At 40.2% G+C, this 144,179-nt stretch overlaps 1 protein-coding gene and 1 pseudogene across 3 annotated transcripts; both read left to right on the plus strand.

Annotated features, from left to right (window-relative positions):
• The first annotated feature begins 11,897 nt into the window (after window positions 1-11,897).
• Window positions 11,898-109,743, plus strand: mast4 (microtubule associated serine/threonine kinase family member 4). 3 transcript variants are annotated; one of them, XM_085359982.1, is made up of 30 exons: window positions 11,898-12,452; window positions 29,493-29,646; window positions 35,605-35,732; window positions 57,620-57,651; window positions 67,727-67,807; window positions 82,975-83,063; window positions 85,665-85,734; window positions 87,100-87,178; window positions 88,328-88,482; window positions 88,585-88,660; window positions 88,744-88,953; window positions 89,076-89,177; window positions 90,012-90,144; window positions 91,496-91,557; window positions 91,678-91,769; window positions 91,952-92,160; window positions 92,250-92,388; window positions 94,451-94,583; window positions 94,665-94,830; window positions 97,203-97,304; window positions 97,928-98,050; window positions 99,900-100,009; window positions 100,631-100,752; window positions 101,880-102,091; window positions 102,466-102,666; window positions 103,131-103,357; window positions 103,861-103,983; window positions 104,339-104,475; window positions 105,156-105,340; window positions 105,435-109,743. In XM_085359982.1, exons 1-30 carry the CDS (start codon window positions 12,204-12,206, stop codon window positions 109,070-109,072), a joined length of 7,539 nt encoding a protein of 2,512 aa, XP_085216108.1. In that variant the 5' UTR covers window positions 11,898-12,203; the 3' UTR covers window positions 109,073-109,743. The 3 variants fall into 3 exon arrangements, with proteins under 3 accessions (XP_085216108.1, XP_085216109.1, XP_085216110.1); XM_085359983.1 differs by lacking the exon at window positions 67,727-67,807; XM_085359984.1 differs by lacking the exons at window positions 11,898-12,452; window positions 29,493-29,646; window positions 35,605-35,732; ... (1 more) ...; window positions 67,727-67,807; window positions 82,975-83,063 and adding an exon at window positions 83,071-83,775.
• A 3,681-nt stretch (window positions 109,744-113,424) lies between these two features.
• LOC146629285 (uncharacterized) lies at window positions 113,425-114,950 on the plus strand (annotated as a pseudogene).
• The last annotated feature ends 29,229 nt before the right edge of the window (window positions 114,951-144,179 follow it).

Genomic DNA, 144,179 nt, shown 5'->3' on the forward strand with positions numbered 1-144,179 from the left:
CTTTATAATAGAGACACAGCAAAAAGAACAAAAAAATACTTTAACACTATAAAGTTGTGTTTAAATTTTACTGACGTAGCAGCGGTGCATAGCAAAAGTGCTCTGCAGCGTTTCCCTTTCACGTGGCGTTTCTTAGAAAGCCTAACTGTGACTAATACTGAACAGTAAAAATCTACTGTACATGGAGTGGTTCTTATATAGCGCGTGTCTACTGTATTTGAGAACTCAAAGGACTTTATGCAACTCGCCTCATTCACCCATTCATACAAGTACTTTTTCTTTTTCTTTTTTTTTTACTATGTAAGTGCTCTCCGTCGCACATTCACACATTTGTACTTCGATGGATGCGTCTTGCCCGAGGATGTTTGACATGCAGACTGGAGCAGCCGGGGATTGAACACCTGCTCTACCTCCTGAGATACAAACACCCCTGATGCTTCATCCTTTCTGTCTTTTTTTAAATGTAATTTTTACCTTAAATAAAATGTGTTTGCGTGCCTGTTGGATTCGCACAGGTTAATTGACATCTGTCCCAAGCTGTTGTAGCCAGAGGTTAAAGCGAGTGTTGACGGGGGAAAACCCTAAGTTCAGACAGCAGTACAGTGGAGGGAACTGACTCACTTCAGTAGAGTTGACTCGACTCTCGTGACTAGAAATAAGTCACACTGTAATTTCTATTGCGAGTTCCTGTAGATTTGATTTCTTTGTGGAAAGGCTGTAATCAGCTGAGCTGTGTTGGTCTTGAGGTTCAATCTATAATCACATGTTACATGAGCCATCATGACTACTTGCAAGTCCACAGCCAGTGGGAGAAGGCAGACACTAAGAGAGCGTTACTAAAAAACATCGACACCTTAAATTTAAACTGGTGACTTGGACCCAAGTTCTTTTAAAATTGAGTGACATTGAAATAATTTTTATTTTAAAGCATTATGTATGTTAACTTCTATTTCAATGCTCATCAAGGCATAAAAAAAAAAAATTCATGTACAGAGAAGATTTTGAGAATGAGCGCATCCTGGATTCATTTTTTTATTTGAGGTGCTTTTTGGAAGGGATGAAAGCTAAAAGATCGAAGTTGCTCTCAAGACACTTTTGTTTTCAATCAAATGTAAAATGTCCTGTTAAACCCACAAAAGAAAAGAAAAACTCCAACGCAATTTGGCACACAAGATTTATCAGCTAGTTTTTCTTTTCTAGTGCTATTACACCAGTATGAACTGAATATTTGTTTTACCACAAAGCCCACAATATTATCTAATATCTACTATCTATTATCTGAATCAATACTACATAAACACACACAATAGTATTAACAGACAATTTTTCTTTTTAAAAAGCAAAAGCTCTAGAGGGTTTAATTTAATTATATGAAAATTATAGTTGTTTTTTTTTAAAGGCTTATGTAATAACTACAACTTTACATGTGAGCTTTAAATTTCCATTTTATCAAATGTGTCTGCAAGCTAAAGACACATTTGCTATATTTTCAACTGACATTTTTATTCTCAGAGATGGAGAAAGATGTAAGACTGGAAAGAGAGAAGCAGTGGGTATACTGGGGCCTTTGGGGTGGACACCGAGTTATTACTAACATTAATAATTGAAATGTACACCATCTTAACATCTGTTTTCTGCATGCTGTTGTGACAAAGCACAGGCCGAACCTGAGTTCTGAGAATGCTGATATGCTCGCTTTGCTTCATTCCAGCCGACATACACTTACTCATACAATACCACACTTAAATACACAAACACATACCTTCGACTAACATAAAATAGCTTTCCAAGTAAACAATTTAAAAATATTTTAAGCTTTAATTTGGTTGCCTATCCAGGGTGTACCCTGTCTCGTGTCTCATGATAGCTTAAATAGGTTCCAACCCAACTAATCCTGGATTAGGGCTCGGGGATCCTGGTACTGATATCACATCCTAAATTGGTCTAGGGTTAAAGCGAATAACTTGGAGAGACTGTTTTGGGTGAGTTTGAAATTGTTTATTGCCAGATTGTTTTAAAGAAAGAATAAATGCCAAGCCTCACTTATTAAGAAAAAAACTCACCGGCTAAACAATTTAAATAAAAGAATAATAGAAGATACACCTACACCTCAACTCCCTGTAACTCCAGGATAAACAGGAGAATTTCCTCCAATCAAACTTTCTCTATCATCCTAACAAAACCAATGAAAAAAAACTATCCATCGAGAGTAACAAGTAGGGATAGAAATCTTGATATTGATATTTGGATGTTGTATCAAGCTTATAAGGGGGCGGTGTTTCAAAACACTGCTTTGAAATGTAGTTCAAAACGCCCACCTCACGTGACTGCGGCCAATCAAGGTCTTGGTGTGTTGCACCCCAGTTTCTTTTTTTTTTTTTTCTTTTTTTTAAATGACATCAGAAACAGCAGTATGCGACATTACGTGATGGCAGAGCTTCAGTTCATCCTTTGTCATTTTTTTTTTTTTTTTTTTTTTTTAATAAATAGGACAGGGGGAATGAATGAGAGAGAGAGGGGGAGAGAAAGAAAGAAAACCCAAGGGGAGAAGAGACGGTGAGAAGGGGGGGGGAAGAGAGACAAAAAAAAAAAAAAAAAAAAAAACTCCTGGGTCACCTGTATGGAGAAAAAAAAAACAAACAAACAAACAAACAGAGGAGACAGCAAACAACAAAGAGCAACATAATAATAGAGAAAACAAAGCACCATCACAATAAACTAGCTAGTCATAGATATCAGTATTTACTAAGTAATAAACGATATTGTGCAGCACGCAAGATAGACAGCGCACAGTGTGCTTTGAGGCAGCAGCCAAGAAAGCTTTAGTCCGCGTCTGTGAATACCCATGTGTGCATACCTGTGTGGATCAGCATGCTTGCATTCCAAAGGTTTCTCCATGTAATGATCTGCTAGGGAGTGTGGGGGGGCCACAGCCCCGTCCTCCAGGGTGTGAAGCGGGTATGGAGGAGATCAAAACTCCAGACATCCAGAGGCCCCCAGAACACAAGAGACCATGGAAGACCAACAGAGGGGCAGCCGCGCCACTGTTCCAGTAAGAGCTGAGGAGAGTCCCAGATGAGGGCTCACTCAGCAGCCGCGGAGCAGAAGCCAGGGGGGGTTGCAGTGACGCGCCCGTGAGCTCCGCCGGCCCCCAGCTGCGCCTGAGTGACCGAGCCCTAGGCCGAGAGGCCGGGGGCACCCCACCTCCAAAGGGGCCCGAGCGAGCCCCAGGCCCCAGGCCCCGACAAGCGGCCGCCAAGGAGTGAGCCGGTGTGTACCCGGACGCCCACCCCCAGACACAAAGAACCACCAACACACCGACACCTGAGGGAGTCCGCCACCGGCAGGGGAAGTGGTGGTGGGTGGAGATAGGCCTCCAAACCTTGGAGGGCCTGAGGTGTCCCCAGAGAGGTGGCGTCTGATACCCAACCTGACATATAGACACAGACATACAGGCACACACAGACACAAACATCCATTCCCACCCTCATGCTCTCATATGCACTCACTCCACACTCAACCAACGTGGAGACAGACATAAAGAGACGCTGTACACACAATCACACTCCCCAAGCGTACTTTACAAACCGGGTCTAGGTACCCTTGCCCCTGGAGGGGGGAATTGCACCCAGACCCAGGTGGTGTTACCCTTTTCCCTGCGGTGGGGAGAGGCAGACCACCCCGACTCCGCAGCAGCAGGGAGGCCCCACACCCCAGACCGCAGTCGGACGGCCAACTCCTCCTACTAGCCCTCCCGCTCCAGCAGGCCGCAGAGAATGGGGGTGGGAGAAGACTCCAAACCTCCCTCCACCCGCTCATTGTAGTGTTGATGCATATGTGTTCTAAGGTGCAATTAAAACCCAGGAGGGCATGGAGCTACCTGCCAAGGAGCAGCAGGTAAGTGCATAGTCCCTCCTGCTAACCCTCAATGACTAAGTGTATTTAAAATTGAGAGGTGGGCAACGACGTCAGGGGTGAGGTATACACCCTGATGGTGATTTGGACTCCGTGATTGTGCCCACCCCCAAGATCCTATATGTATGTGTAATGAGAGTGTGAATAATGTGAATGTCTAAGTTGCTGGTTGCTACTATAATAAATACAGTTATATAAATAGAGGTAGCAATGTTAGTTGCATTATAATGTAATGAATATGGTTTATAAATGCAGTGTAAAGCTCTGTGAATGCAGCAGTAAGTCAGAAGGCTTTCGATGGTGGAGCGGTTTTTGGGGTAATTGGGCCTGACGCAGCTGTCTGAGAAAGTGCAGCCTTTCTTGTGCTTTTCCTCCCTGGTGGGAAATGTATATGTACTGTATAGGATTCTGCAAAATGTGTATTTTTGCTTTACCTAGTCTCAGTGTATTTTCATGCTAAAACATTTGTATTATTACTTATATTCGGTTATAACTTTTACTGAATAAAAGAATCTAGCTCATTTACAGCCCTGTGCTCTCAGACAGATGGTATTACATGAAAAGAGGCTGAAAAGGGTTTTTTATATTGAGTTGAGTTGAATTGACAATGATTGTTTGGTAAAAAAAAAAGAAGTTTTTTTCACTTAAGTAAAAATCCTTATCTATTTCAAGTAATACAGACGTTCGCAGAAGAATCGCACACTTTTTAGCAAAGTAGAAAACATCTTGTGTTCGATAATAATGTATTTGCATATTTATAGATTTCATTGATTTGGATGGATTTTAAATTCTAAATCATTTAAAATGATAAACATAGTATCTTTAGTTACGGGCTAACTATAACAAGAAAAAATCAAAAGTAAAATTTAGTGGAAAAAACTTTGCCAACTAATATCTTGTCAGTTAAAAATTGCGATGTGGATCCTATACCTTGTTCAGTCTTACCCGGTGAAGATTTGTTCAACCAATATTTTATAGTGTTCGGCTACAATACTTTGTGCCTAACTGTTATATGAGAGGCAAAAGCAGGCTGTTGTAATGCGAAAAATCGAAATAAACAACACTAACTATGTACAGTCACATCTGCGTGTTATCGTAGACGACGGACAAACACACAAATGTACATTTTGCTGCATGTTCCTCCTTCTGTGCAGCAGTGTATGCACACAGGAAGTTTTGTTCACACCTCACTGACTTAAGTTGGGCCCCAAGAACGTCATTAATGTTGTGTATCGTGATCTTTATCTTAACATTACACTCTGTACCAGCTGCAGAGCAAAGTCTGAGGTACGGTTATTACTGTTTTTCTGTACAACCTTTGTCTCTGAAAGCCTTCTGCCTTCTGCTTTGAACTGCCACGAGCTAAAAATGTCAAATGATTCTTAAAGTCATAGAAAGAGCTGATGACAAAACAGGCCCCTGAAACCTACTGAATCAAAAGAGATGATTAAAATTAGAAGAGAACACTTAAAGATCCCAGCCACAGGAAATTCATTTCCGCTAAACAACTCACTGCCTGCCTACCCATGTTTTTCTCATCGGTAAATTTCCCCACCTTAACCTGTTTCTTATCACCACCTTGAATCAGCGATGCTCTAACTTATTGTGGCCTACAAGTGTCGAAATGCTACATATGTGGGTTCATCTCGCAGAGTCTGGCTTTGATCTAAGATCTTTAGTGTTTTACCAGCAGGCTCAGGATTCAATAGTCACCTTTTCAGTAAACTGGTATTGATACTCATGGATGATAGCTGAATGCTGTTCATTGTACAGAAGGATTGAAATATAGTTTTTGAAGCAATGGCATAAACATTACAGGTCAAATGAAGGTACATTGTACATCTAATTTCCCTAATATTCACTAATATCGAGTGAAAGAAAATAACGGAACCATACTTTCAGTTCAACAACCAATATAGGCTGGGACAAGGAATGAATCTTTGTGCATTTTTTTGAAGAATAAAGTTGCATTAGTATTTTCCTATTAGTTTACATTCAAAAGCGATCAGGATCAGGTTCCAACAATTTTTAGCACGTTAATTTCCATACATACAAACTATAATACCCTCAGGTAAACAGCTAAAGGAGCCTTTGCATTTAATGTTCTCTGCTATCGCGGCTTGTTCTTTAGCAAACAGTACCCTCCTGTGGTAAGACTGTGTGTGCACAAACTTTATAATAGAGACACAGCAAAAAGAACAAAAAAATACTTTAACACTATAAAGTTGTGTTTAAATTTTACTGACGTAGCAGCGGTGCATAGCAAAAGTGCTCTGCAGCGTTTCCCTTTCACGTGGCGTTTCTTAGAAAGCCTAACTGTGACTAATACTGAACAGTAAAAATCTACTGTACATGGAGTGGTTCTTATATAGCGCGTGTCTACTGTATTTGAGAACTCAAAGGACTTTATGCAACTTGCCTCATTCACCCATTCATACAAGTACTTTTTCTTTTTCTTTTTTTTTTTACTATGTAAGTGCTCTCCGTCGCACATTCACACACATTTGTACTTCGATGGATGCGTCTTGCCCGAGGATGTTTGACATGCAGACTGGAGCAGCCGGGGATTGAACACCTGCTCTACCTCCTGAGATACAAACACCCCTGATGCTTCATCCTTTCTGTCTTTTTTTTAAATGTAATTTTTACCTTAAATAAAATGTGTTTGCGTGCCTGTTGGATTCGCACAGGTTAATTGACATCTGTCCCAAGCTGTTGTAGCCAGAGGTTAAAGCGAGTGTTGACGGGGGAAAACCCTAAGTTCAGACAGCAGTACAGTGGAGGGAACTGACTCACTTCAGTAGAGTTGACTCGACTCTCGTGACTAGAAATAAGTCACACTGTAATTTCTATTGCGAGTTCCTGTAGATTTGATTTCTTTGTGGAAAGGCTGTAATCAGCTGAGCTGTGTTGGTCTTGAGGTTCAATCTATAATCACATGTTACATGAGCCATCATGACTACTTGCAAGTCCACAGCCAGTGGGAGAAGGCAGACACTAAGAGAGCGTTACTAAAAAACATCGACACCTTAAATTTAAACTGGTGACTTGGACCCAAGTTCTTTTAAAATTGAGTGACATTGAAATAATTTTTATTTTAAAGCATTATGTATGTTAACTTCTATTTCAATGCTCATCAAGGCATAAAAAAAAAAAATTCATGTACAGAGAAGATTTTGAGAATGAGCGCATCCTGGATTCATTTTTTTATTTGAGGTGCTTTTTTGGAAGGGATGAAAGCTAAAAGATCGAAGTTGCTCTCAAGACACTTTTGTTTTCAATCAAATGTAAAATGTCCTGTTAAACCCACAAAAGAAAAGAAAAACTCCAACGCAATTTGGCACACAAGATTTATCAGCTAGTTTTTCTTTTCTAGTGCTATTACACCAGTATGAACTGAATATTTGTTTTACCACAAAGCCCACAATATTATCTAATATCTACTATCTATTATCTGAATCAATACTACATAAACACACACAATAGTATTAACAGACAATTTTTCTTTTTAAAAAGCAAAAGCTCTAGAGGGTTTAATTTAATTATATGAAAATTATAGTTGTTTTTTTTTAAAGGCTTATGTAATAACTACAACTTTACATGTGAGCTTTAAATTTCCATTTTATCAAATGTGTCTGCAAGCTAAAGACACATTTGCTATATTTTCAACTGACATTTTTATTCTCAGAGATGGAGAAAGATGTAAGACTGGAAAGAGAGAAGCAGTGGGTATACTGGGGCCTTTGGGGTGGACACCGAGTTATTACTAACATTAATAATTGAAATGTACACCATCTTAACATCTGTTTTCTGCATGCTGTTGTGACAAAGCACAGGCCGAACCTGAGTTCTGAGAATGCTGATATGCTCGCTTTGCTTCATTCCAGCCGACAACTAATCCTGGATTAGGGCTCGGGGATCCTGGTACTGATATCACATCCTAAATTGGTCTAGGGTTAAAGCGAATAACTTGGAGAGACTGTTTTGGGTGAGTTTGAAATTGTTTATTGCCAGATTGTTTTAAAGAAAGAATAAATGCCAAGCCTCACTTATTAAGAAAAAAACTCACCGGCTAAACAATTTAAATAAAAGAATAATAGAAGATACACCTACACCTCAACTCCCTGTAACTCCAGGATAAACAGGAGAATTTCCTCCAATCAAACTTTCTCTATCATCCTAACAAAACCAATGAAAAAAAACTATCCATCGAGAGTAACAAGTAGGGATAGAAATCTTGATATTGATATTTGGATGTTGTATCAAGCTTATAAGGGGGCGGTGTTTCAAAACACTGCTTTGAAATGTAGTTCAAAACGCCCACCTCACGTGACTGCGGCCAATCAAGGTCTTGGTGTGTTGCACCCCAGTTTCGATGAGTGGATTACTTGCTGCTTTTAGGTCGACTGACTGAGAACAGAACAACCTGATGACGCTGTAAACTCCCAAATAAAGCTCAAGGGTCATCGTCATCAGTAGCAACAGGATTGGCAGCAGAAGCCACAGAAAGAAGAGAGTTAATGGAAACTTTTTGACAGCGTGGCTGGTGCAACCCACAGTACACTGTGTTCCAAGGGCACGTGATCTGCTTGTTCATTAGCAGGAACAATGTGTGGTATATCCACACCTTTGTAGCTTGGCAAAACAAAGTAAGAACAACAAGTACTAAATCAAAATCAAGTGTAAAAGATGCGGATGAACAATAATATTGAACCTCTGGTGACCACAAATGTATGAACTTCCACTGCAACCAATTCATTAGGTGACAATGAAGCACAAATGGAAGGGGCTATCCCAGCTGTGATACGGTGAAAGACAGGGTATATCCTGGAGAGGCTGCTGGTCTATTACATGGGAACGAAGAAAACATTCACCCTTAAAGCCAATCTAGAATTGCCACTTTAGCTAAAGTACCTGGAGAGAACTTGCATAACCACAGGGAGAACATACAATCTCCATACAAAAAGGCCTCAGTTGACTATTGGATTCAAACCCTCTTGTTGGCAGCAGCAGTGGAAACCACCATGCTGCCCTAAAGCAGGTTTAAAATTAAAATCAAGTTGCAGGTTAATACAAAGCATATATAGTTAAGCTATTGCACAACCAAAGGCTTGATTCTGTGCTAAGACAGAAAAACTCAATAAGATGTGATCAAAGGCAGTAAAAGTGCTTATTATGTTGTTGGGGCTGATTTATACCAGCTCGACCTGAATGTCAACACTGTCTCTGTTGACATATCAGACTATCAACACCAGACAAAAGTCTAACTGGGCGCATAGTCATGACTCAAAACTCATGTGTGTGTTTACTTTATGAAACTCAGTCTGCTGTGTCGGAATATTGAAGATAAGCATTAAAAAGGGGAGGGCAGTCTTTGTTATGTAGATTGTGATAAAAAAAAAAAACACCCATAATATCCAGGAGGAAAACCAAAACGAAACATAAAAATATAAAGGCAAAATGCTGTGTAAATTTATGCTCTGTCACTTCTTCACCCTGCTGAGTGTGTTTAGGTCAGCGGTCTCCAACCTTTTTTGCGCCACGGACCGGTTTATGCCCGACAATATTTTCACGGACCGGCCTTTAAGGTGTCGCGGATAAATACAACAAAATAAAACTAGTACTGGTACTGAAAAAAAGAAGATTTATTCACAACACACGTGAAAAGACCCAGGAAAACCGAGTTAACGATAAAAACGATAACAAAATAACGCTGAAAACCGATAAAAACCCTGAAAACTATACATTTCACACCTGAGCCTCAACTCTCGCGGCCCGGTACCAAACGACTCACGGACCGGTACCGGTCCGAGGCCCGGGGGTTGGGGACCGCTGGTTTAGGTAATTTGTGAAACTAAACAACAGAAAATAAAGACACCTATAATCAAAAAATTGTGTGTGTGTGTGTATGTGTGTGTGTGTGTGTGTGTGTCTGGTTGAGATTTTGACCAATGGGGTGAGGACTTTTAGTCTGGACCTGACTTCCTCAAAAAGCCATCAAAGGTTTTAGGGTTTTAGGATAGAATAACAATTATGCTGGATTCTGACTACATGATAATAGAATGCTGCTTTGGGTGAGGCAACCTAAATGTTATAGAGTGTGTCATAAAGGGCAAAGTAAAAACAGGGTTAAAGAATTAATGCTACAAATATATTTGTTTCTTCTGTGTGTTTGTATTTTAATTTGGAGCTTTGAGAAAGAAACATGTCATTTTGTTGCCTTTCCCCTCTGCTATGTTGAATGCATGTTTGAAATGAAAGACTAATTCTTAGTATGAATACATAGTACACTGTATAAAATCCTAAAACACAGTATATACAATATTTGTTCAAGTAGGCCCCCTAGTGGCCTGTGTTTGGTTAAGCCCTGCTCCTGATCTGCTGCCACCACATGTTGGATGTGGAATGTCATGTAACTTGTGTGGATGTGGTGTTTATTTATTTATTTATTTTTTACAAAAGTTCAAAACAGTATAACATGCCAGTGAGCACAGATATCTGAATGCCAACAAATGCTATTCTGGAATATGCTTATTTTATAATTTGCATGTCTAGAGGAGAAAAAACCTCTGAATATCAAAACCTCTGAAGAATGAATAAGAGTGGGAATGACAGGTAAGGAAGTGCCACACCTATGAGTCACACATACAGGGACAACAAAACAAGACCCAAAAAGAGAGTTAAAAAACAAACAGAAAGAGCAGGAGGCAATGGAGCTATTCATGAAGGGAAAAATGTGTATGCACTCAAGTACACATGTACTTTAATGTGTTTCTTGGAAAAAAAAAAACCCTTAATCTTCTGTTCTTCTGATGTGCTCTTTTATAAACAGATTTATAAAGTTTATAAAGTCTGAGACATTGTGATAGTGATAGATATTTATTGACTATCACTTTGAAAAATACACCATTTCTAACTACTGGTGACTAGTATACAAGATCATTTGACCATGATAAAAAAAAAACAGATTATTATATATCCCAACTTCCTAAATCATACATTTTTTTCAAATAAATAACAAAAGGATAGTCTTGAAAGTGTTTTAATATTTATTTTATTTATGTATTTATTTATTTGGGGACATTTGGCAGGGGTCCTGTGACGTCTGCCTTTTGCTGTTACATCACAACATTTTATATAAAGGTGTGATTCAAAAGCTATCTATTATAGTGGAATTGATCTGTTTCACTGATGCATAAAAAAGCTGTTTGATGAGCTCTTTAGACTGTGCAAAATAGCTGTTACGCTCTCAGTGACTTCTGTCACTTGTGAGCAGAGTTTCTCCACATTAAAATGAGTAAAAACCTGCCTCCTGTCCACCATTACTGATGAGCGTCTTAGCAATAGGGGTGCTAGGCATTGAATCCAGAAAGGCCAAGGGTTTCAAAATTAATGCATTTGTGGACTGTTTTGCAATGAATCGGTAATGAAGAATACTTTTATTATAATGTTACATACTACTGCGCTGCCAATGCTAAAAGATGAGACACTACTGAACAGAAAATATGAGTGTACATTTAAGTTTCATGCTGTAAAAAATAACTATATAACAAAATAAATACATAACTACATAAAAAGAAAAATATCTTGAATAAAAAGTAAAATTTGTTCAAAGATTTATTTATGTTTAGTAATCTAGTAAAAGATTTAGAAATCCCTTGGTTCAACTCATTTTTATGTTTAATCTTTACATGTTATTTTCGTTTGTGCTCCAAATAAATTCACTAAATATATTAAAAAATTAGTTATTGCCCCCCCTTTTTTTTCTTCTGTGGTCCCATTAAAAAACCGTGGCCCCACCCTGGTCCCCCTCGCAAATTTCTTCTTGAACCGCCAATGCATCTAAAGCTGGTTAAAGCTATCTGTAGAGAGTTTGGCGGCTGCTGCGATCTGATTGGTAAACCCTCGCACGTTGTGGGCGGGGTTAGTTTTTGGGCAACAAGCTGTACTGGTGCGATAGGAAGACACAGACAGCATGTGCACGCGCTGATTTGGAAGTCATGAGCGTAAAAATCCACAGAGGCTCCTTCTAACCGAAGCGGACACGTCTGCTTGGCGGTAACGCTGATGTTAAACAGGGTCTAATAATGTTTTAGTCGATATCACCAACTTTCGACAACGTCGTGACTTTGGTTTTACTCGAACAAGGAGAAGCAGAAGAGAGAGAGGAAAAAAGAAAGCCGTGTCCTTTAATGGGCTCGCGGCTCCTGGCCATAATGAACCGGACAGGTGTGCTTGCAGGTTAATTAATTGCTACCTTTTGTTTTGAAGTAGCAGAAGGCGACGCAATGGAGAAGAAAGAGTTTGTGGTGTCTGAAAGCGGCGAGAGCCAGTCATCGTCGGGCTCCCAAACCTTGTCTGAGGGGGAAGAAATGACGGCTGCTCTGGACATTAAAGTTTATGGTGATGGCGAAGACAGGCTCAGCTTGCACTTTGAAAATGTGAACGAGGTGGAGGACGGCAGAAATGTGGAATCTGACAAGGAGACCCCAGGAGATGGGGAAGAAGACGAAGAGGAAGGAGAGGAAGACGAAAAGGTAAACACAGTGATCTGCTAAACAAAACAAGGGTCGACTCAGACACGCAGAAAACCAAACGATTACCCGATTAATTAATTATAAGCACATAGAGACTAGATGGCAACTGTTTTGGTTACCGGTTATTCATTTAATTTTCAAAGCGAAAGCTAATACCAAAATAGTAACTGATTCCAGCTTCTCAAATGTGATACTTTCATTCTCGTTTTTGTTAGACATTCAAATAAAATGTCCGTAATAAGTTATTTCCATTGATATACACATCCAATTAATTGCCCCCTCATCCAGCAAGAAAGCAACCACTCCTGAGGAAGGTAAACTCATTACATTTGGTCCTACAGTCAAAATATTTGTGAACCAGTTGATCAGCTGTGCTTGAGCTGGGTTACACTCCGTCATGACGTCAGTGCAAAGTTAAACTATTATTCATGCTGTGTGCCCAGTTGTCTTCATCCACTCAATTTACAAGTTTTCAAGTCCAGATACATTCCTCAGCACATGCGCACTGCTCTGTTTTACTGCAGCTCCTGCCTTTTTCAGAGGCATAAATAGATCATCTGTAATTAAATGCCTGTCAGTCTTCCCCACTGCTTTGGAGGTGTTTTCTCAAACCTCAAAGACAAAGACTGTCTGGATGGACATTTGGACTGCATCCAGTCCAAATCTGCCCCTATTTTATAAACCAAAACAATGTTGGGTATGGCTTATATCCAAAACTTGAAAAAGTTATGTATTAAATAAAAGGGGGCAGGTTCATTGCAAAATGCAATGTGATTTTAGAGCAAATGTGTGTAAATTGTTTCATTGTTAGCTCTGTGACTATGCTGTAACGCTAACACACAAATGGCACAATCTGGGACTTGCTGTTGTGACCCCAAGTGGTGCTCATTCAGGAAACAGATGAGAAAAATGAGGAAGACAAAATACATGTATCAGCCTTTTAATTTATATAAGGCTTTACATGGATTCTTCTGCAGACTGGTTTAACTTGCTCCAGTACGCACAATGTAGCCTGGGTGTGTTTGACTATTGCAAGCTCCCGACTGACCCATAAACATTTTCCAAGTCATGATATCATGCAACATTACTTAGGGCTGTAGGTGTGGTTGACAAAAATGCCATACGTCTCATTTTTGAGGCAGTAGGGAAATACAGAAAATTTGTGTAATGATTTGCATGTCTTACTTCACACGTTTTAACTCTCATATCTGTGTTGGAATCAGAATACCAACTGATTCCTGCACACCAATCAGATTCCTGATTTCTGTGTGTAATTATTTTCATTAATTATAATTTGCTGGTTTTTAAAATGGATAAATCAGTAATTGAAAGCATAACAGACTTTCCAACACACACGAGCCCAAAGACGATGCCCCTGGGTTGGTGTCATGTTTAGTAACAGTGATGCTCAGCTAATTTAGTTGGGGTGAAAAGCAGTTTGACAGTTCATTACCTCAATAGAGCTGAAGTGTTACAGACGAGGAGGCAGGCCTGAGATTGGTCTCTTATTTCACTTTAGCTTTACTGAACTTAAACCAAATGTAATCCATTTTTAAAAAGAAAAAAAGAATTTGCCTTAATTTTGCAAAAGAGTCACACAAAGCCTGTGCACATTTTTCCAGACTGCTTTCAAATGCCATTTTGAGGTTCATTTTAAACCGTTGACCTCTACTGTGCTGGCCACAGAAGAAACAATGTAATTTGACCTGGTATACTGAACTAAGCCAACGTGTTGCTGCCTGGAACTCCTCAAAGCAGGTCACATAACCTGTCAGTGCAGAGAAGCGTTCCAGTGGTATTACTGTAGGGTTAATCAAGAACCCTGACTAATGACCTTTTTTTGCCCCTGGGGGTTTAAAGAAGGAAAGTCTTCTGAGAACTCGTGTGACATGACTTCAGCAGGCTGAGCAGCTCAGTTACTGTTCGGTCTCCAGACTTACTACTGTTTCAAGTTCCAAAGATGGTATGGCCATGTTTCATAGAGTAAGTTTCCACATTGATAGTATGATGCCTGTCTTCCTAAGATCTCTGTACAATTGCATAGTGCTTCGTTCCAGACGTCTAAATCTGTCCAGGGTTGTGGGCAGTGACAGAGAACGTTATCTACAGTCAGGACAAGATTATCCCACGCATAATTCTTCTCTTTTATGCACAAGACAACAGAAATGGATGAAAATGAGCAACATACAGTTCAGATTTATTAACAGAGTTTGGCTCAAGCTTGCTGTATGTAAACAGTTACTGGGAAAAGGTTAAGATTGGAAGTATTGCTACTGGTTGCACCCATAATTCACTGTCCAAACACTCTGTATGGATGTTTATAAAGCACTTGTATGTGTTTCATAGTTCTGCAGCATTCACTTGAGAGGCCAGCATGTTTATCAATGTATCTGGAGTATGCAGCTGTTAACATGACCTTTTTCAGTTTCCCATCAGTCTGATTTAGGGCTGCGAATAGCTGCTATTAATTAATCACTTCTTTCCTTGATTTTATTTATTATTTAATATTTTTGTTCTTGGGTGTTCCCAGAGTAGCTCTACATGATTCATATTTATCTGATATTGAGCCTTGGTCTAGTCCCTTACGTCGTCTTCTCTCTGAAACGAGTCTTTTTGTGAAGTCTCTTTTTTTAGTATGTTTTCCTTTTAAGGCCACCCTCGCTTTGAGCCAGTTGAGTTCGGATTGGTTGCCCCTCACTAACTAAAGATTTAAACAGCATGTGGGTTGGGCTTCTGTGCTCGTCCCTGGAGCCACGTTCCTGAGAAGACTCCATTATGGTTAATTACTCTTGCTATTACACAATAGTATAAATAGTAGTAGGTTCACTTCTACTGAGGAAGCAATCAAAATACTTAAATATGAATTTTATTTAACAAGTGTTAAAGCTTTGGAAAAAACAAACCCTAAATTTTAGACCATGGCCCAACATTCTGTGCTTCACTTGCTTTTAGAGGTGTTACAGATGACAGCTATCCAAAGCTACTGTCCACACAGTCTTGACTCACTGCTTCCTGAAGTATGAAATCTGTCAGCTTGTTAATCATTGTGTTTTCTTTGTCTTTATATATCCTGCTGCTTTTATGCCCTCTCATAATCATACATTCTGTTTCCTACTTTCTCATTTCTAACTATCCTGTTGGGTCAGCAGAATATGGATATTTCCAATTGTTCATTTTTTAATAGTGTTCTTCCCTGGCTGTTGTTGCCATAACAAATATCCTTTCTGCAGAAGGATACTAAATATTTCTTATCTTTAGAATTCATCCCCAACTCTGACACTTTTAATCAGTATTCCCCCTAGTATACGATGTGGATAGATTGCAGGGACTTGAGTCAATTAAGAAGAAAAATGACAACTTTTGCTATTCTCCCCACATACTGAAGTTGGCACTTTCTGACTTCAATAAAGAAAATATTTCATTTTTAGTCATTAAACAATCCTTAAGTGACTGAAATGGTTTTTGTAAAAGAACATTTGATAATGTTTCATTAGGAAAGAGGGTGCACAGAGAATTGTTTGTGTCTGCAGCTCACTTTGGCAATCTGGACATTTATAGCAAGCTTCAGCTCATTGTTCACTAGGGATAGGAATTGAGAACTGATTTTGTAGAGAACCGGTTCCCAGTAGTCCAATTTCTTGGAATGATTAGTCTGTCTATCAATCCTGCTTACTGGTTCCAGTTGTACTTGCAATACAATCAGCTGATTTCAGTTTATGTGCCGGAGGAGGAAAATAGTGGCGGAGTCTGCAGCGTGGATATGAACATTTCCTTTTTTTTTTTTTTATTACACCAAGGACAAGAGTGCAGTGATAAAATAGAAACTGCACCAGGAAAGAAACAGTTGCTCAACGGCTGCTTATACTGCTAACACAACTTTGGCTCTTTGCAAGGACCTGCACAGACAGCATCCTAACACTAAGCTAGCCAAGAACCCAGAGTGATGTTAAAGCTGAGTGACTGCAAACTGCAGCCCAACAGCCAGACGCTGAAGGCAAGGCAAGGCAAGTTTATTTGTATAGCACAATTCAACAACAAGGTGATTCAAAGTGCTTTACAGAGACATTAGAAACAAGAACAAATAAAAAGCATGATTTAAAATTGATTAAAACAAGCAAATAAACTAACTAACTAATTAACAAACAAACAAACAAACAACAGTATATAAAATCAAAACAGATAAAATCAGAACAGTAGATAAAATCAGTAGTTAAATGTAAGTTTTGAAATTTAAGCTTAAAGTGTGGATTTGGTGCTTTATTCAAATGCAGCTGAGAACAGGTGAGTCTTCAACCTGGATTTAAATAAACTGAGTGTTTCAGCTGATCTGAGGCTTTCTGGGAGTTCAACAGGTAACAAATTGATGAGGCTGTAGCCTCCGTTTCTACCTGTTTCTGCAGTAGAAAACAAAGAGGGGAATACCTCCCACATACACAAACATTTGATTATAATGTCTTTATATGCTGCTTAGTGATGGTGGTGACTCTTGACACGGAGCCGTGTCCATGAGTATATGTATTACCATGAATGGTGTAATGTATGGGGCAGTCAAATCATTTACAACTAGCTTGTTAGTCAGCTGTGAAAACAAACAGCTCGTTCTCAGCACTTCCCTATGGAGCAGTAAAGTCTGAACTTTGTTCAGATGAGGACTAACCATGTGTTAGACTAAGCAAATTTCATCACCGAGACGATTAAACAGCTGTAAGGGTGGTGTTTTTATGTCAACATGTATCATGTATGACATGAAAAGATGTGTCTATTTGGCTATTTGCTTTTAAAGAAAAAAAAACAATTCTTTATGCAAATAATAAAAAATGCAGCCACTGAGACAAGTATGGAAATTGGTTTATTCTCACATCTTAGATACACTTTATAAATATTAGATAACCTTTCTGTCTGTTTAAACACACTTCATAGCCAAAGAATTTTTCTGCATACACTAGTGCTTCATGTGATATGCTTTCTACTACACCTCTGTCTACAAATGCAGTTTCCTCCACTGGCTTAGCCTTTAGTTTCATAGTTTGACTGTTTCAGCACTCAAATGAATTCATCAAAAGTCAGCTATTCTGATAAATGACTAATTATGAGTTTCAACACCACAGGGATAAGCTGCTTTTCTCTGATATGAGTTGACATTTTAGGAAGTGTTTTTCATAGTTTTCTGACTTTTATCAGCCACTTAATTAATCAAAAGGGTTCTATAAGGATTCTTTCTTGAATTATTACGCAGTTTTCTACTGGGGACGTGGCAGCACAGAGAGGGATAGGAAACAGATTGAAAGAGTGGTAAAGAGGGCGAGCTCTGTCCTGGCTAGTCCCATAGAGGAGGTGGGTGAAAGGAGGATTTCAGCCAAGCTTGTATCCATTATGGACAACACCTCTCACCCCCTTGGGCAGCTCCTTCAGTGGTAGACTGTTAAAGCCACAGTGTAGGACGGAGTGCTATCACAAGTCCTTCTTCCTGACAGCAGTTAGACTATACAATACCCACACAGAATAAATACTTCTTAAAATACTTTAAAGAAATACAGGCTATTATCACTCCCACTACACTTCATGTACATATAAAAATCTTGGTGTATTTTGCTGTATACAGTAATCATCTGTACATAGTATAGTTTTTGGCTTTTTTTGGTTTTTATACACTATTTTCGTTTTTTTGGACAGCATGGTGGTTCAATGATGAGCACTGTTGCCTCACAGCAAGATTCCAACACCTGTGTGGAGTTTGTGTGTCCTGTTTGCGTGGGTTCTCTCCGGGTACTCTGGCTTCCTCCCACAGTCCAAAGATATGTAGTTAGTGGGGTCAGGTTAATTGGTAATTCTAATTTGCTCACAGGTGTGAATGTGAGTGAGAATGGTTGTCTGTCTCTCTTTGTTAGCCCTGCGACAGACTGGTGACCTGTCCAGGGTGCACCCTGCCTCTTACCCTGTTGTAGATTGTGCAATAGCAACTGACACTGCTTAGGGCTATAGCTGACTCTCAAAGCAATTCATTGTTTTATTTATATATTGATTTAAAAAAAAAAAAATCCCACAATTTAGTGTCTGTCCTCATACTTGTTACCCTGCAGCAAGTATTTTTTTTAGACAGCCAGTGAGTTTCAAGGTTGCCCTTTTTACCTTATGAAACTAATGGAAACCAGCTGCTAACTGCAAATTGCGTTATTTCCTTGGCTTAACAGTTTTTTCATGATGCGTGTAGTGAGTGAACTTTTAAAGTATTCTGCAGACAAGAACAGACAGGTAAAAATTAGTATGCAGTGTAGCTGGAGCTGGGTTGGGCTGTGCTGTGCTTGCTTAAGTAATGACTCAGCTGACACACACTGATGGCTTGGGTGCAGTAATTTTCAAGTTCTGCTTTGGATTGTGTAGTAGACACTTTAGGAAAGAAGTAGATGATCGTATGTGAAAAATTTGGATTCCTTAATAAAATTTAAATTGTCACGTTTTTGTATATGTTTCAAATTGAAATCTTAACTTTCAGCAGCTACGTCCACTTCCATCTCAACTTGCTGACACAATCCTTGTTTGTTTATTCTGTGAGGGCCTGTTCCTTGAAGTGAGGTCATCTGCTGCAGATTGCATCAGTGTTTGCTTGCGTATCAATATTTGCTTCAGATTCATGTTTAACTCCCTCTCTTTCTCTCACCAGCGAGTCTAACCCTCTAGTGTTTCCCTAAATAAGCAGTCATTCATTTAAGCAGGCAGCCAGTCAGGGTGATTAGACGGACATCCAGTGTCAGTGTATACTTTGAGTCTAAGAGGATTAACAGAATCTGGTTAAGACTCTTTTCCTCCTACGACAGGCTGTCTCTCTCTCTCTCTCTGGGATCCATCGGTGATTTTTGACTTTTCTTTCGTGCCCTTTCATGTCTTTTGCAGTTTAATCCGTATTCCATGTCTTTAAGTCTGTTGCTACCCAAACAAAATGTCGCTTGGTCGGAATTTACCTGTAAGTTTGTGTACATCGTCTGAGGGAAGCAAGGTAAGACACTGATTGGATTGGGAAGTATTCAAATGTATTCTTCTGTGTTTTTATTCTTGGTTTGTTAAATTATATGAATTTGATCCTATTCATTTGTTAAACAAACAAGCTTGTTTGAACCTTATCATTGTGGAATTTGTTTTTTTAACTCTACAGTATAGTAGATTTAGTTGTAAACACATCATTTTGTGTTATAACTTCATATTTGATGTTGATATAGTGTTTATATACAATTAATGAAGAGTATTTTATAGGAGTTTACAGTAGGCTGTAAATAAAATCCAAGTAAGAGTTAAACCTTATGTAACCAAACCAACTTTGAACTGCAAGCATATATTAAAGAGAGCCCTAGATAAGAGCAGGACTGATTGTCAAGGTGAAGTGTTAAGGTCAAATAAACACTAGCAAGGTCTGTTCCTCTTTCCTAAAAATATGCCTTTCTGCCTAAGTAGAAAAATAAATTCTTATCTGTAACATGATATGTTTGACAAAATTAAGCTGCTGCTGACTCTAGTTATCATCAAACACAACTCTGAAGACAGTACTTGTTCACTTGTCGTCTTATAGTATTTTTCTTGCCACAAAATCTCACATGGGCATAAGAGATTTACAGATGTTCCTGAGCCACAGGTATTGGATGCTGTGGTGGTAGATGGTCAGGAAGTACAGCAGGTCATCTCCTAATCAGAAAGTTCGTCGTTCAAGGCCTGGGTCCCCCACTATGTACACCAAAGTATCCTTGAGCAAGATAAAGAGATAGTGAATCCAGAGTTCCTCCCGATGCATTCATTGGAGTGTGAACATGCGTGATATGTGGGGCGATTGTGGCTCAAGAGTTGGGAGTTCGCCTTGTAATCGGAAGGTTGCCGGTTCGAGCCCGGCTTGGACAGTCTCGGTCGTTGTGTCCTTGGGCAAGACACTTCACCCGTTGCCTACTGGTGGTGGTCAGAGGGCCCGGTGGCGCCAGTGTCCGGCAGCCTCGCCTCCGTCAGTGCGCCCCAGGGTGGCTGTGGCTACAATGTAGCTGCCATCACCAGTGTGTGAATGTGTGCGTGAATGGGTGGATGACTGGATATGTAAAGCGCTTTGGGGTCCTTAGGGACTAGTAAAGCGCTATATAAATACAGGCCATTTACCATTTATATGAAAGTGCTTTGAGTGCTCAAAGTCCACTAATGTTTTTCTAAGACACTCTCCAAGAAAATATGACTTCCTTGGTGGAAGTAATAATGCATGGTGTGATTCTTTACAGTGCTGAAGCGCTTCGTATCTTAACACAGATGCTTGTATGAAACTGGAGAAGGAAATTACTATACTGTGTTTTTCTAAGTTTAGATTTTGTCAACACAGGAAACTGAATTCCCATGTGTAAGCATACAAAGGTCAAACAATCTAAACCAAAGTTCTATATTGTTCAGTGTAAAGTGTCCATTTCAGGTAACTGAAATATACATTTGGAAAAGTGTTTTGCATTTGAGCTGTGAAAATTTTAGGCACCGTTATTCTTTTGTGTAAACATCAACATCCTAAGAACAAAGACTGTGAGGGAAGAGAGTTTCAGGCCCGATTGGAATTTGGGAAGAGTTGAAGGCAGATGCTGGGTGATGAGGTCGGCCAGAACAGAGCTTGCTGTACTGCAGTTGACCCTGAGAAAGAAACGAACGAACATGTTCAGAGGTCCACTGAGTTCACTTCACAGAAATGTTTTGTATTAGCTACACACTATAATGAGACTATGTATTTGCTAAACTCTAGCAAAATTGACACCCTGAATTCCCCATCCGAACTCCTCTGGAAATAAAATGAGGTAATGTTACATTTGCTGAACATGCTGCTTGGTTCTTACCAAAATGATCATGTTGGTAATGGTTAAATTGAAAGAACATTTTAGAATGGCATGTTGGGTAAGCAGTCAGTCAAACAAACAAGGGTAACCTAATACCATGACTAATAAATGTTGTGACTAATGTTCTGAAATCTCCTGGATCATCATGCGATGAAGCCCTTTTTTGACAGGGGGCACACAGGTTTAAACTTTAATCTTTTAGTGCAGTTTTGCATATGTATCTATCAGTTGTACAACTGAGTGCCTTTCCACAGCATTCTCCTTAAAAACAAAGCTAACACAAGTCAGAAGGAGACTGAATTTTCAAGAGCCCGCCAACTTGCCATGCCACTAAGGTGTGCCCTTCAATGAAAACTCACAATTTGTGCACAATACCATCATAAGGGCCTGATGGTTATAATCACCACTTTTGAGGTGGATGGAGTCAACCTGTGAGGAGTGCATCAGACTATAAATATTTATATATCCTGAATCCCCCTCTAGGTGGGACCAGGATATGTAAATATTTATGTATCCTGGTCCCACTCTAGGTGGGCATAATGGGCATATTAATCTGTTCAGGTTGGGACTGTCATCATGCCTGTGAAGTTTGGTAAAGACTGGGGCAGATTTCTTTGAGTTAGAGCAATTTTGTGCTTCATTTCGAAGCATCAAAATTCACCATGCCGCTGGGGTCATGCTCTTTGACAAAAACGTTTTCAAAGGAGCCTAAAGCCAACTCCTTAAGGGCTTCCTGGACAAATTAAGATTTTCAGCCACCTCAAAACAAACCCCAAAGTGTAAACCATGGCTTTTCCTGTACCCACTATGTAACGCTGTTGTCAAATATTGCAGTTAAAATGTGTTCAGGGGCGGAGCCTTATCACACATGAGAACATTGGTCTGGATTTGACAATTTATGTGTGAATGAGAGCGATTATCGGGGATTAGACTTGCATTTAAACTACACTGACCAAAAATCAAAGTGTGTTGTATTTAGCCCACAATGTAAAATCAGTTTGATATTGCTGGTATAGATGTTAATAATTAATAATAGTAAAATTAATTTATGCTTTTGCCTAATAACCGTTTTAGTGGTGTGTACAGTACAGTCTCCACCTGAGCTCACCATCTTGGTGGCGCTCTGCCTTTTTGCTCTTCGTCTTGTTTGGGTAGATTTCCACATTAAACTCTGACATCATTGTTTCTGTTCTGCTTCTGTTCTGTTTTTTCTTAAAAAACTGGGGGCTTCATGGGCTTAATGTTGTAATATTTTTTTTATTTACACGTGGGCTCCTACATAAGTTTGTACTGCATATCTATTTTTAGGCTCAAATGTGGGTGAAATGCTCGTATGGTAAGTGCAACATTATAATAGAGTTCAAATGACTTGAGTGGTTGTAGCCCTATCGGAGCTGAAGTCACTTCATTGTGTAAGATGACAAAATACCACCTGTGTTATCATGTTTATAATAAAACTGTATTAGAAGATGTAGATTGCGACTTCTAAAGCTGCCTTGTGTCATAGAGGCTCCAGCCATTTTCGGCAAAAGTTGTTTTTTTTGTTGATGAAAACTTACAGAATTGAAGGGGAAATTCTTTTTTGAGCTGTAACCATGTTCTGTGTGTGACTACAGCAAGTGAAAGGTGTTCTCAGTGGCTGCTGGATAGAAAACAATGGCAGAGAGAGCGCCTGGTAGAACACAGGATAGCACAAACTGAAAGGGGTAAAGTGTGTTGCCTCTTGATCTACTAGGTTTCTCTTCCTGTTTTACTGTAAATGTGTATTCAGGGTGTCTTAGTAACCAATGAAGACAGTAATAACAATTTGTTCCTACTTTTAAAGGGTTCCTTTCATCTAAGTGAAATGATAAACACGACTTCACCACAAAGCCTTCAAAGAGAATTAATGTCCTCCTTTGTGAATGTTTGCCAATTCTCCCTTTGTACAACTGATGCCTAACTTCAGTGTGGAAATCATCACTGAATCCACTTTGATAAGAGGGAACTATGCAAATTAGTGAAGAAGTTGATAAAATTAGTGGAAAAACATTAACACTGGTGTTTACGTGTTTCTACTTGTGTTTTCATAGCTACGCTTTGACGTCTAGTAATATACAAGTATGTGAACAACACAGTTTTTCTTGGCCTGGACTACTGGAAGATTCATTACTCCACCTCTGGGTTGGAGTTTTTGTTAGCACTCTTGCACCTTAGTCTTTATGTTTGTCAGTGTAATGTATGAAAGTCTTCCTACATTCTTTGTCATTTCTTTTTTAATGCTTGTGCACCTGTACAGAAAGGGTGTCCTTCCCACTTGCAGTGCCTTTAGTCTTTGTCGTGTTGTCCGGGAAAGGTTCATATCAGACCCAGAGGCTGTCCTGAATTTTAACTCTGTTTTCTGCACTGTCAGCCTGATTCACTGTTCAGTGAAACTGTTCCCTCTCAGCTGTGCACAGTTAATGCAAATGCTCATACTTTAATTTCTCTGCCAAGACAGCCATGTGTTTTTAGCACTGTTTGTAAGTCAGTATGGTTACACAGAAACCACCTGGCCAGATTTCATGAAATTTGAGAGGTGAAGTCAGGGCAAAGGAAGGAACCGTTATGCTTGTAATCATTTATTATACTGCAATTTAGAATTACAGTATGGTGCATTGGCCCTGGTAGAGGACTGAACTCTGATTGTTTTCTGTTACATTCTTTGACATCTGATCTGATTTTGTGTTCTTGGCTCATTGCTTTTCCTTATTGACCCTGAGTCTGTAATAACAACTTCATGTTAATTTGTTCTAACCTCACTTCTCACAGTGCTCTCAAATACATGCAAGATTAGATGTAGACCAGTGTGGGAGAACCACAACGGTCCGTACCAGTCAGAATCCTATGAGGAACCAGTTGTAACTAAGGGTGTGTTTTTATATGTAATAAATGTCTGTGGTGAAGCGATGAAGCTGAATTGTTTGTTCTGGTAGCTAGTTGCAAAGTAAATGATGGGTAGTATTTCTTCATAAGCCAAGTATATTGACAGTGTGCAAAGCTCCTCAGCCTGTGACCTGTTGTGTTTCCATGTTCACAGTCTGTGAATGTAGCCTGTTTGTAGATGGATGGTTCATGAAATCTCCTGCCAGTTATTTTTCTTTTTTTTGAAAGTGCCTGCTCTTTTACAGCTTGTAGAGCAAAGCACATTGGCTCAGTGTTTACTGAGGTATCTCAAGTCCAAAGTCATATTACTGAATGTGAATGCAAATGGTTAATTTTAGCTGGCGATATGTTAAATGAGCTAAAAAACAGAGGAAACAGAACTCCAAATGAATACAAGTAATGCTGTAAATACTGTATAAATATCAATATTTTAGCATTAATTTATCTGAAAATCTGCTGTCAGGTTCTTAATATATTTGCCTCCAATACTGTTAAAAGTGCAGGTGTTGCAAGGATTGATTATTAGTGTTACACGTTTTTAAGTTTGTTGAATGACAGGAAATATTGAAAGCTTAGTTTCAAGCAGTGGTTTGTAGACCACAGGGGTATCATGGTGCCAGATCGTGTAATCTCATAATACGATCAAGGTTACAGCGTTGTTTGGCAAGTATTGGACAGTAGTCTCAGTTGAAGTAAAAGTAGCACAACAGCCAATGATAATGAAAACATGTCAGTAAAAAAAATATGGTCTTTATACATGCAGGCTGAGATTGCCTCATTCTTTAGTTAGTAAACACAACCAGCATTGTGTTGTGTAGCCCACCTTCTTTGTTTTTGCTTTGGCAACAAAAGCCTATTGGTACTGTACACTCTGTGTAAGGCCGAGGGCGAACAGGATGATGGAGGAAGGAGGCTACAGGTCAGGTTTGATCCTGCTCTCCAGAGTTCAGCGAGGCTCTGCTGCAGGTAGAAAGGAATGATGGGTGAAAGGGCACTGCTTGCTGCCAAAACTGCAATGTGTCCACACAGAAAGGGAGCTGCAAATGGCTGGCTGCTGTGTCTCATAAAATGTATGCAGATGCTTTAGTCTTTTGGATTTTTATTTACTTGTACCTTTTTAATAAGCTATTGCGCAGAGTGGATGGGATATAATTTACGTAAATTAAAGATACATTGTCTGGGAAATAGTCACTGATAACTGATATGCTCAACAAGGAAAACAGAAAATATAAAACTTGTGCCAGCTTTGGCATTCCTCCACAAGTTTGCACTGCCTCAGATGGTGCATCATATGTGACATGAAGGAAAACGGTTAGAAGGATAACAAGTCTTACACATTTAAGCCTTTGTAGAGCGTTGGGTCGAAAATTGTCAGATGTACAATCTGCTATGTTATTAGTAGCTCTAGACCGACAGTGAGGATATCACTAATGGTATCTGGTAGTGGGTTAAAAAGCATATTCTGTGGGTTAAGTAGCATCTTCTATCCTGTACTGGTTCACACGTAGCCTTGTTTCTTCTTCTTTTTTTTCTTTTTTTTAAAAATTTCTTTCCCAAAAGATTCATTACACAATACTTCATGTTTGATTAGTCTCGTGAAAGGCAAATGTTTAGACTACAGTAGTAGGGTCAAAGTCTGAAGATCAGTGGTGTACAGTGAGTCAATAGCAAAATAAAGCAGAACATATAAATCCAAGTAATCTGCTAGTTATAGTTAATAGGGTCCAACTAACAGAAGAGAACTGCTACACTGCTTCTCGTTTAAAATAATTGATACATATGTACAATAGAAAAGGCCAGAATAAGTCAGAAAAACAGCCTTGAGTAAAAGATGACGCCTGGCAAAAGAAGTTATTGAGAAACAGAAGTTCTGCAAAATTGTACAACTTCCTTTTGCTGTAGAAGCACAAAGCAGTCACGTGGTTATTTTAATCGATTAAAGGACGTCCATCAGGTCATTGTACGTGTGCCACCTTTCATCTGGTTATTATCTGTGTGCTTGAAAGTTGCATAACCATCTGTTCATGTGTGACTATTTTAAATGTATTTGGCTTTAAACACCTGGGCACTGTTACACCAGCTGTTAGGAAGGTCACAATTTGCTATATCATCACATTAGTTTTAGTCTTTACCAACTATTTCAACATCACTAAATTAGTGTTAATCATACTTAATTAGCTGCTACTTTTGTTTACATATATTAATTACTCTGAATTTTACACACACAAATGCTAGCTGTAATCAGGACAGCTCACTAAATTAGATTTGCAAGAATTTGCAATGTATTTAGTCCTGTGTTGATTGTCTGTGACATGTAGCACCATTGGAGGAAAACTGTCTCGCTTCACTGTGTACTGTACCACTGCACATGGTTGAAATTTCAATAAAGCCACTTAAATATCAGGATTCTTACCTACAGTTTTATTTTTTGTAGCAGACCCGTGAACAGAGAATTATAGCTTGTTGTAGATATTTATGAGGGAAATTGCAGTTACTCCTGAGTTACTCCTTTCAAGCTACTAGCTCCTGAATGACTGCGCGATTCCATTTATACAGAGAGTCAGCTCTACAGTCGCTTCTGATTTCTCCCTGGAACACCTGATTATTAGTATCTTTTGGGAAAAACATTACCATTCAGTATTAGAAACTAAACATGAGTGAACCAATATTAAACTGTAATCAGTATCAGACAGAAAAACCCAAGCATATCTAACTTAAGGATTAGTTTTTGTTTAATATGATCAGTGACTTCATTGTAAACAGCTTGCACAACACTACCTCTAAAACATATTTCTTCATGTACGCATGTTAATGATTTGCATCTTTTGCCCCTAAAACCATTTTAATGATGCCACAGATACTTCCTGTTTGCGCAGTTGTTTGCTTTTGATGGGCCTGTGTTTCAGATTGAGAAACAGATAGTTTCCTAGCAACTATCTTGCACATTATTCAAGTGAGTGAGTCTGTTTTTAATGGTGCAACCTGATGTTGTAAATAAGGATTTAGCAGAGACTGTGCATCCAATCCACATAAAGCTGGTGCAGCCAAATCCTGAGCTTAACAGATGACTGAACCTTTTAGTCTTCAAAGGACATTCAGATAGGAAACTGGAGGTTGCAGTGAACTACAGGGTTCCTGCAATTATAGTGTGATGAAGATGCTTGAGACTGAGTACTGTGTATTGAGATTCAAGTTGAAATCCTTGTATTTTTCGCTCACTTAGCTTATGTAAAGCTTATTAGTATGTAGTGCTACCGTACAGTTTGCATTAAAGAATGAGTTGTTGTTATACATAATCAAAGTAATAATGGAATTGAGGCATATCTAGATAACTTGTAGGCAGTACAGTGGAGCTATACCAATAGCAAGGATGTCCTGGTTTGAGTCCATGGTCTTCCTGCGCCTGCTGGACTTCTCTTCGGCTACTCTGACATCCTCCCACAATCCAGATACATGCTTGTTAGGTTAGCTGGTGATTCTAAACTGTCTGTAGTTGTGTGGTTGTCTGTCTCTCTGTGTTGGCTCTGTGATAGACTGGTAGCCTAACCAGGATCGACTTAATCAGGACCAAAAAAATGTGTAAGTGTAACTCAAATATTGAAGTACAGATGAAAAGTCTTTGTCACTGTGTTTGTTTAATACACTCAGCATTACATGTGCTTACATTGTATAGCAAATTCATTCTGTGAATACACACAGTACATTTAAGCCAGGGGTGTCCAGCTCCAGGCCTCAATGGCTGGTGGCCTGTAGGTTTTAGATGTGTCCTTGATCCAACACAGCTGATTTAAATGGCTCAATTTCCTCCTCAACATGTCTTAAGGTTCTCGAGAGGCCTGGTTACGAACTAATCATTTGATTCAGGTGTGTGGACGCAGGGTGATATCTGATTTAAGCCATCCTTTTCCATGTACTGAACTCTATGTGCCACCTTGGTATAAATGCAGTTGATGTGTGTGCTTATACACAGCTAAAAGTCTATGCATTCTCCACTATGCGGCACGTGGTTTGCTGTTCATCATGTCTAGCAGTTCTACAACTCAGACTGATATGCACAGTGATATTTGCCCTCAGCACAAATACCATATTATGTTTTAACAGCGACCATTACTGTTGTAGAGCCTGGGCGTTTCAAAATCATGAGATCTTGATGGTACAGTCCTGTAAGGTCCTGTAAACTGTCCTGTTACTGTGTGCTTATTGTTAATAATGTGTTTTAGTACCAGTGGGTAACTTTATTGTTAAGTTTATGTATTTAGCATTTCAAAAGTACAGCTATTATTTGCTTATGCTTTTTCTTTCTTTTTACTATATAGCTGTTGCCTTAGACTTCTGTATTTACTGTGAGCTCATGTCACCCTACAGAGGGTTCGTTTTCATTGTCCTTCATAGATTTAGGATCATGAATCATCCCACAGAGAAGCAAAGGGCACTTCCTTCCACAGAGTGCTCTGAGCCTTGTATGTCTTTGTATTCTCAGGGAGGGCCTCTTCCTAGGTTTTATTTGTTCTGAGCTTCATACAAGTTATTATCTCCTGAGAATACAATGGACTTCTGTAATGTGTTGTGCTTGTATCATGAGGAGTGTTAGCAATGGGTTTGTCATATTTCTTGACATAAACAGTTGGGCATTTTTCTTTTAAACATTTCTCATGAATTATGAATAATGAAAGCACACTGAGTACTTAGGGCGTGCTTACATGACAGTCTTTCACATTCAGTATTCTTGAACTAAGAATGACATTTGGAATTAATCAGATGTTGCTACAAGCTTTTTGCTGAACGTTTCTGTTCTGGAAAACACTCTGGCAATTCCCTTTCAAAATTGTCTGAGAAGTCCAAGCCTGTCCTTGGGTTTGCCTGATGTATTTAGACTCTGCAGGTCTCCTTCAGCAAAGAGTCTTTAATGACCAGAAGTAAATTGACACACACACATTCATACAGGATGTGTGTGAGATGGATACTTGCCCTATACTCGATGGGGTAAGTATCTCGCCCGAGATACTATCCAAGCATCCAGAATGGGGCAGATGGGATCAAACTGCCAACCTTTTGATTAGTAGGTGACCTACTCTACCACGTGAGCTACAGCCACCTCAAGATAGAAAATTATTCTTAAAAAGCAACATACTATTACTGCATTACTGATTAAATGCTGAAAAATATTATACAAGCTAAATTCTTTTTTTCATTATATAAAAGTTTATTTTGGATTTTTGCACTTGTATTGCTTTGCCTCCAAGAAAGTTTGCTAAACTTAATTCTTCAATTCTTTGTGCCTTTGTTCTTTTCCTAGTTTGATAACATCCTCTACCCACCCTACACATACCTCAGGAAGTCCAGTAACCCAGAGCTGACACATGGGTTAAGTCCTGCACTCAAATTTAAACGACATCTCAGTGAGGATGGAAGAAACATTAGGAGGAGGAGCCTTGGAGGTGGACTCACAGGTAATGTTTTTTTTTAAAGTTCTCACTAGTTTGATTTACACTGAAAGATTGACATCATCTATGAGCAAGTGCTGCCAGATCCTAGCCAGATCCTAGCAAAGATGAAAACGTCTTTGGTTCTGGAAAGTTTTCTCCTTTGGGGCTGCCTTTTTGGTTGTTCCTGTATTCCCATAATATTATGACTCATAGTCTGGGTACACAAATAATAAACATATGACATACACTCTTTAAAACCACTTAAGAGGAGAGTTTGTGTATTTTTGTTCAGCCTGATTTCCTTCACTGTAATTAAGTTTTCTCTGTGTAACCAAAACATTAATAAAAACTCCACATGAAGGATCCAGTAAGCAAACATAAAAGTCCCTCATCAAATCACTTAATAATTCCCAACTCAGTGAAATGTACCTTCATGTGTAATTTTCACCACTTCCCACTGCTTGAAAATGTATTCAGAGTGGTTGACCCCAGAGACAGAGGCAACACTTAATCATTCAAACATAGTTGGCTGAGCCATCATGAATAGGTCTTTAATCCAGAACATGTTTTCCCTCTTATCATTAGTGATTAGCAGCTATGGAGATGTTTTTGCTTTCAATTATTAGTGGCTTTATAGTACAGTGGAATTTAATTTATGGTGTTAAGAGCATTGAAAAGTGACTTTAAAATGTATTTCCAGAAGCTGCCTTGGTTAATAATCAGGATAATCCACAGATCCTACTGTGAACAATTTTCAGTGTTAGTGTGTGCCTGTGTGTTACTCTGAGAGAGCATTGCCCGAGGAATTCAACAAAAGTTTCACCCTTTTACAGGAAGAAATTTGAGAATGCATCAGTGATGCATCAGTTGCTAAAGCCAAAACGATTACATCATCATCTGCAGACACCACAGATCCGTCTTAAATACCACCAAACTGGACACCTTGCGAAACTGTAAAACATAACAGCATCGTTATGGAATTATGCGCAGGCTATTTGCTGGCATTATGTGTGGTTTTACAGAACATTTTTTTCTCACAATGAACGGTGAGTTCAAAAATGTTTGGTATCATGTGGCATGTGGTTGGAAAAGGGTGAAGTCATACACTTTAGAGAAGCACTCGGGCCTTTTAACCATTTGAATACATGCAGAAATAGCTGTACTGGAATAGCTGTTGTACATTTAAACACAAGAAAGCTATTTGAAAAATATTTGGCATTAGAAGCAAAGTCTCCATCACTGCGGACCGGTGGCAGCAGATAGCTGCACCTCCCAGAGCCTGGTTCAGTGGTTTCTTTCTCCAGACATTTCTTCCTGTTAGAAGGGAGTTTTTCCTTCTCTCTGTCACCAAGTGTTTGGTCAGGGGCAGGGATAGCTCAGTAGGTAAAGTGGTCACCCCATGATCGGAAGGTCGGCGGTTCGAATCCACTTAACGGCTACCCTGAGGTACCCCTGAGCAAGGTACCGTCCCTACACACTGCTCCCCGGGCGCCTGCTTAGTGGGCTGCCCACTGCTTCACTGAGTGAATGGGTCAAATGCAGAGAAAAACAAGTAATTTCCCCATGGGGATCAATAAAGTATCCATTATTATTATTATTATTATTATTATTATTATTATTATTATTATTATTATTTCATTGTTTTCTCTTTATTATTGAAGGGTCTTTACCTTAAAATATAAAGCACCTTAAGGTGACTGTTGTTGTGTTATATACATACAATATAAATACAATACAAGTGTGAAATAAATAACCTTAATTCCTCACTCTGAGACCGACATTCATTATTTTATGTGAAGGACAATATCACGCTTGACTATAACACTGCCATGGCCCATTTTCACCCATAGCAAATCTTTTAGTCAGGCTCAAATATTTAGTCAGTGCATACCCCTGTGGAAGTAAAATCATAGAAACTGCATACTGTCACTCTCAGAGAGAGCGCTATGGAAAATAAAATGCAACAAACAGCTTCAAGTTTCAGTATCTGTCTGGATATATCAGTGGGTGAACTGTTAGAGATGGAGACAGGTGTCAGATAAATGGAAAACCACTGTATGTTCTGTTATGCTCTGAGGGGCACTTTGCTCATATTTTGGATCTACTTGGAATTAAGAGTTGCTGCTAACAAGTACAAAGTCATTCTCAGTGAGTACCTTTATTCTATAATGTATCATCTGGGATTACAGTAGCTTTATCCAAATGGGATCAGGTGTCGCTCACTCATCAAGACACACAATGAATGTCTTCTAAAAGAATGGTGTTTCATCCTTACACTAGGCCAGTTTAAGTGGTGGCCAGCACCACTTTGTATTAATATGTTTTGTTTTGGGGTTTTTTGTGCTCACTGGCCTTGTTTGCTTCGATTCAGTAATTGGAAGCCCCTTGACTTTGAACAGCTTATTTTTTCCCTCGTGACGTATTTATGGAGACCCAGCTCGCTAATTGAAATGCTAACCTTTTAACATTCAGTAGAAAATTGTTTTCATCAGGTGCAGCTTTGAATAAAAGGATTAGCCTTTACTAATAGGGCTGCATAAAACATAAGGCTAAACAAACTGCACACAGCAAGTTCTCTTTTCCTGACTAGAACAAGATGAGTGTGATGTTTTGGTTTCTTACTCAAAATGTATTTTTCTTGGGTTTTGCTATAGATTATTTGTGCTTGCATCCTGCAGGGTACTGACTGCTTTTGAAAAGTTGTTGAATACTGTGTGCTTCAGTGATGTATACACCAGAAATTTAGTATCAAAATGGAAAAGTTTTTGAAATCAGTGAGTCTTTAGGTTAACAGCACAACTGCAGACCCAACATGCCTGGGTCAGGGCAGTACTTGCAATCTTTACAGAAATCCATATCATACACTAGGTTTTAAGACTAGTATAGTCAAATCTTTGTGTTCATATAAAAGCTACGGTCAGCTTTGAATATACTTAATACAGAAGTGCTTGAGATATAAACAGGATGAGGAGTGTTTCTGTCCTGGTAATGTGAACATTGTGACTAAACAGTGTAGCTTAATCGCTTAAATTTAGACAAGTTGGACTAAATTGAATTTGAAGGTTAAACAGGTTACCTCTTTTACCCTTCAAGGTTCTGGAAGCATGCATGAACATAGCAATAAGTTAGCTTTAAACAGTGTGTTAAACTGAAGCAGTGTGTGTGTAGAGACTCTAATTTGTTTCAGTGTATTACACATGATGGTTCGAAGAGGTGTGGTTGAAAGATCTAGGAAATGACCTTTCAAATACCTGTTCAAAATCTAAATAAAACTGCCCCCCCCCCCCGACACCCCTGTTTCTGAAAGTGTTGACTAGTGTGTGACAGATTTCCTTTGTGCTGGGATGTGATGGGCTCTAGTGAGGAAAACTTTTGCTGGTAAGGAAGGAAGGACTTTAATTTTCCCTCCTCATCCTGTTTGGTCTCCCCTCTGTTCTCTTGGTTTTGAAGCAGTGATCACAGTGCAACTGTCAGGATTACAGCAGCACAATAGGCAGATATGAGCAGATAGTCTTATTTATTACAAAGCGGTTGTCTGACTAAAGCCTAAAACGGATATTCATAATTAGTCTGCTATGGAAAAGAAATGTGACAAAACAAAAAACAGCTTATTTTTCCCTTTAATTTTCTGTAGAACCTTGAGAAGAAAGATGAGACTACTGCACCAGTACTATCTTTATTGCCCAACAACAATAAAAGCTGACATTTCACTGTGTCTACTTTAAAGGTTATTTAAGGGTCAGGTCTGCTGATTTACTCCCACATGGGAGTGAAATCAACAACTGGGTTTCAGAGAACAACAGTTAGAGATATATAATGAACCACAGTGGTTAGAAAAATATTGAAAAGTAAAATAATATGTTGTCATGAACATAACAGAAATGTCTACTGTATGTAACTGATCTAATTAATTCTGTAAATGTTCCAAATTTCTGAACATTGCATTGCACGCTTGTAACGGGAGAGTAATGCCATAATGCAATTACTGCCTATCCTAGATTATACAGTGGTCCACTTCTGATACATCAGATTGCATAATCATAATTGTATTGCATTACTCACCAGCATGCAATTAAGATAAAACATTTGAGAGAAATGTCACAGACACAATGTTACACGTACCTGGTTATAGGGCAGGTAATTGCTACTCGCATGTATACATCTGGTGTTGTGCCCAGCAACAGCTATAGCTGTAGTTGGGCACAACAGAGACATTTAACTAGTGAGGGTATTAAAGCTGAGACTAAAAATAATAGAATCCATGTACTATTATGATGATAGATTTTTATGTTTTTGCTTAAAATAAGATTGCTTTAATCATTTTGATAATCATCATCAGTAGCGCTCATAAAGCTCATTTAGAAAAGTGTTTGATCTCAACAGAAAAGCAAATTTGTTGAATTTATGTAATTAACATGAAATTAATTGGGAATGTTGAATAAGACTGAGTTATTAATGGCACCGTAGCTCATTAATTTAAATGGAAAATCTTTAGAGGCCTTTTCAGCTCCTCTTACACTCGTTGTTTTATCTAATGTCAACATGTGTTTTTCTTTCCAGAAAACAGGAACAGTGTTACGTGACTCAGAGCTTTTTAGCAGGAGTGTAGGTTTTCAAACTGAAAATGAAATTAAAACGTCTTCTGGACATAGATGCATCTTAAATAGCATTATTGTTTGAATTCAGATTTTGCTGTTAGCAATGCAGTGAATTGACAAACTTCCCTTTTTAGCTTATCTTGAGCAAAACATACCTGATAAATGGAGGCCTGCCTTAGGCTAAATGTTTTTGACATACCTCCTCCCTTTCTGTTTTGTGCTCAGCCTTCTTATCTTGCCTTCCTTCTCACTGTTCTTCTGTTTATTCTGTAAACTGAACATTACACTTTTGGATACAAACGAGACATTTTTTTTCAAATTCATGAAAATCCAGTTTCACAGTGAAGTCCACTAATTTAAATGGTGAGCCTCTGAATTAGCCTTCATCTTTGCCCTGCCTTTGTGTGCTGAAGATTTATGATAGAAGATGGGAGATAAAAGTGGGTGAGAGGTAAAAGTAGAATTGCTGCCATCTAGCTGCCATATTCAGCTTTGCAAAGAATATTGTTGTGCAGGAGTGCTGTTATTTTTAAAACTTATAGGGCAACCCATTTGTTTACTTTTAGTAAACTGTGGTGGCACTGTTAGTTAGTTTCCCCCCCCCCCTTCTTAATCTAAATCCTCGACATCCCGCCTGGCTGTTGGAAATTCAGCTCAGCACGTTCAACAAGAGCAGAAAGATTTTCTTGTCTTTCCTGTTACTCGACATTTGACCTGTAGTCTCCCTGTTTTCTTCCTGTGGTCATGGATTATCAGGCTGTGTAAAGGATTCTGGCTTTAGATTTAGACACAATTGTATAAATTTATTTTTATTTTTTTTTAAACCAGTCCCTGTTAAGAAGTTTTGTGCTTACCTGGTTGAGCAGAAGCCTCTTTAGGCTCCGTGTGTGTCACTCCTGTCCGACTCTCACCCTGCTTTCCAGTCCACTCTGTAACTATTCTGTGCATTAAATGCCAAATGTTATTCTTACAAAAAGTTATGAGAGTAAATTATTAATTAAAAACAAATGAGTGCATAACAATGGTCAAAAGGTTGCTTTGAGGGCCTGTAACTCAGAATACTGATAGTATGAGTGATTAGGAAATGCTTGTGAATGAGCTGGTGTAGTTGGACCTCGTTTAACCGTTTCACCTGTGTTGGGTTGTTTTACTTAAAACTGAGGTAAAAATCTGAGATGAAAGATAAAAAGATGCTTCAAGTTTTGTCTTCTAATTTTTTTTGAAATTATATCAAACAACATTGAATCTTAGCAAGATGGGCGCTTTTACATTGTTGTCCAAACTTATCAAACTAGTCATTTATTTTCTGTAGTTCTCAAATATAATTAATTCAAATTTTCACTGTGCTTGTGTTCAGTGTTTTCTCTCCTGTTTTGTTTTGCAGGCAAATATCTTCTGCTACCCACTAACCTTCAGCAGACAGCTGGCCAGGCATCATCTGAGACGTCCAACCTTGTTCGAATGCGTTCCCTGAACCTTGGAAAGTCAGACCCCTCCCTCACCTCCAGCCTGGTGAGTAATTCATTATGTCAGCCACTGTGAAATCTGTTACCCTGATTCAGGCAGACACAAAAGCCGTTGTTTTGTAAATTTCACTAAACCAGTTGTTCCATAATATTGGACCCCCCGCCCCTCGCATATAAGCACTGCATAGAAGACACTCTGCATATAAGTAGTGTCTGAATAACAGTTAAATATATTAGATACAGTAAGAGGGTTTTTCTTATATTTTCCTCCTGCAGGCAGTCAGAAATAAACATGGTAGCACATATGTCATTAAATGTTCCCGTCAGCCAAACCTTCCCTAAATCCTACTAAAATTTAAAGTATGTTTTAACAAAAACTTTGAAATGACAAAATTATAAATCCAATCAATCCAAAATCAAATTAATTGCAAATAATTGAACATCTTTCTTCTTAATACATAAAGCTAGCTTGCTATTTGTTTTTGCAAGTGTATAATACTTCAAAAGATAAAACAACAGCAAAAACCAAAAAAGGTATAATTAGTTGCTTACTAGTGTGAGCCAATATCAAGATTTTCAGGTAAGTGTACCTCCTGCTGTCAGTGACTGAGACTAACAGTTTTTTCATGGGTTTTATTTTTAGTTTCATGTATTTCCACTAACTTGTGGTCCAGCGAATGACCTGTATGTTTTTCTTAATGACTGTATCCTGTCACTACTGACAGATAATGAAACGCCTAACTGCGTTGTTTGTTCTGTAAATGTTTCTATTTCTGTTTATAAACCGGTTTACATTTCTGCATTTTCTGTTGATACAGTATATGACGGACTGCACATCAGCAACATCAGTATTCATATTGATCAGAGATATCGTACCAGATGCACGAAGGCAATTTTAAACTGGTGCATATCTGTGTAGTTTAAAGTCTAAACATTAAAAAAAGGGGATGATGTTGATTGAGGTCCAGGTGCATCAGTGCTTTGACATAAATTGCGTCATGAAGACAGACCTGACCTTCACTGTGCTCCCGTTCGGTTCTTTCAGATGACACTGATAGATACTCTGATGCCGTATTGTGATCTTATTATCTCAGGACCAAGATGCAATCAAAGGAAGAGGGTAATCTAATGCTGTTAACCTATGAGTCATTTCTGTGTGTGCTTGCAATCGGTTACAGAAAAGGTTAATGTAATAAAAAAAAAGTAAGGTGTATGTTTGTATGCACAGGTGTGTCTCTGCTTACTTACCGTGAAAGCACATTTTTGCTAACTGATGCTCAGTGATCACAGTGTGTTCACCCTAAAACAGGTACTTGAGGGTGTCTGTTTTTCAAACGACTCATTATTTCATGTTGACAGTGTTTACATTAATAACAGTGCTGCAGTCAAACTGATGGACTATTTTGTCAAATAGACATATGTTATGTAGTTTGATAAACAATTTTTTTTTTTTTTTAAATATTCTGCTGTTTTTAATCTTAACAAATTTTGTCTTGGTACAAGTCAGGTATTAAAATAGCCGGCCTGCTTCCTTACACTTGGGGGCGCTAGTGTGTTTTCACTATGTGGAACTTAAATACATGTGCCCTTGTGCTTGTAAAAGCTTCACATTTTCCTTTTGGTTATTGTGCTCTGTACATGATTTGCTGTAACTTAATTCTCGTGTGAAGATGTCCTTCAGCTAATGTGTTCAATCAGTTTGACATCTGTGACTTTTATGTTATGTGTTATTGTAACACAGCCCTTGTACACATTGAGCATTAGGTCAAATACTTGGTTAAACTATCATTGACAAAAATCTTTCTGTCTCGGCAGATTTGTATTAGGCTACTAAGACACAGTGCCACATTTATCAGGTTCTGTTTATCCAGTGTGTTAACATAAAAGTGCATTTGTGTCATTGTGAGCCCAGATGGAGTCAAAAGTCAATTTTGTGCACTCATAGCGCAGTCTATAAGGCCATGAGGTCCTAAGAGGCTAACGTACAATATTTTCAAGCGATAGTTTTGTGTGTTTTTTTTTTTTTTTTTTTTTTTTTTTTTTTTTTTTTTTTGAATGTTATTTGTAGGATCTCCCAGGACATGTTTAAGGTCAGTGAAAGGTTGTGGCCTTGGTTCAACCTCTGAAAATTATTCGAGTGTAACCAAACGTCTTTTGTTCCTTTAGCTTGATGAAACGTGGTGCCTCCCATACAAATGTAATGTGGGAAGAACAATGTTAAGTGGTTGAGTGTTGAGTCCCGTGATCGAGCTGTGACAGACTTTCATAATGTGTTTCAAAAAGCTGCTGCTGTATAGTGCTGTTTATATTTGTAACTTGAAAATGACACTGGACAAGTATTGTAAATTATTTAGCACTCATGAAAATTAATGTGCATCATTTGTTGTTAATGACTTTACAAAAAACGTATCGCCCTTTTTCAACTGCAAATTATGTTTTTAAAGTCAAACTGTCAATACTGCTTTTATCAAATGAGATAAACTATTTAAATTTTCTTAGCTTAGCTCTCCTTTTAAAGATAGAAGAATTTAATGTTCCAGTGCTTTATGGTTTTATTAACATTATCTCAGGATAGTGACGCATGAGATGAGCCCTCTTGTTTGTAGTATTTTAATTTATTTAATAAAATATTGATAATGATTATCACCATGCAAAATATTACGATATTATGCTATATTGATTTTTTCCTCTATCCCCTTATATTTACTGGTTAAAACATAGAATTTTAAGTTCAGACAAATGTCTTAAAATCTGTCTAACAAAGACTTGATTATTCTTAAACGTGTACGTCTTTACAACTCCATCTTCTTTTTGTATGTACACAACGTATGGCCAGGTGTTATCGTTGTTCCTTTAGGAACAAAGATTGTGCCATTCTCTTCTGCTGATTCTTATTCTTAACACTGTTTGCATGACTCTGGTGACTCAGTGCTTAACGGCAGGAGAAAATGAAATACTGGTGACCGCTGCCCGGATACGGTGTTGTGTGGACACAAGCTGAATGGCTGATGTGTGCTGAATGGCTATATCTTAACAGTATCTTTTGAAGTCGGCTGCACTGACACCTCAGGGGTTCATCTACAGCCACTGTATTAGCCTGCCTTCAGAATGAGCTTAGAAAACATGTTGAATTGGCTGACCTTGAGAGAGGAGCAAAATGGATGAATATCTTAGCTTCTTGTCGATCATGCTCTTTCTTGGTTTTCTTCTTACAGTTTTAATTGATTAAATTTTGGTAATTTCACACTTTTTTGTAAATGAATATTTCCCTGCTTTGGAGGATAACTTTGCCTGAATACCGTTTTAGGGTAAAAACTCTTAAACAGTTTACTTAAACATGAAACGATTATTCCTGTCACTTAGACCTTGCAGGCAGAATGACATTTGTCATAGTCATGGTTATGATCGGGAAGCCCTCCAGTCCTCGGCTATAATCACAATGAATGAATGGAGGCCTGCCAGAATACAAACTCTGTTATAGTCTGTCATTGTGGTCAGTTGTAACCCTGGTTAGATTTGGCAGATGCATTCTTGTCTGAACAGACTTGCTGCCAGAATTGGATGCTTTCTTGTTAGTTTAAAATGGTCCTCTGCCAACTGTAGGTGGTTTTCCATGACTACCACAAAGGTAGTTTTCATTACTTTGTACTCTGGCAGGGGTTTTGTATAAATATGTTTATCAGGAAATGGCATTAAAACTGTACAAGATACAGTTAACATATCACTAAAGACATAATTCTACAATGCCTGTGGTTAGACAGCTCATTGGTTTCTTTTCTGGATCTTCATTGGATAATTTCCTTTTTGCAGACATTTCCAATGTGCAGAGGATTCATCCAATGACAGTCTAGGGACTTTGTTCATCTTCTGACTTTTGCTCTGCCGGCATCAATGGGTTGATATTGTTTAGTGGTTTGAGTCAAATGTCTGCTTGATGGATTTCCATTTTGGTAAGTTTGACTTGTATTTAGTGTAATCAAACCCCATACGAACAGGAGCTAGCACCTCATCTGAAATTGTTTACAAAGAATACAGTACAAACGTGAAAGAATACCCAAGCAAATGCAAATATACAAACATACTAAACTAAGATATTATTTAACTTGCCAAGAATCAGCATGTTATTTCTTGCTCACATTAGAAGTTAGCTAAAGGCAGGCTCCATGTTAATACTCCTATCCTATACTTAGGTTTTGTTTTTTTTTGTTTTTTTTTTACTTCGTCTCCATCTATTTGTTTTCTATCTGTGCAAAAAAGCACCTTCTTTGCACAGATGACCTCAAGATCTCACAGCAATGTTTTACCCCTTTACCTCACTGGATTGCTGTTATTGGTCTTTGCCTTTTCTGTCCATCATGGTTTTCCATCATTCCCCTGAGTGTGCATGCTTTTTTGAGTAGCGTGGCCCATCTCTCTTGACTGTGATGCTCTTTGGCAGAAAATCAATACCTCACGTCTGGTGTGATATGGAGATAAGACTGTCATAATCCTGATGTTGTGCCTTTGTGGACTCTCGTCAGTCACTGATGTCCTTTACTGATATCATTGTAGTTGGAGTAGTTTGTGTTTGCAAAGGAAGGAAATGCAGTTTATGTCAAGGCACACAAGGAAGAGTTGTGCCATAAATAGAAAATTACAGATGTTATTGTCTATTGTAAACCAGATGCTGAGATGTTTGTACTTCCTTTTTTTGAGGACATTGAGCGACGTATTGCTTTCTCTACCTTTCTACCCAAACCATCACAGCTGGTATGTGCGGTGATGGTTTGGGTTACCACAACTCTCTTACTGACCAAAATCGACACTAAACCTGAATATAAATAACCAACCAACCGCCCAAATTAAGCTAAGGGAGAACCCAGCTACCCTTCGAAGGAAAACTGATTTCCACAGCTTATATCTGCGACCTCATTCTTTTGGTCACTACCCAGAGTTCATGACCATAGGTGAGAGTAGGAACGTAGATTGACCTTTAAACCGTTAAATTTCATCTTATGAAGGGATTTGTATTTGTATTTACATGGTCACTCAGTATTGTCCAAATTAAATAAAATAGAGAGGAATTGAGTGGCTTCTGTTTCTTGTTGGTCACCTTTTCCCCTTGTTTTAAAGGTTTAAGGCTTACTTAATTCATTCACAGGTTGTCAGTTTTGGGCCTTAGTATGGCTGACACTGATTTGTATGGAGGGAATACACTCTTTCTAGTCTTACTGCTTTCTTCACATGCCATGTCCCTCCTCTGCCTGCCTTATATCTGCAGGTTACCTATTGGTCTGATAAGCCCGGGCAGAGCAGAGGCTGTGGGTCACTCAATCAGCACTCTCAGTGCCAGCTCTCCCTTTTTTCTCCAAAGGTAGTGAAAACAACCTCAGCTGTCCACCTGCCAGGAGGAAATGAGTCACAGACAACCCCTGGACTTTTCCCAGAGGCTTTTCTGTAGACCTGCTCTGAGGCCATTGGCTCAAACTGTCTGCCTCAAAACCTCAAAACCCCTAAACCCATGTCAAAGCAGCTTTACTTCGTCTGATTTTATTTTCTGAAAGCTGTCCACAATGGGCTTTTTGATTTCTATTTATTTTAGAATTTTATAAGTGACAATTTAGGCATTTATATTCGCATCTATACTGTGTCAATGACACAGTGTAATAAGTAGATAATAGAAATGTTCTTTTTGAGAAACGGTTTCACATAATGTTTAGATTGGTGTCTTCAGAGTTTTTATATAACTATAAACTATAACTGTACATGTGTACTTTAAACCAGTATTTGGCATTTTCCTTTCCATAATTTGAATTTGCAATTGAAGTCCTTGGACAGGACCTATGAAAATCAGAATTATTGCCTGATGTTATTTGTCTGATCTCTTCACTTTCTTCTTCTTGTGCACCTCTGGGCCACTTCCACTTTTGTTCTCATCTTTTGAAATTGCTTCTAAGAACACTTAGTGCATTTCTTGGACTCTTCTTCTTGAGAGAGAGAGAGAAAGAGAGACTGAATTTCTCAACTTGGTCAAATCAACTCTTTTATTTCAGTGTCATTGTGTGCAAGAGAATAAACAATGGCATGCAACAAGTCTTTGGTTTGTTTTCATAGAATGTTCTCAGACGTCTCAGGGCGTTACAGTAGAATTCTAGGTAGAATGAGCATGCTCCTGGATGAAGTTGTGATCTGATGTGCTGAATTTGGGCTCAAGCTATGGACTCTTCCCTTGAAAACTCTAAAGAAGAGAAAAAAGGGCTCACAGAGGGAACTGAAAAAAGCAGAAGCACAAAAAGTGGTGCAGAGGTGCACAAGACAGCTGTCACAGCTGGAGAAGGTGCAAGGGAATTTCAGACAGGTGACCCATTATGTCAACTTTTACATGAGATTACCTTTAAAACTAAGAGTTGCTTTTGAGAGCAGCGTTTAGAGACAACGTGGTTGTCTTTTAATGGAACATTATTGGCCACTTAATTCTGGTGTACTATGTAATACTTGTTGCTTGGACAGAAAAATATGCTAAGCAACAAGTTTAACATCCAGTATGATGGAAAGCAGTGTAAATGTGCTTGTGAAGATAAATTAAAGATGAGAGTTGCTCCTTGTATTTATCAAAATTAGGGCTGGGCTATATCATACCGTTCACGGTAATACCGGTGTAATGTTGGGCAACGATAAGAAAATGAAATATCGCGATAGAATATGGGTAAAACGCGCGTGCGCAGTGCCTTTGTTTACATATGCACATGGTGGTGACGCAGAATGAGAAGAGGGAAAGCGGATTGTTGAATGAAACGGATGAACCAGAATTGGTTTGTAAAAATGCTGCAGCTTCAGTGGTGTGGAACTGGTTTGGCTTTCATCCCTCAGATATACAACAAAGCTATATTTTTGGTAGCGCATGCTAGCGGGCCGTCGTTATTACCGTGTTTTTTGGAAAATACGGCACACTTAAAATCAATGCTTTGATTTTTCTGAAAATCTACAGTGTGCCTTATACCCCCGTGTGCCTTATGTATGAATTCTGGTTGTGTTTACTGACCTCGAAGCGATCTTATGTACACAGCGCTCGAAAATCTGTCGCACCGCTTGATGGGTTGTCGGAGCATTACGGCTATCGTAGGCAGGAGCCTGGCGGAGTCATACGTACTGTGCTTCAACATAATATTGTGTGTGTATAACCTCTTTAAGTTTTGTGGATATTCTACATGGTTATGCTGAGGATATGTTGGCCGGTTTCCACTGGAAATGCCTTTTGGGTAAACTGTCAGCAAGGAATTTGCATTTGCACTGTTAATTTTTTATATAACTTTAATGCACTTAAAAAAGCTGCTTGTGTAAGTGAAAATATATCGATTTTTTTGGGTTTTTTTTTTTTTTGCACTAATAAAGTTGTGGAGTTGTAAAGTATTTTCTCTAGTGTCAATTATATTGTCAGTTATATTGTTATCGCAAATTTTCGAATGTATATCGTGATAAATATTTTTAGTCATATCGCCCTGCTCTAATCAAAATATTTGCTAATTGTCTGTCAGGTGTTGTCATTGGGTGTTGCTTAATTGTTTTGACATTCATAGCTGCTGAGGTTGTTTCAGTGGCTGTGTACGATAGAAAAATCTGGGCTTTGTGCACTAAATAAGACAAATGACCCCTCCCTTGTGTTTCTGCTGCCCTTCATCTTCATTGTGAGCCCAATGTGGAATTTTCTTAATTGTTCCTTCAAGCAGTCACAGACTGAGCAGCGGCTTGAGACATAACAGGATTCTTTAATTCCCGCAGGTAATCTGGAGGCCATTGTTCAAGCTGAAAAAGTTGACTACTGTAATCCTTGTCCTCTGAGCTATTATGGGGTTTATTCAAAAACAACCTGATTACCCGAGCACAGACCTGGACTTTTTGGTCTCTTCCTTATCAGCACAGTAATACAAATGACTGCTGCCCCCCAGCCCCTGCACCAGTTCATCAGCTTTCTGTTGTACAGGTTTCAAGATGAGAAAAAGTTGATGTAGTGGTCACCTGTGCGACAATCCCTTGCACCTTCTCCACCAGCTGTGGTAGCCATCATTCCAAGCGTTAGTCTCTAAGATGAATCTTTTGAGCTTGGCTGGAGATGAGGAGAATGGAAGGGGCCCACTTAATATTCACAGAGCAGTACCACAGTGAATGGAAATGAGTGAGAGAGGGTGATAAAGAGGAGGGGGGCCACGAAAAACACAGACTGAAACAGAATGCAAAATTGCAAGATCAAATTGGCAGCGTGGTACATGGAAACAACTTATTTTACAAATGCTAATAATTCAGGATGGCGTGGAGACATGGAGTTAGTGAGTGTGAAGATCTGTGATCACTTACCGACTGCCTCAAAACTAATTTCTTTGGAGCTGTACCAGTGCATGAAATTGCTGGAAATTGACACTGGATATATGTAGCAGGTTGTGCTGGCTGATTTCTGTATTGGGTTCTTTAGAATGAAGAATGCATTGCATGCGTGCGAATTGGCTTGCATTTTTGCATTTGTAACATTTTCACATCTAGTTTAAAATGGTGTAGTGCAGCAACAGTATACTTTACAATGAGGCTGGTTGTAATTTTCCCTTTTTTTTTTTTCTTTTTTTTTTCCCCCCTCTCTTTCCCCTCCCTTGATGCATTGCTTTTCTGTAGCCCTCTCCTTTTCTTTCACACCAGCTGCAGTGTCAGCTATCATGTTTGTTTTTTGGTCAATGGCCTAACCTTCAGGTGAGTAATCACTGACTGCAATAAGACCAGTGAGGACAGTTAGTCCTACATACTGCAGCCAGGATGCCAGATTCATTGTTGAGTTTGGAGCAGAACAATGCTGGAAAGGATATCCTCTCATTTTCATGGTCATCTAGGGTGCCCAAAAAGCATGGCTGCTCAGAGAAATGAGTCTTGGGGCTCCCATATGCCCCTGGCACCCACCATACCTCCCATTCACTCCCACCAGTCGCTACGCTAAATTAGAACTGCCCATCTTCTCTCTGACTCTCCCCTCACGCTCTCTCTCCCTCTCTTTCTTTCTCTCCCATTTTCTTGCTCTGTCTCTCTCCTTCACTCCTGAAGTTGGAGAGCTGAGGAACAAGGGGAGGTGTCAGCTGACTGCCCCCCTCCAATCAGATAAGTTCTGATGGAAGTGTTTAGCAGCTGCTAAGATCAGATTTATCCTGAGGGAGGGAGGGTGCAGGGAGGCGAGTCAGTGCAGCATGGCTGTGCACCGGTAAGGAGGTATGATAAGTCGGGGCTCTGTACCATGGACGAGCCCAGCATTCTGAGGAGACGGGGGCTACAGGTAGGAAAGCAAATCAAGCTATGCCTACATGTGCTGCTGTGTCTGTTGGGACTTTTTCCCTGGATCTGCATGTTGTTTGTGAGGCTTCTGCATTGGTTGCTCTTTTAACAGAGCACATTCAGGACTTTGAGACCTTTCTGCTTTAACACTTGGCATATTGATGCATGCTTGTGTGTGAGAGAATCTCTTGGCAGGACTGTCTGCACATAATTCACCATAGCAGTTGGTAATCCTTGTGTCTTTTTTTCTCTGTAAAGATTTGTAAATAATGGTTCACGTGGCTGTGTTTTCATCCAAGCTGTGTTACTTCTTAAACAACAAATCAATTCATTTTCACATTTTATTTGTGTTAGCTGTTTGAAAGGGGAAACAAGAGCTACATGTACTTGGTGAAAGATTGATTACTGTATGTTTTGAGAGGGGGTTTCTTGTGGATTATTGCATTGCAATTGCACACACCTGCTGCTATATATATATTTTTAGTATTTATTTTAGCACTATTTATATTATTATATTACTATTTATTACTTTATTGTTAGGGCTGTTTTTGTTGTGCATCTGCACCTTATTGTTGTCAATGTCTACGCATGGGACAGTGTGAAACGTAATTTCAATTCCTTTGTATGGCAAGTACATTTGAAGAAATTGACAAATAAAAGTATTCTATTCTATTCTATTATTGACTTTCTATGATAATCGAGCTCATATTGAGGCTTTTTCCTTGTTGTCAGAAATCATGATTGAGGTGTGAGCAGAGATCAGGACAATAGTCAAAACAAATGATGTATTTTAGTAAATTATGTTTGCCAACACTGCAATACCATAAGATAAAAATGAAAAAGTAAAGACATAGGGGATGCATGTGTGTTTTATAGCATATGTCATATCATTTTTAATCAAAGACCTTTTAAGCTTTGTTCATTTTCTTCCACCAACCCCACAAACACTGCAGCAGCTGCTATATTTTTTATCTTTAATTAGGCTTAATTTATAATTTTGCTTACTGTAGCTAGAGTCAGGTACAGAGTAATTGGGAAACATTAAAAAAGAAAACTGCTTTTTTAAAACTTGTACATGTGTTTTGATTTACAAACTCTGTGTAATCCATGGTAATTATGCTGTTCCATGGCTGATGAATTTAACCAGTAAAACTGCTTTCATAATGTGACATAAAAAAAACATACTGAGAATATTTTGCAATTTTTCCTCCTTAAAAAATTTAATTTATTTAGCTTTTGAGGAAGCCTTAAGAAAGAATCTCTAAGATTTGACTTTTATACTCACAAAATTGGTGTCAATGTGTTGCTCAGTGATTATGGATCTTTTTGAAAGTTAGACAGCAGAAATACTGATGTTTAATTTAAACGAAAAAATTTTCAAGGTCTTAATGAGTTTCTGTGGGGAAACCAATAATACTTTGTTTAATTTTTCAAAAAGCTTCCCAACAGTAATTTTGTGCACAGTTGCCCTAATCTCTCTGTTCCTTTGTGGCAAACCCCTACCACCTCCCCCCTTCTTCCACACAAGCCTTCTTTATGTTCCCTCACATGCACCAGCTACACCAAACACAGTGGACTGTGGGTTAGGCTGCGGTGGCACTCTAACTTTCACATTCAAAAGGAAACACGGAAGTTTGTCCGCGCTGCAGTTTCCCCATTCATTCCCAGACAAGGAAGGGATGACATCATTCCTTGATTGTTGAGTGTAAAAACAGGACTTCAGAGGTTCAGAGTTGGCCAGATCTTGCTAATTCTGTTTTCAGTAGTTTGAATTTATTAAAAATGTAATTTAAAAAAATTAATAATTCTGAATTTAATGATTCTTTTTATTTTACACAGCATGTTTCTGGCCCCACACACACCAAAGGACACACAGTGGACCTTGTTTTTACCTTCGGATTAACCATTGATTGTTCCGAGGACACTTTTATTTCGGACCATTGTTGTATTCTTTTTAACTCGTCTTTCCATCTGTCTCTCTTCTGTTTAGCTGACATGTGATTAGCTCTCGCACCTTAAATTCCTCTACTGCTGCTAAATTTTCTGATGTTTTTAATTTAGTTTTACTTTCCTATAACAGTTAGATTTATTAACAAATCTTTTTAATAATCATTGTCTTTCTATCTTAGATAATTTTTGTTCTGTGAAAACCAGACTAGCTTGTGTCTCAGTTGTCCCCCAGGATAAATGACAGCATTCGCCGTTTAAAGCGTTCCAGCCGTAAAGTTGAGCGTTTGTGGAGGAAAACTTGTTTAAATGTTCATCTCCTTCATTTAAAGGACTTTTAGTTTCTCTTTAGTTTCTTTTTCAGTTCGAGATGTGAGGGCTGCCTATTTCTCAGACCTAGTCTCAAAGAGCAGAGGTAACCGTGCTCTTTGAGAAGGTACTATTTGTCCAGTATCCCTTTTAAATGTAGACCTTAAAATAATCTGCAAAGCTCAATCTCAAAGAGATTAGAGAAAATAATCCCCCTCTTAATTCATCCTGAACAAACTGGTTTCATAAAAGGTAGGCACTCATCAACAAATACAGATTACTTAATTTGATAGACTACTCATACAGTAAAAACCTTAAAACTACAATATTTTCTTTAGATGCAGAAAAAGCATTTGACAGAATTAACTGGAAATTTCTATTTGCAACTTTACACAAATTTGGTTTTGGATCCTCTTTCATTAACTGGTTAAAAATATTATACAATTCCCCAACAGCTTCTGTCAAAACAAATGACCAGACATCCTCCAGCTTCTGTCTCCTGAGGGGCACCAGGCAGGGATGCCCACTCTGCCCTTCATTATTTGCAATTTTTATTGAACCACTAGCAGCAGCAATTAGACAGAATTCAGTAATTAAGGGCATAAAATGCAAGAACGTGGAACATAAAATCAGCCTTTATGCGGATGATGTGTTACTCTTTCTCCAAAACTCACAAACCAATATCTCTGGGGTGATTGAATTGATAAACTCTTTTGCAAGAATATCACATTACTCAATTAACTGGTCAAAATCTACAGTCCTACCGATTAATTGCTCCTTCCATAATTCCTCTTCTACACCACTGCAATCGGGAAATATAAAATATTTAGGTATTAATGTTTCTCCCAAGCTTGCAGATCTAACTAAATTAAACCATATCCCACTTTTAAAGAAGGTAGAAGATGATCTGGCTAGATGGAAATGTCTACCCATATCACTCATGGGAAGGGTTGCCGCTATAAAAATGATGGTCTTACCAAAAATAAATTATTTATTCTCAATGATCCCAACTAAACCGCCACAAGATTGGTTCGGATCTCTAGATTCATTCATGTCCAAATTCCTTTGGAAAAATAAACCCCCACGTATAAGCTTAAAAACACTACAAAAGACCAAGGATAGAGGAGGATTAGAACTACCTAACTTTCAGCACTACTTCTTAGCCAACAGGCTTCAGTTTATCTCAGGATGGCTAAAACATACCCTCTTAGATGAACCTTGGCTAGATGTAGAACAAGCACTTTGCAATAATCTAGAGATCTCAGACCTACCATTTATCAGCTCAAACATCCAACGACATGAATGCTTTAAAAGCATCAACATCAGCTCTTCTCTGACAGCATGGTGGGAGTTTCTAAAATTGACGGAGTCTTTATTAATCCCATGCAAACGTACACCTATCTGGAACAATAATAATAAAAAAGATTTAAACCGGGTCAAGTTGAACTACAAACACTACAAACAAGTGTGGTTCAATTTCTTACTCTTAAAACCCCAAAATTACTTTCCAAAATATACAGAATGCTTTCTAAGACAGATGAATCAATATCACTTCCTATTGCAAAATGGGAAGCGAATTTATCAGTTAACTTAGACCTAAACTTCTGGTCTCAGATTTGCTTAAAAACCTTTCATTTAATTAGAAATCCCAGTCCTTAATTAATTCAATATAAAATACTACATAGAGTGCACTATACAGGTCATCGGATGTTCAAGATGGGCTTTACATCTACCAACAACTGCTCACACTGTCAAACCAATACACCGGACTGCAAAGTGAGGGGTGTGTCTGTGCGCAGCTTGTAGAAGTGAGGGGTGTGTCATTACTTTGTGTGAAGTGGTGTGAGCCAGCTGGTGAGATGCAGCCTGGCCAACAAATTATGACCGTGCCGAAGCAGAAAGTCCATTTGCTTTCACATTTTGTGCATTTCATTAAAGCTTACCCATGAATCCTTTTTATATTAACATAGCTATGGATAGACATTATACTCCATGAGAGCAGTAAACACTGAAATATTTTTTTCCCTTTATTTGCTAATTTCTCAAAAGCAGAAGTACTTTAGTGAAGTGCCAAAGAGAAAGCTCTTATGTTTTGCTAGAAGACGCAAACAGCTTCTCTGCTAAAGTGTCCTTGTGCTAGAGTACTTGCGTTTCGCTATGAATGAAGTCACATTAAGAAATTTGTTTTCCCCTTTAAACAAGAACAACAACATAAAATCATTACTGAGAAATAGCATTTGAGGAAGTATAACTCCAAATGAGCAGTTAGGAGACATACTGTACAGTAATTTATCAGGGAGAAATTTTGTCATGGTGACCTGAAAACTTTATCTTTTAAACTTTTGTTCTGAAAGGCACAATTTCTCTAAAGGTTTGTGGTTTATAACAATTTTTCAGTCCTTTCATTTCTTGCTTTAATATATATCATGTAGCATTAGCCTCTACTTTTACATTTTTCCAATGCCCTTACAGTAGGCCTACCTACTGTTTAAACTCAGCTCATGTCTTTTGTTATTTTTGCTTGCCAGTCCTTTCTCATCTCCAGCTGTTCATACCGTCTTTTGTCTGAGTTTGTACATCACGTCCATCATCTGTGTTTGCTCCTATCAAACATCAACAAACCATTCCACTTTAAATATTGAAGGGAGCAATGAGCTATATGCAAATCCCAGTTACAAATGTGACATGGACACTTTGGGCATCTTTTTAAACAATCTGAAAGGCAGTAACAATGACAGCAGCAATTAAACTTGTGAACAAAGAAATGTTCTTATTATATTATATCAGTAACTTTAACTTTTATGTTTTAAATTAAGCACTGTTAGCAGATTAGCACGCACAGATCTCTGTGTTGTTTTGAATATACAGGGTGGGCCATTTATATGGATACACCATAATAAAATACTTGTAAATAACTCATGAAAGAATAAAGTTACGTTGAAACCAAGCACACCATTGTTTTTCTTGTGACATTACCAATAAGTTTGATGTGTCACATGGCCCTCTTCCTATTGGGAAAAAAAACAAAAGTTGTATCCAAGATGGCCGACTTCTAAATGGCCACCATGGTCACCACCCATCTTGAGGAGTTTGCCCCCTCACATATACTAATGTGCCACAAACAGGACTTTAATATCACCAACCATTCCCATTTTATTACGGTGTCTCCATATAAACGGCCCACCCTGTATTTCTGTCACAGTTTTTCACTGAAACAGCCGCGACAGCTTTAAATGATCGTTTTCTGTTCCTAAATTGGTCAACTTGTTATTTTACATATTTAAATATGGTAAATAAAACTTACTTCTACAAATTCTAAACTTTCGATTGATATGCAAGTCACTTTTACTAAACACATATTTGTAGGTGTTTCTTTTAGCTTTTTTTTTTTTTTTTTTTTTAAATGAGAAGTGCCTGAACATGTTAATTGTACAGTACAGTAAAACAGCTTTAAGTTGTCCCTCCACCAACCCTGATTTGGATATTTGGACCGATTTCACAGACACAGGAACGTTACACAAAAAATAGTACATTACACATTACTTGTTATGTTTCTTAAAAGTAATGCAGTACGTTGTTCAATTATTTGTTGGACAGAGTAATTACTGTGTAGATTCTGTTCTGTGTAGATTATCTCACTTTCTGCAATATGCTTGCTTTCAACTTCTTAAATGCGCTGAGTGTAATAGGTTGATTAGATACTATGTTAAAGAGGAGTTGAGCAGGTGTCCCTAATGAATTGGTGTTAAGGTTTCACTGTTATCAGATTGAAAAGAACTCCTTGCTCAAAACAATGGTGGTCATCAAATTAAAAGAACATTAAGCTGGGTATCTGTCTTGTAATGAGGCGTTTCATTCTTACAGCATTGGATGAGGCAGTGGGTTAAGCATTTATGACACCTAACATCCTGCTACAAGCAAAACTACGAGGATGCCAACAGATTTAATCAGCAAAGCTTTCTAACAGTAGATGCACTTCACTATGAATCTCCTCCTACTGGCGCAGAAATCGATGTCTTTCAGAGTGAGCTAAGCGTCATGGTAGAAATTATTACTGAGATTGTAGACCTGGTTTTACTGATGTAAAGCCAGCTGCTCGGATTTCATTTCTTTGGTCAAACATCAAGTTTATTATTTAATGTCGTTGTTTAACGTAGCGTCTTTTGTTTGCTCGTCAGGGGCGGTGAATGCACTTTAAGGTCTTGTATGTAGTCCTTCCTACACCACGTTTGGAGCTCTTTGATCTTTCCTGATCTCCAGATTCACTTGAGGTCTCTGACTTTGAAGCAGCGTTTTGCAATGATGAAGGTAAAATTTAGTTTTGAGTAAAACCTTTGATTAGGATTTTTTTGCCACTCTGAAGACCAACTCTTTGTTTCATGTATGTTATGAATAAAACAACTGAACTGTGAACAAATAATCTATCCTCCGTTCATTAATTTATTTTTTTTTATAGAGAATTTGACCAACAAACGTCAAACAAAATTGTGCTTTGTGTTCGATTAAAAAGAGGACTAGTTATGAACCTCAAATCACATTTCTCCCCCACTTAACATGACTTATAAAGCCTGTGCAGCATGCCCATTAACAGTTCCACTGAACGCATGGTGATCAAAGTATTTTTTTTTCTGTTTCTGTGAACTTTCCTCAGTTTTGTGCAGTGCTTAAGAGTGTGCACACATGTACAGGGGGTTGTATCTAATAATTACTTTTAACATAGCTCTCATTTTATCAGTCTGAAAAATGTTGAAAAGAGGGGAAAAAACAGGAGCAGGAGCTTGCTTTTGTTCAACCAACTGTATGAAACTTATGTCTTTTAGTATTTTGAAGACAATCTGAAGTTTAAAATTATCACATAGGAGTCACTCCTATGGTACCACTGGTAAATAGTTATCTTAAAAAAAAAAAAAAAAAACACACTAAAAGCTTGCTTTTTCTAACTGATTATATTACTGAATGGGCTGCTGAACTTTGTCTTCTGTATGCCTTCCTGTTGTTGTTTGACTCATGTGTTAGGCTTGGCAAACAACGCCCGTTCATCCATCCATTTTCTCAGCCGGCTGGCTATCTGTGGTTGCAGCCAGCAAGATGATGGTGGGATTTATTACGTAGTACATGGTAAACTTTAAGTCAGCATAGTGAATGTCTTCCTCACTAGCAACATGACTCGTAGCCCACAGCTGCAATTTGCTGAGAGTTTCTGCAGCTGAAACAGTATTGGTATTTTTTCTAAAGTAGTCTAGATCTGAGCAGCAATCCTGAGTGATCATTCTGGCATGCTATAGCAGCCTCCAGATGTGATAAGTATTCAGGAGACTAGGCTTCATTTCCCCCGATTCCACTCAGGGTTTGATTTGATGACATTATGACTTGATACAAGAATGGGAATTTCCTTGCTAGTCAGCAGAAAACTACAGTTAAAATAAGTACACTTTTGATCTTGAGGTGTAGGGAAAATCCAAAATAAATCAAGGGGAATTATTAATGAAGCATTACACATAGGCCTTTTTACAAGAGTATCACCACCACTTTGATGTGGTGTCTTAGATATGAAATGTTGTTGCTAGAAGGCATTCAATGACATTCACTCTGTGGAACAAAACCAACTTTTAGGTTCATCGTGTCACAAATGTTATCTTTCAGTACCAAATATGTTACTGTATAAACAGCTGAGTACATGTACAGGATCCACTTTCATTGCTCATTTGTTAGATTGCCACTTCATCATGGCGTTACACTCTGATCTTATTTGCTATGAAAGGAAATTTAAAAATAATTTTTAAATGTAAATTTTACAATTTTAAAAAATAAATTAAAATGCATGTAATGAAAGTAATCATTCAATAATTTAGTTGAAAATTAACTTTAGAAATTACTCATAAATTACTTATAAAAAGTAAGACTGCTAAATGGTAAAATGTAGGGTTTTTGCGGTTGTTTGTTCAAATGTCTCCTGCCAGTCAATCATTGTTTTTATTCTACCTGATCTGGCTGGGGTTTGTGTGACTTCCATGTTATGACTTTAACAATGACAGGCTCCTGTGTGACTCTGACCACACCCAGAGAAATATCTGTAAGGGAAATCTAAGAGGTGAGGTCTACTGGTGCAATGATGAAGTGGGGCAAAAAAGTGAAGAATTTCCACGATGACAGCTAACACAATTGAAACTGGGGGAACAGAAAATCTATTTGCCTATTTTTTAGACTGGTTGGTTTTGTCCTTAAAATGAGTTTGAAGTTGTGCAGGTTTACACAAAGACCGATTTATCTTAGGCCTAAAAGTTAGCCAGGCTACAGGCTAACTAAAAGCCAGTTTCCATGGTAACAATCTATAAAAACCCGCTCTCCAGTGGCACCAAATAACAAAAAGGACAAAAGCATTTCTCATACATTCTGGTTTGTTATTTAAGTCTATTCAAGGAAACTTGAGTATGAGTAGAGGTACTGAGCTTTGCCATGTTATGAATTAACAATACTAGTGGAATTTATGACAAATAACTAATATTGTCTTTGGTTTTGTCCATCTGTCACTTTGAGATCTACATATGTTCCTGCTTGGTTTGCAAAATTGTGTCCCCACTCCTGGGAGATCCCTCAGACTTCTGTGTCTGGACAGGAGCAGGGTCAAAGATATTTTTCAAAAGCAACTGTCTCCTCATCTCTCAGTAAGAAATTCTTAGCTGCAACTTTATTCCAGCTTTGTGTGACCACTTATCAAGCTTACCAATGTTGGGGTAAGTGAATCCAGATATAACTGAAAGAAATCTTCAATATTTTGAACTCACTTCATAATACAAGGCTTGAGTTCTCCATTTAGCCGTTGTCGAGTTTATATTCAGAAATTCCTGGATTGATTGCTTATATGTTCCATGAAGATGTGTTTTCTGCATTTGCTTGAATCTGGCATTAAGTAGAGCTCTGTTCACTTCATTATTCAGCTATTTCTTCAGTGTTAGGTCAGTATATCAGTTAGCACCAGTGGTCCATTGCCATTATAAGCCATGCATGTCTATACATCATCCTCCTTCCAGTGTGTTTTACACATATTCAGTGCTTTCAGATCTCAAGCTATTGCAGGCCTTTGCAATACTTTATTAAAGAGCTATTTCATTAAATACGACTCTTAACTGATACAGTCTCTCTAACGCACTGAGACAATCATATTGCTGAAAAATGTGAAATAAAAACATTCTAAAAAGTCGGATGTGATTTCATTAAATGTTGTAACTTTCTATATTTCTGCAAGCTCAGAGTTTCATAAGCTTTTTAAAGATCCTGTTTTGTGGAATAAGAGTGTCAATGTCAATTCTCAGTTCGTGTTAGATCAGCGCTGCTTTTTTTATACAAGAAAATGTGATTTTGACAAAAGCCGAACATTGGTTTGAGGTAGAACTCGTCTCACTATGGTTTCATTAAAACCGCATTCAGTGCTATCTGAAAGCGTTTGTTGATAGTAATGGAGCCCTTTCTCTGCACAGCTTTGCTTACTCAGAAAGGTGTCAAAAGCATGAAGAAATGAGACATTTATTTTTACCTATGTAAATATGTTCCTGAGGCATGAATGAATACATTCATGTTACAGACTTCACACATTGATTTGGTGTTCTATGATTGGTGGCTTTTCCATCACTGTAAGTCATTCACTGCCTGGTAATTAGTGTTGTGTTCGCGTCGGTCATGTCTCTCAAGGAAACACTGTGCCCTTGGTCTTCAGTAGGCACCGGGGGAAACCAGACATTAAGCCCTAATTGATAGCAAAGGGAGAGTGGGGCTTAGCATCTTTTCTGCTGACTGTAGCAGCCGATACATATCAACTCAATGTCCTATGCTGTGTGAGACAAAGGACCTGCTCTTATCAGGCTGTTGTTATTAGACAATAAAACATTTTATTATCCTATCTTTGGGATTTGTAGCCCCAAAACAAAATGCAGCCAAACCTGGTTATTTATCTAATTTTAAACATTGAAACTACACTGAAAGATTTGAGGCAATCAGAGCTGAAACTGCACACAGAATTATTCTGAGGGCAATAAAACACCTGAGTTCTTTGCAGGAGTGTGTGAACAAACTGTCCTATTAATTCTATGGGGGATATAATGATCTGTACACTGGGATTGTCTGTCATTGTCTCATGTTGGTCCTTGACTTGCATGGCTGTTCATGTGGTACTCGTACAACAGATGTTATAGCAGCAGCAGTGGCTTCATTTGTAGCCTGCTGTATTTTACTTATTTGTTCCTGGCAGCTTTTAGAGAAAGAAATCCTTTGGAGCATTTTCCTGAAACATGCAATTTAATTTCTCTAAAGGAGCTGAATATTTGTAGGAGCTGATTGTATTACAGGTTAATGCACTGAAGGTGGTGTTTAGGTGTGACTTGTCAACAAAGCAAGAGGGCAGCAAGCCTGATATTCTTTTTTTGAAGCTTCAATTGCAGTTTTTTTTCTCTACCCATGGTGTCAGCAGTTGCCGTTGATTCAGGGGATTTGCAGCTCCACATAAAAAATGCAAACATTTTGTTGCTGTAAAAATGTAGTTTAGTAAGGTTTCATTTTCCTTGACTGCTCTAGAACTAAAATATTGTAACATTATAGGTCTTACTTTCTGATTTAAGAAAAAAAAAAAAGCACCCAATTTTAGGGACCATTCACTCCAGTGAAGCTGCCTTAGTACTCCAAATATGGAACATAGAAATTTCCAAGTGCAACACTACATCTTATTAAAAATGCTTCCTTCAAAGCTCAAGACTGACAGCTTGGCTTTGTCCATCAGTTATGCTCCAGAAGAAATGCACATCATCTTGTCAGAAAAATAAGGAAAGTGGCAGCACTCTCTGGAATTGTTAAAATCCTTGGGACTAATTGTACTCTTAGATACGGACAAATATGTATATATAACTTCAGTTGTGGACAAGTTCAACACATTATTCCCAGAGGCACAGTCATAATACTTCTAAAAAATTGAAATGGACCTCAGTCAATCCAAGACAAATAACCAAACAAAGTTTGACAGTGGTGTTCACTTCGCCAGTTATGTTTCTGTGGGGAAAAATAAAAAAATCACCTCACTGAAGCACCATAACACACATGCTCAGGAAAATTGTGCCTTGAAATTTGTCACCTTGCGACTCCCAGCAGCATTCAGCAACTACTCACAAACTGGTTGGGCAATACACAATTTTTGCCAGCACCCAAAGGTTGCCAACAGTACAGAGTTACTTTGCTCTGAATGCGATGTAGATTTGTATCCAGTCCTTCAGCTAAACCATTGTATTTACCTTTAGGAAGAAAACCAACAGGGCTTTCAATCTTGAAATCTGGGAAATCTTCAATATATCTAAAGTTTGTGCCATCTCTTTGGTGATGTCACAATACAATTTGATTTCTGTGTTTGGGAGAGTGGACACAGCTACAGATTAAAATAAATAAATAAATATACAAATAGACAAACAAAAAAACCCCCACCACCATAAGTAAGTTGTTTGCCTGCAAGAAATTTGCATCTCTGCAAATGTTTGCATGCAGTTTTTTTTTGTTTTTTTTCATGCAACAATCTTGTGAGAAAACATAATCGCTCCAGAAATCAATGAGGGGATTGTTGTTTGCTGGGCCGTTTCAGTACACACAGTGACCTCTGTGTATTTTTGCCCTATACAACTGATTTTCAGTCACTTTTTTTTCTCCTTTTGTTTTTTATACATATAAAGTATTAAAACCAACACGTGTAGAAGAAGTTAGGCAGCCATCAAGTTGCATTTACAGCATAAGGAGGTTGTGAAATGTATTTTTATGCTTGTGTTTGATGTGTTTGACTGAGTTATCGTGTTTCCTTAATCCACACTAAATGTAAACAATCTTCAAGTAAGGCAAATTCAATTTAAATCATTTGAGTCATTAATTTTATTGCAGCTGTTACCTGATTAAAGTGAACAGTTTGAAATCCAGATGCAGATTATTCCAGTTCTCTGGGAATGGATATAACAGCTTCACACCTGCTCCGTGTTCTCCGTCCATATGTTGGCTCTTTTTGAAGGTGTTAACCTGCTGGAGCAGCTGAAAAGCAGAACAGATTAAAGTTTATGATAGAACTTCAGTTGCTACCTTAATCATCACCTCCTTTCATTTATTTTTAAACATAAATATTATGCTGAATATGGTCCTTGTAAATTAATGCTGTTTTTCAAGTTTTGCTTTGCATTTGTCATTTTCAGGATATAAATATGCACATATATGACATTATATCTTCTACAAGTAATTGGTAGTTCTGCATAAATGAGCCAAAGTAACCTTTTAATAATGCTGACTTTCTTCTTTGGTCTTTGTTGGTAAAAGATGAGTTAAAGTACATTGTAGTGCTAATTTTGATGCTTATAACTCTCTTGTTTTCATTTGCAGAAGGAGCTGAGTCTTCCCAGAAGAGGCAGTTTGTAAGTACCATCTTAAATGTTAAAGAGATATAAAGTAACTACCTCTTTTATTGATGCCCACTGTATTCATTGAAATAGTAAGGTGTGCTTGTCCATTCTTATGAGCAACATGAAACTCTTAGAAGCTGTCCATTCATTAGATTTGTTCAAATGAAAGGAAATATTTACATGAAAGTTTAAATAAAGTTGTAAAGATGCCACGATATACGTGTACACTGAACATAAAGCTGAACAGTATTCATGGTATTTGGAAGGTTTTCAGACTGTCTTACATTTTAGACATGTTGTCTTTCATCTAAAAATGTACTTTAATATTATTATGGACTTTCCCCAACTCTCTACCCATACTACAATAATACTACAGTACATGAAAAGTGGTGTTTTGAGTGCTTTGTAACTCGAGGATAAAACTCTGAAATACCTGGGAATGTCTGATTCTCAACATGTAGAAAACTGTTGGACAAAGGTGTGAGTTCAGTAGTTTTACTATGCAGATTTTCTTTCTTTCCCAGCTGTTCTGTGCTAGTTGATAAAGTATTAGCCTCATTTGGGCTCATTGTATTTTGTGTTGTTTGCCTAAAATAGCTGTTCTGTAACCTATTTAGCTAATACCTATATGAGTTCTTACCTTAAAGAGGTTTTACATATTGAAGGTGCTTGGTCATATACTCTCTAGAGTCTCTCTCTCTTAAGATGATGTAAGTAAGTGGAAAAACAAGTCAATTTTCCTTAAAAAATCCTTTTATAGCTGGAGAAGAATGGATCTTGTTAACCCATGGCATATAAATTAACCATATTATACATGTAATCATCTTGACATGTCAGCGTATATATGACAGCTCTTGATTTGTTTTGTTGGAATGGAGTACTTGCCTCCCCCCCCCCCCCCCCCCCCCCCCCCACACACACACACACACACACACACACACACACACACACACACACACACACACTATCATTTTGGAAAATAGAGGGAATATCATTTTGCATGGTGAAATAATTGACCTCTATTTTTATAATGGTCTGTGTTGTCATCAGAAAAGAACAGACATTTGCACTTATTCAGACTATCCTCCTCAGGCTGGCTGTTCACATTTGTGTTCACAAGCTTATCGAAGGTGCTCCATGGGCAGATGAGATGCAGCTTCAAGCCATGTGAAGCCATAAAAGACTTCCTCGACATCGATCCACTTTAGTTTGATTTATTTCCTGGTGGTGAGAGAGTTGTCATGACACCTTGCTGCTCTCGCTGCCACCTCACCAGAGAGGGCAGGTACTATAATGGAGGTGACCCATTACTAACATGCTGCTGTGAGATCACCAACTGCACTGGTGTATATTTAGCGAGCTAGAACCTCTACTGACCTTGGTAACCATAGTAATGCTGTTTGGATATGACAAACTTCATATGGTGGCTTCAGATGTATCAAAGCTTACTTTTATTTACTAAGCCAAAACATGGTTGTACTAATTTGTTATCTTTTAAAACAAGAAGAGAATATCAATTCTCATTAGTATTAGAGCTATATCCTCACTGTTGGTGCTTATTATGTGTGGTTGGGTCACATGTTGATATGACATGTACGAGCCGATTAAACCCTTCTTTGGCCCTGGGACCATTTTTGTACATTTTAGTTTTTCAGTTACAAGCCATTTGCACTGTGTTGAATGGAATATAGCCAAATTCTCTAAAAAAAAGTTTGGCATAATTTCATTTCAAAATTCAAGTCTGACTTCCTTAAATTAGCTTCAGTGGCTAAGCTAACAATACACATCCTCTTAGAGCCCTGGGGACCATTTTTGGCCCATTGACTTCCATTATAAACGCTATTTTTCACTGCAGAATTATTACCGTTAATGTCTTGGTGATTACTCATGTCTCCGTCTCGTTTTGGTCTATGAGCCTTAGAGTTGTAATTTTTTTATTTGTCCACCGGGTGGTGCCCTTGCTCCACATTTGATCCCTGCTGGAAAACAGCGGGCTGCTTGGATAGACCTGCGGGAAACGAAGCCTCATTTCTGGCGTGCAGCAGCGGCTTCGCCCGCTGATCGGGCGGGACCATTTTTCGGTCCCTAGGACCGTTAGAGGGTGCTTTTTTTTTTTTTTTAGTCAACAGGAAATGACGTATTTGTTGTCACGTGGTATCGGACGTGTGGGCTGGAAAAAGGAGTCCCCGGTGATCGTGCCCCGGTGATCGTCGCGACTTACCCCGGCAACATGCACTTATTTCGGCCTAGAGGAGGAGCATTTGCCGCCTGGAGACCATTTTCTGGTCCTGAAAAAAATAAATAAAAGGCGATCGAAATGACTGTTGGTGCCAATCTTTAGTCCATCTAAAGGCCTAATTATAATAACAATTGAATATTACCTCAAATGTTTTTTTTGGAAAATATTCAAGTTTTATGTTTTTTGGGGCAAAAAAGCAGTGCGCTCATGTGACGAAACCGGGATATAAAGGGTTAAAATCCGCGAAATGTAATTAAAACTTGACATGAATATTTCAAGGAGAAGTAGGTCTAAAAGATTGGCTAATTTAAAGTGGAATAAAATATTAATATATAAATTTTTTATAGCACTTTTTTGGGCGTGGTCGATTAGGACCGATAGTGTGTGCATTTTATGAAATGCGCTCCTGCAAAAAAAATAAAAGGCGATCGAAATGACTGTTGGTGCCAATCTTTGCTCCATCTAAAGGCCTAATTATAATAACAAACAAATATTACTTCAAATGTTTTTTTTGGAAAATATTTAGTTTTTTGTTTTTTGGGGCTAAAAAAACAGGGCGCTCATGTAATAAAACTGGGATTTAAAGGGTTAAAACAATGAAAATATAATTAAAACTTTATATGAATATTTCAGGGAGAAGTAGTTTTAAAAGACTGACCAATTTAAAGTGGAAAAAAATATGAATATATAATCTTTTTATTGCACTTTTGGGGCGGGACCATTTTTGGTCCCCAGGGCTCTAAAGGGATGCATTTTTAAGGGTCAGCGAATATGCTGGGGGGGAAAGCCAGATGCTCTGGCTACATCTTCTAATCAGTGTAAGGAAAAGTGCACTGAATTCAAAGTGCTTCCTTAGTGCTGGCTCAGTGTTGATTAAATCTCTGTAGTCTCTGAGGTTTTCTTGTGACAGAGAGCCATCTACTGAACATTTGATGTCATTAACATGCTGGCTGATGCCTTTTAATTAGCATTATCCACATTTTCTTTTCATTACTGAGGGCATTTGTGTTTATTTTTTTCCATGGCAGCAGAAGTGATGGATTACACCTCTTCAGACAGCCATATCTACACTTGTTTCCAGTATGAGTCATTCTAGTAGAGATATCAGTTTAACCTATTTATAGACTGACCTTAATAGTTGGAAGTCTTTTGCTGGGTTCTGAGACTAATTGAAAATCAATTATTTGTATGCAGATCAACATGGATCACAGGATTTCTTGACCATGGTTTTAGATCCTGTTTCTCATCCCCTGCCTAAATTATAGCCTTTTGCAGTTTTAGTGTACTAAACATGTCATTCTGTCTAGCATCATCAGCTGCTTTGCCATGCAACAGGATATTAAGTGGCTCTGTTGACTGTAGATTCTATTACATTTAGTTTAACAGATGCTCAACCATGCTTCATTAAGTCAGTCGCTAGTGTTTACGGAGACGTTTGAGTCCTAGCTCACAGCTATTGCTAAATTTTAATTAGGTAGTCGACAAAATGTTATAGACCATTAAAAAAGATCAGTAGTTATTTCTTAAAACCATAAATGAGTTCCTTTGACATTGCTTGTTTGTATAGGCCAACAGTCCAAAACAGAAATATATTTACTTCCAGAAAGAAAAGGAAGGCAGCGTATCTAGAAAATTGGGTGTAGTTAAATCCCTTAACTTGAAAAAAAAAAAAAAAAACGTGAAAATTTTCAAAGTTTTTATGATTCTTAGATTCATTTTTATTTGCACAGTAAGCAGGTTTTTTTTAAATGATGTAACCAAACGCTAGCGGCATCTAGTGGTATCTGTCTACACACTGAACAGTTCAACATACAAGATACGGAAAACAGCTAGTTATTTTGTATTCAAGTACTCTTAGAGTTTATTAATTATTAATCCTTTATTTATCCAGGTAAAAAATCTCATTGAGCTTAAAAATCTCATTTCCAAGAGAGACCTGGCATCATAGCAACAAAAGTCACATACCACATAGGTATATAACATTTAAAACAAATACAATATCCCATACAAACATGTGTAAAATATACAATAACAGCACAGAGTAAGCTGAAATATTTCACAGTGGCTGCTGTAACAGTAGTAATCAATTATGTTAGTCACCAGAACGAGTACTTGCAAAATTCTGAAAATGTAAAAGTATTTCTTTTTTACTGCTATAGGTAGTGTATGTCAAGGCTGCAGTTCTATTGAAAATGAATTGCATACCGTATAATGATTAGTGTGTGTTCTAGTCTTCTAGTCTATGCGTACAGAAGAAAGATGCATACAAGCACATTAAAAACTATTTGTGACAAATAGTTTAGCTGCTGTGATAACTTGGATACGTTGGGTGTGGAATTACTTTGTGTTTCAGTAGAGAAAACTGATTTGCAAAAGTCAATATTCAAACAGTGCCACTGTGCTTTTCAGATCAACGATGGAAATGCCTCCAATTTAGCAAAGTACCTAAAAGATCTGTTTAAGAAATTCAAGGTTACTGAGTTCTAGTTGAACATCCAAGCATTATTCTTCTTATGTTATCCTGACATACATGGTACATTTTGTTTGAGGCAGCTGGGAAGGCCATATGCTAGGTGGGTAAGTTAATGTAACTAATATTAAGCTAATGTTACTAATAGGGTTAAGTTATGTTAGCTTACATTAGCCTTATATTAACCTACTATCATTCAGTCTGTATCGTATCAACAAAATATATGTTATTTTGGTAGCAAATTTAATCAAGAGTAATGTTATTCTTTTACTTATACACGCTATTAACTTTCTTTAACACACAATGACCATAAAGGTCAGTTTTACAGTGTGGAAACACAACAATACTGTTTACTACTGGTTACACTGCAGATTTGATGAGAACACCCAGATGCTGTGCTTCAGTTCTTACTCAGCATTGTTGCAGTAAAGGCAGAACATAATTGGATAATAAGTACCCAAGGGAAGCTGAACAAGCAAATAGGAAATCATTTGAAAAACCAGGTTTTAGCCCAAAGGTTATTGGAAAAAAGATGTTAATCTCGAAAAAAACGTAAGAAGAAAAATATCTCCACATGTCAGCTTTTAAAGGTAAATCAAAGGTTGGTTTAATCAGTGTAGTCCCAAACCATTTAATATAATTTGTCCTCCAAAATGTACAGAAGCTGTTCACTGAATTTCTCAAGGAAATTCTTTGTTATTGGTTATATCATTACCTAACCTTTGTTTCTTCTCTAACAAGTCTTTTTTTTTTTTTTAATGTGACATCATTTAGATGACAGTCCCAGGAATCAAGTTCCAGCACTGAGCAACTTTAAGCAAGCTGTTGAATTCAGGTCTTTTTAAATAAGGTTTACATATTTGTATTCATATACTGAGAGAAAGGTAAGAGGAAAGTATGCATGGATGGTTAGATGTTCTAAGGCGTTCCCAGGCCAGCTGAGAGATATAATCTCTCCAGCGTGTGCTGGGTCTGCCCCATTGATGCCTCTTGGGCGAGGTGTTCCTCTCCCAAGAGGCATCCTTGTCAGCTGCTCAAACCATTTCAACTGGCTCCTTTCGATGTGGAGGAGCAGCAGCTCTGAGCCCTTCCCAGATGGTTGAACTCCTCACCCCTGTCCGTGATCTCGTTCTTTCGGTCACTGCCCACAGCAGTAGATTGACTGGTAAATTGAGAGCTTCGATTTTACACTTTACCACGCATCACTGCAGCCGCAGCACCGATCCGTCTGTCGATCTCCCTTCTCCCGTCACTCATGAACAAGACCCCGAGATACTTGAACTCCTCTACTTGGGGCAGGAAATCGTCCCTGAGCTGGAGTGGGCACTTCACCCTTTTCTAGCAGAGGACCAGGACTGTAACCTCTAGTTTGAATTAAGGTAGTATAAATCTATTGGATTTAGCATGTAGAACATATTGCCAACCACATCTGAAAGTGTTTTGTAGCTGTTGTAAGAAATTACAGTTTAAAAGCCGGCCAAGAAAGCCAATGTGATAATTCATGTAACAGTACACTGTCCCTTACAATAGCAGTGAATTAAAATGTTACCCTTGCGCACAAAGTATTGTGAAAAAAGTGAATTTTAATTTTAATTTAAACCTGGCTAATGTCTTGTGTCTGCACATCCGGAAAAAAATAAAATAAATAAAAAATAAATATTTGACATTTTAAATAGCCGTACATTTGACCTTTTATACTCTAGATACAGCTTTACACCTCCTTATGTGGCACTTCCTGCTTTCTACGTCTGCAGTTAATGCAGTGTTTGGTGTCATCTGCAGTACCTCTTTGCTCCTCAGACATGTTCGTAGTAATAAAGAATTCATTAGTGTACTGTCTGAATGAGTGAGGTCTCCTTTGCCCTCTATATTTCTCCAGCCAAATCCAGGTTGCACAAAGCATCATCCTACAGCAGCTATCTTTTGCAGTTCCTGTAGCTGACTCATTGCAAACACGTTTTCTGGAAATGTGTTTCTTTTACAGAGTGATGTCAAATTATTCCTAATAACCTCAATCTTTTGTAACTCAGCAACTCATTCACAGATAATTTCCTGTGAGTCATTGACTCATTTCAACTTCTTGGGATCTTGATGGTCTGGCAGTACGAATAATTTTGCTGATGATGAATAATAATTTTCAGGGTGCTTTAAATTGCTCCAGGACACTCTGGGTGCGTCATCCTACTGTACTTCTTTGAGTTTCAGTTTATGGCTCCCTAGCTTAAACACAAGCACTTCATCATTTCTCAGTTTCGCTGCATGTCTCCCTTTAAAAACAAAGCAAAACCAAAAAACATCTTTGCAGTTATTTCTGCGAGTTTGATTTACAGTCCTGCTTCCTGTACATTGACGGAGGCAGACTGGCAGTTAGCGACGCATTTTGTTTCTCTTCTGAAGATGACATCATCCCTGTGCTTGTGTTGACATCGCACGGAGCAGCCTCACATTAGCGTCTGTCAAGGTGACTGCACGTCCAAGACTTGCGTTAAATTTCTGCTCCGTAGCAAGTCACCAGCTTGTGAAGGGGTTGTGGTGGTGGTGGGGGGGCACAAATGTGCATGTGTTTGAAGGAGCAGGAGGCGTGTATTAGGGGAGGGGAGAAGGGGTATTGTCCTGCCTCCATGCCCTCCGCAGGCAACTGAGGATCTCATTTGACAGCTTCAAGGTGGAACGTGGAAAGACCAAAACAAGAGCCGTAGGCCCCCCCACCCCCTTTTTTCCCTTTTTTTTTTTTTTTTTTTAAACCCCCTCCCTTTTTTATACGGGGGAGAGAAAACCAATCCGTCTCATCGTCCTGTGGTGGCTGGGTTTGGCTCTTTGTCAGTGCAGGGGGGGGGGGGTAGTAGACAGGCAGTGTGAATGCATATCATGACCACAATAGAGCAAACGAGCACAGTTCAGCCATGAAAGCCCAGCGGGAGAGGCTGAGAATTCCAGGGCTGACGCTAGAGTGAGTATTTTCCTCGGTTATCCTACCCAGGAGACGGCTCCTCTGAAGTATGTAGCTTGATCCATCTCTGTGTCTTATTTGTTGCTGTCTTTTACTGTTGCTTTATGCTGTTTGCTGTGTTAGCATTAGCAGCAGCAGCACCTGCAGCAGGAAGTCTAAAGCCAGATCTTTAACAGCTAGGTAACAGCAGCTTACATGTGCTCGCGTGTCTGTGTTTATGTTCGTGTTCACAGATTTATGTTATCATGCACGGGCATGTGATGGACAGATACTGTAACGTGCCACGAAAAAGGAGTGCCGCAACTGCACAATATGTTTTACTTGCTGGTGTGACACAAGCAAACAGTGCACACGTAGAAAGCATTCACAGAGCAACACCTATCAAGAGTGTTGAGACGATGTTTGTTAGATGAAGCAGTGAAGCGTTGAAGGCTGTGTGGTTTAAATGTCAGTTTCCGCTTTTATCACAGCTCTTGTCATTGGTTTGATTTCATACACTTTTTATTTAGGTCAACAAGGCATTTGTTATGGTTCCCTCCATTTGAGGATTTAAAATCTGCATTTCAGGATACATTTTTACAGTGTTAGTCATCCATCAAACTAGACTTTTCTAAAATGTTTGGAATGGAATTTAGCAGATAATGATTGTATAATATATTATGTCATATTTTAAAAATCTCCAAGCAAACATCGCCCACTAATTATATTTGCTGTGATACTCTTGTGATGTCGGGGCATACCAAATTGTGGTTCTGAATAAGGTTGGTGATATACCAATGATATAATTTTTCACATTGGCAGCGAATCCCAACAAAAGTGTTAAACTGAATTTCCTCTCCAGTGTTTCCCAAAGATTTAAACTGTAGTGATGGAAGGTAGACAGGAGTGCATGAAAGGAAGTGCTTTTAAAAAATAAATAATACCTGATATAATTTGTCACAAACACTAGAGAGGCAGATACTGAGTATTAAGTAAGTTCCTCGTTCAATGGATGGATTACAACTCCACTGTTTTGGACTGCAGCTGATAAAAATAGTCGCTGTTCTGCTCTTTCGGTGTAGCAGGTCCAATTCTCTGCTTGGTGCAGGTGCTTGTTAGACCCTGCAGCAGGCCTTCAGACCAAAACAAGGTCTGCTGTTGCAAGCTGCAATCCAGTACAGTTTGAGTACATCGAGACTGTGGGATGACAGACTCAGGTCCTTAATTTTGCTTAACTGCAGCTGGGTGGTTAGTGCACGATGATATCCCTGTGCTGGTGGTGTTTCTGTAACATCGTAATAATGGTGGTCTATGATCAATATTACAGCTGACCAATGACATTGTCTCAGTATTCCGTTAGCATAAGCCAAGATTGTTTGCTAGTGCTATTTATAAAACAAACACACACACACACACACACACACACACACACACACACACACACACACACACACACAAAAACCAATCACTAGCAAGCCAAATTAAGTAATGTAGACTTTTTTCCTTTTTTCCCTACATTGCAAAGCTATTCCAACATGATTGGTCAGTTGCAACTTTGATCCCGATACCAAGATTATTATGATAATGCAGGTACAACAGCAACATGAGGATATCAGATGCAACATGGTTAGCAGTGATGAACTTTCAGAATAAGAGCAAGGGGATTGTCCAGTTGTAAATGGTTATTATTGTTTTGGACAATTCTATTGTTTTGAAAAATATACAAATAAATAATAAATTCAGACTATATTGTGCAAAAGGCACATATCTGGGAGCTAACTAACTTGGATAATTAATACATGTGTTACTGATTCAAAGTATCTACAGTTCACATGTCGTGGTTCTTGGGCAATATGAATGAAGTCTTAATGGTTGTGATGAAATGATTAGTGGTTTTAAGCTTAGCAGGGAAATGTCACTGTAAAAACCACATGGAGAGTTCTGGTTGTACCAGTCATCAGAAGAGTCTGTCGTAAAACATTCTCACCTTTACAGGACCAAATATTCTGCAGAGCAGACAGTTATGTTGAAAAATGACTCGATACACGAGGCCACATAGACTACAGTAGAGAAAGTGAAAGTCATTCTGTATGGGCTGACCAACAGGAGATTCACCGTCTCTAAAATCAGTTAAGACTGGTTAATCTATAACTGCTTTTATGAGCATTTTAGCGAACGCACATGATTGACATGTTTTGTTTTAGTCTGAATAGTCTACAAGGTCAGACATCCCCAATGTTAAACGAAAACTGGCGAACTAGACAAATGCCTCGGAGACCTGCTGTTCAAACACAACTTAAGTTCATTTGACAGGGATCATTTACTCTTCATGATGCTGCTGTTTTCATCTGGGCATGTGTCTGAGTTGTGGGGGTTTTGTCTTTGTGTGCGTGAGTGTGAGAGAGAGTGATAAAAGACAACTATTCACTAGAGTCCATTTAACTTGCAGCCTCACTCCCAGAAGCTTGAGCCCTACTCCCACTAGCCCTTGCAGTCCGTGCAGCCCACTGCACGCTTTTCATTTCTGGAGGTAAGCAAGAGTTCTTCAACCATGGATGTTTTGTTTTGAAGGGCCTGTTGGTGCATGTTACCTTGTCTTCACCTGTCATATGGCTCAAGCGCGACAACAAAATCATCTGCCATTGAAATGACATTGAAAGGGGAGGACGTGATACTTATATAATGTTGATAATGTCACCCCTTCCCCCATCTTGTCCCTCTCTGTTCTGAGGTTTAGGCTTCTCTTTCATGTGCTAAGTAGGATTTGTGGCATTTGCAATACATCAAAGTTAATTATGGTCTCAATCTGTGTGAATCCCAGGCTTGTTTCATTTAGGATTGAAGAGTATTCAAAACAGTAAAAGCTGGTAATGGTTCAACATCAGGGCTTATTGGTTAGATCTCAAATAGTTTATAATTAGATTTTAAATGATGCGTGTCACTCTGTCCTCTCTCCGTTCTCCACATTATACCTAGCCAGATGCTTTAAAACTGCGATTGTTCATGGGCCAACTATGTGTGCTTCACTTTGAAATGACAGAGTCGGGTTGAAGCCATCTTGCTGGTGAGGTAATGTTTGTATAACTACAGGTGAGCTGATCAGGCAGTCTGCACACATGGCATGAAAGCACTAGATGAGATCTTTGTGTCCTTGTGTCCTCTCTACAGTCTGTGAGTCTGTACAGTTTTAGCGAAAGCAGGTTTTTTTGCCTCCTATATTAAGTTTAGACAAACATTCTGCAGCATATTCTTTCACCATTGGCTCACTTTGAGTGAACAGTCTTAGAGTCAGTTCATTAAACATATATGTTTTACTGATATGAAGAGTGCCACGGTCTTCTGTCAGGTTTATTCAGCCTGAATCTAAAGCACACGTGCCAAGAAAAATGGGTGGAATCAAACTTGGAATGAATTTTTCTGCAGCTCATTCAAAACGCTCAATTCTGAGAATTTTCTATATCAATGAATAGCATGAAAACACCCACCCATTTCACCTCTGGTCTCCTCTTGTTCCTGCTCAGCTTTCATAGAGAGTCAAGTGGAGCAGGTATTTAAGTGAGTCAGCTCCATACAAGAATGTAGAAAGGTTTTATTTTTATATATATTTATTGACATTTTCAGATTTTATTCATGTGCCAGTGGACATGGTCACAGTTAAGAAGCCAAATCAGAACACTTGTGGTGATCCTATAGGACCATTACATAGCAACACATGTACCATCATAATGTATATCAATATATATATCAACTGTTTTGTTTTTTTTTGTTTGTTTTTGTTTTTTTTTGTTTTTGTTTTGTTTTTTGGATCTTTAGCCATCAGAATTGTTGTTGTCTGAAGGACAAGGAAGATGCCTAGCGGATTTACTTTACCAAGTGGATCATCATGCCCTTGCCATATTGGTCCATTTGATTGACATTTATTTTAATTATGTATTTTTTTTATTTTCAGTTGTTACAGACGGGACTGAGGGATAGGACAGGGAAAAAGAAAGAAAGAGAGAGAGGGAGAGAAAGAAAAATAGAGGGGAGAAGAGATGGTGGGAAGGGGAAAGAAAGAAAATGTTTTGTTTCATGTTTTTTGCAATTTCATATTTAGATGGACAGTCGTGACCTGCCTTAGTGCTGATTAAAATGTGATTTTAGGTGCTTTTGAGAAATTAAACCTTTCATTTGCTGACATTTAATAAGAGATGTATAAATTTAAAGGCTGCACAGCAGTGTCTGAATGCGATATTATCTGGCAAGAGTTGCAAAATCTGTCTTTGAATATTAGTCCCAGTATTAGTTGAGCCATGTTCAACTTCTTTGCCTGACAACATAGTTGTTTGCCAGATCTCTGAGTCAGCAACACTGCTGCGTCAACACTGGCCTCAAATCCTTGAGGGCACTGGGGCTTTTCACGCAGTGCTAAAGATGGTGAATCCGGCCTTAAAAGATATTGACTCCATGGTCTGAAAACTGCAGAGTATTTGCTCTTTAAGAGATATGAAGATTTAGACTATATGGTCTAATAAAGTAAAATCAGAGATATTGCTGGTTGAACTGTTAACCCACTGGAACCTGCACTTAATAACATTTTCTGAAAATGTTTTTTTTTGGTTTAAAGTTACCCTATGGAGTAATTTACCGCCATTAGTGTTAATATGGTCACCATTAGATTAATAGAATCCAACATACAGGCAATTCACACGAGTCAAAGTGTTCTGACTCCTCTAAATCCTCAGTTTCAGGCTGACTTATTCTTAGTCTTGGCTTTTCATGTTCTCAGAGACTGTGACATGCCAAATACAGTGATCTTACAGTGAGCGCTTCTCTTACCTGCTGTTCAGATGTTGCTTTTACAAGGGGCAGCCAATCAAAAGAATTTTAAAATGACTAATTTTAGCCGTTGGATGAACTGACGAGCTTACCCAAGGACCCGCTTTAACATAAACAAAGATAGTTTCCATATTAGTTTTAAACTGAGTAATTCAGTGCTATTATAGAAAGAGTGAAATAGTAATTATAAATATATGGACCTAGAAATGAATACAATAGGTTCCCTTTAATGGTTTTGATTCCTTCTTTTAAGAGCTACTAGAAAAAGAGGCACAGCAACCCTGATTTTTCTACTTGTGATGTCAGCACAAGCAGTGACCTCCCTATTCATGCTGCTCTATGCAAGTTTGACTTTGAACCATCTGAACTGCAATTTCTAATGTGGAACACAGAAACGGAGCAGGGCCATAATTAGAGTGAAGGCTGTCACGCTGGCCTGTAGGGAGAAGGACTGAGCCACTCTGACAGAATACACACACAAACTCAGGTTTTACACGGATAAAAATAACTTCTGATGACGACACAGTCGCCAAAGATTGTGCATGTGAAGTAGCAGTGGTTAGGTGCCAGTCTTTGTTGGTTTTGCATTCCATCTCTCTTCCTTAGCTTTTGAATCCCTTCCAGACAGCATACTTGGCAAGTTATTAGACTCATTGCTCATTGCTTCCTGATGGTCTTCAGGTCTGACCTGGAACTTCCTCAGTGAGGATTGCAGCCTGTCTTTGAACTGCTTTGTTGTCCTGGTTGAAGAATGATATACTATCTTAATCTCACTGGCTGTAGCAAGATTTTATAGTTAGAAATCTAGGTGTAATAATGCTTTACATAACTGAAATAAATAACTAAACAAATATACAAATAGTTAACCAAATAACTTACGCTCTTATTAAACGTGCAATATTTTTGAGACATTTATTCAAGTGTCAACTCTGATTTATCAGCAAAAACAGACATGTCCTCTTTATTAAAATGCAAGTTACTCTTAATCAATCTTCTAAGGTACATTAGTCTTTGTGTGCATGTGCTCACATGAGGTTCACATCTTTTTTACAACTTGAAGCTCAGATGAGAAAGGACAGATGTTTTTATGTTGGATTGTGAAAGTGCCATCTTCAGTATACTGACTGTAAACTGTGCATGTGATTGTGGGACTCTTATCGTTGCTCTGGAGCTGTAAAGTGTGTTTTCAGGGCTGAACTCTGCTCTTCCCTGTGTAGAATTATCACTGAATAAAACTACTTTGGGAGAAGCTTTTAATGGTTCCTCTTGTTTGAGATATTGTTTTGTTTGGAGACCTGACAGCTACTTCAGAGAATTTGCCTGCATGCTTTGCACGTTACAGGCTGCGGTGATCAGCTGACCTGAACTCTCACACATACGCGCAGCACTCAGAAGTTACATTCATCACTGAACTGACGGAGCGAATTGTTTGCATGTGAATTCCCAAGTTTAGCTCTGAGATTTTATTTATTTTGCTCGCCTGAAACATCAGACTTATAAAGCTTGCCATTGTTTTTTATTCATATTTTTTTGAACATTGTAAAGTTTGATGATTTCCCAGTATGCATTGTGTTTAGCTACTTATCTTTTTACATAGTAAAAAAAAAAAGAGTCATAGATCAAAGGTGATGTAGTTAAGGTGAAGCACCAATAAATGAATGAGGTAAGACTGTCTATGGAGCGAAGAATTTATGCAATAGCAGAAGAATCCATTGAGAAGCACAGCGTTTCAATTTCAAATAGGTCCTGCTTAATACTGACCCACCAGACTTTTGGAGGGGTGCCAGTTTGTGAACGTAGCGAATGCCCAGCAGCATCTGCTGATGATGCATTACCCCTCTGTCTCACAACCCCCCTTCACAGGATGTGAAGTGGTAGATGCCTGTTACATGATATGAAGCATGTTGAGCGCAGGGAGGACGGTGAGTGTTTGGGATACGGAACGCAATCGCAGTGAGAAGGGAAAACACAAAGTCAGCTGGTATTAGATGTCATATACCTGCAACAGTCGAGGCTGTCAGCACCTGACCTGGATCACACACTGTGTGCCGTTCAGGATCCTCCCTGGATTACTTTTTGTTTGAGGACAGAGGAGGACAACGTGTCCTCCCTGCTAGTGTGTTTATGCCGCAGCTGCCTGCAGATGTGCCTGTGCAGAGGAAGTTTGGACCTAAGGAGAGTACTTGTCAAGACTGCTCCAGAGGTCACCACCTCTTGAACTCTGATAGCCATCGGTTCTGCTCATCAAGTCTTCAGAAGCCTCCTTTACATCTCCCTCTTTGGCATGATTTGGACACAATGTCGGATTCTAGTTTGTGGACAGTTCTGTCCAACTTTAACATGCCACATTTCTTCAGTGGAGCTCGCCTGCGTCGGTCCCAAAGGTAACATCTAAAGATTGAAGAAACTTGCTACTTTTTTTTTGTACTGTGCTGCTTTTTAGTTAGGGTCCTTCAAATAATGTAGTCAGGCTCAGATATGCGTCTTTACGGAGCAAAACGTTTTATTTTCTACCAAATGGATTTACATGCACAGTTTCTGGAGCTTTGAGTGGCAGCAGGGACCGTGTTTACAGTAGTAGGTGTATGAGGCCAACATGAATAAGAAGCTGGGTGTTGCCGTCTTGCCTGTTGTGCGTTATTTGCTTTGTGCAGTTGAATGTGTTGTTGAGGTAGTCTCAGGTTTCCCACATGGATCATTCATATTAATTTACAGTGAGAATGTGACAATTGGGATGGTTGTTTAATTGTTTGCTGTTGATCTTGTTTCAGTATGTGTCCATTGCCAATAAAATGTATTTTATTCTGACAAATTGTATAAAGTCCAGCTCCAGAAGACATGCTTTGATGTCGGTTATTAGTTGACATGTTAAAGACTGACTGAATTAAAAATGTTTTGCTGGTTTATGGGATTTGGTGTGTGTAGACACTGGTTTATTGCTAAGCCACTTGATCCCTTTTTTCCCCTCATATACAGTATGACATGGCTACAGTACTGGTGAAGCTCATATACTGAAATTTATTTTTAATCCATGTCCTGACCTATTTTGCAGTGCAGAATAGCTTAACATGAGAGACTGGCAGTTTTTCTGGACATCTTGCATTATTGTGTGGATGCTTTAAGCATCCACACTATTGAGTTCCTTCTTGGTGTTTCCGTACACTTTTCGCCGTGGATCTACTTCCACAATTTTTGTGCTATTTTCACCGTTCAAATTTTAAACTATTCAGCTATTTCTGCTAATGACGGCTATGTCTTTTGGTATTTTTCACTATTATACTTTTTAAAATATTAAGCTTTTTTCCTTTAATTTGAAATGAATGGGAAACTTCTGCAATTCTGCTAAAATTTGCTTGTTTTTGAAACTTAACTACTTCCTCATATTTTCACATAGAGCAACCATTCAAACTTTAAAATGTTCTCAAATTATTGGGCTATTCAGGTATAAATCAGCTTTTTCAAATCTTTTACCGTTTTACTTTTATGCCTCTTAAAGTTTTGAGTTGCAAAATTGTGATTTTTCACAAAATACATGCGTCGTTATGGTTGCTATGCACTTGGCTTCCAGTGTGCCACTGAAGGTTTTGCAGTCTTCTCTTAATGTCCAAACAACTTCTTGCTACTTGCTCAATTTTCACTCAACTTCCACAAATTATACATCAAAACGTAGGTATTTTTGCTGGCTTTCAGAAAATGTCACTATCATTGTTGTGGGATTCATAGAATTTTGGCAAATCTCCTCAGACCAACAGAAAGTCGGAAAACTCTCCATATAAAGTCAATGGAGAGTTTGTTCAAAATCACCGCTTGATTTCTGTAATGAGAGGCATATTCGAATCGTCATATCTCCTTAACGAAGCAAAGTTAAGACATATCTTCAGACATATCTTCCCGGTATATCTTCAGACACTCCTGACGCTCACAATTCAAGAATTTCTTTCTCACCTATTACCGTTCTGAAATGAGTTGGACTTGTTTGAGGGTAGGAAATTCGTCCGTTGCTCAGATTTCTTCAGATTTCAAACTCTGGAAATGAACCACTTTTTTCTCTCGTCATAACTTTTTGTTGGATTTCCACAGAGACCTGAAAATTTCCATGACTGTTCACCAAAGCCTGCTGTCTCTTACGGTGAAAGAATGATATCGATACTCCAAATAGATTTAGAGTTACAAAGCGTTGTTTGAGGGCAAGTCAAGGCAGTTTTTGCTTCGCTCTACTCAGTTATGGTGCATTAGAAGTCAAATATCTTTAATAATTCATATTTTAATGATAGATTGTCAACACTGGAAGATTCCCCCATCTCTTCTGAACAAAACGGTGTAAGAATGACCGCTCTAGCCCCTACGGTTAGGAAATTATAGTCATTTGTTTGAGGGCAGTCCTCACTATGAGAAATAGACTGCAAAAATCCTGTGTCTCTCTGTGCTGCATGCACCTGTTTTGGCGGGAAAAAGTACACAGCCTCTCTGATTGGTGGATTCAAATTCAGCAGCTCCCAGATTTTTTTTCCTGATTTTTTTCATTTAACAAGTATATTTGAGGGACCCTCAGCATGTTCAGCATTTTTTCAGCTGTCCATTTTGCTTTTCCAATTTTTCTGTTTAAGTTATTACTATTGTGCTAAATCATACTATTTCTGCTGTTTCATAAGATTTGTGCTTAATATAGTATTTCTGCTTTTTATAGGATTTGTGCTTAATATAGTATTTCTGCTTTTTATAGGATTTGTGCTTAATGTAGTATTTCTGCTTTTTATAGGATTTGTGCTTAATATAGTATTTCTGCTAAATGTAGTATTTATGCTTAATCATACTATTTCTATATATTACTGCCAGGTACCCAGGCAGCCAATCCTCTGTGAGGATTGAGACATTCAAATATACATATCAGGGCCTGCACAGGTTCACAGCCAGCCAATCATATCTGAGGTCTTCCGTTTCCTCTCTCGTCATATCTCAGCGACGGTTGTACAAAGAGCAATGAAAATCACGGTCAAAGTACACCAAAGTCTGCTGATTCAGCCAGTACAAGAATTATGCTTCTATCCCACCTAGTTTTTGAGTTAGACAACGTTTTGTAACTCCAAAAAACTGCATTTTTCGCTTCTCACCACGATCTAATTCTGACTGCTCATCACCCTGTTTTCCAGGCGCTCGCTCTCTTTCCCAGTCATATACTTGTTATACTCGTATAACTATGCATGTGACAAATAAAGAACCTTGAACCAGTGGCGCAGTTGGTAATGACACGGGTCTGCAACACAAAGGTCGTGGGTTCAATTCTACCTTGGTCAACATGTTTTTTCCCTACAAATGAATACACTATCACAGACCAGTAATTCATATTGATCATTTATTACAATTCTGCAAACTTTTATGATTTTACCAGCTTTTCTAATATGGACCTCAGATTCTTGTTAACACTCCATGGCACAAATACTGTTCCCTTTAGGCTCTGTGTATGTGTGTGGGTATCAATATTTCTCCCATTTTAAAGTATTACTCCTCCATAATTGTATTTCTGTTAAATCAAAGTACTTTTACTACATCTTAGTACTTCTGCTCAATCATAGTATTTCTGCTAAATCATAGTATTTTTGCCAAATCATGGTTTTTGTGCCAAATCATAACATTTGTGTTATGTTATAGTATTACTACTAAGTGGAGGAATTTCTGTCATGTTACAGTATATGTGCTGATTACAGTATTTCTGCTAAATCATACTATTTCTACTATATTATATTTTTCTTTCTAAATATAGCATTTCTGGTATATAATTGTATTTCTGCTATGTTATAATATTTGTACTAAACCAGAGTATTTGTGCTGGAACATAGTATTTCTGCAAAATGATAGTATTTCTGCCAAGTGATAGTATTTGTGCTAAAACATAGTATTAATTTAAAAATTACAATATTCATAGTTCATCACAGTGTCACTGGTAAATCACAGTATTTCTGCTATGTTGTACTATTTTTCTAAATCATAGTGTTTCTGTATTTTTGGCTAAATATATTCTTTCTGTTATCTTATACTATTTCTCCTCAATTCTTGTATTTTTGAGAAGTTATCATGTTTCTGGTAAGTTACAATATTTCTGCTATGTTCTGCTATGCTATTGTATTTCTGCCAAGTATTATGTTTCCTCTAAGATATTGCATTTCTGCTAAGTTATTACATTTTAGCAAAGTTCCTCTGCTTATGCAAAGTTTTTACAATTTCTGCAACTTTTCAGCTTTTTCAGCTAGTTTTTGAAGACAGCTTCAGCTTTAAAGCATCCACACAGCATTTTCTCAGGAAATGCAAATTTTTCTAGTTCATAAATGTGTTTGTCTTTTTCCCCCCACTGTTCGTGACAAGTTACCCATTTATTCACAAATATTATTAAATAATTAATGTAATGTAGATATTAAGATTTTTATATACCAGTAAATCTTTGACCTGAGATGAGCTGGAATGGATTTCCATTTATATATTTTTTTCATTACTTATAGCATTGGTAATGAGGAAAAAAGGGAAGGAGGATAAAGTAAGCTGTTTTCTGTAATATTTAATTTATGCCAAATTGACATGAGGTACAAAGTAAATTATGTCATAAACCAAATGTGAAAATATATATTTTTAAAAAAGGTGCAGATACAACTGGGATTAGTTTAAAGGAAACAGCTGCCTTCAAAAATGAGCAGCTAGGCTTTTTACCCAAGCAGCAAGTATTTAAATACTATTAATAGAGTGGTGTGTGTCGTATGTCTGACTTTGAATTTGGGTTTGTCAGCACAGAGTTGCAATTTGTGTCATTGCGCTTTGTCAGCTCACCTGACAGCTGTGACAGGGGAGCAAAACTCGCGGAAGTTAAAAAGATTAAACATGGCTTTTTGTTGACATGGGTCAGGATGAGACATTTCAGATTTATCTGGAATCTAAGGAAATCAAAGGGCTTTATCTATTTTTGCCTCTTCCTGTGTCCCGAATAAGTAACCAAGCTGAATTCTAAGAAATTGCTTCTGACAGATTGAAACTACTGTGTGTTTGAGTAATGTAGGTTACTGTAAAAGGAGTCTTAAAAGTAAGGTAAAAATAAAATGAGCTCTGCTGTGAATTCATTTTATGAGCACCCTTGGAAAGTATTTTTAGTGGTTTAAAAGAGAAATTTGTAGTAGTGCTTGTGCGTAATCCAACAATGGTTTGCTGATCCGGACAAGTTTGCATAATACTGAGACTTTTCAAATAGTTATGGATCCATTCCAGGAATCTCACACATCTGCAGTACAGCATAAATACTGGCCTACTTTCTCACTATCATCTTTGCCCAGGGCTTCTTTATCCCCCCCTTTAAAGCTTCACTATACCAACATGATTTCCCCCCCTCACTGTGGCCACAGAGGGGCTTCTACCAAAGCTCAGCTTAACATCAAATGTGATGAAGATGAACTGCATGCTGTCACAAATTGTGGAAGTCTTTTTGTGAAGTAATCCAGGAGCAGTTGTTTAAATCTCTCAATGAGTGGCAGTCAGGAGTCATGAAGGTACAAACACTGGGGTGGGCAATGTGAAGGTGAAACAACAAGAAGCTTGATTGGGCGACAGTGTGGCATTCACTTGGCTGAATGCTCGTAGAGGGTATAAATAGATGTCATTAAATTTGATCCGCTACGAGAACCTGTGTACCAGATATTATTCACTCAGTCCCCATCATGATAAATGATTAATGGAACATGTCCACAGTCATGATTCGCTCTAGAAACCAGAGTAAACAAGGATGACTGGGATTTCAGTCAAAATCGGATTTCCCTTCTGATGTAGGGAGATAAACTTGGATTTTTGAGTGCCAGTGGGGTAGCAATATAACTACAAGAAGCTACAAGCAGCTTATGATGCTACACTGCTTTGTTTCCTGTTTTTTGTCAGAGCAGGTGTTTCCTGGGCTTTAAAAGGTGAAGAAGAAAGTTGGCCAAAGGGCATTCAAAATTGTCAATACATCGGCTCTGACTTTGGTTCATGTTATCCTCCATATGAGTTTATGAAACCGGGGAAATTCTTTTAGAGGGGTCGCTTTAATTGAACGTGTTTTCCGCTGTGATAGAAAACTATTACATTTGGAACATCTGTGTTTTACGAGGCACATAATATTGAAGTTGAAATAAATTGCGTATACATTGGTGCTTCATTGGATATCCAAAAGGGGGGGGAAAAAAGAACATTTGCAGCGCTATTTTAAACAACTTCCTGTGAGGTTGCTGCATGCCCCTGCATCTATGATTTCAGCTTTGATGCTACTCTGCTAAATGTGCTAACAGTGCTGAAAGTATTGTAAACAACAGGATGGAAGCCAGTTAGCTGGAGGAAGAAAAAAAACAAACCAAAACAGAAACCACTTTTATGACACATCATTCCCTACCAGCACAACATATGAATAGACATTGAAACTATGGTGGCTGTTATATTCAGGTAAAAACTGTTACCTGTGGTGTTTCTGTGGTGTCAATAAAATGTAAAACTGTATCCAAGCATGTGAGTGAGCAAGCATAGTAATGTAACTATGTAGCTGACTGTTTTTTTGCACTTGAAAAGAGAGAAAATATGTTAACATTGTAATAACGATATCTTGCCAGGTCTGGTTAATTCAATTGGCAATGAAGTCAGTGCTACAATGTAGCAAAATGTTGGTTAATGTGGCTACAACAGCATTATTAAAATAGAAACACTGTAGCCAAAACTGCTACGCTTTTAAATTGAAATAAATGAATATTATTAACTTAGATTGTGACTATAACAGATGGCTTTAAAAAGAGTGACCCTTTGTGCACCAATCTTACTGTGATACACCCACAGGTACAACTGAAGGTTCTTATCTACATCTGATACTATGATGTCACCGTGTTTCTTACCAGCCACCTACCCACAATGACCTTTGTACCTTTTATTCACCTTGATAAAAGCAACATATTATTTTAACATGGCATCTAATTTGTGCCCATAAACTTGTGCCTGATATATTCAGATGTTGTTTGGTAACTACCGAGCAGCACCTGAGCATTGTGGAAGACACATAAATTAGTTATTTTTAAGTATATATCAGTTTGAGTGCTTTAAATGTTTATTTCTTTAAAGGAAGAAGGCTCCTGTGCGTTCTTTCAGTACTTTTTCTTTCAGTTGCTTAAGTCTGCCCAAAGTTAATCTGGGAAAATCATGTCCCATCAAGTCCAACTACTTCATTTAGCACTGAGCCTCTTTAAAGAAATGTAAAGTTAGTGGAAGATATTGTAGCAACCTCAGGAGGCATCTGCAAAGTGAGCAAAAAAAGATTAATGGGACTATAAATGCTGGAATGAATTTAGTGGTGATTTGTTGTGTTTATTGTAGCTGTACAGTTAGATTACAATTTCTGTGGATGTGTGGCGTAGTTTCCAGTGTTTGTTTGAGTGACAGCATTGTTTAGATAGCAGTAACCAACATTTGGACTGCAGTTAATCACCTGCAGTCTGTGTGCATCTTCAGTGGCTGTTAAATGTTGAATACAGAAGCATTCCCATAACCATGTGGATTGGTTTTATAAATCTACAATGCTTTGATACATTAGTCATTTATACAGATTTTTGTAGGAACTTTACAGTACATGGTAACTGTAATGGTGTAATTGTAACCAAGCAGTTGTGAGAGCCTGATAGTGAAGACTAAATGACAGTTTATTGTTGGTAAATCTAGCTCCCAGTACTATAATTTAACATTTACAGCGTTGCTCTCAAGTCGTAGTGGAGTTTTGTAATTGTCACTTTTTGGGCTGCAAAAATCACTCACACTTAAAAAAAAAAAAACACCTTCCAGTACAGGACTATGTTGCTGCTGGACAGCATTTCTAAGCCACATTACATTTTGTTATAAGGTATAAATATGGCCGTATCATCCTTAGCAGCGTTTCTGAAATCGTGTCTTTTGAGAGGACAGAGCATTGAGAGCTTATTGCAGCACATCAGCTGTGATAAAAGTTTCTTGTTTCTCTTTGCTGTTGCCGGTGTGACATTGAGAGCTCTGCAGTGGCACCTCTTTGAGTGGGTCTGCAGCGGTGTTAACGTAATCATGAGGGACGCCTGCTCACGCTGCACCACGCCATTGCAATTTGATCAATCTGTGCATTCACTGCAACACACAGGATGACACTGACTTCTCTCTGTAGCTCCAACATGTATGGCTGTTTCCTCTACTGCAGCAAAGTACTTCACAACATTTCCATGCCAGTTGTCTTATTTCTCCCTCAAAACATTTTCTCTCCTTCAGTAAAGAAAAAAATGGAGGAGAAATGTGTTTGTAGGAAAATATGAAATAACATTTGAAAATTCAGTTGGAAATGGTTCACATCTCTGAGGAGGTTATGTAACAGGGTGTCATTGAATGTCTGACCTTGAAGTGAATTCATGTTCTTCAGGCATTATGTGTTTCCACTGACAGCCTCTAATTTGAAATTATAAACCCAGCACGAACTTCATTGAACAGTGAAGGTACTTTTATACTGAAATATTTCATTTTTCCCTCAAGGTTAAAAGCTGCCCTTCCTTTATGAGTCACATGGTATTGGTCACAGTAGCTCCTCATGAGTCATAGTCCTGTATTAAATTGACCAACAAATATGGAAATATTATGAAGGCTGTGCAAAGAACCTGCTTTTTGTTGACTGAAAGATGATTTTATTGTTAAAGGTGTCTCTTATTTTAATGGCTGTTGGCTCGAGGACTGTAGCCTCCCTGTGGAGTATATTATGTTGACGGCAAGCTTTGGCTTTGTAATTGATCTTTATGGCAGAAATACATGGCAAATACATTTATTTTTGAATAAGTGGAATGGATGTGTAGATTGATAGTAAAGTCAGACCTTTGGTGTCTGCAGGTACACTTTCAAGACAGTTTTAAGAATATTTTTTCCAAAAATATTGGTGACATTTAGGGTTTGTATACCATCTACATATCCCTTTCAGACCTGGATCAATTTCCTCATGTTTCGAACTAAGAAGAGAAAATGTTTTGCAGAACAAAACTGATAGTATCACATATGTTCAACTAGAGCTGGGCGATATAAGATTTTTTCATATCACGATATGTTTTTTCATTTCAGGCGATAACGATATATATCACGATATAAGCCAAATAACTATATTTGTGAGATTTAAATGTGCCGTTGCTCACAAGTAAAATGTGAAATAATCAGCAGCTTGTTTTGATTTAAATATTTATTTCCCATAATAAGTTCAACAGGGTAGATGTACTTAAGGAACATGAGACTTTTTCAGATAAATAAAGGCAAATATTGCAAACTACACAAAAGGCAGCCGCTAAAGCGTTTAAGTTTCAAAATAGAACAAACGAAACAGACTAAATTGTCAATTCCACTTAGAAACAAAATATTAATTCTAAAAATAAATCTTAGTTTGTTTTACAGAAGAACAGACAAAATTGACTAACTTTTGTCAATATCAAATAAACTGAGAACTCAAAGGAAATTCTCAATCTCTCCTTGTTGTATAGCTGAGCTTTTCAAACGGTTTTAACAGTTACTTTAGTCTGACAAAAGCCGAATGACGAATTAGCGCTTCCAGTCAGAGATTGAGCATGCACCGCTTTATTGTATTTCCAGACTTGCTTTCGGCACAATTTACATTGCACGCTACTCTGTTTTTTGTCAGACTTGAAATAGCCGAAATACCTTCACACTACGGAACTTCTATGGCTCTTCTGTTCGACAATCTCTCCGGCGTTGGAACCATCATCTGTTTTCTCTTCAGTAACCTTTGGTCACGCTCGGTTGATTTTTCTCTAGTCAGCACACTCATTTCCTCCATTACCCGGGCGGCACAGCGGCTGGCTGCTTCCCAAACAGATACACATGTGCGGCTTGGCACTTGTGCTTTACGTAACAAAATCACGTGACGTGACTCTTCTTCTTCTTCTTCTTCTTCTTCTTCTTCTGACAAGAGCGGTGAGGCCTATCGCAATAGTTACATTTTTCTATCGAGAAAAAGTTATTTCACAATACATATCGTTCTATGTTCAACGTTGCAAGAAAGAATTTTTGTTGTTTGTTGCTGACCTGTCTTAGCTCACTATTCTTGGCTGCTCTTCATATTTATACTTATCAAATCAAAATTTCAAAGCTTCATGCTGTGGGGTTTGCCTTCTTAGCTGGCAAAGAATTGATTCTAATTGCTATTGGATTCTTGCTTATATTCAAGCATTTCAAAATATTTAGTAACAGGTAAATTTTACTATTCAGTGTTTAATTATTCACATGCTGGATTCTGCAAGTCTGCAGTAAGTTTGTTTCAGAATCAGTATAATACCGCTAACATGCAGCCTTCATCATCTCTGTGTCTCTCAGCTCTCCTCGGCTAAATTCCAAACAATTAGAGTTAATTATAAGTAGTTATCTTAGGTATTTACTCACTGTCAGCCCCTTGTTGGCAAATCAAACTGGAAGTTCAAAATCTGAGTCAACACACTGACCTCTCGTGAAATAAAGAGTTCATGTTCTGTTTCACAAAGCTTGCTTCTCATGTCAGTGTCCAAGATGGTGTGATGAAAGGCTCTTTGTGTAGTATCAAGTGAATAGTGCATCTCATATTGATTGAACAATCCTAGCACAATATTCATGCTGAAGTCCATGTATCAGTCGAGCTAACAAACAAAAGCGAGATGCTCGTGTCAGTGGTGAGGTCAGGATTTTGTTGATTACATTTCAAAACTACCTGCCTAAGGCTCTGAAGCATGCACTGTTATCTTTTAAATAACCCATAACCCTTTTTTATGTTATACCTCTATTTTCTGCTTCATCTGTCTTGTCAGTTTTACAGCCATGATTTTTCCTGACTAATATGGCTCTGTGGTTTCACAGCTGCAGAACGAGCAACAGAAAAAGCCTGATAGGAAGTGGCCAGCCTTCAGGTTTACCACGACCCCATTCCCCTCTCTCATCTCTCACAGGTAAATGCATGTCTGGCACATCTCCTAATGTATGAATGCTGTGGAACGGCCCCATTGTTGGAAACATATGCACTGGGTTCATAGAAGAGGAGCCATTAATACAATATGTTCTCCAACAGGAATGCAGTCTATTGTGTAACGCACAAAAAAAGGTTGAAGAACAACACAGGAAAGTTCATAGTACAGTCTGTGCACCAACAGATAATCTGTATCCACAGGATGCACTTTCTGGTACCCTCATACAGAAAAATCTGGTTAATCAGCACTGGGTACTGCTAACTGACTCTAAACCAAGATGAAGAACTTTTACTTAAAAAAAATAAAATAAAACACTGAAAAATACAGATTTTTATGTTGCGCACTTTATTGTCTGTGTCAGGTCTGTCCTGTCATGTTTGGGTAACAGTTTAACAGCACAGTGGCAAATTAAATGCAGTGATTATTTTGTGTGAGGAAGTGGTGGCCTGCAGACAGGAAATGCACAGGATTGGGGAGGGGGGGGGCAGCCCTCATTTACCATAGGGCGTTTTATTTCCTGCCATTGGTCAGGAAAAACAGAGTCTCAGTGTTTGGTCTGTATTTCAAGCTTACGAGAAAGCCCAGGCTCTAAAGATGGATTCAGACCCAGAAAGCACCTGTGTTCCTGCTAATGAAAGTATCCAGCTTTGGGATTACTTAACACTGTGGCTCAGACGTAGCATTAGTTCAAAAGGTAAGAAAAACACTTTTTCAGTGCTGTCAGATAGCTAAGTGCATTGACATATATCCTGGTTATGTTAAATAATAAGATGGGTTTCTACAGAAATGTAATATTTTTCTATTTAGTGAAGTGTAGGAGAACAGATTTCTGTTCATGATCATGAATTTGTTCATAAAAGAAAAACTCAGACCATATTTTGTTCCTTTTGCAGAATATTGATTAAAAAAAAGCCACTTTAAACTGTACTTTAAGGAACTGTGATTAAAGCACTTAAATATGTAACATTCATGGCTTTCTATTATTCAGTGGCTCCATCGTTGTTCCTCGATAGGGAAAAGGCCCATGTGTGTCAGCACATGAGGTGGTCGCATTGTGTTTAATTAGCTAGTTAGTCCCTGTCTTTGTGAAGAATGTTATTATGTCTGATTAATACGACACCATGGCTTTGTTTCTACATTATGTGTGTAGAAACGCAACTCCTTTCTTTAACATTATATAGATGATAAAAACAAGTAAGTCATGCGTATAATTTACAAATTAGTTTCTTTTTTTCTAAAGCAGGCAGACATTTATAGACCCAGTTTAAAAAGGAAAAAGAACTTGTGCATATGAGGAGTCGTATACAAAGCTCTCTTCTAAAGGCAATATTAACTAACTTACATTTAATTAATTTAATACGGGAGTGAATGACTGCTATAGAATCTGACAGGGGAAACAAAAGAGAATACATTTAGCCCATATATACAGTTACATACATTGAATAATATTGTTTTTTCAGATGTTTTCTAAAAGTAAATAACAGTGTTGGAATTCTAAATTCACTAAAATTTCACTTTGTCTAAAGCATTTTGTGCGACTCACTCACTGAATTAGTTTTAATTCATTAAGCTCAGAGAACAATGCATTATTAATAGATGATGCAATGTTTTCAGCTCAGTGTAAACATGTATAGATAATATAGATATTATATCTTTTGTTTAAAAAATAATAATAATATAAAATACGTGACAAATGTGATGAACTCTGTATCCCTATTTTATCCAGTATTGCCACAAATACTGCTTTTACAGCCTCCAGCTTGACAGAGCAAGCGTGTTTTAAATGGTAGAAAAGAGATTAAGTCATATAATCTCTTTTCTACCAACGTGGTGTGTAGTCATCTCGGTCTTGGTTTCTTTTGAGAACTCTCCAACATTTGACAGATTTGTTTATGTTGATTTAGAGATTAAATATTTAGTTTGGAAACTGGTTCAGCACATCAACAGGAAAAAATATCAACTTTTTTTAAAGAATCAGCAGTCCAGCTTCTTCAAAATGAAAATGTTCTTTTTTGTGGCTATAACATCTGTCCTCAGAATTTTGAGTGTTGGAAAAATCAATAAAATTATCTAAACATTGATAGATATCAGGAAAGCAATGGTTGTTTGCGCCTTAATCTATTTTCACTGAACTTTCTGTCATCCACCTAATTTTTGAACGACTTATTGAACTCTTATTAAACTCCCAGCTGTCATAGGGTAAGCGGTAGCGTATATCCTAGCCAGGTTACTGGTTCATAATGGAGCTTACACCGAGAGACAGATGGTTTCACATCGACACACATGACAAATTTAGAATTACCAGTTAACCCAATATGTATGTCTTTGGACTCTGGGAGGAAGCTTGAGTATCCAAAAGGAATCTAGAGACACACAGGGAGAACATCCAAACTCCAAACAAGACCTGATGCAACGATGCTGATGACTTAACTTTCCGTACAGTTTTGTGTATTGCAATTCATTTTTATCTTTTAAGGAATTCTGTTTCAGACATCCGTATTGTCTTGTTCATGTTTTTTGGCTCGCTTTTCATTTCCCTCTATAAAAGCACTGTGTCCTCTTTTCTCTTTTTCCCCCTTGTAGGAACAAGCCCACAAGACAGTCCTAGAAACTTCTCTCCTAGTGCCTCTGCTCATTTCTCGTTTGCACGAAGGTAACCTGACCAATTATTTTTTTCCCGTCGTAAACAAATCAGTAAGTAAAGCTCATCGTGAGACAGATGCAAATTCTTTAAAAACAGATGTGAAGTCATTGAGTCATTAAAGAAGTCTTTTCTAAGCCAGCATATGTGTAAATATTCAGCTGCTCAGGTCTGTTTATACTTACAAATTCAGCATCAGGAACATTTATTTTACACCATTTGTCAACACGATATCATATAATTCTGTATTTCTCTATCCACAGTCATTGCCACAGAGCAGACAGGTAAACTCGTGTTAGGCTTCGATTTTTTGTGAAATATTTATTACCCCACATCTGTCTGAAGTACACTTTATCATTCACATGTCCTTCATTAGTGTGCCTCACAGTAAAGGGGACACATTATGTTCTTACCTTAAGTCTAAGTGCCAGATATACATATTAAATAAGGCTAAAATTTGGCAAAGTAAACAAATGCAAACAGAATCCCAGAGAGCCAAAAAGTCAGATCGAATGCTACTTGTTTTTTCCTACTTTGCAACCAGCTGTGTTTTCTCTCCCAAAACATTCTTTTGAGTTGTCCTTATTTTTCCATATTTTTACAAATAGCCAGTGTTGCAAGGATGACGCTACAGTCATTTGGCAACAGTGGAGTAACTTTTTACTTGCTGTGTAACTTTTGGTATTTTTTTAGTAGGCGTTTTCCATCTCAGCTGGCTCGGGTACCAGGCCGATCTACTTGGTCTTAAATGGTTGTTAGAAGAGAGAGAAGATGACACATGGTTCTAATTAATGTGGATCAGTTTTTTAATTAATGTTTGCTGTCAAGAGGATGAGGTGCTGCTCACAAGCACCAAGTGTTGGCCAGTGACAAGAAAGTGGACTTTCAAATTGGTCAACAAAGGGGCGGCAGGCCAAGATGTATATGAGCAGTATAATTTACTTAAAACTGTAAATCATGCAGAGGTGGCGCTCCACTCTATTGGAGCGCCACACTAACAAAGCAGAGCTGAAATGAGTATAATATGTCCCCTTTAACTCTGAGCCTTTGTTGTACTTCATTTTAACCAATAGTTTTAGTTACATTCACAAACTCTGTTTCTGTATTTTCTGCTTTTTTGTACAGTGTCAAGTAACTAACAGGATTATTTTTTAACAAGAGAAAGCTCAACATTTATCTCCAAACTTAGGATCATTGGAGATGTAGACATTATCTTAAATGTTTAAACCCAGAATTTGTGTCTTCGGGGAGATGAGCATGTTTGGAAAAAGAACTTGTCTTTGTCCCAAGAGAAATTCGTCATACTTGCTGATGTATTTAAACCCATATGTTGTCATTGATGGCGTGCATCTGTTTGTCATTGGTGTTGTGTTGCAGGACTGATGGTCGTCGCTGGTCACTGGCCTCCCTTCCCTCCTCTGGATATGGAACCAACACACCGAGCTCCACTGTCTCTGTAAGCATCGCCCACTCATGATGTCAGTGTAAATATTTCATAAACAGAATCACAGATATGTGTGACATAGAATTGAACCTAGAGCCAGACCCGGTTTAAATAGATTTTAAAAGATTCAAATGTTTAAAACGGTCATAAAGCTGTGTCATCATTGCTGCCTGTGTAAAACAGGCACGAGGCAATCCCCCGCAATTCCTAATGATAAAACATTATGGTGATGAGGGTAAATCACAAGAAAGAACAAAGTAAAACAGTTTCAGAAATTTTTTCTCTTAGTCTTTACTCAAGTTTTTACATGTGGCTCAGTGACAACATGTCTGAACTGCATTTGGAGAGCCTTTATGTCTAGTTTTTCTTACATTTATAAGAGTATAAATGTTAAACTGTTCCCATATGTCAGCATTATCCTGTACAGGAAGCCGAGCTTTGACTACTGTACAATACGTGTGTATACAATAACACTCATTTACAGGAATTACAATGTGCCGGGGGACTGAAAATGACCTGCACTAATGCTATGTTTTTGTTTTGTGTGGCGTTTGGTCACCTAGTGCTTTTCCTGCTATTCAGATGCTCTTTGGAAGGCACACACATAGTTTCAGCAGATACAGCGTGTGTCAGCCTGTATTAGAAACAATAAGGCTTTTGGTGTGCGCCAAGGGTTGGGCTCAGATTTCCTTAATATATTATAATCCACGTGTTATTTTATTATTGCCATTAGTGCTGAATAATTTGCGCATTACATGGCTCAGTGTTTTAAAGGTTTACTTTTTCATTATGTGATTTCTCAGAGCAGCGTTGTTGACCATGGTGCACATGATTGTTGAGGATAGTTACGTTGATAAAACATGCTTACTTACTTACTTTCTTGACAACAGTTACTTCGGTCTCATACGCTCATATTTGTTGGTTATGCGCAGTCTTAACCTATGTTAGCATTTTTTCACTTCTTATAGTGGTTAAGCTAACAGTCTCCCAACAGCAGTCGCATATATAACACACAGACAGAAGATCTACAGGGGAAAACATTTAAAAGAAACCACAAAGACAGCCCACTACAACAATTTTTTTTTTTTTTTTTTCCCCCACTAAGGAAAATTTATTTTTCTTTTTCTTTTCATGTTGAATGTATATTTGTTTCATTTCCAGTCATCCTGTTCATCACAGGAGAAGCTGCATCAGCTGCCCTTCCAACCTACGCCTGATGAACTGCACTTCCTCTCCAAACACTTCTGCACTGAGAGTATCTCGGGGGATGAATGCCGCAGAGCGACGGCAATGCGACCCCGGTCACGCAGTCTCAGGTATTAATGTACTTCTGCGAATATTTTCTCTCAGATGTACGTGGCATTGGTGGGACTGAACCAGTGATTTTATTCAGAGGTTTTTTTCTTTTCCTTTTTCAGCCCTGGAAGATCTCCGTCCTGTTACGATCACGAAATTATAATGATGAATCACGTCTACAAGGAGCGGTTTCCTAAAGTGAGGACCCACAAGACTTTACAGTTCTGTTTGACCACAAATTATCTGCATTATCAAACTTGCTCCGTCGCTTCTTTCTGCAGGCCACAGCTCAGATGGAGGAAAGGATTCAGGAGATCATCCGCAGCAACTCTCCTGAGACCGTCCTCCCCTTGGCAGATGGCGTGCTTGGCTTTGCCCATCACCAGATAATTGAACTGGCCCGCGACTGCCTGGAAAAGAGTCGGCTGGGACTCATCACCTCCAGCTACTTCTGCGAACTCACCGACAAGCTGGAGAGGCTTGTACAAGAGGTGAGAACATCTGCAGAAATCAAGTAGATGTTTCCTCATGACAGTTCAGCAATAAGACATGTTTTTACCGTAACATTAGAGTTGCACTGCAAACATTTTGTTTTCTTCTTCTGTTGATGTAGTCCACAGAGAGGTCAGAAAGCGAGGAGGTAAACTTCATCAGAGAGCTGGTAAAGAAGATCCTTATAGTGATAGCCCGACCTGCTCGGCTGCTGGAATGTCTGGTATGTTTATGGCCTTATTTTTTTTCTGCCTAAGTCTAAAATGTGCTGATGGGTGCTTGTCTTGAATATTTTATATGAAGTGACTGCCACTGTTTAAATGCACAAAATAATTTAACAAAAAAACCCAAGAAAAGATGGAGATGGTTCATAATGAGCACTTCATCTGGATGGGTAATTTGTCTGAATGTTTGATAATTGTGTGTGTTGCTACATCTGGTTTCTTTGCTATGTAAGGTTATTTCAAATGACTCTGGAGTCAGCAGCTCAAATCTATCAGTCTAAAAAATATTCTATAAAAGTTCTATACGTTTCCATTATTCAGGTAACACTTTCTGCAATTCATCTAAGTGTCTGTCGTATTACAGAATCAAAGAGAGGTTAAAGTGGCTAAAATCAGAATTAAATTTAAAGCTGTTATGACTTACTTAAGCCGAACAGTACCTACCTCATACCTGATGGCAAGCTGACAAACACGGAGTAATTTAGCAGCCAAAGAAATATCTCAAAGGAGAAAGTAGAGACCACAACAAGCCTAAAGAAAGTAAATTCTGGACTAACCTATACTTAGAGAAACCTTTCCCTCACATTATAATGTTGCTCAGGCTGCTTGAGAAACTTGTTTGCTTATAGGTTTGCCATGGCGATCTAAAAAGTGAAAGTTCAACTTCTACTTCCTCTAAGCTGAAAATAAAGCGTAAATAAGTATGTTTTCCTTCACTCAATAGAGCTCCTACTTGATCTCAAACTACAAGATCAGGAATTTGTTTACTGTTTACTTGTTTATTTAAAGTTGTTCATAGCAATATATAGGAAAGTGTTTTGCTGTCTCTTCAGGAGTTTGACCCAGAGGAATTTTACCACCTTCTGGAAGCTGCTGAAGGACACGCTAAAGAAGGCCAGGGCATCAAAACAGACATCCCTCGTTACATCATCAGCCAGCTGGGACTCACACGAGATCCTCTTGAAGGTACACGAAGGACTTCATCATCATCATCATCATTGTTGTTATTCCTAATACCATTAATACATTTAAATGCTACATGTAATATAGAGTAAATATATATTTACATAAAGAATGTAAGTACAGCACCTAATTAAAACAGATTATTTTGCATTTAATGTCAGAAACAAAAAACAGAAAAAGTTTAAGTGTAATGTTAAATGTTATCTCCAATCATCGATCATACTATGATATGTAGTATCCTGTATAACCGCAGTAAAGTTGTATTATTAGAATATATCCTTTTATTATTATTATTATTATCATCATACTATTATTACATCAGGAGAGCAAAGGAGTAAAGAGAGCACAGGATAATTTGTCAGGGTAAGGCTGTAAAGCAGGATTTGGCAGTTTGTTTTCCCAAGAGGCCAAATGAGAAACTGGGACTGTTGTGGAGGGGCACAACAATATGCTGAACACCGTTCTGCTCAGTATTCATTTCATAAGAGCACTTTGAGGTGACTGCTGTTGTGATTTGGCTCTGTATAAATAAAGCAGAGTTGAATTAAATAAGCTTCTTGGTGCAGCCCTCCACAACAGTCCCTTTTTCATGGTTCCCTTTTGAAAATGAATGGCCCACTCCTGCTCTAAAGGAACGCTGGAACTGAATTGTGGAGGGAAGTTAAAGACAAAGATACTCTTGACGAATGTCCTGTACCAAACAGATCGTCTTTCTAATGACCCTCTGTCTCTCCAGACTCTGTAACCAGCAACATTCATTATGACTAATTAGAAAAGAATGGCCTCCCCACAGACCTTATACAGATCTACACAGGCGGGCTCATCAGCCAGTCTCTCCATTTATTTCCCCCGAGTGTCTCCCGTGTTTCGTTTGCCCAGCACCTCGTGTGCCGGAAGCAAACCTACGAGGAAGGACAGATGTTAAATAGTACTGAAAATGTGTTTACAAGCTCTCCAGGGACGAGACAAACGGCACACATGGACTTTGCCATGGCTGCACAGACGAACATGCACTGAAAAAGATGCAAGGTGGTTTTTAATGAGCAGTTGTTCTGGGGTGGTGATTTTCAAAATGAGCGTAAGATGTGCATTTGTGATGCCAGTTTTGATTTCCGCCTCATTTGTCCTCAATTCAGCTTATATTGAAGTCAGCACCTCAAACCTAATAGGTGAATAAAAGCTGAAGTCTGCTGTTTTTGTTTTGTTTAAAGGGCCTGATTTCATTTAGGCTGCCTTTGTTTCAGTAACTGCAATTGAGAACGTGTGTCAGTTTCTCATGAAGTTAGATTCATAGTTTTGTCACATCAAACCCGCTGCAGCTTTGCTCCTGATTATTTCTCTGTTTCTTTTCTAGAAATCGCTCAGCTGACCAGCAGTGACAGTGGAATTGCAGAAACTCCAGAAACAGATGACTCTGTAAGTGCTTAGACATTGATTACATTATTGATCTAGTTCATCTTTACTGCAGGCGAAGCAGTGAAATCCAGATTTTATCTCTTTGATTTGTTTTAGCGTTTATCTCGCTCTCGTCCTCAGTCTCAGAGTTTCAGCACGGCCTTGCGGTCCCGGCGGAAACCCTGTGAGCTGGACTTTGAAATGATAAAACTCATCAGCAACGGTGCCTATGGGTAAGGACGTCTCATTTCTCTATCGGACGATCTAATCTCTGCTGATAGATGGTTGGTTACAGGCTGTTTGTTTCTTCTTTGTTTTGCAGTTGACAAAACCATACTGTGATCAAACCACACTTATTGTTGCAGTTTTTCTTCTATTCTTTGTGCAGCTCATAGGTAAACTTTTTGTTCCACAGAGCTGTTTATCTGGTGCGGCACAAGGAAACTAAGCAGAGGTTTGCCATGAAAAAGATCAACAAGCAGAATCTGATGTTAAGGAATCAGATACAGCAGGCCTTTGTGGAGAGGGATATCCTCACCTTTGCTGAAAACCCTTTTGTTGTGTCCATGTATTGCTCCTTTGAAACACGGAGGCACCTGTGCATGGTTATGGAATATGTTGAAGGTCAGCACTCTATTTTATTTTATGTGCATAGTGCGACCGCTGAAAGCAGTCTACTTTGAACAATGTCTTCTTTGTGTTGTTCTTTACAGGAGGAGACTGTGCCACCCTGCTGAAGAACATGGGTCCCCTACCTGTGGACATGGCTAGGATGTACTTTGCAGAGACAGTACTGGCTTTGGAGTATCTACACAACTATGGCATTGTTCACAGGGACCTCAAACCTGACAAGTGAGCTGTAAACAATATTTGTACATAAATGCTGGCACTCAGAGAATTATATTTTATTTTCAGGCTTTTGTTTTTCTTGCTTTTCTGTCAGGCATCTTTGCCATTTAAAAACAAACGGAACAAAAAAACTGTACAGTACTCAATCGACACCAAACAGCAGACTTGACGGTGTTAGTCATGAGCTATTGAATATAGCTAACAATTAAACTGAAGTTGGTGATGCATCTGTACTGTATTTAAAAGACATTGTGACCTACTGTTTTGAGTAATGGCTGTTATGGCATAATTTGCATAGTGCATTTGCACACCTAGCTGTATTATTTGTCAGATACCTGCATTAAAATGCTCCAATAGGTATCAGTAGCACAAATATGTGCGAGACCTGACCAGGGAAGTTCACGATTCAGGTTAGTAGACAAGATAAGACAGCTTGCTGCCAAAGTCACCTGTGTCAGCAACATAGGCAGTATTAAAAAAAAAAAAAAGTCTTACACCTGCATTATTTTTAATATCCACCAGGGGGCAACACCTGTGGGGTTATCCAGTTTTGTACAAGTCAAGAGGCTGTTGGGTTCTTTGGCTATGTATGTAACCACAGTAAACATGTTTCTGTTGGGTTTATTGGGTCATTTCCAGGTTTAAGATCACATTGAATAGGACACGAAGTCCATTTTGTAAGTTATGGGAATTCTAAGAGTCAGAAAGGATGATTATGTAGGACTTACTCAGTGGCTAATGACTTTGAAACTGGCAAGGAGAAACTCAGTTCGACATCCCATAATGGTACTTCAGTGAAGGACATCGCAATGGCTGCACAAACCCTGCATACGGTCTAATGCAACAACCTGTCAGTCAAATTGCCAGTGCTCCTGATAATGCAGACTGTAAGTCTGATCAAAATTTGAACAGTTTATTTGTAAATGGTAAAAATGGTAAATGGCCTGTATTTGTATAGCGCTTTACTAGTCCCTAAGGACCCCAAAGCGCTTTACATATCCAGTCATCCACCCATTCACACACACATTCACACACTATTTGTCAATGAGGAAATCTGCTATAGGAAGGAAAACATTTTTATATTGAGGTGTAAACATGTTTATTTCTACTATAAAGTCAGGGGTTGTTTTTTTTTAACGTGGAGGTGTGGACATTGGCTCGCTGTGAGAGTCTTCTTCAACCCCAGGGGTACAGCTCGGTGCTGAAGAGAGCAGAAAGTCAGTAAATATTGGATTAATGAATCATTTGACCAAGACAGAACACCAAATGTGTTCTGATTTTGCTCTGGATTTGTTGGATGCTTAAAAGGGAAGCCATATTTGCTATATTTAAGTGAAATTAAATAACTGTACTTAAGGGTTGTGCGATATGACCAAAGGTTCCATCTGTGTACCTGGAACTGCTGCGGGAAAAAGCCAGTTCTAACATTTGAGTCTAAGGTTTATATTTTAGCACCTGGCAGCTCTTTTGCATCCGTAAACTCTCTCCATACTCCAAACCATGTCCATGCTACAGAGGTAGCCCCTCGTTTAGGTATAAGGTCCTCAATTTGTTTTGACTGGTCCTGGTTCTGTTTGGAGCTACCTGGTCCTGCCACATTTTCACTGGCTATGCTGGTATTCTCTGTGCCCAGATGGAAAAAATATTGCCGTAAACGGTGTATTTTGCGACACCATGAAACAAACGATAATGTATAATTTGAAACGACAGATGTTTTCACATCATCATGCGATATATTTCGTCATATTGCACAGCCCTAACTGTACTTCATAATATGTCTAAAAATAATAGAAATGTCTTCTTTTTTTTTTACCTCAGCCACCTTTGTGTTTGTTCAATAACATTAAAGATTGAACTGAGCAATTTTAATTTTTTTGTTTACACATATTGGCATGGAAACAGCAATTTCTTTTGTGAAAAGGAAGAAAAATGTCAGAGTCATGCTTTACGTTTTTTGTTTTTTTTCCCTTCATAAAAACAACATTGTAACAAAAATCGCAGAACAACTGACTGCATTTATCATTTTACTATAATTAAACTTTGTTCAACTTGGTTTATCTTTTAGTCTGCTGGTGACCTCAATGGGGCACATTAAGCTGACAGATTTTGGTCTTTCCAAAGTCGGGCTGATGAACATGACCACCAACCTGTACGAGGGACACATAGAGAAGGATGCCAGGGAGTTCTCTGATAAGCAGGTAAATGTTGTTGAGCTTTACAGATGTACACTTTCTCAAAGCTCACCATATTTAGAATCCTTTTTGTTTTCTGCTGTACAGGTATGCGGCACCCCAGAGTATATCGCTCCAGAGGTGATCCTGAGACAAGGCTATGGGAAGCCAGTGGACTGGTGGGCTATGGGCATCATCCTGTATGAGTTTCTTGTGGGGTGTGTGCCTTTCTTTGGAGACACACCGGAGGAGCTTTTTGGACAGGTCATCAGTGGTCAGTGTTAACAACACCTCCTTTTTCAATTTGATAATTAAAGCAAATCTTAGACTTACATTAAATAGTTACTGAGATATCTCAGTCGTGCTCAAAATATTTGAATTTACATACCTGAAAACAGCAACTGTCAAAATGAGATACCTGTGTAATTAATTGGAACCCTTTCTACATGTTTCCTTTCCTTATGAATAACTTCTTGACAGCCATCTATTAGATCAGCGGTCTCCAACCTTTTTTGCGCCACGGACCTGTTTATGCCCGACAATATTTTCATGGACCGGCCTTTAAGGTGTCGTGGATAAATACAACAAAATAAAACTAGTACCGGTACCGAAAAAAAGAGAATTTATTCATAACACACGTGAAAAGACCCAGGAAAACCGAGTGAACGATAACAAAATAACGCTGAAAACCGATAAAAACCCTGAAAACTATACATTTCACACCTGAGCCTCAACTCTTGCGGCCCGGTACCAAACGACTCACAGACCGGTACCGGTCCGAGGCCCGGGGGTTGGGGACCGCTGTATTAGATGAAGGTCAGGTCTTTGCTGGATGTCTTTCCTATTTTTTAAGGACTTGACTTTCAGACTAAAGATTCAAGGACAAACTGCACACCGTGCCTGAGATTTACAAGTTTTTGGCTCCCTGGAAATTATCTTGCTGGTGAAAAAATATTATCTGTTATCTGTTTAAGTGGTAAAAACACTCTCCTGAAAATCGTCAGGCACCTGAGCTGAAAATGAGTGAAAAAGCAGCCAATATCCAAAGAAACACTTAACTACACTTGAAAACAGTTACAATAAAGTCTGTTTCTTTGGAAGCAAAATACAGAAAAATAAGGGTTGGCTTAAGTTTTTTATTACACAGTACTGTGTTCCAGCATCCTAAAAAATACAAAGTTCATTTATTTTCTTATTTGTTTATGTAAGTTTATTAAATACCTAAAATGTTACAAGTCATATTTTCTGCTAATGAAGGCGATTAAAGGTGAGATTTGACCACATCTGGCATTTAGATGCTATCCTGCACATCAGGGGAATTCACAGGCTACATCAAATATGAATTAAACATTCATATAGTGACCACATTGAATGAGTTGTGCATAATTTCCAATTTTTTGAAGACCGAGATTTCCCTGAAGGCTAGCAGCAAACAGATGGCAGTAAGTGCCTTTAGCTCGCTTTAGTTCCCAAATGAAGTTTATTATTGTGATTTATACTTTGTCACTTTATTCCCTCATAGTGTCATTGTGACAGAGCAGAGAAAATCTTCTTGAAAAATACGAGCTTTCAGCTTGTCAGCAGCGTGTGGCATGTTGGATAAAAGCTTCTGTCTGTGCCATGGAAATGAGTGGCGTGCAGTGACTGATTTGGTACACTCGTAAACAAACTGTACCAATGTCCTGTGTGTGACTGTTAATTAGAAAGCCCCGAATACACTGAAACCATGCCACAGTGGCCTGCGGCTGCACATACGTATTCATAGCTTACACCCAAATTTCCTTAGAATGGGGTACAGAGAGAACATAGCAGACAATCAGCATGAAGCACACAGCTCTGCTCTGTTCGCTGCTTGTTTTTTCAGTTATTATTGTTTAACATTACACACAATAGAGCTTTGATTTGTAAGAGCTCATTTCAAAATACCTTTGAGAACAAAGTGGTTTAGTATTAGGCTAAAGTCATTTTTGGGATTTTTTCAAACTATAAAATCCTATAGACACATATTTATTGAGATAATAGCTGATTAATGAATCAGCTTCAATGAAGGGCGGCTGTCTTCAACATTCCCAGTTTTTCATGTGCATAGTGCTATGAAAAAAGGTTTTTTTTGGTTTGTCTGTTTGTTTTTTGTGTATTTTTCTAAGTTACTATTCAGTTACTTTGTTCAAATCGGTTCAAATCGGTTTGGATAGTTTTTCATTTATGACTAATAAATGTATCAAATCTATATGAGCCATAAAATTTGACTTACATGTTTTGTTACAAAAAACTAATTAAGCAATAGTTCCTTTTTTGGTTTAAATGTATTTTTACTACTACTACTACAGCATTTTTCCCCCACAGTTGGTTCACAGAAGAAAAAAGATATTTTCTGTGAATTTGTGAAAACAACGAACAACCAGAAATTCTTCTGTAATTTTACACATTTGTAGTTTTACTGGACCAACCCACTTAAGTTCAAAGTGGCCTGTATGAGGCCCAGGATGTAACATGAGTTTGACATCCCTGCTCTAGTGTATTGTCAGATAGCCGTTAGAGGCATTATCTGACTAGATGACATCTAGTTTTAGTGTCTGTCAGTGAAATAAAATCTATAAGGTGTTGGTACGTAAAGTCATTCTATAACACTGTTTCTGGTTCTAGATGAGATCAACTGGCCAGATGGGGATGAGGCTCCACCTCCTGACGCTCAGGAGCTCATCACCTTGCTGCTGAGACAGAATCCCCTGGAAAGGCTGGGCACAGGTACAAACACAAAGAGTGAAGACCTTCTCATATGTGGAGCAGTCAGGGACTGGGTGAGAACTAGGCATGCACAACAGGCCGCTATAAATCCTCATGTGCTACCTCAGCACGGCTCATTATTCCAAGTCACTGGGGAAGAAATTGAGGTCATCCACCAGCGGAGCAGTTTATCCTGTGGCCTACTCACCTCTTCCTCCTGATCAATTGCAATTATTTCCCACCAGTCCATGAATCTAGCTTCATGCACAATCAGGGACTTTGAGTGTGTAGATCTGCAGACTGTAAAAGTGACCATGACCCTGGACAAAGGCCTTTAATCAGTGCAATGCACACAACCAGCTTGGTCTGGAGACATCCGGATCTACTTAGGCATCTAGATCTCCCCTCAGCGGGCTGCCATTCACAAAGTCTCCTGCTATTTCACTAAAGGTCACAGGCAGGAAATTGTTCTGCATAATTTATGGTCATGATAGCGATTTGTCCTGTAGCCACTAGGGAAAAGAGAAACACACCGTAAGCATTTCTTCTGTTCCTGTGTTTGAACCATTCAGTGTCGAGTGATTTGTGCGTGTGCTTTCTCCACAAGCAATTTTCACATTGTTCCATATTTATCCGACCTGCAGGTGGAGCGGCCGAAGTGAAGCAGCATCAGTTTTTTCACAACCTAGACTGGAACGGCCTGTTGAGGCAGAAGGCTGAGTTCATCCCTCAGCTGGAGTCCGAGGACGACACGAGTTACTTCGACAGTAAGTTATCAAACGACCTCATAAAAACACTTATTCTTTGTGATTGATAACTGATAGCTGATTGTTCATTCATGTTTGGAGTGTAAACAGGACCTAGTAGCAGCTAATTTTAATTCTTTTTCATGCGATTTCAACAACATACAGTGGGGGAAATGATTATTTGATCGCATGCTGGATTTGTAAATTTGTTCATTTCTTTGGAAGTAAGCAATCTCTATTTTTATGGTAATTTCATTTTAATGGGGAGAGAGAGAATATGAACCAAAAATCCATGAAAAGCATATTACATAAACGTTATGAAGTGATGTCATGTCCACTGAGTGAAATCAGTATTTGATCCCTGAGCAAAAATCAACTGAGAACTTGGTGGAGAAACTCCTGTTAGCAAGCACAGCGGTAAGATGTTTCTTGTAGTTGGTCACCAGGTTTATGCACACTTTAGGATTTTGGCCCACTCCTCTTTACAGAAACTCCTTGGCTGCTGCTTAGCAACTCAAACAACTGAGGGCTGGAGACTGGCGCGGCCACTCCATCACCTTAACGTGCTACTTCTTCTTAGCAACTCCTTTTTTGCTTTGGTGCTTTGTTTTGGGTACGTGGCCTCGCCCACTGGCCCCTCAGTGCGGTGAAGTTGTCCAGTACCCTTAGCAGAAAAAAAAATCCCCAAAGCATAGTGTTTCCACCTCCATGCTTCACTGTGGGGATGGTGTTTGTTGGGTCATACTCTGTATTTCTCTGTGTCTCTCCTCCAAACACAGCGGGAGACTACATAAATATTTGTTGTCAGGAAAAAATGTGTTTTTTGAAACTGTAGAGCATTATTCCTGGTGAGCACGCTGCTGCTCGCACATCTCAGCTGTGCAGCAAGATTTCAACCACTGCTGTCAAAGAAACAACCAGAACTGTATTTGAGACTGCAGTGTGAGCTGTAAATATGTTAGCAATATTTTGTTGCTCACATATGAAATTTGCATGTATGCTGTCATAACTATGGAGCATCAGCAGCTTTAAAAATAAATAGTTATTTTAATCTATTTGACTAATATGTAATGGAAAGATAAAATACAATAAATATACAGTAGTACAATTTCAGCTGCAGAATCTTGTGTGCCTGAATACAACAGAGCGAAAATGTGCTGTAAACAAAGTTGTGTGTACATATTTGTGTTAATTCTTTCTTTGTATTTTGTGGAGCCATGCACCACATATGAGGTGTAACTAAGAATACAACACTGAAGTGCAAATACTCATAATAATGATAAACAGCCTGCTCAGAATTACGTGGCAGCATTGCGATCAAGTAGCCTGGTGTCCAAAATGTTTCAACAGCTGTCTGCTGCTGAGTTTTCCATTTCTTTGTGTTACTGAAGAAGTGAACAATCCAATTACAACCAGAAATGCCAGTTTAGCAAATCTGACAAAATTCTGCTTCATCCTTGCATCCCATCTGAGATCATGACTTTCCTCCAGATGCTGTTAAAGTAAACTTTGCATTATTAAAATGCTGTTTTCACTAAAACTCTCTAAGGACACGCAGACAACACAGTTAGTTTTAATTCCAGTTTAGGTTTTTTTTTTTTTTTACACTTTTATTAACAAAACTGTCCTATTACAGTACATCTTTCATTAAAATTGACATTGGCATTTTGAACAGCCTAATTTAATACTTTGTTACATATGAAGTATGTCTGCAGCAGAGCAGCGACTCTGCCTCTAATTAAAAGCAGTGAAAACACTTGCATTTCTTAGTCATTATACTCTTTTTCTACTTGGGTCATCTTTTTGCACTGTAATAAGAATAACCTGTAATAATGCAATTTATAAAATATAATTCTCTCCTCTTTCACAGCTCGCTCTGAGAGATACCATCATCTGGAGACAGAGGAAGAGGACACAAATGATGAAGACTTCAATGTGGACCTGCGGCAGTTTTCCTCTTGTTCTCACAGATTCTCTAAGGTATGTCCTTAATCTCCCTCCTCACATTGTTCCAGTGTCATCATCATTACTGCCAAAGACGTTAGCAATATAAATGAGCTCGAGCCCTCATCTGTCCGATCCCATTCTCATGGGAGGGGGAAAAACGCGAGCGGCTGCCATTTCATATGGAAATGTGTGTCTTGAAAACACAGCCTCCCTCCTGCTCTTCCTTTATCTCCATAGTGTCAAACGTAGATTTCAGCTTTGCATACATTTTCCACTTGCAAATGAGATTTATTTTTCTTGGTAGTAATGTGTGACACAGTACACAATACAGACAAGCTGGGAGTCATTGCTGTGCTGCATTGCAGTGTGCTCTCCTCACATCAAAACAAAGCATTACAGTGTGTCTCAGAAAGCAGCAGGGTGTCTCAGAGGAAGCGTTCAGCTATACTGAACCTTCTCGATGCTTGTTGGACACAATGAAGTCTGCATAGCACAGACAAATATAAAATAAAGGTCACGAGGTTACCCAGTATCTGTACCGAATGTGATAGATTTTCTTTCTAAACCTTTTTGGCTCTTTTATTTTTAAACCTCTGTTCACATTTTGTAGCTTACATGTAACAAAGTGAGTCATTGTCGCTGTGTGGCTATCAGGTTTACAGCAGTCTGGATTTGTCCCGTGGGCATCTGGAGGAGAAGGGAGAGACTGAGGAGAAGAAGACCGAGAGCCCGCTGACTGTGGACTCTCTCAGCTGGACGCCAGACTTCGCTGAAGCGTATGAACACCTCCATCTCTAAATCAAAAACGATTACCAGAGTTCATTAATTGCTACACCTGACCATTATATAGACTGAGCACACATTAAGTGAGCAGTTCATTGGATGATGATTGTGCTGGCATACTAAACACATACTGGAAGGATTGTAACGCAATTGTCATGGTTTTTTGGTTTGAGGTGAGGTGGCTGCAGTTTGTAGAACATAGAAAAACTGCAGTGGAAGTGGTTGAAGTATTTAAGTACCAAACTACAAGATGTGATAAAGACGGAGACTAAAAAAAACTTACCTTGTTTAACTTGTCTCCCATTCCAGATCATCTTCTCTTGCACGTCTGGACTCTTTTTAGATATATGTAGAATTCCTTTAATGTAAGCTTGCACTGGTCCCCATGCAGAATCTTCAGCATGTCAAAAAAACAGTGTTTGCGTTTTAGGAAGCTGATAAAGTAGCAAGCAGGCAAGTCTATTGGCTCATCCAGATGGTGAGCGACGATGGTGTTTTTTGAGTGTGCACATGATGGGGTGCTGGCACACTCCACAGTCCAGGAGTGTCCATTTCTGCTTCATTTTCTTCGCAGAGTTGAAGTAAAACTTGACTGTCTCAGCCTTGGGGATAAATTCAGCACTTTCTGCATATTCGGGGTTGAAACATGTTAAAAATCTGTAGCTGAAGACGCAGCTATGATCAGCAGCTTTGGTCTTGCGCGCTAAATTTGGCTCAGTTTAAAGAAAAAGTTGATGTTTGCTTCATGTGCAAATTTGAGGGCAGTGGCAAACTTGCACAGTGCAAGTGATTAGGTTGCTGAATTTTCAGTGATCAGGTGAAGTGTTTGACACACATTTTAGGTGCATTCCAGGAGCTTCTTGATTGCATCTGATATTTATGTAAAAATCCATTCCAAGTTAAAGAGGATCAACCTTGTTAAGCTCAACTCAGTAATGGCAGTGGTGTAAAAATAACACTTTATAAATTGAATCATACTGTTCCTGCTGTCCCTCATTCTGAGAAGTCTAGGGTGTTCATCACCTTTACAAGCTTTTGCTCTCTCATGAAGACTCAAAATATTTTTTAGTCATTTGACAGTTACAAAACTCATCTAACGCAAATCTGTTGTTTTATCCAGACCCTCGCTGTCCTCGACAGACACAGACAGTATGAATCAGGGTCCTCGCCCCAGTTTGCTACCAAAGTTTGCCATCTCAGCTGAAAGCGAAGGGGATGAGACATCAGGCATCGGCGATCCCAGCAAAGCCTCGTTCTCCGTCGGGGAGTTTCCACAGGACGAGCCTGAAGCTGCCACTCCGGGCAGCACGCACAGCGGGGCCACGCTCTCTGGTACGAGCCGCAGTCTTTAGAATTACACACCTTTCCGTACATGTGCTTGGTTTGTACTTTGTAACATCATTAAGGTGCAGTTCTCTGGAAACAACAAAAACATATGATTGAATGTTCTTGCTTGTTTTATTGGGAACATTGTGCTGTGTTAAATTGAGCTCAGTGCAACTGATTGTTTTTCAACCACGTCAGTTGCCCCCTGCTGGCCATTAGAAAGAATTCAGGCTCTAAGTGCAGACGTTTGACCAAAAAAAAGTAATTGATGTGCAGTTGGCCTAAATGTATAATTTGCACGTTTATTCATTATTTATTATTAATTCATGTTATTTCTATGGGAAGAATAACTGTTTGCTTCATTCCATCCATAAAAAAAGGGAGTTTCTCAGAACATTTGGACCAGCTGACACCCAGGGGAGAGGGTGTGGAGAGCCCTGACAGCACCAGTCACACCTCTGCTGACCACGGACCTCCGTCGACCTCTCTGCGACCTGAGAGTGCTGTAGAGAAGAGCGGAGCCGTGCCAAAAGTCCCAAAGTCTGTGTCAACTGGTGCCCTTTCCCTTATGATCCCTGGAGGTAAGTTAAAAACAAAACAAAAAAACAAAACACACACATATTACCATGCTGATGTTGCCTCAAAATTTTGTAAGCTACATTGTTGACGCATGTGGGAGCAATAACATGTTAAGGATAACAGTAAAAGCAATGGACTTTAAAAATAATCTGAAAAAGATGAAAGTTCACTGTGAAGCTGTCATAATTGGCCCGGCATGCCTCAAGTTCCATGTTAAAAAGAGGCTGTGAGCAAAAACCTGAGCACAAGCTGCTAACAAGGAAAATAATCAGGCATGGTCAGAGCGAGGGTCTTCACTGCAGGGAGAGAAAATCGTATTAGTTTCACCCACAGCTGCAGCAGAATTAATCCTGGCTCAAAAGCTTTTACGGCAATACCTCGGTGATGACTTCAGGGCACGTTATACTCTGATTGATTTTGGAAAAAATTTAAGAACTCAGACGTTGGTCAACTCTTATTTTTCCAGATATCTTTGGAGCATCACCGCTGGCCAGTCCCCTTTCTCCTTACTCCCTCTCCTCAGACCCTTCCTCAAGAGACTCCTCTCCGAGCCGAGACTCCTCCCTCTGTCCCTCTAACCCACGGCAGCCCGTCGTGATCCACAGTTCTGGGAAGAAGTTTGGTTTCACGCTGAGGGCAATCCGGGTGTACGCTTGTGACAGTGACATCTACACAGTCTATCACATGGTCTGGGTAAGGCCTTTAAGCATTTTTTCTTTAAACAAACCCTGTTGAATGACCACAGGACTATGATAGCAGATGTATGATTTTGTTTTGTTTGTTTGTAATAAATTATTTATTATGAAAATTAAAAACTGCACCATCCTAACATAATATTAGTCCATTAATGGGATTTTTTTCCCCCAGCAGTTAAAACTGAAGGCATCACATAGACTTGCTTTTATTCCACATTTTAATTTTAATAAACAGCGGTGAAAATAATTTACAGATGCAACCAGAAGTCAGGGAACTGTGAAGTTTGTGTGCTTATGTTTTAACTTGATGCAATTGAAAGTCTCTTGATAACTACAGGTGTCGCCCTCTGCTGGCCACTGAAAACGATGCGTGCAACAGCATTTTTCTCTTTTGTCTGAACAAAATGTTCTAAAACACAGCTTTAAAAGCAGTTTTAAATGATTCAAATGCTTTTAACACAAAAGGATGATAATGAATCAATACCTTTTTATGTTGATCAGAACGTAGAAGATGGTGGGCCTGCACATAAAGCAGGACTCAAAGCTGGAGACCTCATTACTCATGTGAACGGAGAACCGGTTCACGGTCTTGTCCATACCGAAGTGGTGGAGCTCCTGCTCAAGGTAACGCACAATGTGTGTTCATCTCTAAACAGCTACTGTTAAAATATTTAATAGTTCTGATATTCATTGCGTTTGATGTAATTTCAATTAGAATAAACTGAATAATCTATTTAGGTTGAGGAGTAAGTGCTACTGAAATTGATGTTGTTTCCATTTTTTTAAAAGTGAGTGCAGAAAATTCAGCTCTAATGATTTACTGGAGCGCGACTACAGTCGTTTTAGTTGGAAGATATTTAAATCATAAAAGGGTTTAGGTAAATTCCACTAATATAGATATAAATGTTTGTTCTGATTTTTTAAAAAAAAAAAATCTATCCTCTTCCCAACATCAAGTGTTTTTCTTTTTCTTTTTCAGAGTGGCAGCAAAGTGGCCATCTCTACAACCCCCTTTGAAAATACTTCAATAAAAACTGGTCCTGCCAGAAGGAACAGCTACAGGAGCAAGATGGTCCGATGTGGCAAAAAGCCCAAGAAGGAGAAGACCCCAGAAAGGTACAAATAAGTCCTTAAATTACCTTTGGATCATTTGTTTCTTAACCCCCTTTATTTAAGGGAGACTGAGACAACCAGCTGCTGTGCTTCGATGGAACATTATGGCCCATTATTAAATGATTTTTTGTTTTGGTTAGGGAGGTTTCAATAAATCTGAGTTGCTGAGTTTTATTTAAACTGCTGCATTTCCTCCTCTAAGACAATTTGGTACATTTTTAAAAAGCTAACCATCCACACACAATGTGGAATTTCGTAAGTAAGTTACAAGCACTAGCTCAGTTATAGTTCAGCTTCACTAGGTTCTGCATATCCTGATAAGTTATTGAAGACCACAAGGTCGTATTCCTGCCCTGATACTTGTTTCTGTAAGCGTGGGAACTGCAGTTTTGTTTCTGCAGCCTAATCGTTCTTCAGAAAAGAGGTGAGTGATCCAATTTCCTGTGTGCAGTCATTACTCTATTTCCTGTAGGCCTCTAGAGGGCAGACAGATGGCACTGAGGGAATCATTGAAAATCTGACGATCCTACAGATTCAGTGGGTTGTTTTCCATCTTTAACAGTTAAGAGTACCTGGCACTGTGCAGAGCAGTTACACATGTAAATAGTAAGAAAGCAGCAGCCTGTGGTGTCCATTGTAAACTGTGAATTTAACACTTCGTCATCTCACTTTTCTTTTCACAGGCGCCGCTCCCTTTTCAGACGCTTTGCCATGCAGCCTTCTCCTCTTCTGCATACGAGTCGCAGCTTTTCCTCCCTGAACCACTCGCTGTCATCTGGTGAGAGTCTCCCCGGCTCCCCTACCCACAGTCTCTCCCCTCGTTCCCCTACTGCCGCCTTCCGCCCTGCACCAGATTTCACCCAGTCAGGTGGAGATTTGAACTCATTTTTGATAACAGCTTGAATGTTACTTAATGTTTATCCTCTAATATCCTTTGGGTGTTTTGTGCTTATATATTTCAGGTGGCAACTCATCCCAGAGCAGCTCTCCCAGCTCCAGTGCTCCCAACTCCCCTGCTGGCTCAGGCCACATTCGGCCCAGCACCCTGCATGGCCTCGGCCCCAAACTGCCAGGTCAGAGGCTTCGTCAGGGTCGACGCAAGTCTGCCGGTAGCATTCCCCTCTCTCCACTGGCTCGCACGCCTTCACCTACCCCCCAGCCAACATCTCCCCAGCGCTCACCCCCTCCCCTTCTCAGTGGACACTCTGTCGCCATTTCCAAAACAACCCAGGGTTTTCCAGCCAAGATTCATTCCCCACCCACAATTGTGAGACACATTGTCCGCCCCAAGAGTGCTGAACCGCCTCGCTCACCTCTCCTAAAGCGTGTTCAGTCTGAAGAAAAGCTGTCTCCTTCTTACACAGGGGAAAAGAAGCACCTGTGCCCAAGAAAACGCAGCTTAGAAGTGACCCAAGAAGAGGTGCAGGATGAGGACGTGAGGACAGGAGAGCGCGATTTCACCGGCCTGCAGAGTGTGGATGAAGCAGCCTGTGAGCCACTGACAATCACTCGTTTACGGCCTGTCGAGCAGGGCTGCCTAAAAAGGCCAATCAGCCGTAAGATGGGCCGGCAGGAGTCTATAGAAGAGCTCGACAAGGAAAAACTGAAGTCCAAGATGGTTGTGAAACGACAGGAGTGGTCAGAGAGGAGGGAGTCTCTACAGAAGCAAGATGCTCTGCATGAGTCCGATTCATCGGCACCGTGTGCTTATGATGGGGACGAAGGCTTTCTGGTCCGAAGCCAAAACAAAGTGCAGAGCAGCCCGGAGTCTGGAACGCTGGAGGCTAAAGCTGCTAGTTCAACTCTTAAAGACGTTCTGTATAAAAAGCTGAGCACACGTGTCAGTGAAGTCATCGCTGAGCCTTCTGGTGGCAGCAGTGAAAGTGATGGAGCGCTGCGATCGGCTCTGTGTTCTGGTCACCCAGAATGGCAGCACTCTCGACAGGGTAAAGACGGCATGAAGCCAGACAGACTGGACTTCAAAGCTCCCAGTATCGAGTTCACCAGGAAGAGGTTGTCATTCGAAGAACGAGAAGACTGCATGTGTCGGTTGACTTCGACCCTCCATGAGAACCTCCACTTTGGTTCTACGAGATCGAAGAGCCTTCAGCTGGACACGGCCATGCCTCACGACCACATGAAGGCCGGACTGGGAAGCGTCCACTCGAGCCCTGAAGGTCTGGCCCCTAAGCTTTTCTCTGGCAGAGGAGAGAGCGCTGTGGAGAAACTCCATCTTATCTCTTCTGCAGAGTCTCCGCTTAGAAAAACATCATCTGAATATAAACTTGAAGGACGCCACGTCTCTTCTCTAAAGCCTCTTGAGGGCACCCTGGACATTGGTCTGCTCTCTGGACCCAGAGTTTCTAAAACAGAAACTTGTTTGTCCAAGATGGCAGAGAACACAAGTGACACAGTTTCTGTAAACCCACCAATACGACTTCAGAGCCCTACTGAAAGGCAAATAACCATCCCCCAAACAAAAACCACAGACAAGATGAAGAGTCCCCTAACTTGTTCTCTAAGCCCTGAAGCCGTTTCTTCTGTAAACAGCATTGTTGTCTCCAAGGAGCAATCAAATAATTCAGCAACAGAAATGAAAGTCAATGCAAGTGGTGAGAAAACACAGGATAGACAAGGCGAGTCATTGAAGGCCTCAAACAGCAAAGCAGATCCCTCAACTTTTAGTGTTAAACAAGAAGGAAGGACCGGTATGAAAGCCAGCCATGAGCACAGAGGCCCTCGACACAGCTCCCACTTCTCCTCCTGTGGAAAAACACCCTCCATACGGGAAGTGAGCAACGAAGATCAGGAGGATGAGGTGGAGCAGCAGGAAGAGATACCAGACACTACATCACAAAATACTGACAGCTCCAAGACAGCAGTCTCTTTGGTAGACTTAAAAACTTCCCCTCCATTTACAACACTGGAGGCTCGAGCTGTTAGTAAACCTCTGACTGGGCCACTGAAGCAGAGTGCAGACTCAGTTTTGGATACAGGTCAACTTCAGAGCTGTGAGAAGAGAAAAACTGCAGCACAGAGCTCAGACACAACCTCACGACCCGCTTCTGAGGCGAATGTGCAGACCAACTCTGCATCGGTACATGTTCCAGCGAATGTGCCAAACATTTGTTCCTCAAATACAGAACCAGGAGTTTCTGTCTCGGCATCAGCGTTTGGAGCATTACCTGATAGTAAATCAGAGCACAGTGAAACATCTGTCAGCTCATCTGTGAAGCTGGTTGGAGATGCAGGCAGCTCGGGCTCCAAGACGGAAAACAGTGCAAGTTCCACAGCTGCAAAAGTGGAGCAGAAGAAAGAAGTTTGTACGATAAACAAGGCCACTTCACTGAATATTATTACAGATGCCACACTGAACAAAAAGCATAACACTGTGTCTGCTGCTGCAGTACAGGACAGTGGCATGTCGCTGCAGAAGAAAGACGTTAACGTATCACCAAAGACGAAGAATACAGCGGCTGTGAAAGATTCAGAGCAGCCATCACAGATGTGTCCGACTGAAAAAGCACAACACAGATCGTCCGATGCACAACTTTGCACGTCTGTTGTCAGTGTTAAAGAAAACACTGTGGTCCCTTCAGCAAAGCTCAAAAGTTCAGGTTCGACAGCTACAAGTGAAACTGTTTCGAGTCCCAAAAGCAAGTCGAGGCCTGACCCACAGCCCACGCTGCCCACGTCTGTGAAGAGAGAGAAGGAAGCAAAAACACAAGAGAGCGCAGCTCCTCCCGTCCCAGCTGTCAAAGGAAGTCCAAGTTCAAAAGAGAAGGATTTGCCTAAGGAGTCTGCCCCCTCGACTTCACACGTTCAAGCAACCCACGACGTTAAACGGAAAGAAGCCTCGCCGGTATCCGCCGGCGATGGCGCAAAGAGTGAAGACTCTGTGCAAGCGAAGCCCTTGCCCACTCATGCTGACACGAGGCAGCGAGAAATACAGCCCAAATGTTCTGCTGCTGTCAAAGACGTCCCGAACTCGAAGCTGAAATCTCTCCCTCCTAAAACATCATCAGCTCTGAAGCCTGCTGCAGCTCCAGCAATTAAACAAACTCTTGATTCCAAACCTAAAGACACTTCACCTAAAAACCACCCCACAGTTATTAAAGACCCCCGTGACCCCAAAACAAAAGAATGCGCCCTGCCTCTCACTACATCTCAGCAGCTCAGGAAGGAGCCTCTGCCGCCATCAGATGTGTCCTCTCAGCCCGACCCACCAGCTGTGCTGCCTAAACTTCCAGCGAAAACAGAACCACCGAGCAGCGCAGACACCTCAGGCAAAGGCTTCAGTTGTGAGCCTGCAGTCAAGATATCCAAGGATGCTCCCAAGTCTGAAGTGGTCAAACCGGACAGTCACAAGCCCCCGGACACCAGAACCACCACCCCAGACAAACCGGCATCATCTCTCCGGAAGGAGCAGGGTGAAAGAAAGAAAAAGGAAACCGCTCAAGAAGTCACGCCTGCACAGAAAAACACTAAGAGAGACACTTCCAGGGCTTCTCCATCTGCAGCTAAAGACAGTTTAGACAGAGACACGAGCAGGTGCAAGCAGCTGAAGGAGTCACCGCGTAGCTCCAGTAACAAAAAGTAAAGAGGAAAGTGATGATTTCAAAAAACAAAAGAAAAACGTGACTGCTTCAAATAATCCAGATAAAGTAAAAAGTTGGGATTGATTTGTGCAATCATCATCATGCCTTCTTTTTTTGTTTGAGGACCAGGCAAGCTGTTACAAGCTGATAGAGAGGGAAAGTCTGCGTGTGTGTGTGTGCATGTGTGTGTGTGTTTAATAAGATTATTCATAACAACATGTTGATGTTTCTAGGTTTGAATGTAGGCGATCATTTGCCGATCCTTTCTGAAGTTTTACTTTCATGTCAATCGAATGTTTGGAGGATTTCTTTCTGTTCGTTGCAGAACACTTCGTGCAATCAGTGTGTTTAAGGGGCAACGGGGAGGACACCTGTAAAGGCCGTGATGTACGAGAGTCTGTGCCATAAGCAGTTTTGAATTGCACTCTTTCTTCTAGACTCGGAGGATCTGAAGTCTTTTAATGCAGTAGACCACACAATGTTGTCGAGCAGTTGTGTTGTTAACGTTCAGTATGATCAGATTGTTTTAATGTTGGGTTTCGTACAGTGGTACACAAAAGAAACGCACTATATCTCGTGCTTTTCACCTAAAACCTGAAACAAAGTAACTATAGGATCACGATAGGATTCTAAAAATCATAAATTAGTGAAGGGGCCTTAGATATATGGGAAATCAGACTTGCTTTTTTTTTTTTTTTTTTTTTTAAGCAAGATGTGGTGTTTATTCACATTCCTCTGGCATCTTGTACATATATTTTTGATTTTTATGCAATATAGTGTAAATAAGATACCATTGTAAAACAGGGATACATGGGCTTACATGATTGTCGTTTGTATTATATGTATAGATTTTGCAGTGTCATGTTTGTATGCTAAGTATTAAGAGTATCATGTTCTGCTTGTGTGGTCTAAAGTAAGCTACAGCAGTGTGTCTCATCAAACGTTTCCTCTTCTGTGTGACTTTCAACATGTTTTCACATGTTCCAAAATGAACTTGAAGAGAGGAGAGGGCATGAGGGGCTATTTCTAAAAACAGAAAAAAAAATGTAGCATTATATAACAAAACTGTGAGGGCTGTCAGCGTTTCTCCAAGAATGTCTTTGTTGATGATGTGTTCACTGGCTGATTAAGCTCTGAAGATTGTAAAATACGGGACATTGTGTTTGAGGAAGATGAACCAGCAGTTCTGCATAGTAATCACAGCAGTAGATTTCTAGAAGCCGTGGGCCTCGTCTCTGGGTTACGTCCACGCTATCGTTAAGGTCACTTGTGCGAGTAAAACACGATCTGAAGCGGTTCATGTTAAAGTGCTTTGCTGTCAGGGTTTTGGTGTTTTGGATGCTTCATAAAGAAGCTCCACCCGGGCGAAGATTTTATGATGGCTTTGCATAACATAGTTCATGTCTGCTTGAAAGTTTGAGGTCACTTTGAGCTGGATTTTTTTTTTCTTTTCTTTTTTTAAACAAACATTAATGGCATATCTGCTCATTACTGTCTGACCTTGTATAATTTTGTCTTGTTCAAACACTGTCTGATCTGTTGGCAAACCTGAAAAATTGTTTCACCAATCTAAGAAGCAATACTTTAGAATGATGTTTGGAGTATAAATGCTGTGGGTTTGATTTGAGTCTAAAGATTAAAAGAACTTTCCTGTGAAACATGTCACGTTACTGTCGTTCTAAGAAAGGGGGGGAAAAGTGCTGCACAGTTTGCTGTTACAGGTATCATTTAATGAAGCTGGACTCTGTTTCTCGAGTCCTTTCATTCAGCTGTAAACGCACTTCTTCTTCTTTTTCGATTGCCATTAGAGCCACTTTGCGCTGTTCTGTGATGAGTCGTACACACAGTTTGTATGAAATCTTGTGTTGCCTCACGAAATGGATCAACATCGATTTCAGAGGAAAATTCGTTAGTCAAACCTCCCCACGCCGACGCTCCAGACAATCAGCTCGCTAAAAGTATTGCTCCTTTAACCAGCTGTTTAGATTCGGTCGCTCTTTCAAAGTGATAATGATCTGCTCTAATTACACAATGTGCCATAGCTTCCTAAAACGTGTTTCTGGATGCATATGCAAATATTCCCTTAGATGATTCAGTTGATCACAATGTCACGTTTAACTGCTCCCATCAACTCTAAGTGACCACAAACTTTTCAGCTATGAATGTGAATTTCATGTTGGCGTGCTAATACCGTGGTACTACGCATATAGGCTGTTGTATATCCGCATACACTTGCTACCATTTACACACTTTTCTATATGGTAGATGCCTTTAAATTGCAAACCCTAAATGAAAACCACAAAGTAGCCTAGGACACTAGTATTAGCATCATTAGCTCTGTTGTGCTGGCTGTATAAAACCAGATCCACCGTGTTGTCCGGAGGTCACGGTCTAAATCTAAATGTTCCACACAGTATGTGTCTAAGAGTGAAAGTGAAAACCAAGATTGACAGCAGAGATTTTAATGTTAAAAGAATCTAATGTTCAGCTGCATTGGATATTGTAAAAGTATTGCTAATGTATCGTGAGATAGTAATAAATGCACCTTAATCTTTACCAATGTTAAGTTCAAAGGGTGAGTGCAGCAGAGCGGTTTATGAATCCCTCACTTTAGGTTTTTTTTTTTTCATTCCCCCAACACTCACGTTTTCCTTTCCTGTGACGACACACGTTTAAATCTTTAAAGCACATTCAGTGTTTGTTTACAAAGCGTCATGGATGTATATTTTGTATATTGTTGATTTGCCAAATCTGCGTCCTGTGTTACAGATAATGTTTCTAGTCGTGCGAGGTTTGCCTCCTCGCCACCATGATTTGTTTGTGCAGTAATCGATGTCTCTTCACGTCACGTTCTACTCTGTCTTCTCGTCTTTTCAGATTTCCTTTTATTTCCTCCTCTGTGCAAAACTAGTATTAGATGAACTTGCTTATGTTGGTTTGTCTTTTAGAATATGTGCAATAAAAGTGTTTTGAGTTTTGTATTTTGCCCAAGGAAAGCTCTATGGATGTCATACATGTTGTATATTAAAACAGATATTTATACTTCTAATGTTGCGTAATACTGAAAATAAAATGGAATTATGAGTTACTGTTTTGCAGTTTTGTTTTTTTGTTAGCCTGAATTGAAAATGTAGTTAAAGATATATCAGAAAAAAACAAGAATTTACCATAAATATGCTTAAAGCCACAACACAATGTTACTGTGTTTATGGATGAGATGTGCAGCCCTTTAATAGTTTGTAGTTGTGCAACCTAAATTCATGACAAAATATAATACAGCAATATTTTTTTTTCTGAATGCCATTTTATATTCTGAATGATGAAATGTGCACATTTCAGTTAGTTGTGGTTATTTGCTGGTTTAACTGGAATCAAATGTACATACAGGAAGTTTACACTTGATCACGGTAAGTAATGCAATTCCAAAAGGGGGCAGCATCTTTCTGTGTGTGTGCCAGGGCTCTTCAAATAGGTCCTCTGTTACGCAACATGCAGAGAGTCAGACGATTAATGAAGTGTGGCGCACTGAGAAATCTAAACAAATATAAATATGCAAAGAACACTGATCTGCATTCATCGTGTATTTCAAAGTAAAACTGCATGTTATCATTTACATATTATGAGCTTCTGGAATAATCAGATGAGCGAGCCTCAGAGAAATAAGTCCCCATTGGTCTTTTCATTCATGATTAATGGTGCAGATGGATCAGCAACCACAGCCTGATTAATAAGCAAAAACATTAATTAGAGGAAGGAATTGGTGGGAAAAATGGTGTTTGGGAATAGTGCTGGGAAAATGTGCTGGTGCAGCTACAGGTCAAAAACCTTCATATGCTTCAACTTTAAAGATTTCTGAAAACGTCTTCATGGCTGCAGTATCAGAAATAATTAGTTGACCTTGAACCTCTAAATCCTGCTTAGCCTCAGCATTCTTAGCATCTCACCGCTTTACAGGGACACATTTAATTATTTTCACTAGCTTGTTTAACAAAGGAGAAAAAATGCAGATGTTTTTGTGTAGCCTCTGAAAGAAGTCGATATAAGAGAAAACCAAATTCTCATTGGAGATCATCAGTTTCTCTAGTGGCTATTGGGATTTCACCTTTAGCATTCATCCATCCGCTATCGCTTCTTTTGAAAATATAATCTAATAGATTGCCAGGTTATTTAACCCTCTGATGCATAGTGGTCACTGGAGTGGACAGCTACTAAAACGTACATATCTCTTTAATGTATTGGTTTCTATGGTGGAACTGCATATTAGCCTCTAGAGTGCTCTCTGCTGCCATGCTCCATTGAGGTCAATTCAGTGTTCAGTTAGTGCAACTGCAAGTAAATTTCCTCTGAATCAAAGATGGCAGACAAACTGTCACCCCTTCCGACCACTGCTGGCATATCCTGTCAATCCTTCTATGCTAAAAGAGCCCAACAGGTAAAAAAAATATGATGATATGCAGTAACATCTAGGGAAGGATATTATCTGTTTGGAATAAGAAATTGTTATGTCTAATATGTAGAAAACTACAATTAACCATGTGTCCACTGTAGTGGACATCATGCGTTACCCACTATATTTTTTTTAACAGAAGTCATAAATTGTCTCACTGTTTTTTGGGACTGTTTTGGTTATAATTAAGCATATAATTGTTACATTTATAAGCTACTCATTTAAAATATATATTTCTGTGCAGATCAGCTGTAGTTTGAGTTACTATAATAATTATTTTATCATATTTTGTAGACTTCAAATGCAGCAAAGAATAAGGCAGCGTACAGAATAGTCCAGGAAATTCCATCCAGCTCCAGTGATGATGATTTCATTGATGAGTGCAGTGATGAGGAGTTCAGTGATAAGTCCAGTGATGATGAGAGTGGCTGCCAGAGCAGAACAGAGACATAGGAACTACGGATGATGAAGACACAGACAGTCAGGATGCAGAAAGTGAGAACGATGAGGGGCAGGATGAAGAGGAAGGTCAGTATGATCAGGGAGCTGTGGGAGATGGGTACATGGCACCTGACCATACTCAAGCCCGCAAAAATATTTGGAAAGTCCAAGACTGGTTGGAGACTTGCCTCCTTTTCTAGGAGAGTGGAAATTGAATGTGGAGGGGAAGGATCCCATAGATTTCTTCAGACATGTTTCCAGCAGATCTAATTGATAATATAACATACAACACCAACTTGTATGGGAAAGAACTGTCAGTAACAAGAGAAGAGATTCTCCCTCCAGCAATGCAAAAGAGGAAGACCCAGTGGGACCCCACAACCCGTGAAGTGGAGAGCAGTCACCAAAGTAGCCTGTGAGGTCAGGTTTGCCACAGGATATCACTGGCCCCAACTGACCGAGGTGAAAAATGCAAACAGGTGCCATGATGTTGTGTGCACACGGAAGACCAAATACATCTGCATGCAATGCTGTGTGCCATTGTGCCCTGGATGCGTTGCAAACTTTCGCACAGCCTAGGTGTGATGAACATAGAACTGTTTGGAGATGCAGAGACTAAGATGTCAGTTTGTGTTTTCTTCCAGCATGCTACTAAGGGCTTGGTAATACTGTCCTGCATCGTTATAGAACTGTGTAGACTCAAAAATGTTTCTCTTGTTGGAGATAGTTTGCCATATTCAGGTGTAGGATTCATAGCTAGGACTGTTGATTGGTTTTGTTATTTACGTCTAAACATTGGGGCCTTATGAGTTGAAAGTTCCAAAAAAAATTGCTGAGATGTTTTTCAAAGGATACAAGCAAACAAGTGTTTGTATATTTACAATAGAACACAAGGTAATTAATTTTTACAGTAAATTCACAGTATTTCATGCTAAGTGCTCAGGCGCATGTAGTCCACTGGAGTGGACAAGTTTATAACTTTATAAAAAAACATATTTTTGAAAAAAAAAGAGTTAAACATTTTTTTTCATGTCCTGAGAAGAATAAAAGCACTTAAGAAAAAAATCTTGACCAAGGCTTTCATAATTCATGCATCAGAGGGCTAAATATATTATTGCTGTAGTCTGCAACAGAGAGATTGTAGAGTGGAGGCTGGCTGGATCATAATCCATTTTGGAAAGATTTATCAATACTGATGATGTAACCAGCCATGTGCATTGTTATCAGCAGGCTGTGGGGTTAAAGGGGGAGAGAGCTGAGAGACATGCGTACATTGTAGAGAGTACTCAACAATATGCATTTAACCTCCCCCAAGCTCCACTTTCTATTCATTTAAATGGATATGATCAACAGCATTGATCAGAACATTGTATTCTACAGACAGTCGTATTTCTCAGAGGATAAATCTTAAAAAACAAACAAACAAACAAAAAACAACCTCCAGCCGTTTTGTGGCGCTTACCTGTGTTTCCAACTCAGCCGAGAGTGAAAACCTCTCCAGCGGATCCTGAGTCAGCTGCAAGTCCTCCTGGTAGGCCGTGTCTGAGCTAGAGAAAAATCAGTGAAGGTGACAGCAGTGGTCTGTGGCCACCACCTGCAAAACCATCCCTGCTTTTACAGTCATGTGCATTTTAATTACCAGAGTGTTGAGTTTAAGGAGGGGGCACATAAGCTCACAGGCACATGTAGATTGTAGACATTGAAATCATATCGAAAAGCTTTCGCATGTTCACCATACGCTAATGATCATGTAGGTTTGTATGTTCCCTTTCTCCTCCGGGACAAGTGGACGAATCTTGATAAAACTTTGCATAAACACTGCTGAGGGCACTGACAGTAGCGTCTGTGTGGTGTATACAAATATTTTATACAAATCCAACAGTATATATATTTGCACATGTGGCAGTTCAGTTGGACACGATGTGTTTAGTTTGTTGATGTTTAGTGTGCGCATTTTTACTTTTGTTTATATTGTAGACATTTAGGTTTGTTATGTATTTTAATGGTCTGAACAAATTTTTAATCTTCCCTGTGCAGCTGAGCGGCTGCTGGTTGTTGATCAAGCGATCAAAGTAAGCGACTATAATGACCATCATTTAGTCAACTATAGTCTTCTATATATTTCATTGTGAATGTTACAATCCATATTTATTTTAATGTAATATATTTTTAATTTTATGCATTTATATTGTTCAAAATATGACATCTAACAAGTTTGTCAAATTATTACAACCAGTATTGTCCATGCATAGCTAGTACCAATAATACTAACTTGTGTTAGCAAAGCCTGTTCACAGTGCTAGTTTACATACTGCTAGCAAAGCTGTACTAAAGTTCCTCCAGGGGGTTTAATCGTAAACAAATGAGCCAAATTGACTGGTATAAAATAAATGAGGATTCATGTCAATGAATTTCTGTGCAAGAGTTCACACTTGTCTTTGTTTTAGACTGGGGACAGTGAGTTGCGTGAGGAAAACTAAAAGTATCTCTGGCAGGGCCTTCCATCCAGTCATTGTTCTTCATATACAAACTAAAGTGAAACTTTCATGGTGGCATTACAGAGCCTGCTGGATGATCGCAAAAGTAAGCAGGTTTCAACTTGTGGGGAGCCTGAATGCCACGATGCAGTTTTATGGCAGTACATCAAACTGTTGCTGAGATAAATCAGTGTGGCGCAAAGCGGTCGACTGACCAACCAAACATCATTGCCATCCAGTGGGCTGCCGTTGTAGCTGTATAAATAAAAGTAACTTAAACATGCAGGCAGTACACGCTCTAGCTTTGTAACAAGTTGCTGGAGTTTAGTGGGCTGTTTTTTTATTTATTTATTTATTCTTGATCACACAGCAAAAGAATAAAAAGAATTTTATAGATAAAGACAATGAAAACAGCAGCGGGAAGACGGCTTGTTCCTCTAGATGCATGCAATCTGAGACGCAGATAGATAAATCCACTCTGGCCCGTATTAATTTTGCTGCTGGAATTTGCTCAAGTACATTCCGTGACTTGGGGAGAAGCCAAAACTCCAGCCCCGGCTCTCAGATCTCATGTTGCAACTGATGGCTTCAGGCCGAGCTTGCGCGGGCCATCACAAACAGGCTGAGGAACGAGTAGGAAAGAAAAGACTCGCCTGTGTCACGGTACACTGGAATAAATTCTATGAAGTCAGTCTGTGATCGCAGCATGAATTCCACTATCCTGGATCTGCTGATTATAGGGTTGCCAACCGTCCCTTAAAATACGGAATCGTCCCGTATTTCGAAACAAAAGTACACGTCCCGTATTGAGCTAATAAGGGACGCACTTTGTCCCGTAATACAGTGAGAACCAAAAGTAGTCTATAAATGTTTATGGAATTAACGCTTTGTTTGAAAACATAATTCCCAGCCCCTCTCCTGCTTTGTGACCAATGAGCTGACAGCACACTTATGACAATTCGAGTATGACAATTCAGATTACCGCTCATCTCATTGGTCGAGGAAAGGTCGCTTTCGGAGAAAATACCGGAAGACAACAGGTGACCACAACAAGAAGCATGGCCAACAGGGAAACAAACGCCGACTCTGCGGTGCAAGTCTCGGATGACAGTACACCTAAAGCTGGGCAGACACTGTGCGATTTTTTCAGTCACGTTATTCAGCTCCTGCTCAAACTGCACGATTGACTCACAGGGGTTAGAAGTTCATAGGTCACGATGTACTCTCACACTGTACCGCCCGATGCTCTGATGCGACCTGAGTGCTCACACTGTGCCGCTGTTGTGCCAAAGTAGTTACCCCCGCCATAAAATGAAGGTTATAACAGAAAATCTGTCGCTCTCTCTCTCTGTCTTTCACTCACACAGACACACCACCACCATCAACTTTGCTAAATTGCTAATGAAAAACATTGATCAGGCAGCTGTGATTAAGCAGCAATGTAAATCCAACTATTTTCACGGTTGTTGTGGTCGTGATAATTTTGTGAGGCCACATCGAAAAGGCTCGGATGAGCTTTCCAAAGTTCTACAAGTTGTGCCTCCATCGCTTGTGTCCAGATCACACGCTGCACTGCCGTGCTGCTCCGTCTTTTTCACCGACGTTTACGTGTTTGCGCGCGAGCAGCTGCGGTGACACCCTCACAAGCGATTGATGATCGGGAGCTGGTCGTGAGGTGTTAATCACTTCTCGTTACCCAACGTATACTACATGACGCACGATGAAGGCCAAAATCGGTCCGATCACTCAAAAATCGGCTCAAAATGGGCCTAAAACCGCACAGTGTAAGCCCAGCATTAGAGCAGCAATGTTTGTTTCCCTCAGAGAAAGGGAAGAATGGGAAAAGGAAAACACCTGGCTGGAAAAAGTTAATATGGGCATGTGCAGTGAATATCAGCGCTATGTGGCCAGAAGTGTGATAATATAATTTATTTTGTGTAATAAACAACTGCAAGAATAGATGATTACAACAAATAGATGACTAATACATAAAAGTAATACATAGGTGAATAATGATGATGAGTTATGATGCGTAATCATGGGAACAAGTGGGTTTACAAACAGGAGCAGCTGATTAGCATTAGAAAAGCTGAAATAATACCTCAACTGAAGCCAATTGTACTAAATGCACTAAATAGAATAGAATAGAATTCAACTTTATTGTCATTGCACATGCACAGGTACAGGGCAACGAAATGCAGTTTGCATCCATCCAGAAGTGCTTTAGTGATATAGATATATTACAATATATATTAGCAATAATATAGACATGTGAGTATATTGTGAGGGGCTACTAGCCCTGCTATGTAGGGGTAGAAGGGCGCACAGGCTGCCTTGAACGACTAGCGGGTGGTGGGATCTAAGTCCGTACCCCCCTCTAGCGCGATTGACCCGGACACTTACTTCAGTAAGAATGGGGTTAGTTACCTGGCAACAGTAGGCACAAAAGGAGGACTCCAGGCCCGGACCTGCAATGATAGCAGCGCCTGCACACGGAATACTAGCACGGTCCCACTTAACTCCGTCGTCCTGTGCCTAACCAAATAACTCGGGTGCCCCTACTCCAAGGCAACCTGGGTCGGACAAAAGCATTCAACAACGACTTTTTAAACCACGTGGCTCTTTTTATTTATCTGGAGAGCCCTCAAAAAAACCAAACTTGGTTAACAATGTCCACAGGGCCCTGGAGAGCAAAGGGGAAAACAGCAAGGAGCCTCCCCAGGACCAAAGAAATGAAAGAAATAAAATGAGGTAAAATAAATCAAAACAGACTGGTGAGACCCAGAGTTGGGAGTCCTCGACTCCACACAACCCACCCTAGTCACAGGAAAAACACTCACAACACAGCAGACCAGTAAAAGTTAACACAGCAAATATTCTGTCTAAAATGGTCGACACAGTCTCATCACATCATTTACAATGTCCGACACACCAAAGGAACATTTTCAGTCTTTACAGTTCACTCCAGTAAATTGTCTCTGGGGTGGGACGGACAGATAGTTCTAGGGGTATGTGTCATTAACCGGAGTTGCAGTCTGTTAGGCTGTCCAGAACTTCCACAGCCGGAATAGAATGTTCATTCTCTGGTCCACATCAAAGCAAGGAAATAAAACACAGGAACTGTACCTTTGCCCCTCCTGAAATGGAGCGTAATGAACCCACGGGTAGGTGAAACTTTTACACACAGCCAGCTGAAGCAGGGTGAACAACCGGAGCGTCGTCTGGGTGGCAGGGTACTCCAAACACCGCCGACATCGGGGCCCAAGATGGCGGTCCCGCGGGCTAACGGAGCTACGGCAGTCCCCAGGCCGTGCGAAGTGAGGCCGCCCAATTCCTCTCCCGGAAACTCGCTGGTCCTTCGCCAGACAGCCAGCCGTGCTGTCTCGCTTTCTAAACGTTCTTGTCGCCAAACTCTACTGGCAACGCCGGGAAACTGAGGCCGATTGGAGGGGAGCGGCCGCTAGCCTTAGCTCTCGATTAGCCCCTCTGCTAGCGCTATCTCCGCCGACACTTCGCCCCGACGTTACACCCGTAAGGCCGCTGTAGCCGGAGTCAGAGTGCATACACGGACGGAAACCCAGCCTAGACTCGCTGCGGTACCGTATACTGTCTCGCTAACCTCCCGTTTATACTTTGTTCGGGTCTCTTCCTGACCGCGGCCCTTTCCTAGCGTCTCTTCTCATCCGGACACGTGTGCTTTTTTTTTGTTCCGCTCGTCTTCTCTCCCACTGCGCATGTCCGTCTTCTTCACGCTACGTCACTCCCTCTTGGCTGCTTCAGGCTGTAAACAACCCCGTGACCGTTTTCTAAGGGTTGTAAATATGTGCCCTCACATTTCCCCCCAGCTAAACCCTGCCACACCAGCGACGACTCAAGCAGTTCATCCCTGTAACAAACACAGAATAACACATATTAACTCACATGTTCAGTAACACTCTATACCATTCACATATGACTCGCATTACATTGCAAATGAGCATAACAGTAATCCATGGCTTCATTTCGTAACATAATCTCTATACCTCGCAGGAGGTACCCCTCGGGTTCGCCTCAAAGGGCGTTCAGACTGCAAAACCTCCCCTCGCTCCTCGTGCACCTCATCACTCGCCTCTGAGGCCCCATCGCTGTCCTCTGGCTCACTTAGGGCCATAACTGGTTGTACCTCCCCCGCTAAATCCGGCTCTAACCCCTGGGCGACATAGTCGCCGATCTCGTCCGCCCCTGGGGCAACGAGAGCGCTCGGGTCCGACTCACATGGGAGTGGTAGAACACAAACCCCCTCCATGAAGTCGGTATCGGACTCCACTTCGGCTGGCAGCCTGTTGGCCTGCTTCGGCTGCCATGTCGGCGCTTGAAAGGTGCACAATTTGAGCTGATCCCTATGCACGACCCTCGTCGAGCCACCCTTCTCTGGCTTGACCGTGAACACAGGAATGTCGGGGTGGTTTTGTTTCACCACCAAATAAGGGTTGGGTTCCCACTTGTCCTGGATCTTATTCCTGCCTCTGGGCTTGTGGTTGCGCAACAGCACCCGATCACCAGACTGAAGCAGGGCGCCGCGGGACTTCCGGTCGTAGATCCTCTTCCTCCTCCTAGAGGCCTCCTGAGTAGCCGAGCTTGCTACCTCCACCGCGGTCCTAAGCCTCTCATGGTGGTCCCGGACCCAGTCGTCCAGATTGTCCGCCTCTGGTTCCCTCATGTCTTTCCCTCCCAGGAGGTCCAAGGGCATTCTGGCATCCCTCCCGAACAGGAGGTAGAAGGGCGCATAACCCGTGGAGGAGTGCTCACGAGAGTTATAAGCCATAACCAACTCTGGCAAGTATGTTTTCCAATCCCGTTTCTTCTCTGGTGGCAGTGTCCTGAGCATGTCGTGCATGGTCCTATTAAACCTCTCACACTGCGCGTTCCCCTGCGGATGGTAAGGGCTGGTGCGACTCTTGGCAATCCCGTAGGCCCTGCACAGCTCTTTTATCACACTAGCCTCGAAGCTCCTCCCCTGATCGGAGTGCAACCGGGCCGGGCACCCGTAATAGGTAAACCAATGTTTCAGCAAAGCATTTGCTGTCGTCTCAGCAGTTTGGTTTCTGGTGGGGACGGCAACGGTGAACCTGGTGAACATGTCTGTAAGGACAAGGACATTTTCGTAACCCCCACAAGACTTTTCTAGCACCGTATAGTCCATAGCGAGGACCTCCAGGGGTGCGGTGACATTGCTGCAGGTCATGGGGGCCCTGTGGTTGGGGAAGACATCCTTTGCCAATGCGCACCTCCTGCATTGCTGAACCCAATCTTGAACATCTCTACTCATGGTAGGCCAGTAATAACTCCTTCTCATCACCGCGAGGGTGCTCTTTGCACTGAAATGCCCCCCATGCTCATGCTGGTTCTCGTATACCTTACGTTGTAAGGTCTCTGGGACAATGAGCTGCCTGATCTCCTCCCCATCACGAGGGTCACTGACATGCCTATACAGCACACCCTTATAAAGCCTAAGGCGGTCGAGCTGTTGGTGAAGCCGCCTCGCGTCCGGTGTTAACGCGTGGAGCTCGGCATGGCTCATCTCCGTGCCCCTCTCAACCACCCGATACACGGGCCCGACGACCGGGTCGCTTTTCTGAGCCCCTTCGACCTCCTCCCAGCTGTGCCCACCGAGAGCTTTCCCAGCAGTCGCTTGTACTCTGGCTTTCAGATCAGCCCTACCATCCTTCTCCAACCTAGCGGGCCACAGACACGCACGCACTTCTTCCAGGCCCACTTTGATAAAGTCCTTGCCTGTGTCCTCCTGCTCGGGTTCCTCTTGGTCGGGGATTCTGGAGAGGACGTCTGCATTCGTGTTTTGTCGCCCAGGCTTGTAACACACCTCAAAGTCATACTCAGCGAGTTGTGCTACCCACCGCTGTTCGACAGCCCCCAGGTTAGCCGTTGCCAGGTAGCGCAACGGGTTATGGTCCGTGACTACTGTGAATCTGGCGTACATCAGGTAGTCCCTGAATTTCTCTGTGACAGCCCATTTAAGCGCCAGAAGTTCCAGTTTAAATGCGCTGTAATTCTTGTCATTCTTCTCGGAGCCTCTCAGCCCCCGACTCGCGTAGGCTACCACACGCTCTACGCCCTCCTGTTTTTGACTGAGCACAGCCCCGAGTCCGTGCAGACTCCCATCTGTGGTCAATATAAAGGGTAGGCCAAAGTTGGGATATGCCAGGATTGGAGGGGACACCAGGCATCGTTTCAGCTCGTCCAGGGCCTCCTGGCACTCGCCGGTCCAAACAAACGCCTGGGTGCCCCTCGACGTGTTTTTCAACCCTTTCCCAACCAGGGCATGCAGAGGCTTGGCCAACTGTGCAAACCTTGGCACAAACCGCCTGTAGTAGCTCATGAATCCAAGCACCTGCCTCACCTCTCGCACGCTCCTTGGAGCCGGCCATGCCTCCAGGGCCTTGACCTTTTCTAGATCTACCTGGACGCCTTTAGCAGAAATCACGTGGCCAAGGAATTTAACCTCCGGCCGCAGAAGGAAGCATTTGGTCGGCTTCAACTTCAACCCGTGCTGCTTCAAACGTTCGAACACCGTCTCAAGCCTCTCGCAGTGACTATCAAAGTCCCGGGAGAAGACTATAATGTCATCCAGGTAGACAAGGAGTATATCAAAACTGAGGTCCCCCAGTACCATACCCATCAGCCGCTGAAAAGTGGCTGGGGCGTTGCACAAGCCAAATGGCATCCGAGTCCATTCAAACAGGCCAAATGGTGTTGTAACCGCCGTTTTTCCCCTGTCCGTTTCGCTCATGGCCACTTGGAAGTAGCCTGCGGTCAGGTCCAGGGTCGAGAATAACAGCGCATTGCCGAGCGCATCCAACGACTCTTCGATGCGGGGAAGTGGGTAGGCATCTTTGCACGTCACTTCGTTCAGCCGCCTGTAATCGCAGCAGAATCGAACACTTCCATCTTTCTTAATAACCACCACCGCAGGTGAGGCCCAAGGACTGGAGCTCTCTTTAAGGATCCCCTGGCTAACGAGCTCCTGAACGTGCCTCTTAAACTCTTGAAAGACATGGGGTGGGACCCTTCGGTGCCTCTGTTTGATTGGGGGTGCCTCGGTGGGGATACTGTGTGTCACCGTGGTGGTGTAGCCGTAATCAACTTCGCTTGCCGAGAATACGTCTTGGTGTTGGGCTAACAGCCGACAAAGCTTTTGACGCTGTAGCTCAGTGAGGTCCCGGGTGTTAGCCTGTACAGGGACCGGCAACTGCCCAACCTCGCCCCCTGTCGCTATACTCTCACCCTGACCCAGCGGCTTAACCACGAGTGCCCCCTCTCTCTCCTCTACCCATACAACCTCTTTGGGGAGCACAGCTCGTGGTTTGCTTACAACGGCAAGCCTGGCTCTTGGCATCAGCTTGACAGCCCTCTCGCTTGTGTTCATCACTCTGAGAGGGATTCTTCCACCACTGGTTGTCGCAATAGTGTTGGCAACTAACAGTCCCCGCGGCAGCTCTATCTCTTTTGCCGCCTCTGCCAGCACTTGGCACTCAACCCTAGGTGAGACCCCGCAACGACCCTCCACCACTTTCTCGCTCCTCGGGGGGATGATGACGGGTTCCCTGCCAGCCACCTTGACGAACCCGATTTTGCCACCCGAACCCGTGCGCGGGAACTCCTTCCTCGCTCGGGCTATCAACCGACGGATGGTGGCCTCTGTCTCGTCTGGAGCGTGGGGGTCCATGTGGACGCGACCCCCATCTGCGATAAAGAGCGCTTCGAGGTCTTCTATAACATTCATCCCCACAATCCCTGGGAGCCCATTAGCTTTGTCTACCTGGGGGTGAGTATCGGTGAGTACAAAAATGCACTTCTTACCAACCACTCTCCCGGCGCATTCAACCTCGGCCTCCAAGCAGCCCAAGACAGGAATATCGAGCCCGTTTGCGGCTGTGAGCTCAATCCAGTCTGCTGACTTCAACTCCTGTGGCCCAAAACACCTACGGAAATGGGACTCCGTAATAGCTGTCACATTTGACCCCGTGTCCCAGAGGCAGGTGGTGTCTACCCCCCCTATCTTAAGGTGGACGGTGCGACACCTCCCAAGAGCACTCCTTTGGAGGCTCTCCTCCACCTCTGTCAGAAGACACTCGGCTGCTTGGCGGCCTATGGCCGGTGTGGTGGGGTGTTTCTTGGCCCCACCCTTGGCGTTTGGATTGCCAGAAAATGCCACCTGCGCCAGGTCTATGGGGATAGGGGCCAGAGCCCCTGCGTCTAGCTTTTTGGTACAATGCCGGCTAGTGTGGCCAGGCTCTCCACAGCTGTAGCAAATATATCGCCCTTCGCTGTCCCTCAGGGGTGTTCGCCTGCGCTGTGCACTCTGCTGGCTGCTCCCTCTTTCCCTGCTCTGTAGTGCTAAGTACAGCTCTTCTTGACGAGCAGCTAGTTTCCTAACCTCCTCGTGGAGCATCTCCAGGGTGAGGGGGGATGGTTTATCTTCGGCCGGTACTGCAGCGTTCACCGCACCTCTAGTTCTGAGCCTACTTTGGGAGGCGAGAGAGGACTGGGCTTCTTCTTCCTCGGACCAGTCAACTGCGGCTTGCAGCAGCCCGATGAAGGTTAGGCCTTTCTCCTCTTTGACCCTCCTTTTCATCTCTCGCCTCAAAAGGTCATCTCGCAAACCCAGCACTAGCTGTTCTTTCAACACCGTCTCTGAGTCGGGAACGCGGTTGGGTTCTCGCCTCTTAATCAAAGCCAGCTTCTCCTGTAGGTCATAGGCATAAGTTCTGACCGTCTCGCTGGACATCTGCCTTCTCTCATAGAACTCCTTCAACCTAGTACCTATGGGGACCTTGTCTCCATAGGTTTGAAGGAGAACCTCAAATATGCCCTCGACAGACTCTACTGCCCCATCCAACATGAACTTAACAGTTGCCCTGGCTTCATCTTTTATGTGTTGCTTGACCAGCTCTACACGGTCCGCCTCTGGCACCTTCATGACTTGGAACGCAGACCGCATTGCCGCGATCCACTCTTCCACACAATCATCTCCACTCTTTCCAGGGCAACCACTAAAATCTGCCAGTTTGCGGTCTCGGTGGACATAGATTGCCGCCGGGGCTTTTAAAGCTTGGGCCTGTTGATCAATCACTGCCCTTGCGAGAGAAAGAGCTTCTCTCTGTTCTTCTCGTGCCTGCTGTAAGGCACCCGCCTGCTCCGCAAGCCTCCCTTGTAGTTCATCAGGGGCAGGGATAGCTCAGTAGGTAAAGTGGTCGCCCCATGATCGGAAGGTCGGCGGTTCGAATCCACTTAACGGCTCCCCTGAGGTACCCCTGAGCAAGGTACCGTCCCTACACACTGCTCCCCGGGCGCCTGCTTAGTGGGCTGCCCACTGCTTCACTGAGTGAATGGGTCAAATGCAGAGAAAAACAAGTAATTTCCCCATGGGGATCAATAAAGTATCCATTATTATTATTATTATTATTATTATTATTATTATCAAAGCTCCTTTTCAAATCTTCTAGTTCAGACATGTTTGCCTTAACTCTATTCCTCCTCTATAACGACCCCGAGCCAATGGGTGAATCCTGTTCGTGACGCCAATTGTGAGGGGCTACTAGCCCTGCTATGTAGGGGTAGAAGGGCGCACAGGCTGCCTTGAACGACTAGCGGGTGGTGGGATCTAAGTCCGTACCCCCCTCTAGCGCGATTGACCCGGACACTTACTTCAGTAAGAATGGGGTTAGTTACCTGGCAACAGTAGGCACAAAAGGAGGACTCCAGGCCCGGACCTGCAATGATAGCAGCGCCTGCACACGGAATACTAGCACGGTCCCACTTAACTCCGTCGTCCTGTGCCTAACCAAATAACTCGGGTGCCCCTACTCCAAGGCAACCTGGGTTGGACAAAAGCATTCAACAACGACTTTTTAAACCACGTGGCTCTTTTTATTTATCTGGAGAGCCCTCAAAAAAACCAAACTTGGTTAACAATGTCCACAGGGCCCTGGAGAGCAAAGGGGAAAACAGCAAGGAGCCTCCCCAGGACCAAAGAAATGAAAGAAATAAAATGAGGTAAAATAAATCAAAACAGACTGGTGAGACCCAGAGTTGGGAGTCCTCGACTCCACACAACCCACCCTAGTCACAGGAAAAACACTCACAACACAGCAGACCAGTAAAAGTTAACACAGCAAATATTCTGTCTAAAATGGTCGACACAGTCTCATCACATCATTTACAATGTCCGACACACCAAAGGAACATTTTCAGTCTTTACAGTTCACTCCAGTAAATTGTCTCTGGGGTGGGACGGACAGATAGTTCTAGGGGTATGTGTCATTAACCGGAGTTGCAGTCTGTTAGGCTGTCCAGAACTTCCACAGCCGGAATAGAATGTTCATTCTCTGGTCCACATCAAAGCAAGGAAATAAAACACAGGAACTGTACCTTTGCCCCTCCTGAAATGGAGCGTAATGAACCCACGGGTAGGTGAAACTTTTACACACAGCCAGCTGAAGCAGGGTGAACAACCGGAGCGTCGTCTGGGTGGCAGGGTACTCCAAACACCGCCGACATCGGGGCCCAAGATGGCGGTCCCGCGGGCTAACGGAGCTACGGCAGTCCCCAGGCCGTGCGAAGTGAGGCCGCCCAATTCCTCTCCCGGAAACTCGCTGGTCCTTCGCCAGACAGCCAGCCGTGCTGTCTCGCTTTCTAAACGTTCTTGTCGCCAAACTCTACTGGCAACGCCGGGAAACTGAGGCCGATTGGAGGGGAGCGGCCGCTAGCCTTAGCTCTCGATTAGCCCCTCTGCTAGCGCTATCTCCGCCGACACTTCGCCCCGACGTTACACCCGTAAGGCCGCTGTAGCCGGAGTCAGAGTGCATACACGGACGGAAACCCAGCCTAGACTCGCTGCGGTACCGTATACTGTCTCGCTAACCTCCCGTTTATACTTTGTTCGGGTCTCTTCCTGACCGCGGCCCTTTCCTAGCGTCTCTTCTCATCCGGACACGTGTGCTTTTTTTTTGTTCCGCTCGTCTTCTCTCCCACTGCGCATGTCCGTCTTCTTCACGCTACGTCACTCCCTCTTGGCTGCTTCAGGCTGTAAACAACCCCGTGACCGTTTTCTAAGGGTTGTAAATATGTGCCCTCACATATTACAGAAATGGGTCTATTATGGTATGTTATAATGTACACGGTATGAAGTATGTTGTGAATATTCTATAACTATAAGTATGTACAGGCTATGAACAGGATATAAATATGAAAAACTATACAGAATATGAAATAAATAACTTTACAGAATCTGGGATATACAGCTATACAGAAATGGGAACTATGCAAGTTGTAAACAGTTGTAGGATTAAAGATTATCGAATGTACAGAATGATTATTTACACAGAGCTATACAGTAGTGCAGTTAAGATAAGTGAGGGTGTAGATAGTTTCTACAGAGGCTATATAAAGTGCTAGTGGTTGTGAGTGGTGGTTCAGTCCATGTTATTATTGTGTGTTTGAGGGTACAGTTGTCCATTGTGGGTGTGTGTATGTTCAGTCCATGAGTTTAACGTGGGTCAGATGTCAGGAGGCAGAGTTCAGGAGTCTGACAGCTGTGGGGAAGAAGCTGTTCCGGTACCTGGTGGTCTTAGTCCGGAGGCTCCTGTGGCGCCTCCCAGAGGGCAGGAGGGTGAAGAGTCCATGTGATGGGTGACTGGGGTCTTTGATGATTTTCCCAGCCCTTTTCAGACACCGCTTCCTGTAGATGTCTTTTATGGCAGGAAGTGGTGCTCCGGCGATGCGCTGGGCAGTTTTCACGACCCTCTGCAACGCCTTCCGGTCCGAGGCAGAGCAGTTCCCGTACCAGACTGTTATACAGTTGGTCAGGATGCTCTCGATGGTGCAACGATAGAAGTTCACCAGGATGTCTGAGGACAGGTGGTTCTTCCTCAGAGTCCTCAAGAAGAAGAGGCGCTGGTGAGCCTTCTTGACCAGCTTGGCACTGTTACAAGAATATTTTTCTTTCTATTGTTTTCTATTATTTTAAGTTAAGCAGGACAGAGTTCTTTTAAAGAAAGATTTACTTATATTCTCAAAAGTTAAGCATGACAGGCTTCTGTTTAAGAAAGAGACCTGTTTTATTGTGTTAATGTTGTCATTTTGAGCTAAAAATAAATAGCTAAATGATCATTTGTTTCACATGTGTTGATATCACAAAGAATAGAATATGCATCTACTTAAATCAACTTCAAGTCAAATGGTTAAAAAAATAATTTCACACACAAAAAAAGAGCTAGAAAATTCACCACACTGGGAAGGGTGAAGACAACTGGGTCGCCCGGTCCTGGCCACGAGGTGTCCCTTATTTATTTTTCAGGGAGTTGGCAACCCTAGCTGATTATAGACGCCCAGCCCAGATTGTGTGACATGTAATTTAAGTATTTCTTCTTCCTTAAAGCAAAAAAGATCCCTGACGATTATGCAAGAGCTCAAACTGTCATGTGTGCCCTGCTCAAGTCGCCGCAGTGTACCTGACTTTTGTTGATACAGCTCTTCGTGCAAAGTCACATGAATGATGCAATGTGGACACAAGCAAAAGTGTTTGTATGTGTGGGTGGCGTTTGGTTGAGTTCGGGCAAGTGAATGCACAAAGTACACAATGCAGAGGTTATGAACAGGGTGGAATACCAATAAAAGAATATTATTTTCAGGACTTGTGGGAACGCTTGTGTTGCAACAATTAAATAAACAAACACAGTTATAAGTGAATACAGCTGAGTTGGAGTTTGAAATAGATTTTTGGGACCTGAACTGCTCCTTCAGAGCGCACGGGAGTCGTCTCCATGTGTGGCAAAATACAACAAGCGCAGTGATTAAAACCCTCGCGGCCTGGATTACAGTGAAATGAGAGGATGGTGTATGACTCGGCGATATTGTGGTCTCTGTGTAATGCTGCTAAATGTCGGGTGTACCGACAAACTGTGTACACTCTGAGCTCAGAAACGGAGGATACTGTCTTTAGGCCCGTCTACCTTTGTTACAATAACTCGAGTTCAGCTTCGTGTGTGACCAAGAAATGATATCAGTGTTAGCATTTTAGGCGTTGGCTCGATGTTCTGCAGGAAGTTGTGGTATAACACATTTTTTCATGTATTTATTTTCGGATTTCGCTGTCATCCATCTATGCATCGTTTCATTGTGGTAATAAAGTCAGCCTCTCTCTACATAGACTTTGAAAATGATTTGAATAGTACGAAAAGAGAGCAATGTTTTTTTTAAATTCCTTTTTACCCATAATTCAACTCGATCAGATGAACACTGATTTTAAAAAAATGTCATTAGTTTAGTAGTTTTGAGTTGCTAGAAGTGATCTATCAGATTTCTTTCTTTTTCCTGCTTGTGGTCTTCAGGACCAAATCAACCAAAATCATTCATTTGTTACCTCTTATCTGGATCCAGGTCATGGAGGTAGCAGATCCCACAGATGCCCTGACCTCCCTCTATCCAGCTTCTTCATCTAGCTCTTCTGGGAGCACCTGAAGGCATTCCCAAGCCAGCTGAAAGATTTAATCTCTCCAGTGTGTCCTGAGTGTGCTCCAGGGTCTTTGTTGGATGTGGTTGGTCTGAAACACCTCACCCAGGAGGCATTCAGATGTCTGATCTACCTCGTTGGCTGCGTTCTCCCTCTGTAAATGGGCACAGCAGTGATGGTGGAGGGGGTTTTGAGCCCTGTGATTCTTCTGCTGTTCTGTCAGGTTGTTGTAAAAGCTCCATGAAGGGTCTTTAGTTGATCCAAGTCAAGTTAGCTTTATTTGTAAAGCATGTTTAAAAGACGTGGTCAAACTTGCAAACTTAGGGGATCGGCTGTCCACTCCCCTCCCTGGACTTTATTCCCAGCTCAAGATGTCTCTCCAGAGCCAGAGCAATTATATAGGACCACCTCCATCCTAACCACCACCTCTTCAACATCCTGCCCCTGGAAAAAGGTTCAGATGCATCAGGTGCAAAACCAACAGATTAAAGAACAGCTTCTTCCCGTGGGCTGTCAGAACTCTTAATGCAAACTAAGAGTGTGTAAAGACTTCCCCAACACATCCACTCTGACACTGCTGTTGATCATCTATGTGCAACATCTCAGTCTTTTCATGTTCTGTGCAATTCTTTTGGCTCATGTGCAATATTTTGGTCCCAGTAGAACTACCATCTCCACCCTAAATGACCATAGCCCTTCCACCCTTATTTATCTATTACATTATATAACTGCCCTTGTATACAGACCCACAATGTTTGTTTTAATGTTTCTTACACATACACCATGTAAATAGTTTCACTCACATATATGTATTCATATAAATTGCTTTTTATTTTTTTTATTTATTTATTCCCCCCCCCCTCGTTGTGTATCGGTTTCTCTTCCTTTTACTTTTGCACCTTTGTGCGCCAGCTACCCAATTTTGCTGTGCAAGAAGCTGCACATAGACTTAGAGCTTTTTATTGTCAAAGTCTAAACTTCCTGAAGGAAGTCATTAGCAATGATAAAGCCATACACTGCAACTGAATCAATTGTTAGATTAAAAATACTCTTTAGTGCATCTTTTCAAGAAAGAGCTTTAAATGCAGTGCAAATAGATTTCTAGAGTGCACCTCATAAGCAATCAGTAAAACAGAAAAAGGCTTGGTACATGTTGCAGTAATGGCTCCCACATGCTAACTACACGCAGTTCACATGGTGCTTGAATTTTGCCAATCATTACTGGCTGCTATATTTTTGGAAGTCATTTATCACTTGATGTGAACTTTGTGTCTTTTATAGCACAGTCAGTGCATCGCTGCTTGAAACGGCCAGACGGTGATTCACACTTAGTGCGTGTGAGGTTTGTTTTGTAGTTTCACAGCTCCTCAGAACACTCGTCAATCATTGATCTGAAAGTGCAGCAGAACATGTGCCACATGAAAGTTTCACATTCAACTGCATTGTTTTATTTTTAGTTCAGCAGACCGCAGGACTTTTTTTTAATGCAGTTCCGTCGAGCCACGTATGACTGTAGCAATTTCACTGTGATGTCAGTTAGAAAAGGTAGAGTCATTGCAGAGGTCCTCTTGATTTTCCTTTGCTTCCTTTTGGATTTGCGGTCATATTTAGAGCTGCCAGTGGAGGGGAATGAGAATGGAAGGTCAAAAAGTAGAAAAAGCTGAGACCAAGTGGTTGAGAACAAATAAAAGAGGATGATGGGGGGGAGGAGAAGGTTCTCCCTCTGTCAGGGCTCAGAAGAGTGACACGACCCCGGTGTGGTCCCACACGAAGCGCATTATTGAGTGTCTGAGAGGGATTTAAGGCCCAGGGCTTAGTGCAGATCAGGAGCTGATTCTGCGCCTGAGGAAAAAGCAGGACAGGAGTCTGTGCTGCCATCATGATTGCAGTGGCACATGGAAGCAGAGACACATTAAGGTCATCTCACATGAAAGCAGTACCTGAAATACTCTGAGACTTAACCTGAGCTGCCTGATCCCATCTGGGACAGAAAATGATGCTTCCAAACATGATATTTGAGTGTTATGAGCACCGATAGCCAGGGGTGGACTGTAAATACTGCAGAATACTTTTTGATGCATGCTCGGTCATCCAGGTAATAGTTGATTCTGCTCATCTTGATGCAGCGTATTCACTGGGAGAAAGGCTTTATCACTTATCCAAGTGACTTCTTCAGCCTCCCACTGAAAATGCTACATTCAGATGAACTGAATCAACTTCTGGAGTAAGTACAATATTAATAAGATAGTAATAGTAGATAATAGATAATAATAGTAATATAAGAGTTGTTTTCCTATATGAATGTCTTACAATGGCACCACTGCAGTTCACACTCCATTTTTTAATCCAAACGTAGCCACAGGACAGAAAAATAGGTTACCCGGTGTGGGGCTGAAGCTATGCTGTATTTAACTTTCAGGAATAATAGTTTTTTTATTCAGTAAACAGTCACAATATTTTATTTCCACTGTTACATAATCCTCATAAACATCAGTGTCCGAATTAAAAAACAACAACTCTTGTACAGAACTTTTTGGAACTTCTTGTCTAGTACTAGCAGCATGCCTCTGACTTTCTTTAGGTCCTGCTATGTGAAGGGAAAAGCCTAAATGAGCGTTATGTAAACACATTCCCTGCACGCACAGCCCAAACAGCCACAGCTGGCTGAACTTGCGTAAGAGGCCCTGGCTCAGACTCTGTGTATGCCATCCGGGTTTGTAGATCACTGGAAATCTGCTTTAGCTCAGTCCTGTGTCACAGACATCAGCTGCATGGTGCTACAACCGATGGATTAACATAAGTGCAGGATTGAGGCTGTCCCAGATAACGAGAATCAAAAGAGCCATTCTGCCCTGGGTGATCATGACGCTTTTCTTAAGGGTTGTCTAAAGGTTATGAACTGGACTGTAACATGATCCTCACTGAGAAAGTTTTTTGCCATTAAAACTTTGTTCAGTTCCCTTGAATGTCTTTGGACTGTGAGTGGAAAAATAAGCACATAGCTGATGGCACGCAGCGTGAGGTCTGCAAGAATCTCATTTGAAACTCAGTTTTTGTTCTTACTGCTTAGTAAACAGAAAGTTTTTGTAGCTCCTGTGGTTGTCGTTACATGCCTAATAATACTTTTATACTCCCACCCACAAGACACTGGGTGCGTAGCTTAGCATTTTTAAAGCAGAGTGAAACAGTTAGCACGGCTGTGTCCACAGATGCAAAACTACATTTACTGCATTTAAAAAAACAACAAAAAACACAAAACAGTAAAATAATAAGAATTAAGTCTTCCACATTTCAACCGTTGTCGCTGTTTCACTAAAAGCCAACGACACCAACATCTTTTGTGAGAAGTTAGCCTCTTCCAGTGTCAGAGTTGCTACAACCACAGAAAAGTGCATGTCATTTTAGGCCATAAAATGTGTAGATATGCTGAGACTGCAGTGTGGTAGCTACTGAAAGTCATAAGAGGAAGAGATCTGTGTTAAACTGGAAAGAGACTCCACTGTAAATTATAATTACTTAGGCTTACTAAGAAAAAGCATGCAATCCAATTGGCTTATAACACGGTGTAACACTCTGTTACTTGTCCCCGCCCTCCACACATTCAAACACAAGGGAAGAGTTCGGAGTTGCGTTTTAGTGATTTTTTTATTCGCACACAGTCTCTGATCTGCTCCATGGTCAGCTCTCAGGCACAACTCTCCGCTCCAGGCCCCAGCAGCTACTGAGATAGGGGAATGGGTGATTAGGTGATTAGTGCAATGGGAATCAGCTGTCAGCTAGCCTCCCCTAGCACAGACCCCTGGACCCATTGCTCCACCCCTCCCCTGCAGCTGAGCGACAAACCACACCTGACCACATACCGCCATCGCCTGACTTAGTCCGGCCTAGCCTACCCCCCAGGCAAGGACGAAAAGCGAGAGGAGAGAAAAGCGAAAGGTTGTTCCTTCGCTCCCATGCAGTCACCCTGGAACCAGCAACAATGGTCTTCTGGGGAGAGCCCCAGCCACTTTAGGATAGCCTGTGGAAATCCGTGAAAATGCCCCTTGACACTGGTGGCTCATTGCCCCATCCTGGAGGTGTTTGAGGCATGCCGGTGGCCTGCAGCTCTTCCAGCTGCCACCTGTGCACCACTGCCTGCTGCAATGAAAATATGCAACAGAGACTCAACTGCAGAATCCATAGGTTTTAAGCAAAAATACATAAAGCATAACTGACAGAGAAAAGTGAACAGGATAGGAGCAAAAACAACCTAACAGAAGGGTAATTGGGGAAGAGTGAGACACCTGGGAGACACAGCTGAACTAAATCAGACAAAACATGGGGAAGTAAAACTAAAACATGGCACCATAGATAAATGACTATCAGATGAAAGCAGAAAGTAACAAGACAGAAAAACACCTACCAGAGAGACTAAGACAAGGGTGTCGAACTCCAGGCCTCAAGGGCCGGTGTCCTGCAGGTTTTAGATCTCACCCTGGGTCAACACACCTGAATCAAATGATTACTTCATTAGCAGGCATCTGGAGAACTTCAAGACATGTTGAGGAGGTTATTTAGCCATTTGAATCAGCCGTGTTGGATCAAGGAGACATCTAAAACCTGCAGGACACCGGCCCTCGAGGCCTGGAGTTCGACACCTGTGGACTAAGACTTGATAACAGGATAAAGGAAACACAGGGGAGGCAAAATAAACTGGAAACTCAAGGACTTAAATATAACCTGCGCTGAAACTACAGAACTTAAAGCACAACAATTACAAGAATATAGAAAATAATAAATAAGAAAACTCTGACCAATAAAAAAAAAAAAAAAAAGCAAAACTTTGACCATAGCAGACCGTAACAGTTTAATAAAATTACAACCCAAGAGCTCACTTTGTTGCAGAGTTTGTTCTTTCCCTGTTTTGCATTTGTTTTCAGCAGCTCTCCCCGTGCACTGCCTGTTCAACACAAGACAGCAGAGAGGCAGTTAAAACCTACCCAGGGACCAAAAACAGAGCTAACAGGACGGTAACAAATTGTGATTTATGAACAAATAGCACGTGTCTACAAATAAAAATCCAGATGTACAATAAAGCTGCTCTCTGTTTTTTAAATGTGCAATAAGGACGTGACACCTAAATAAGGAAGCGCTTTCTTACAAGTTTACCGTATCAGCGAGGAAGATGATGACATGTCAGCGTTGCTTTCTCAACTTGTTTCTGCTCCTTCACATTGGCAGTTACTGAAAATACGAAGTGTTACAGCGACAAAAAGCGGCTGAAAAATCCATAGTGAACCTTGAATGCATTTACACTTGTTTGATTTAATGCATTTATAACTACTGTGTGTTCTGTGCCAGTTACTGTTGTTGATCAAAACTTAAAAGAAACATTACTTCGTTTCACATATAAATGCAACTTCACATATGAATAAGAGAATTCACTGTGACTGAAGCTAATTTTCCAGCAGCTCTTACTTTTCATGAATATGAAGGAAAGGTCATGCACTAAGTACTAACTGAGCACAGCCAGGCACTGATTAGGGGGTAATGCACTTAAGTGGAGTAAAGTGCTCCGCAGTATAATTGGAATAGACTGGATTTGCCTCACTTGGTCTGCCAGCACAGCCTTAACGGTCGCAGGAACACATAGCTTACAGCTGCTGATTTCATCAGCTCAGAATGTAGAACCTGCACAACAATGAACTACTGTTCAATAAAAAGCTGCAGAAAACTATGGTAAAAGTTCAAAATTAATTGGATAGTTCACTGACATGGCCAGATCAGGCCCATTCCCTCATTATTTCATACATACATACATTATTTTATGTTTTTCATTACATATTAAGATAAGATAGAAGATTTAGTGTCCCAAGTGTTGAACTTGTATTTGGTAGCTTTTTACTGGAATTAGGATGATGTCCAAAAAGACGTCAATACAACGGAGGGGGATTGTGAGGTTAAATAACTCAAAACTATCAGGTAGGAAAATCTTCAGAAGTCGCCAAGTCAACAATCTGGTACATTATTAAAAAGAAGGAATGTACTGGCCAGCTCAGCAGTGCCAAAAGACCCGAAAGACCAATAGATGCATCAAGAGATACAGTCGGTTTATGACAAGGTGCAAGCCCCTGGTTACACTAAAGAGCAGGAAGGCCAGATCAGACTTTGCCAGAAAAAAAATCAAAAAGACCTGGAAGTTCGTCTGTCTCTGGACACATAAAACCAAAATGAGCTTGTTGGGAAGAGAAAAGGCTGGAGAAGGAGAGAAACAGCTTGTGAACATCAAACATGACCGAGGCAGAGAACGGGCATGTATGGCTGCCACTAGAACTAAATTACTAGTGTTTACTGATGATGTGACTGCAGACAGAAGTAGCAGGGTGATTACTCTCTGCTGAGATTCATCCAGTTGCTGCAAAAGCAATTGGACGGTGCTCCACAGAGCACATGGATAATGAGTCAAACCATACTGCAAAAGCAACCCCAAAATCTCTCAAGTCAAAGAAATGGGATATATCCTCAATGGCCGAGTCTGTCATCTGATCTCAACACCACATGCAATTATTAGCATTCAGCGAGTAAGTAATTTTCACCCAATTATTGAAAACAAGCCTGAGATTTAAAACTCTTTCAGTTTGTCCAGTTTATTTGTCACTGAAACCACCAACAAGACTATTTCTAACATTCTGGCGCTTTTAAAAATATTGCTGTAATCTATTATGAAATGCATTTAAGTCATTAACTTAAATAAAAGTAGTTATGTGGAAGGATCTCCAAAACATATTCAAAATTGAAAAATTGTAACCAAAACAAAAGGAAATAATCACCACAGAACTCAACATGTGGAAAAACAAACAAACAAACTGTGTTATTAGCTTTTCACTTCAATTCACTTCAATTCAATTTTCTTTTATAGCACCAAATCACAACAACAGTCGCATACACAGAAAACCCAACAATCATATGACCCCCTATGAGCAAGCACTTTGGCGACAGTGGGAAGGAAAAACTTCCTTTTAACAGGAAGAAACCTCCAGCAGAACCAGGCTCAGGGAGGGGCGGGGCCATCTGCTGCGACCGGTTGGGGTGTTTTATTTACACTTTTTAATACTTTCTCCGACCAACACTTACATCCTTCCAGTTCATCTGGTAGTTTGGTGCAATAGAATTCTAGCTCACGTATGTCATAGTTCTTTCTGTGTATTAGAGATTACTCTGAATTGAACCTGATCAATATGGCTCTTTATTCAACCCTGTCTGCCCGCTGAAATTGAGCAAGACTGTGTTTGGCTCCAAACTGAGATAATTCTTTTAAGCAGAAAGTCGACAAATCTGCTGTTGGCGGATTTCTCGCACCGTGGAGACCAGTGGCGACAGACTAGTCAAGCTGCAGATGTTCGCAGATTATAGGCTTGTGCAATAATCAGCTTGGTGGAGACATGTTCGCTCTCTCTCGTTACAAGTGGCTCAGTGTGACAGATAAAGATACACAGATGGCCTTAGTCTTTGGAAACTGCACAAGTGCAAGTTTATTTTATTGACTAATGTGAAAAGATGAGCAAACAAGTGGAACACATGTTCTTATGTACACAGCAACAAAGTCTAGCAAAGATACAAATACAAGCACAGACACTGGGCATACAATCATGAGTCGGAGTCAGACAAATAGTATTATACCTTCAATCAATTAAAAGAGAAAACCTTTCCTAGAAAAAAGGATACCAAAGGCCACCTCTGATGCGACATATTGGAGTCGTGTTCTGAGGACGTGTCTGCTGCTTAGTTGGGGTCGATAGCTCACAACATGAAAAATCAAGGATTCTTCCTTAGTTGCATGTTCCAGACTTGCAAGACAAAAGGATACATAAGAAGTCAAGAGAGAAGTCAAGCTTAAAGTAATGCGATGCAACTGAGAACTACCATAACGTGTTCGTGTGCTTCTGTGACGGTTTTGCGAGTGGACTGTAAGAAACTGAAGAACTGTCAGTCCCCTGCTGGTGGCTACGTTCATTGCTCCTTAAGGCACAAACACGCCACCAAGACTTAAAAAATTTATTTCTAAGCATTGTAAAGGTAGCATATGACACCCAAACCCATGAATATAGTCATTCATTTGAAGGGTCACACAAGAGCACTGCTTCACCCAAATTTGCCTAGAGCGTATCTAAACACAGAGTGCAGTGCAAAGCAGAAAATTTGTGGTCTACGATGGGACAAATAGATTGCTAAAGCAGTTAGAATCCCTTGGGTGTACAGTGAAATACTAAAAATACTCAGCATACAGAGTAGATGCAGGGTTTCTTTTTTGAACAAGAAAAACAGAATGTGAGGCATACATGATGGGAAGAAAATATAAGCGTTACCATTTGAACTTGCACTGAGGCATTTATGTGAAATGAATGCATTAAAGGCCCAGAGTAACTGCTAAAGCTAACATCTGTAATGCCACAATCTATTTTGGGCTTCGATCGCAGGAAGCACTTTTCTTTAATGAATGACTCACACTGGTTGTTGACAAGAACATGGTCCAATGTTTCCAGGGGACTTGTGCTGAAAAGCCTCCCACTCACATTATCCACTTAAGTGTTCAATCAAGAATGAGGTTATCAGATGAGGTAAATGCCTAACCTACCTTCTGGTGAACATGTAATTTGGTAAAAAAAAAAAACTGAAACAAAGGCTGTCTTGTTTGTCTAAGGAGCAGCTGAGTGAAAAGGGAAATATCTAAAAATTGATTTGGGCTTTTGACCAAAGTCATGCAGGGCTATGATAATCAGATTTTACACTGAGGCATCATTTAGTGTTGCACTGATTTTTATCTCTAATACAGTTTCCATGCAGCACACGAGGAAGAAAACACAAGACTGTGGAAAATGCAAAGTATAAAAAAGGCTATTTCATGCAAATGAATCCATAAAGTCACTAACAATTAACTTGTTACTTCCAGTTAGTCAGAAAAAATTACCAATCTGCTGAAGTATTTTAATAACAAATGGCATTTACCTGGATTTGATGCTACTGATTTTAGTCTAGAAAGACTCACCAGCAAGTGTGGAAACCTGAGAAACTACCCCAAAATTCTTATATTTTACCCAGGTTTTCATGACTGGGCTACCAATAGGATGAAGGAATCTATGCAGTCCCAGGAAAAACTAAGTACACCTTTGCTCCTTCCACTGGATGTAAGAGTGTAGGCAGCAGCCGGGTGCTGCTAATCAAATACACTTGATTAACTGATCACCAGCAAATTTGGTAAACAGTTAATCAAGTCTATTATAAAAATGGAAATGTTATCAGTTTGCTGGACTGGAGCATTCATGGGTATGTTAACACAATGTCAAAGAGGAAAGCCTTCAGCAATGTTGTTAAAGCAGAAATTGATAATCAGTCTGGGAAATGTTATAATAAAAGTTATTTCCAGTCCACCATTCCACGGTGAAAAAGATTATTAACAGGTGGTGGAAAACATTCAGGACAGCTGCCAGCTGTCTTCCCAGGAGAGGATTTCCCAGCAATGTCAGCCAAAGGTAAGACCATGCTACGTTTAGAGAAAATACCAAAAAACCCAAGAGCTCTCAGATTCTACAGACCTCAGTTAGAATGCTAAATGTTAAAATTCATAGGAGCACAAGTATGTGTTGTTTCCAAGGGTTAGCAGGAAAAAGCCTCTTCTTTTATATAGAACATGACAGCATGGCTTAGGCTTGTAAAGTTGCATATGAGCAGACCGCAAGACTGGCAGAAATGCACAACACCACGGACTGGTACTCATATACTACTTTTCTACTCAATTAGAGCACTCAAAGCTATTTCTTACTACAAGCCTCACTCAATGTACTCTCTCTGTCACAGCTGTATATCTGATTAAAAAAAGGGCAACTTTTGTTCTGCCAAACTTGTCAGAAATTGTAATGACTGAAAAAGTAGAGGAATTTGAAACTCCTTGCCATCTTCTTGTGCATTTGAACAATAGCTGGATAAAATGCACAAATTGTCAGCTTGTTGGTTCCAAAGAGATGAGTGTGCAGTGACACAAATGCTTGACCATCCAATATGTACCCTGTTAGAATAATTTGGGTATGAACTTAACAATGACATGCACTTCCAAAGAAAAGTTTTGCACTTTTTCTATTTTTCTATACCCTGCAAAACACAATTTTAAGACACTGCCATTCCAAAGGACAGGGTTATCATCATTTCGAGTCAAGGAGCTTCTAATATTAGAAAGGGGGTTCTTAATGACTTTGGTGGAAGATTGCTAGAGGAACAGGATGTTTGATTCTTAACAGGGTCTGGATCTTCTAATATACCCTTTCCACACACTGAATCAGATATGGTAATGTCCCAAGAGAGGATTCAGTCAAAGGCGTTGCCGTTGCCATGGGTCTTTTAGAGTATAAAAACCACATGTTTTTGTAAACACAGAGTAGGCCTTTAGATGGGGCACAGGAAATTACAGCATTATTTACTTTGGCATTTTTGGAAGCTTTGGAATTTAGCAAAGTGAAGGCAGACTTAATCCTAAATATGAAATGAAATGACTGGCTTGAATTTTGTGATATTTTTCTAAAAGATATTTGGCAGGGGGAACATCCAAAGCTGTACACAGCCTTAATGTGTTATTATTTTTTCTGCTTTTGGAGTTCAGTGGTAAGCCCACAGCCGTATAGTAAAATCTGGTGCACTGATAAGGGGCACTCATAGCTATCATAGCAGTGTCTTAAGCACTTCAGCAACACCAGTTGTTCGGAGTTGAAAATGTTTAACCGCACAACGTTTCATGCCAAATAAAGCAGCAGGGGATTCCTCAGATTAAGCAAAATGTTACAAAGAGTTTTGACAGGACCCTGTGCAGTCGTCAGCAAGTGTGATCGCCTCTTTAAAAGTTGACATTTTAGCAGTTTGTTGGTCTGGAGCATTCAGGGATCTGTTAAGACCATTCAACCGTCTTGCCAAGAGTGGCAGTCCAAGCTAATTCACCTCAAGGTCAGATTGTGCAACGCTCAAAGAAACTGCAAAAAACCCCTAAAAGCTACATCCCAGACTCTACAGGCCTCAATTAGCATGTTAAAGTTCTTCTCTCTAAAACAAAGTCTGCAGCATGGCTCAGGCTTTCACAGCTGCATCTAAACAAACCACAAGACCTCTGGAACAATATGCTTTGCAGAGACGAGACCAAAGATTACCAAAGAGATGTTTGGCTATAATACACAGCACCACATTTGGAAAAAAGCAAACAGTATATCACAACAAAAACCTCATACCAACATGCAGTTGGAGGAGGGGTGATGATTTGGGTTTGTTTTCCAACCACATGACACGGGTACCTTGCCGTTATTAGCTCAACCATTAACCTGTACACCAAAGTACTCTAGAATAAAATGTAAGGCCAATCTGTCCCACAGCTTGAGTGAAACTGGGTCATGCAACAGCAAAATAAGCCCCAAAATGTACAACAATGGCTCAAAGTCCAGACCTCAAACTGATTGAAATGCTGTGGCGTGACCTTGAGAGCTATGCACGAATGTCCACAAATGTTAATGAACCAAGGCAATGCTGTAAAGACGAATGAGCCAAAATCCCTCCACAACAATGTGACAGTGATGAAGCAATACAGAAGGTGATTAGTTCAAGTTATTGCTGCAGAAGTAGCTCTACAGGCTACTGAATAATGAAGTGTATTTAGTTTTTCACAGTCCTGTGACAGCTTTCTTTTCCACATAACCGTAGGAAATTAGCTTCTATTATATTCAGCTTCCCACATTTTGGAGTTTTGGAAAAACTGAAAAAATTTTCACAGTCAGAAATGATTTTGAGTTTTAAAGCCTCACAAAACTTATCAGGCTTACGGTAAGCTGAAACAGTGTGCGAAGCCACTAAACAGGAAGCGAGTTCATGTCTCAGCAACTCTTTCATATCTAGAAAAAAAAAGTGGTTTATTTACTTCCTGTAGCTCTCTCAGATTATCTCGTAACTCTGAGAACTGCAATAAGAAATTTTTTTTTTCTTATTGCAGTTCTCAGAGTGGGGCACGGTGGTTAGCACTGTTGCCACACAGCAAGAAGGTCCTGAGTTCAATTCCACCATCAGGCCGGGGTCTTTCTGTGTGGAGTTTGCATGTTCTCCCCGTGTTTTCGTGGGTTCCCTCCGGGTACTCCGGCTTCCTCCCACCATCCAAAGACATGCAGCTTGTGGGGATAGGTTAAATCCAAATTGTCACTAGGTGTGAATGTGCGAGTGAAAGTGAGTGCGAATGGTTGTCTGTCCCTGTGTGTTGGCCCTGCGAGAGACTGGCGACCTGTCCAGGGTGTACCCCGCCTCTCGCCCTATGACAGCTGGGATAGGCTCCAGCGCCCCCCGCGACCCTGAAAAGGATAAGCGGAAGCGAATGGATGGATGGAATTTCTCTTCCTTTATGCTTATAGCCACGCTCTTGACACAATCAGGACAAAATGCCATGGCGACTGTCCCTTGGTGACCTGCTTGGTTACCTCATTGCAGATTTTTTTCTATATTGCATAACTACTTTGGAATGATGCATCAAAAATAAATAAATAAATGAATACATGCCAAAAAAGAAACATTTGTTTTAATGTGGGGTTTGAAAAAGCCCACCTTTTGAATTATAAGCCGTGAAAAATGACAGACTTTTTCTCATTATTTGGTAAGGATTAAGACGCACAAAGAACCAGTAATTCTTGCCCTTCAGCAGTCACAGAGGTTTAAACCACGCTGGTGAAATTAGTGCCATTATCTGACAGGAAGAGGAGCTGCAATATTTTCTATATGGCTCCAAGAGTGATAAAATGCCTCACAGCGATGTTCATAAATGTCAGTCATGCCCTGGCAGAGAACTCCACTGCTGAATTAATATTATATGTCAAACAATGCTCCATCCAGTTTTATGGGTCTATTCTGGTTGCATACACAGTCTGAGCCTCCAGTCACGCAAACCTGTCCTGGCTTGTAGAGTGAAGCCAGACTAGATGCTAATGGAGCTCCCTAATACTTGAATTTTAGTCAAGCTTGCAGCTTTCTTCACTATGTTGTATAATGCAATGAATAACATGAACATTTTTAGTAAGGTTTGTTTGCTTGTTAACATTTTTCCCTTTAATGTTTTCATTAATAAAATCCAACCTTGAAGCATAACAAACCAACCTTCTACTTAAGTTCAAGCAAGTCTACAGTTTAAATAAAGGTCTAAAGTCACCAATATTATTCTGACAATAGAAATCCTAGAATAGTGGTAACACTCTGAATACACATGCAAATATAAATTTATCTCGCTGTCATGTGTTATTTTGCCGGGTTGTTTCCTCCCGTTGCCATTTCAATAACTTGCCTCGGGGTTGAGAAAGGCTTAACCACAAAACTGCCCAGCATGTGTCACTATAGCAAGCAAGCAATTTATTTATATAGCACTTTCAGAACAACACAGCTGAACACAAAGTGCTGTACACTTGGCATGCCAAAAATAATACATGAATAAAAAGATTTACCCAAAATAAATAAATAAGAGTGACAGCAAATAATAAAATGAGCACAAATAGCGCAAAATAAAAAGTACAAAATGATCTTTAGAATTAAAAACAATAAAATGAGTACAATAGATTAAAAACAATAAACTCAGGGTCATACAGTGTCATATGCCAAGGAGTCAAAATGGGTTTTAAGACGCATTTTAAAAGTGGACAGTGAAGGGGCCTAATGTGCTGGGGCAGATTGTTCCAGAGATTAGGAGCAGCAATAGAGAGGGCCCTGTCCCCTCTGAGCTTTTTCTTGGACCTGGGTACCTCCAGGAGCGGCTTGTCAGCTGACCTGAGAAACCTGGGGGAGGAGTAAGGATGAAGAAGTCCAGAGAGATAAGGTGGGGCAAGACCATTTAAACATTTAAAAACGAACATTAGAACTTTAAAATGAATACTAGATCTACTTCTACTGAATCGAGAAAAGGTTCCTGAGAAGAGATTGCATTTTCAATATATAAGAAATTTGGGGCGTTTCTGAAGGTACTGTACCATGTTAGAGCATCTTAACATAGAGTCCTTGAATACTAGGCAGTTGTAGAGGATGAGTTACTCTACTTTAAATGACTCCCACCCCTTATTGGAGGATTTCAGCTTCTTCCTTTGGGACAGAGGTTTGCAGCCCCTAAATGCAGGCGAAGCTTGAAGAAACAGCTTTGTCCAAACTGCTATTTTGTTGTTGTTGTTGTAGCAAATGACACATGTTTTTTTCTGTATTTTTTA

Source organism: Diplotaxodon limnothrissa, linkage group LG7 (genome assembly GCF_057381915.1).
Source record: "Diplotaxodon limnothrissa isolate DT_005_m linkage group LG7, D_limnothrissa_male_GT1.1, whole genome shotgun sequence".
NCBI classification, from domain to species: Eukaryota; Metazoa; Chordata; class Actinopteri; order Cichliformes; family Cichlidae; genus Diplotaxodon; species Diplotaxodon limnothrissa.

Coding starts and splice junctions, on each gene's coding strand:
- mast4 (XM_085359982.1), top strand. CDS start 12,204: ATGGAGAAGAAAGAGTTTGTGGTGTCTGAAAGCGGCGAGAGCCAGTCA. Junction 92,161..92,249: donor GGTTATGGAATATGTTGAAG/GTCAGCACTCTA, acceptor TGTTCTTTACAG/GAGGAGACTGTGCCACCCTG. Junction 94,584..94,664: donor GGGAGTTCTCTGATAAGCAG/GTAAATGTTGTT, acceptor TCTGCTGTACAG/GTATGCGGCACCCCAGAGTA.